Source organism: Xyrauchen texanus, chromosome 34 (genome assembly GCF_025860055.1).
Source record: "Xyrauchen texanus isolate HMW12.3.18 chromosome 34, RBS_HiC_50CHRs, whole genome shotgun sequence".
In the NCBI taxonomy this organism is placed as follows: Eukaryota; Metazoa; Chordata; class Actinopteri; order Cypriniformes; family Catostomidae; genus Xyrauchen; species Xyrauchen texanus.
Window position 1 is genome coordinate 39,328,621 of NC_068309.1, and position 144,179 is coordinate 39,472,799.

The window sequence follows — 144,179 nt, forward strand, 5'->3', positions numbered from 1 at the left end:
TGCTTCCTTAAGCCAACAGCCCACTGTCTGTTCACATTTTTTACACACATGTTGAACGCAGCCACAACAACCTCTTTGCGCCCCGCTGCCCTGTTCCACTGATTCTCGCACCACTCTCAGTCTAGTCGAGCTCAGTGTTCCCTCCCCTGGGGAAATCATGGTATTTGATCAGTTTCTCTATGTCCTGCATACATTTTCTCCTATAGTTTTTTCTCATTTGACAGAAAACCGGTGTATCAAATTTGGCAAGCTTGCTTTGAGATTTCCCCATACTGGCTGTTTGTGTTTCTCTGTGGATTTACCGTTCCACGCGCATCTTAATAATCTGTCGGACGTCTCCAACAGATCTGATTTCTTAACCCAAGATCAGCTAAGGGTGCACTCCCTAGTGCTTTGTTAATTACGGTTTGCTCAAAATCTTTCTCTGGAGTACGTTCCGGCGCTCAGTATTTCAGCTAACCTAATTAAACAATTTTTGCGAGAACTCCGTCTCTGTTTAGAAAACCTCTTGACCTGTTCATAGGTCTCAGTTTCTGCTCGAGAACCTCTTGTACTCGCACCACAGAAAACAGTTTCAGCCACTATGGTTCACACACTTTTATACCAAAAGAAAATAATTTAGTTGTCCCTTACCAGAGATATTTGGGTTGCCACGGATACGTTTTCATTTGATTCCAGTAGAGTTTCTCCTGGCCCTGATGCGGTCGGCCCCTCTCTCTTAAGCTTACGAGGTAGAGCTGGAACTTCTCAGTCCAGGTGGCCAAACACCGTCCGCACTCAGGTCCAGAAGGCACTTCCAAGGAATCCAACTATTCTGACACCAAATTGTTGTGGCAAAAACAATTTGTTTAAAAGAATTTATTCTTGCAAGAAGGACCCAGTCATTACACAGGAGTTAATCTGTGCTATGAGTGAGACCCTGAAGGGGAGGGCTGACTGGTCTTTTATACCTCTTTTATCCAAGGTCTCTAACAGAAGCAGATCCCCTCTGTATTCCTCAGACACAGGGGCATTCCCTTGCAATGACTATCACTGATCAATGAGTATCAACATTTCTACAACACTGACAGCTAATATGACAAGGATCTACAAAGCTGTCATGGCTGCAAGTGGAGGATTTTTTATGAGAACTCTTTGAAGTAGTTTTAGAAGTTCTAATTTTAGAAAAATAAAATTATTCAAATTGTAGTACATTTTCACATTATTAATGTCCTGACTATACATTGTGATCAATTGAATGCCACATTGGTGAATAAAAGTAATTTTCTTTTCTCCACAAGATCAAAATCTGTACATTATTCTAAACTTTTGGCCACCAGCCAAAAGTGTGTGTGTGTGTATACATGTATATACATCATATACATGCAGCGTAATTATGAAATTATGAAGCTTTAATATTTTGGTCGTTTGACATCCACCCTGTTAGAAAAGAAAAACAAACAAAACACAAACATTAAAAACACAGGTCACCAGTCTACTTGCAATGACTACAGTAATTTCAGTACATAGCTGCAAACTGATTTCTATTAATGACTCTGCTTAAACTGTGTAAATAAATCCAGCTCAATTAAGAAATAAAAAAAAAATTTATTGGCTAGTACAAGTATATATTGGCCCAAATAGTTTTTTTTACATTATAAGAATATAATAAAGGCAAAGGCGGCAGCAGCAACATTACAGCTAAATTTATGACAGGATGTGAGAGTCTGTTATAAGAGTATTGCCGTGATTTCACCAGCAGAATCACTTCACACCTGATCTTAACCTTGTGCGTCCCCCACGTCTACATGCATGGACATTGTATTTTGACATCTGCAACGCATAATTTAAATTAATAAAACCGACTGAATACTGTTCACAAGACTCCAGATTGCCATGTGACACAACATGACGTTGATTTCCTTGAAGCACTCCAACGGACGCAGCGCCAAACAAAACTGCCTCTGGTAAGAAAGCTCTTTTCTCAATGAAACACATTGTTTGGTTGTCTAGTTTCATTTGATATGCCACATAAAAAAAAAACGGTTAATTTTTTGCACATCAGCGCCCTAATAAACACAACTCGTACGGCATTTCCTCGAAAGTAGAAAAAACATGTTAGTTATTTTAAATAACTTTTAACTTACACATCTGTAGTTCTTTCGCTTCATATTAATATACTTTTTTGTTATATTTTATTTTGTTATCTGTGCAATACTATTCTTTTCATTAACATTAGCTAATGCATTCCTATATACACTGCCTGGCCAAAAAAAGTTGCATACTCTTATATTATTTGGACAGCCTTTAACTTTGATTATGGTGCGCATTCATCGTGGCATTGTTTCGACAAACTTATGCAGCATCACAACATTTATTTCCATCCAGAGTTGCTTTATTTTTCAGCCGAGATCTTGTATTGATGACGGGAGAGTCGAACCACTCCGTAAAGTCTTCTCCAGCACATCCCAAAGACTTTCAATGGGGTTAAGGTCAGGATTCTGTGTGAAAATGATTCCTCATGCCCCCTGAACCACTCTTTCACAATTTGAGCCTGATGAATCTTGGCATTGTCGTCCTGGAATATGCCTGTGCCATCAGGGAAGAAAAAATTTATGTGATAACCTGGTCATTCAGTACATTCAGGTAGTCAGATGACTTCATTTTATTGCCGCATAATTTTGCTGAGCCTAGACCTGACCAACTGAAGCAACCCCAGATCATAACACTGCCTCCAGAGGATTGTAAAGTTGTGAGACGAGGAGGAGGGTGTGGACGGGCTGAGAGGATGTACGCCCAGTGTAGCAAGAGAGATAAGAGGAGAAGCCGGGGACGGCAGAGAGAGAGAGAGAAAGAGACACACGCAGTAGAAATCGCGTGTGCGCTTTTTTGTTTATGGTAAGTCTTATGGTAAATCAGTTCCTGCTTCCTCCTTTCCCAAACAAGTAGAGATCTTTTTCATGTGGGCACTAGGTATGACCGGTGCATCGCTTCATGTGCTTCCCTTCTTACCCTGACACGCTCATCACTTTGGAATAGGGTAAATCTGGACTCATAAGACCACATGACCTTTTTCCATTGCTACACTCTCCAATCTTTATGCTCCCTTGCAAATTGAAGTAGATTTTTCCAATTAGCCTCACTAACAAGTGACATTCTTGTGGCCACACAGCTATTTAATCCTGTAAGTTCTCATCAAATTGAGCATGTGGAAATGCTCTTACTTTCACTATTAAACATAGCCGTGAGTTCTACTATCGATTTTTTATGATGTGACCAAGCGTTTTAGTGATCTCGGATCATGATCATTCTAGATTTATTTCCACCCACATTTCTTCTGTGAAGCTGACGGTTCACCACTATCCTTCCAGATTTGAATAATGGACAGTTCTTAATGCAATTCCAGTGATTTCAGAAATCTCCTTAGTTATTTTCTTTGCTTGAGGCAGGTCAATAATTTTCACCTTCTGAAACACAGTAACATCTTTTACATGACCACGGGTCATGTGTCTTCTGACATGGTTGTTTAAGAAAGAGAAGCTAAACACTGCATCAGTTAGGGTTAAAAACATTAATAATGTAATATATTAATCATTGCAATAATGATCCAATCATAGGCTCTTAAGTATCTGCTTATTTAAATCCAAACAGCAACTTTATTTTTTTTGGCCAGGCAGTGCATTTACACTTTGAGAATAAATGGGTTCATCCAAAAGCTGAAAAATGTTGCTGAATGAAACATTCGGTTTCAGGCTGCAGATTATGTTTGGACCACTCAACATGTCTGACAGACATGGGAAAATGATAATCAGTACATAGATTCAGAATTTATAATGCAACATTTTATTTTAACATGGTTGGCAGTGATTGGATGATGCTGGACATTACTTTGAATAAGAATGATTTATTCAGCTTTACAGAAAATCAGCTGTGATGTCTGAAACATTTAAAAAACATGAATAACCAACACTCCTGGAACATAAACAAATTATGAAATAAAATCGGACTTTCTATAGCTTAGTGTTATTTAAAATTTCACAACGTAGTATCATTGTCCACATTTATTTTTAGGCTTGTTCATTAGGTGCTACTAGCTACAAAACAAAACAAAAAGGAAAATGGAAAATAAAAACAGTCACGCGAGGTCTGGGGAGGTTAACATGCTGATGGTTGGATTATTTTAAACAGGCACAATCTATGATTAGTATTTTACTTCTTTAGCTGTGTTTTTTAATATGGGATGTAGGGCTGCAACTAACTGTTAGTTTGGTAATCACTTATCAAACAATTATTAGAAAGATAAAATTGACAACTTGGGCGATTGATACAACAATTAACATACAAAACTCTTAACCGACAATTCAGCTTTTGCCTCTTTGGTTAAAGAGGTTGTTTTAGGCATGGACTAAATAACAAAAAAGACAAGAGGATGAAACAAACTTTTTAAAATACCGGGTCATAGCCTTCAGTGAAATACAGGTAAATACTTGAGATCAAGTATACTTGAGATTCAGATAAACAGCACTCTCACATGTGAGATGGATGCATTGTATATAAAAAAGGACATGCTGGGGTGTCTGTTTAGATGCTCCAACATGCAAGTTTTGCTTTCATTGAACACCAGCTCTGCCTTGTCACAACACATTTTTTTTCCTTCTCTTTTTGTATTTTTTATAATTATTAATTTATTAAATTGATTAATAATTTCCCTACTTGTCTTTTGTGTGTGCATCTGGACTGTGAACTTCTGATTTCAACCCTAATGGGATTAGGTCTTTTTTTATGTACAACAACTAGCTTGGAGAAAGTAAATGCTGAGACTTACCCATCTGCCTCCATCTTCTTTCTCTTCTCAATGATCTGAAACATAATAAAGTCATATTAAGTCCTGGAGAATGTTCATATAGCTGAACATTTCCTGCACATTCACGCATGTTAAAATGACTGTTTACAAAATAAGAAGTCACACAGAATTACCACAGTTTTTCAGAGATAATTTCCAGGACATTTTCGATAATGGTGGGAATTCCCTGAACATAGAGCTTTCAGCTTTCAGCTGATTGATTTCAGGGTCGGTGGTTCATTCTCTGCAAAGTTAAGATACGACCAAAAGAAAAAGAAGAAAAAAGTGTGGACAGTTGAATTTGGAGGTTTTGAAAGGTGCACTATGTTCAGGGGGAGCCCTATAGTCAAATAAATGTGATTATATGTCTTAAATTTGATCCTGGAGTTATAAAAATGATGTCCACCAACCACCTATTTCAAGCAATGCAAATAAATTGTCTGTGGGCAGTCCCAATTCCAATCAATGCAACTGGCCAAAAATAGTTGTTTGGTGGACATCATTTTAATAACTCCAGGATAAAATTTATGACTTAAAATCACATTTAGGTGATCCAATGAAGCCCCCTGATCAACATAAGCCCTTCAAAGCATAAAAATTCCACTGACCACGAAACTTTATTTCTGTGAATGGCACAAATTGTATGTGGGATGTCCAGATCTCAGCTCTGGACAGACTTAGGAAGCTGTATTTCTGTTCTTCTCCAAGCCTCCTCTTTCTATGGTATCAATTCAATTCAATCAAGAAGATCAGAGGAAGTTGAAAATTTTGTGCAAAAAAAAAATAAAAGGGGTACATTGATTTTTTTTGCGCTAAATTTTCGACATTCTCATATCTTCATGAAACTCACAGCATGGAAAGAGGAGGCTGAGATTAGGTCTGAGGCTTCCTAAGTCTATCCAGAGCTGAGATCTAAAGGTTTCATGGTCAGTGGAATTTTTATGTTTTGAAGGGTGTACTATGTTCAGGGGGAGTACTACAGTCACCTAAATGTGATTTTATGTTATATAAATTTTATCCTGGAGTTATAAAAACAGATGTCCACCAATTTACTATTTCAGCCAATGCAAATACATTGGATGTGGGTAGTCCCACTTCCAGTCAATGTAATGGGCTAAAAATAATTGATTGGTGGACATAATTTCTTTGACTCAAAATCACATTTAGATGACTCTATGATATATTGATGGTCTATCAATATAAGATCTTCAAAACCCTCAAATTCCACTGTCTATGAAACCACTATTTCTGTGAATGGGATAAATTGTAGGTGGTATGTCCAGATCTCAGCTCTGGATAGACTTAGGAAGCTGAAACCAGTTATCCTGTACAGAATACACAATACAACAAGTTGATGCAACTTACAACTCATAAACATGCATAATTAGCTTAAAAAATGAAAGTGTGAGACTCAATCCTCAATTATTAATCATTACCATTGTTATAGACTTATAGTTGGAGAACCATTGCAATAGACTTGAACATGGAGTTGGGGTGAGCGGCTCCAAATTCAAATCTATAGATGCAATAGGTTGGAGAGGGGGGAACAGTATGCTTTATTATGTTAATTTATTAATTAGTACACAACTCAGCACTAAGTTCATAGACAATGAATTTTAAACACTTAGAGTAACATTTACATTCAATTTGATTGACAAAATCCAATTGGCAGCACTAAACAACAGGTTTATGCAACTTACAACACATAAATATGCATAATTCCTGAAAAATTATTGTCACATTACACTCACAGGTCAGCCAATTAAGCACTTAACGAAGTAATTCAGACTTGAACCTTTGCACACTGTCTAAGGGGTTTCCTGAGACGCTACAGATTTCAATTTGGAGCCATTTGGACCTTTTGAAGTCATGTCCACGGACACACTGTGCAAATGAATGGTAGAAATTGTAAGTGGGATGTGCTCTAACTTTACTCCCTGCTCTCCAATGGTCCCCAAAACTAAGGTCTAGGATGCAAAAAAGTATTTTCATTATTTTTGACAGATCTCTATGCCTGTCATAGGAATCAATGATACAGGCTGCATTTTAGGCCTGTGTGCAACAGTACATTCATCAGAAGTTTTAATACTTAGCAAGCCCCCAGGGCCTCCAAACTCTAAGATGAATATATCAAATTTCAAGGTCCTGCGACCTTGGGAACCCCCTTTTCTAGACATCCCACTTGCCCATTGAAGCAATGCAATTCAACAGCGGTTTTGTGGACGGGGTTAAATTTGGTGCTAAGACCTTGGGGGTTTGAACGCTTTATCGTAGGGCCCTCAGAAACGACCTATTATAAGGCTGTGTTCTTCGGTGCATGGGAAGTACTTAAAAAAAATCAAGAAAAATATTCCAGAAAAATTACTTTTCATACACAAGTCAACAAATTAAGCAGTTAACGACGTCATTGGGACTTAAAACTTTGCACGCTGTCTAAGGACACCCTGACAATACACATATGTCAATTTTGAGTCGTTCGGACCTTTCGGAGCCCCGTCCTCCAACCCGTTGTAGAAAATGAATGAAACAAATTGCACATGGAATTTTTCTGGAAAGCTTCTACAGACCCCAAATTTCATACGGTGGTAGCCTGACGTCCCTCGAAAGATATACTGAGATCACAAGGCTGTAGAAAAAAGGAAAAGTATTTTTTTGGAGTTTGTGCAAGATTCGCTAACACAGGCCTCTTGCACTGATAGCTTGACAGAGCCTCATGAATGATGAGACTAGGGTTAGGGTTTGGATATACGCTCAGGAAGGATCTAGAGATCCCAAATTTTGGTTCCTAATTCGGGGGGATCTGACGCTTGCGGATCAGGAGTTTCAAAATCCTGTGACCTTTTGACCCCTCTTTTCCAGACGTCCCACTATCCCTTTGAACCAATGCATTTTTCACAACAGGTTCTTGGAAAACGTTCCTAAATGGGAAAAATGAATGGAGAAAAAGGTCAAAAGGTCACGAAAATCTCCAAAGGACACTTAATGTCAAAAGACACCCCGACGACACACATATGTCATTTTTGAGTTGTTCGGACCTTTCGGAGCCCCGTCCACCAACCCTTTGTAGAAAATGGATGAGACAAATTGCAGATGGACTTTTTCTAGAAAGCTCCAACAGCCCCCAAATTTCACACGGTGGTAGCCTGACATCCCTCGAAAGACATGCAGAGGTTTCCCCTAAATGCCCACTCTGACCATAGGGACTGGTCAAGGAATTAGCATTCCTGTGTGGGCAACTAAAGAGTATGCACCTCCGGCTCCGGACTCCATGGTTGGATAGGAGCATAGAAAGTGGTGTCAACAGCACAATGCTTCGGGGTGGGGGTTGGGGGGGCGGACAATACTTTAGCCAGGCACACAATGGAATATAGTCAGGAGAAGAGAAGAGGCATATAATTAATAAGCCTCGTTGGGGCAGCGGATGACGAGGCACACCTGAATTGGATGGAGCCTCATCAAAACTGGCCGAGTTAGATGCGTGCCGGACTCGCACCCCTAGTGTGAATTAGATGCGACACCGGGGGATTGGAGCATGTGTCGTGGTTGATGGGCATGGATGCCGCCACCCCACACTCCACGGACCATAGGGAGCACGTGCAGCTGCCGGACTCCACCCTGGATCCTACTCTGGACACTCCCCATTCTACAGGATGCCCCCTTTCACCACGAGGATGACAGATTCCCCTTTATTTTGGACATTTATTCCATCTTGGACACTTTATTCCCTTTTTTGAACATTTTGTTTGTTAGTATTTCTAATAAACGTATCGCCACACCCACTGTGTCCATCTCTTGCTCGCCCCACTACACAGACTAACGATGCGCTCTTTAAGAAATCAAGTGGACAAATAAAAAGTGTATTTTAATATAAAATAATTTAGATAATCATGATCTTGCTTAATTTTATATCTCCAGAAATGTAATTACAAAGATATACCCAGCCCAATACAACAGTCCATGCTTGTTCTTTTCAGGTTCCTTTTATTCACTTAGTTTTAGAAAGAAATCACTCCTATTGATTAGAAACTTCACACCTCCCTCACACACATTGCATGCTGCAGGTTATAAACATATATGTAACCCTTGTTCGGTGATGTCTGCACCATAGGCCCCCTCTTCTTCACTAGTTTAGTCTCTGCGTTTTGTTAGAGTGTGAGTGAGAAAGGAGAGGGGACACCAGGCGTTGCTGTGTTTGAAGCAGGGCAGCTCTCTTATTATTTTCTCTCTCTCTACATCAGGCATAAGGGGACAGCAGGCTTCCCAGAGGGAACACAAATCTGTTTAGTTCACATATTAATTGTAACAGCATAATAATTTATGTTTCCCCATAAAACAATTTAAATAAAAGTGGTAGTATGTAATTTGGATATGATATACAATTAAATATGGTTCACAAACTATTAAAACACATAAAAAGTACAATTTAATTTTTATTTGAACACCCATCTGCCACAAATAACAACAGTAGATACCTTTCTACAAACATTTTAACATGTGAATAATTGTACTGCAGAACACGGATGGGCAATATTGATAAAGATATTAATTAGATTAATTCTCAGATAAAGAGCACACTTCTTACCTTCCCTGAGGGAACACAAATCTGTTGCATAGCAACAGCTTCAACAATCTAATGAAAGGCTCAGTAACACAATTTGGAACAAAAGAAATTACAGCTCCCCCTAGAGGGTGGAAGCCTTATAACATCCTCTTTACATATACATTTATTACATTTATAAATTAGACATTTATAAAAGTGGAAAATATAAACTCAACACTGGCTCAACTGGTATTGTCATGCTGGAGGGTCATGTTAGGATGAGCCTGCAGGAAAGGTACCACACGAGGGAGGAGGATGTCTTCCCAGTAACGCAGAGCATTGAGATTGCCTGCAATGACAAGCTCAGTCCGATGATGCTGTGACACACTGCCCCAGACCATGACGGATCCTCTACCTCCAAATCGATCCCGCTCCAGAGTACAGGCCTCAGTGTAACGTTCATTCCTTTGACGATAAATGTGAGTCCGACCATCACCCCTGGTGAGATAAAACTGCGACTCGTCAGTGAATAGCACTTTTTGCCAGTCCTGTTTGGTCCAGCGAAGGTGGGTTGTGCCCATAGGCAACGTTGATTTCTTGTAAGGATCTACCTTACAACAGGCCTACAAGCCCTCAGTCCAGCATCTCTCAGCCTATTACGGACAGTCTGAGCACGGATGGAGGGATTATGCATTCCTGGTGAAACTCGGGCAGTTGTTGTTGCCATCCTATACCTGTCCCACAGGTGTGATATTCGGATGTACCAATCCTGTGCAGGCATTGTTTCACGTGGTCTGCCACTGCGAGGATAAATGAAAACAATGAATGCTCTGCACTGCCTGGTAAACTTGCCAGAGTTGAGGCTATTAAAAACTTGCAGCCATGTGGAGCACAGAGATTTTTGCTTACACTTTAAATTACATTAAAGTTATGAAAATAACCTGAAAGTATTGTCTTAATAACATAAAGATGTGGATTACCTATTGTTAATTCTGGAGAAAAACATACAATCAGAGTAATGATCCAGCTCTTTAGAGCTTCATGAATGAGCTGCAGAAACGTCATAGTTACTGTTGTAACCTCCATAACCCAATGGAGGGAATGAAACTTGTGTCGATTGTAGTGACACAAGAGGTCTTTCTTGAGATAAAGGGAAGCGGACGTGCTTCTGTCAGTCAGGTTTTTGCACTAAGGCGCCGAGAGTAAGGTTCGGCCATTTACAGTGGTAGGTCTATTGTCGTTGCAAGGGCAACGACAATAGAAGACGTTCCCCTTCTGTCACTCACTCAACGTTGTGTTGATTGTAGTGACACAAGGGGTCCCATTTAAAAATGCCATGCACTAAACAGTGTTAAGTGAGCTGCTGACTGCTAGAAGCAACTGTATCTGTTATCCACACGTAACCCTCCCCAACGGCCCCCAAAAGTGTCATATACAGTTCTTAGTTTCCCAGATGGGGGAACAAGCAACATAACTATCATGGGAGCAAGCCGGCCAGCCTTTTCTCTCTCTATGTTTCTTGTCATAGAGCATAATGCGGCTGGGGCTATCTTAACGCTATTAAATGCTTCGGGGAAGGTGTTCTTTTCCATTCCTATTCTTTCAGGGGGAAAAAACTCTGCAGAGACCACATCCTGCCCAGGCTGGGGGGAGGTAACATGTGACCAATATGTCACAAGGGTTGACAAGCCACACGTGGAAGTGGCACAGTGGTAGGTCCTACCTAGTAATGGAGGAGTTCTACAAACACAGCGACCAGGACAGAGAGACTGCCCAAGAGAGACGCGGGTCCGCCAACAGGGGGACCGTACTGCGGAAAATACATCAAAGGGAGTTGCCTGAAAAGGGAATTAGGCCTGTGGAGCCCTACCCCAGTATAGAGCACTTGAAGCTCATAGTGGGTCTGGTCACAAATTCCTCCACTGACTTCGCAGGCCTGAGGGCTAGGGAGGAGTCATCCAGGGAGCTGAGTTAGTGGGATCTCCTGGGGTACGTGCGCGCGTGTTCCGCCAAAGCAGAGAGCTGCTCAGAACATCTAAAGCTCTGCGTGCGGTCCAAATAGATACGCAAAGCACGTACCGGACACAGCAACGAAAAGGCAGGGTCTTCCTCCTTCCAGGGCAGCGCTTGCAGGTTCATGACCTGGTCCCTGAAGGGGGTCGTAGGAACCTTGGGCACATAGCCCAGTCGCGGTCTTAGGATGACATGAGTATCTGCTAGTCCGAATTGTGTCGGACTAGCAGGCAAGTGTCGCTGACAGAGAACGCTTGCAGGTCCCCAACCCTAGGTCTATAACCCTCTTGATGGAAGCTAGCGCTATCAGGAGGGCCATATTCAAGGAGAGGGCCTTGAGCTCTACTGAGTCAAGCAGCTCGAAGGGGGTTCTCTGAAGGCCCAAGAGGACCACTGAGAGATCCCTGCAGGGGAACTGGCTTGGCCGGGGAGGATTCAGTTTCCAGGCGCCTCTAAGGAACCTGATAATCAGGTCATGCTTACCTAAGAACCCAAGAAGTCGTGGTGGGCCGAAATACTGGCTACATACACCTTCAAGGTGGAGGGGGACAGCCTCCCCTCCAGCATGTCTGCTGCCATGTTGAGGTTGCCCAGGATATGGGTGGTGTGCAGCGACCTGAGTTGGCAGTTGATGTGCCCTCTCCAGGAGCCAGCAGCTGCGTGCCCATTGCACACGGCACCCCAACCCAGTTGAGAGGCATCTGTGGTGACCACGACACGTCTGGACACCTGCTGTAGGGGGACTCCTGTCCACAGAAAACAGAGCTCTGTCCAAGGATTGAAAGTCTGACGGCAGGAAGGGGTGATTAACACACGGTACATGCCGTGGCACCATGCCCATCTCGGGACTCGAGTCTAAAGCCAGTGCTGAAGTGGTCTCATATGCATCAACCAGAGTGGTGCGGCCATGGCTGAGGATGCCATATGCCCCAGGAGCCTCAGGAACTCTTTTAGAGGAACCGCTGTGCGGGGCTCGAAGAGAGCGAGTCACTTAAGCACCAACTCCGTGCACTCGTTCGGGAAGCGTGCTGTCATTGAGACTGAGTCTAACTCCATGCCGAGAAAAGAGATGCTCTGAACTGGGGCGAGCTTGCTCTTTTCCTAGTTGACCTGAAGCCCTAGACAGCTGAGGTGCCTGAGCACCTGGTCTCTGTGAGTAACTCTCGAGAATGAGATAGAATAAGCCAGTCATCAAGGCAATTGAGTATGCGGATGCCCACTTCCCGTAGCGGGGCAAGGGCTGCCTCTGCGACTTTGGTGAAGACTCGAGGGGACAGGGACAGGCCGAAGGGGATGACCTTGTACTGATACACCTGGCCATCGAACGCGAAACGTAGCAAGGGTCGATGATGAGGCAAAACGGAAACGTGGAAGTACGTGTCCTTCAGGTCTACTGCTGCGATTTTGTCCAAGTCCAAGATTAGCTGCATCCCACTGCCTTTTTTGGGTACGATGAAGTGAGGGCTGTAGAAACCCTTCTTCATCTCGGCTGGAGGGACAGGCTCTATTGCATCCTTGAGTAGCAGAGTTGTAATCTCTGCACGTAGGGTGCTGGCATTTTCAGCGCGCATCGAAGTGGAGCGAATACCACTGAAACGAGGCGGTAGCCTGGTGAATTGAATCACGAAGCTGTGCCAAGGGCACTAGGGGGACGATCGTTTTTGACGTACCGGGTGGGGGGAGCAAAAGCACATACCGGGGCTGGGGTGCTGAGAAAAGACGCATTTACCTTGCTCCGTGCACCCGGCAGGAGGTCCTGTAAGGATGTCTTCGGAACTCTTCAGCGGCAGCCCGCTGGGGATGGACGGTCGTGGGTCCGGAGGCGAGGTAACTGCGTCCGGGAAACCAGGACTGTAGGATTTTGGTGCCGGGGTGCCATGAAAAAGGCATGCACTGGCTAGATGACCCATGAAGTGAGGAAATTGCTCTTTTATTGACAATGTGGGTACAGAAAATAAGAAAGAAAATAAGGAAAACAAGGATTTTACTCCCAGCCCTCCACAGGGGGAGGTTCAAATTTGCCAAGGAACACATCAATTAACCCAAAGCGAACTGGCGTAATATTCTGTGGACTGATGAGAGTAAACATTTTCTTTTCGGGACTAGTGGTCATCAACAGTACGTCAGGCAACCCCTGGGTACTGGATTATAGCCGCATGGTGGCGCAAAAATCATGGTATGGGGATGTTTCTCATACTACGGTGTTGGGCCTATTTATCGTATACCAGGGATCATGGATCATGGCCCCTGAAATGGGTGTTTCAACATGACAATGACCCCAAGCACACGAGTAAGCGAGCAACATCTTGCTTCCAGACAAAAATGATTGAGGTAATGGAGAGGCCAGCTCAATCCTGTGACCTCAACCCCATTGAAAACTTGTGGGGTGACATTAAAAATGCAGTTTCTAAAGCAAAACCCATAAATTCACAGGAACTGTGGAATATAGTTCGTTCATCCTGGGCTGAAATACCTGTTTCTAGGGGCCAGACGTTGGTTGACTCAATGCAACGCAGATGCACAGCAGTTTTCAAAAACAATGGTTATGCAACTAAATATTAGTTCAGTAATTTAAAGTGAAGTTAAAGCTTGAAAAATGTCGACACTGCTATTTTTTTGAGCAGATTAATATTCCTTTCTTTGCTTCCTGTAATAGAATAAAGCAGACTTGATCAAATTTATTAATGCTTTGATTTGGCATTGAATGCGTACTGTTTCCACTACATTTGAAATTTGGATAAATTTAGATTAAATCCTTGCACTTTATTCACTTTTATTAACGCACTGCTATATATTTGAACACAACTGTATGTCCTTGTCATTATTTGGTTTATTTCTAATTCATCAGGAATGTCCGCTTACATTATGCTAACAGTTTAAAAATGAAGTGGCATTACTCAAATGCACCAAACAATTTCAGAACTTTTTAGAGGTTTGTACTATAGGGTTGCTTTATTTCAAACAAACATTTGTTTAATAAAATGGATTTTGTGAATGCTTTTTTGTGTCAAATTCATTAAATTTTATTTTCTGTAATGTCTTTCTCTGATGTCATTTTTTAAAATATACTCTGAAAAATAAGATAACAAACAAATAGTATTATGACAAACAGAAAAATCTAATATAAGAACAATAATAATAAAATAAATAATTTGTTATATGCCATTTTACAAGATTAAATTGTGTAGTTCATGCATTTTGTACAATGCGATTCATTATACTTTATACTTTGAATTTTTGAATTCTGTGAAACTTTTATATAAACATAATATTCATCTTCCCTGAAATTGTAAGAAATTGCAGCTATGTGTTCTGCTGGTTTTCTTTTTTCAAAAATGTTGTTGCTTCACGTCTGTTTAGCTAAAGTCTGCATAAATCTATTAGATTAACATAAATTAGACCATTATTTTTGATGTACAGATTTGCTTGTTACTTAATATACAAAGTACCCTACAAAACAATTTAGTCCCATATCTACAGCAATTCTTTAACTCTTATCATCATGTTTTATATTATTTCTTCCAAGAAAATCACAGGTAGTACAATGATTTGGTTAAATATTTATTTACACTTTGGTCAAATATTATTATCAATGTAGATAAATGCAAATAGTGCTTCATCCAAATTCAATCATGTTTCATCTGGTGCATGGAAAAAACAAACTTTTCGTGACTAAATTAAAACTGCTTTCTCAATGAGCACAAAGTGTAAAACCCTAAAGAGGAAGTTAAAATACATGAGGTTTTTGTAAATTGTGTCATCACACCTCAGCCAGTTTCCCAGTTGTGTTCAGACAAGCAGACCTCAGTTTATACCAGCCAGAAATAACAAAGATGAACAGAAGGATGATCTTTCTTGTTCTTCTCATCGCTGTAGTGCCCTGTACTGCCAAAGGTATGTTAATTATTATCTCTTTACTAACATTTATGATAAATGTATGCAATTAGACATACTCTCCAGCATGAAATTCTGTCTGAAATTAATTAAAATGTACCCCTGATGCGCTCCAATGAAGGCTTAACTGCCAAAATGCATTCACTAGATTTAAAGCCTTTGTTTGCTTGCTTGTTTTGTTTGAAAAATATATTTTACCTTTGTTTGGCAAGTAATATAAGATTTGTATTTATTTATTTACTTTTTCTTTTTGAGTCAGTGTTATAAAGTACATTATAAATGTACATTTTTATATATAAAATATGTTTTATAATCCTCTGAGGTTAGCAATTTTGAAACATTGTTAAATGCAAACGAATTGGCTATTTCTGTTGCACAGTGTCATTTTTCTTTTATCAGAAGGAACATTCTTATGGATCACCATTTTGACATCTTACATCACAGTGCATTCAATGATGCTAGACAGTTTTTAGTGCATTAAATAAATGTTATTTTACTTCATGTCAAAAGAGAATGAACATTTGGTGTGCATGGGAAGTAATATGCTAAGACAGGTGCATTAATTTAGTGGCTTTGAAGGCAACAGTACTGTCTGGCTTTGAACATCCAGTCCAACACAAAGCAGAAGTGAAAGTGGGAATGGGAAACAGACCACAGGGATGTGGCTGTGCAATGGGCCACCGGTGCAATGTGTTTCCTGAGGGACCCAATCAAAGGGGCTGCTTCTACAACACTTAAGATATTTTCCCCCTCATAAAAAGCCATTTCATGGCTTTCTCTCATTTCTCCTTTTCTAAAGTTAAAAATAAGGTTTGGGCCCCATCCTCAAAAATGTGACAAGACCCTATGTTGTTGCAAAAACAGTGGTCCAAACATGTGTATTGCAATATCCGTTATTTCACACTTCACAGTGGAAGTGGCCACAGTTAAACTCCACTTTAACTAATCATAGGTAATTTTCTGTTACAGTGTCTGTGAATTCATAATTGTCATTCAGATAATATGACGATGTTCGAGTAGAAGTTTTGAAGCCTGCTATATGTGTACTCTCTTTAGCAAATGAAGAATTAATCAGCCCACATGGTATGACAATGAGTGATTTGGATAAAAAACTGATCCCCGAGGCCAGCGAGGGTCCATCACAGCCGACGTTATCTCCAGCATGCTATGGAGTAGACAAGCTAAAACATTCACTTTCCCAGCTCATCCAGGAAGAGAAGGAGAGCAGAGGATGGTACAGTGAAATGGTCAAGGTCCTCAATCAGTTGGTCCAAGCAAACATGGAGGTGGCCGGTGGTCAGGCAGAGGTCCTGAAGGTGCTTCGAGTCACTAGGGACCAGGAGGAGCAGCAGCTGCTCCACCTGCAAAGCATGGCTCGACTCCAGAGTCTCCTAGTGGAGAACAACCAGGCTTTGCTGCTCCAAGTGTCTCGCATCGCCACCACAGTGCAGGATGTGGCAAAGAGACAGCGCAAATAAATACAATTAAAAAATGTGTTGGCAACAAATATATTCAAATATATTGAAAACATATATGAAGCAGATTGATCTAGTTAACCTATGCTTAAAATCTTCATAAATTAGTACAGTTAATTAAATCTTTTTCTGAGCTTAATTTACTCTTGTGTTTTTGTTATTCTCTCACACAATTTTAGGTAATCCAAAAATGTGCTTCATGTGGTAACATCTAAAAACAACGTCAAAAATATTTAGTATTAATGAATCAAGCTCACAACATTAGGTTACCCCAAGGAAATGAATTTTTAAGGGTCAGGTGGAAGTGAAAACTGCTAATTTGTACTTTTTACAGCATATATTGTATGACTCTCACAATTTAATGTTTTGAAAGTTGTTATGGCTCATCTATCTGTATTATTAACTGTTTCATGTGTTATTGACTAACAATGCATCCTTATTGAAATGACAATAAACACATTAAAAGGCACTACCTTGTTTCGGCATCAAGAATAATTTAAATAAATATTTGCAATCAACCAATCTCTCATAGTTTTCACACAAGCTGTTTCTCTTTCATCTCTTACTGGGTGTCTCTTTTTCTCTTCCACATCTCTTGTGCTCTTCTGTGTGCTTGTGCAGATTTTCCTGCTCCAGTGATAAAACTGAACTCCACTCCACTCAAGCACTCTGAGGTGGTCTGGACAGCTCAAAAGTCTTTTAGTCTCAGATGTGATGGACAGGATGTTGTCACATGGAAGACCAGGCTTAGAGGACACCAGAAATTTGTCTCAAAAAATGTCCTCACTGTCAAAAACCCCAGTGCAGAACACACAGGAACATACCGGTGCAGTTACAAGAACCAATCAGACCTTTACTCAGAAATCCACATATTTGTTACAGGTACGTGCATTATAAAATTGAGAATGATAATGTGGAGGGTCAGCCCTAATATAAGTAATGGGAAAATACAGTCATCTGGCCGTTATCACAAAATAAATATAGTGACACTGAAGATGTTTATTTTGCAAATAATGACCACTCGACAATATTCCACTAAATACACAATGGAAATTCTCTCATCATTTACTCACCCTGAACATTTTTTGAAGAATTTCTCAGCTCTTTTGGTCCATAAAATGCAAGTGAATGGGTGCCAACATTTTTAAGCTCCAAAAATCACATAGGTCACACATCATAAAATTATGATGACTCCAGTGGTTAAATGTTATTTTTTATTTATTTTTTAAAGTTTGAAGTTAGGTTAAATCCATATCTTCAGAAGTCATTTGGTAGGTGTTTGTGAGAAACAGATCAATATAGTCAATATTTACAATAAAATGTCCTCCCTGCTCAGTCAATCTCCATTTTAACTTTCATTTTCACATTGTTCTTCTTGTGTTTTTGGTGATTTACATTCTTCGTGTATACGCCACCTACTGGGCAGGGAGAAGAATTTCTAGCAAAAGTTTACTTAAATATTTATCTTTTTCTCACCCACACTTGTCATATCACTTCTGAAGATATAGATTTAACCACTGATGTCTTATGGAATACTTTTATGCTGCCTTTATGTGCTTTTTGATACCCATTAACTTGCCAATGTATGGACATACAGAGCTGAGATATTCTTCTAAAAATCTTAATTTGTGTTCTACTGAAGAAAGTCATACACATGGGATGGATGCATAAGGGTGAGTAAATGATGATATTTTAATTATTGGGTAAACTATTTCTTTAAAGGACTAATTTGACTAATTAAGAACAATGAATAGAATTATATTTTAACTTATTTGACATTTAATTAATATGGTAGTTTAAAAGCATCTAGTCACCAGGTACCACCCTAAATACTTTCATACGGCCCACAAGTGTTAAAGGTTTATTCTTAATTCCAGCCCAAGCATCAGTTTTCACTTTCTGCATTCAGTTTTTGTGTGTTGAGTTCACTGGCTGGATAAAAAAAAAAAAAAAAAAAAATAATGATCAGTGTAGTTCAATTCACAAAACAAATTACTCTTTTGACCGTAGCAGAAGAGAGCCGCTCACCACTGCTCAATGCTAGAGAGATGCCACTTTGGTTGTGTTTGTAATATGTAAAGCCAGTGTGTATTGTCTATCATAGTTTTCAGTAAACACGCAATGATATAATTTTTTATATGCACATTTACAATTGGAAAAATGCAGCTTAATTTCCGAATGCCTAAAATATACAAATTGTATTGATTTATTACAATTTTGATTACCCAGCCACAGTATTGCCACAATGAATGCATGTAATCTTCATTTGAAGTCTGTCTGAAGTCAGAAATAATCATAATGATGTCAAGCACTGAATACAGCAGAAACATCAACATTATCGTCAGATTTTGAAGTACTTATGACAGATGCCATCATCTCATAGTGATTGGCTGACGCCTGGCGTTTTCCTCTGCCATTTGCACAATGTTGCCTCAGCTTTTTGAAGCCCTCAGTCACTCTCTATGCTCGTGAGCGAAGCGCTCAGCTCCCATAGTAATTAACGACAATGACAGGGCATCACGTTTACCGGACCACAAACATCACAAACATTGTTTACCTGATTCAGATGAACTTTTGTGCAGGATATGCCAACCCTTGAAATAGTTTCACTGTTGCCTCATGTTCATTCTCAGCTCAATTTACTGCTGAAACTTGCTATCTAGACTCTGATCTGTATTACAGTACGCTCATACTACATCTCTGACTGTGTCACCGCACTGGCACAAAGCAACTTTAATGTATTAATAACATCAACACGGGGAAAGATGATGTTCCCCTACTGTCACTCACTCGACGTTGTGTCGATTGTAGTGACACAAGGGGTCTCTTCTGAGAGCCTCGCGTACCTCTGAACTTGAGAAAAGGCCGATATCAAATTGGCAGCCAGAATTTGCATGTTCCACCCCCAGACATACGGGTATAAAGGGGAGCGGGCGAGCGTCTGTCAGACAGATTTTTTCTTCGGAGCCGTGGGGTTGTGCAACAGCAAAGCTGAGTTCTCCACTGTTCCACTCACCTCTACTGGCGATAGGCAATGCTGTTGGATCTACGGCGCATTCAAGCGGCTTTCTCCTCTCTGCATGCTGTGCAGTCCACGCCTCTGGGCGCTTTGACAGCGCTTTCATTGCCTGAAAGAGTGTTTCTCCTCCTAAAAGAGTTCATTTTCTCTAGAAGAGTTTGAGTTTCCACTCACAACAGGCGTTGAACGCCCTTTTCAGGACAAGTTTTTTTCAAGATGCCCTTCCGCCTCTGTAGTTCCTGGATGTGATCGATTTCTCTCCACCTCTGACGGTCATAAAAGCTGCCTCGCGTGCCTGGGCTGCGATCACACGCAGGCAGCGTTTTATGAATGTTATTCTCAGTGCGAGGACATAGCCATGGCAACATTGTGGTCGCAGCTTTCTTTTCTCATGAGAAAAAGCCACTTCAGCCACCCCCCCCGCGTCGTTCCTTCTTCTATCTCGTATTTAATTTCTGTCATGATAATTTTTGCACTAATTTGCATAATTCGAAAAACTTACTTTTTCAAACTCCTCTTATGGCTTATGTCCAATTCGCACGAAAATTGGCCTGAATCATCTAGAGGCATGCACGACAAAAATACATTCACAGAATTTTGATAAACCATACCGTTTTCCAATGGTGCTAACGAATTCGATGAAGAACATGCAAAAGGATTTGGAAGAAACTTGGTATGTGTCATGACCATTAGTCCCTGAGGTTACCTGCATTGTTTTGGCGCACTGCCCCCTACTGGTCAAGAGATAGAAAATACCGATTTGTTTTTGGGCTAATAACATTTGAAAATGATTGCAGAAAAATAATGCAAATTGTCTCTTTAGATCAAGTGCTACATACTGAGTCGAACGATACCACATTTTCCTATGTTGACCATTTTGGATTTAGTCATAAAATGCTGTATTTTACAAACGACTTGGCACCTGGAATGTGCCTTTGCCACCATGTTCAAAACGTTTCGGGACAGTGCCACCTTGTGGTGAAACATTATAATGCTATTTCTAAAAATGCTATGCTGCTCATGGTTCCAATATTTGGCTTGACCCCGTTATCGGTGCTTGCAGCTATATTTACTTTTGGATTTGTTACGATTTTAGTTGTCTTCGATTTGATTTTATTAATTGCTTGCTCCCCTCTTAGCTGTCTCGCCAATAATGTGTCTGGCTTATCGCCTAATTCAAAGTGCTTTTGTTTCAGTTTAAGTAAACTTTTACTTAGAATGGAATTGTGTTAATTTTTCAGCTTCAAGATCTTGATGTAGTCTTGTTGTGATCCAGATCTTCTATATCCCTGCTCGAATACTGGGAGAAGATTTTAAATTTCTAATAATCTTCAATGATTGCTCTTATTTTTTGCTGCTTCAAAGGTAATAATATGACCCCTCATGACCGCCTTAAGGGTTTTCCATAAGACAGAATCAGAGACATGGCCATTATCATTGGACACATTTTTATTTTTAAGCTTAGACCCAATATATGTTTCAAAAGCTGGATGCTTATATAGAAAAGGATTAAATCGACAATGATAGCTCTGCTGCAGACATCCTTGAGTTGATGCGAGATGGGGCTGTGGTCAGAAATCAACATGTTGTGGTACTGTGTACCAGCTATATTGAGTACAAGTTCAAAAGAAATCAATAAATGGTCAATCCTAGTATAGGATTTATGGAGGTGAGAGTAAAATGGATACTCTTTATCTGCTGGGTGTTGCAGTCTCTAAATAGCTACCTTATTCCTGTCTTTAATCAACCTAATTAACATCTGTACAGCGGCTATAGTGAGAGGTGGCTTTGTGGATGATTGATCTAAATATGGGTCCAGGTAGCAATTGAAGTCACCACCAATAATAACATTTGCACAACCAAACGGTTGTTCAAACCGTTTCAAAACCCTAACCGTTTCATATCAAACATAAAAAAAAAAAAAAAATGGGTTAGTCTGCATTTGGGCCATTTACGTTTAACATTGAGAGTTAATTAGTCCCAAAATCATAACATATCTGCCATGGGAGTCAGCAATCATCGAAACAAGCTGAAATGAAGTACCCTTCCGAAAGAGAATTGATACTCCCCTAGCTTTACTATTAAATGGTGCCTGATATACCTGGGATATCCTGGGATATGTCCAACAGCTATATGCATTACTTGAAGAAAAAGAATATCTGCTTTCAGCGATTTGCGATACGGAAATGACCAAGCCCTTTAACATTCCAAGATGTTAAAGTTAATGTAGTACTTTATCTATCAGCAATCCTAGGCCATCCACTTGATTAGCCAGCACCATGTTGACAATAGCACTAGCCGGCATCTGAGAAGGCTTGGCACCTTGCGGCAGTTTTTTTATTTTTTTCGATGAAAGTTACAATTTTAACTAAAATATAGGATGCTATATGCTATGCTTTAAATGAACTTTTAGCTCATTCAAAATGAATTAAAAGGCAATTAAGTTATATTTTTATTGACCTGGATGTGGAGAAGTTTGATGAACAGGTCTACCTCCTACGCTGCTCCAGAGTTTGACAATCCTGATCTACACTATGAATACAATTAATGCACAAAAGAAGGAATGCACACATAAAATAATAATCAATTATGTGTATCAGTTAAAAGTTCTGTATGTTTCATTGATATAGATTATGTCAGAGCCTTTACTACCCCTCAAATGCCAGTAATAATTACAAAAGAAGGCTCAAACTGCTTACTGGACTGCTTGGTAACAGAGCCAGAGGGTACTGAATTCTCACTCCAGATGATTAATGGATCTTCTGTTCCGTCTGGGATGAATTATACTGTGGATCCCAAAAGTGGCATCCTTATACAAAACCTTCAGCCCAGCTATAGCGGCAACTATGTTTGTAGTGTGAAGATTCATGGAGTCCAAAAGATGTCCGAACTCTTCCAAATCACTGTCTTAAAAAGTGAGTTGTGACAAATCTTGTGCAATGTTTTTGATTCTCAGATATTTTAATTCAAAAATAATTGTATGTTATTGTACCAGTTTAGCACAACCTATGCATTTTCTGTACTGCAGAAGCACAACAGCCACCATCTGTGTTACTTGAGGCAGATCGGTATGTGCGTATTGTTGGTGAAACACTGCAGATCCCTTGTTACACTGCAAACCAAGACCATTCGTATAACATCTCCTGGAGTTCATCGAAAAAGGTGAAGTGGTGTGTTTCAAGAATTGGATCTAATTATAAGCATCATTGGTAAGAAATTGAATCCATCAAAAATAAAAGTTGGCATCTCAAGACCACATAAACAAGGCCTTGGACTATCTCATATGCCTCAGTCTGGGTCTCTGCTTGTGTTTGAATGAATTGTATTTAATGTTTGTCTGCAAAAACAATTATGCCAAATTATTTTGCATGCTTAGAAAGACAATGTTTAGTTTAACATTGTAATTTTTTTATTAGGTATTTAAACAGGAAACAAAGAGAGATGAAAAGTGTGAACACGTTTGCATTACTAGTGTTTTGACCATTCTTCAAGTTAACATGTCCGACACTGGGAATTTCACTTGCACTAGCCAGAATGAAGCTGGAAAAAACAGCAGCACAACATCTCTCACAGTTGTAGGTAGGTGTCTTAATGCTTTAGAGCAGTGGTTCTCAACTGGTGGGGCGGACACTCTCCCGGGAGGGGGGGTGCGAGTAGGCTATGATGGAAGGGAAAAAAAACTGGATTTTGTTTTTTTTTGGGCACATTTTTTTTTATCACTAAACTACTGTCATAAAAAGTTATAGTTTTGTATATACATAACTCCTGAATAAAAATTAAAATGTGTTTGGACTGATTTAAAAAAAAAAGTTTTGAACAAATTTGATTGGTTTGTCGATAGTGAGCGCAAATGCAGGTGATAAGCGGTTTCATTAAGCGAGTCATTGAGTCGTTTATTCAAACGATTCTTTCAAACGGCCGATTCATCAAGAATGAGACAGATGTTTGTGAATGGGTCATTGAATCTTTGATTCGTTCACAACACTGAATCATTCAAAACACGATTGAGTATTGCTGTGAGATGCGCTATGGCTATGCTGTGATCTTTGTTTGGATTCATTGGATCTATTTTCGCTGCTAAAATAGACCAAAACAGTCATTATTTCGTCTAAAATGTAAGTGACTTAATATTATTAACTTGTTTGTTGAACTGTCAATAGAAATCAGTGTCACATTTTCAATCGTGAGGTGATGGTAAATTAAGTGATGGTCAGTTGTCAGCTCTCTTGGTCGTCAGGTCGTGTGATGTATGTTGCTGAACTGTATTCAAATGTTATAAATATAAAAACACCACATTTTGAAATTTAACTGCAGTATGTCAATTTAGTTTATTTGTGTGTGCTGCGCTCATAGACTTTAGAAAACGGCGCTAATTTTTTTTATTTCAACCTATCTTTGCAAGGCCGCGAAACTCATATTTTGCTCCTTGCAGACAAAGTGCACGCCTTCACACAAAAACTATACCTCTGGCATGGCCGCATCAGTCCAGGGAACTGCGACATGTTCCCCAGCCTTGCAGACTTTATCACTGATGGAGGCACGCCACACGATTTCTCCTCCCTATTTCAATCAGCGTCTGAGCACCTGTCAGCAATGAGAAAACAATTTACGACGTACTTTAAAGAGGATTATCGCTCTTTTGCGTGGGTTCGAGATCTGTTTGTGTGCACAGCAAACTAGCTATCAATTGATATGCAGGAACAGCTTATTGAGCTGAAGAGTGACAGTAGACTGAAGGAACTCTTTAGCTCCTGCCCACTTTTGTCATTCTGGGCAGCATTGATGCAGGAATACCCTGAACTCTGTGACGTCGCCTTGAAGATTCTCCTTCCTTTTGCGTCGACATATTTGTGTGAGGCAGGATTCTCAAAAATGACTGCACTCAAAACGAAATACCGCAATCGTGCACAAATCGAGGATTATTTGAGGCTATGTTTATCAAACATTGAGCCAAGAATTGAGGATCTTTGCAAGGCAAAGCAGGCTCAGGTCTCACATTAACATCACCTACCAGCAAGCTTCTGTAAAAAATACAGATGATGCCTACTATTAGGCCTAGTAATAATAACAATAATAAAGCATAAATTAATATCAGAGGTCTGGTGCCAATTCCCAATTATAGCAATAGCCTAGTAATGATAATAGGCCTACTGATGATGATGATAATAATAATAACAACAATAAAGCATGTAACCTCATATAATTATATAGCAATAGCCTAGTAATGATGATAGGCCTACTACTACTCATAATAATAATAATAATAATGCCTGCAAGCTCACATTAGAAGTCTGGTGCTACTGCCAATAATAATAATAATAATAATAATAACAACAATAAAGCATGGGGCGGGGCGGGGGGCACTGGGGCCCCAACTGCAATGAACCAGCTTTGGGGGGGCCCAGCTTGCAAAAGGTTGAGAACCCCTGTTTTAGAGTAATATTCAGAAGATTTGTAATGCTTTATTTAAACTTTGATTAAGCTTGCCATCTGTGTGTCTTCTTTCAGATAAACCCTATATTAAACTCAAACCTATCCTGCACTCTGAATACAGGGTGAATGGCACAGATATTGAGGTGACGGAAGGGGAATTGGTTGAACTTAGTGTGCAAATTGAAGCTTATCCAGAAATCAAATGGACGTGTTGGAAATCTCCCAAATGTAACAACACATGCACCCATGAGGAAACATGTCACAGGATTATTAACAGGTTAAACAGCCTTATAGTCTATTTTTGTCTGTGCTTAGAATTAAAGAGTGCAACATTCTAGTTCTGGAAGTAAAAATCACTTCCATCACATATAATTTTTTGATAGGGGAATTGATTTTTAACAATAACTTATAAACCTTACCATAACTCAGAGGTTGTTAATCGTTGGTATATGCTTCTGTTGAAGCCATCATTCCATTCCACTTAATTTTCGCATTTAATAGCGGAATTTGTACTCAATAAACTACTTACTGTATATTTTATGTGAATATTTTGAAATAAATGTAAAATATATTGTTTCTATACTTTATATAATCAACAAATTTAAATCAATAGATTTATAAAAATTTTTTTAATAATTTTTAAGTGAATTATGACACTGGCAATGTGTGTTGATATTTTACAGTAACCACAATATATCCACTATCCTGCTGAGAAGAGTAAGAGCACAAGACTATGGTCACTACATCTTTGACTCAAGGAGTGCCAGTGTCAATGCCTCAATTATTTTTAGAGTTCATGTGTACCGTAAGTCCATTTAACTATGTTATAGAGAACAAAAGATCTCATAAATGCATGAAACCAATGTCTGATCATGGTTGTTCTTTCCCAATACAGAGAAACCCAATACTGTAATTAAGTGGGAAAATGGAATTGCAACTTGTGTTGCAACTGGTTATCCTACACCTAGAATTCAATGGTTCCAATGTAAAGAAGCCAGTGCTCTGTATGTGCTCCTTATATAAATTAGATCACAAATATGTATTGGTATATTTTACAAGAAATGTGTGAGGATGCTCTCTAATTTTCTTATTTTAATACGATGGGGTGACAGGTGTAGTTACAACAATACATCATCTGTGGAATTAATGGTGACCCAGTCAACACTGGAGCACATCAAAGAGCATGAACCAGTGCTGGTGGAGAGTGTGTTACCAATAACTAATGCAAATATTACTTTAACCTATGGGTGTGTGGCTACAAACATTGCTGGAGAAGATCAAGACACCTTCACCTTGAGAATTTCACGTAAGACATTGAACATTTTAAATATTCTTGCAGTTCACCCACATTTAATGCATTTTGAAATGAGCTGTCATCTGACAAATCTTTAATGTACATAGATGTTCCTGGAATTATATCAGCATGGTCAACTTCAGTGATGATCACAGTTTTTCTTTTTGGAGCCTTTGTTGTGGTGACCATATTGTTGCTTATCTTTTATAATTATAAAGAGGTATCTATTTTCAATTCAGTTGCACTTCTATTCACCACAAATGACAGTAAACAACAACTTTTCAATACCAGGTTATTTTTTTTTCAGGCACACAAGTATGAAATACAGTGGAAAATCATTGAGGTGAACGATGGGAACAACTACACCTTCATTGACCCCTCCCAACTTCCATATGACAAAAAACTGGAGTTTCCTCGAAATAAGCTCAAGCTTGGTACAGTAGGCTTGCTCACAACAGTTTTTACATTTTCACAAAATTTCTGTTATTAATCATACGAAATAACCACTGCAACAAAACATATTGATTGCAGGACAAGTTTTGGGAGCAGGAGCTTTTGGGAAGGTGGTGCAAGCAACTGCTTATGGGCTCAAAGACGAAAATGTTACTAGGGTGGCAGTGAAAATGCTCAAGCGTGAGTTCACTGCATACAATGACAAATTTGATGAATTTGGAGGGATTATATGTAAATTACACATATTGAATATTTTCAGTTAAGGTTGCAAAAGTTCAGTAATGAATTAGGAAAATATTTAATATGCCAAAATTGCAACAGTATATTTGTCTTGTTTTTTAGTAAAAATATTTAAACATCCTTAAAGCAAGGTAAATTTGGCAGATAAACAAAACGTCATGGTTACTGTTGTAACCTTCATTCCCAGATGGAGGGAACGAGACGTTGTGTTTATTATAGTGACACAAGGGGTCTTTCTTGAGAGTCTCGAGTACCTCTGGATTTTAGAAAAGGCCAATAAAAAATTGGCAGACAGAATTTGCATGTTTATACCCACATGATATATGGGTATAAAGGGAAGCAGGCGTGCGTCTGTCAGTCAGATTTTTGCACTGTGGAGCCAAGAGTAAGGTTCGGCCATTTACAGTGGTCTAGTGCCGTGGCAAGGGGGGCACAACATCTCGTTCCCTCCATCAGGGAACAGAGGTTACAACAGTAACCATGACGTTCCCCTTCTGTCACTCACTCGACGTTGTGTCTACTGTAGTGACACAAGGGGTCCCATTTAAGAATGGCATGCACTAAACCGTGTTACGTGAACAGCTGACACAGGAGCAAGCAAGCAAGGGAAAAGACTCTGCGGAGACCACATCCTGCCCAGGCTGGGGGGAGGTACATGTGGCCAATATGTCACATGGGTTGTCAAGCACACGTGGTAGTGGTGCGGTGGTATGTCCTACCTAGTAAGGGAGGAGCTCTACAAATATAGCATCAACGCCCTCATCAAGAAAGCACAACAGAGGATGTACTTCCTGCTGCAGCTGAAGAAATTCCACCTGCCAAAGTCAATGATGGTGCACTTCTACACAGCCATCATTGAGTCCATCCTCACTTCCTCCATCACTATCTGGTATGCTGCTACTACTGCCAAGGACAAGGGAAGACTGCAGCGTGTCATCCGGTCTGCAGAGAAGGTGATTGGCTGCAATCTGCCGCCACTCCAGGACCTGTACGACTCTAGGACACTGAAGCGTGCTGGAAAGATTGTGGCTGATCTCTCCCACCCTGGCCACAATCTCTTTGAATCACTCCCCTCCGGCAGAAGGCTGAGGTCCATCAGGACAAAAACCTCACGCCACAAGAACAGTTTCTTCCCATCCACCACTTGCCTTATCAACAATGCCCGGTACCCACCCTGACACTTTCCACACTCCACCTCTGGCTCTACATTTCACTGCACTACTCTGCTGTCTTTTATTTTATACTTACTTTTAATTGATACTGCGGGGACATATTTATATTTATTTATATTGCTTTATTTTTATTCTTGTTCATATATTTAGAGACTGTGTGAACGCACCTACAACACCACATGGCAATAAAGCTTTTTCTGATTCTGATTTCTGATTCTGATTCTAATTCTGATAGCGACCGGGGCAGGGGACTGCCCAAGGGAGATGCGGGTCTGCCAACAGGGTGACCATACCGCGGAAAATACATCACAGGGAGTTGACTGAAAAGTGAATTAGGCCTGTGGAGCCCTACCCCAGTATAGAGCATTTGAAGCTCTTAGTGGGTCTAGTCGCAAATTCCTACTCTGAATATGCAGTCCAGAGGGCTAGGGAGGAGTCATCCAAGGAGTCAAGTTAGTGGGATCTCCTGGGATAAGAGCGCACGTGTTTGCCTCAGTGGAGGGGAAAGGAGCTGAGTGCAAGCGGTACACCCAGTCAGTTGTTCCACGTTACCGAGATCTACTGGCTTGGACCTGATAAAACACGGGACGAGACCGACTCAACTCTGAGATTATATAATCTCACAAAGGTATTGAGTGTTTCCCAGCCCGTTACTCTGCAGATGTCTGTTAGGGAGGTGCAGTTGGTCAGTGCCCATGAGGATGCCACACTTCTCATCGAGTGTGCTTGAACCCACAAGGTGGTAGGCACAGCCTGGGTCTGGTAGGCCAGTGATATGGCGTTGATGACCCAGTGGGCTAACCTCTGTTTGGAGACAGCTTTCCCTTTCCGCTGTCCGCCAAAGCAGACAAAGAGCTGCTCAGAACATCTAAAGCTCTGTGGTCCAAATAGATACACAAAGTACATACCGGACACAGCAACGAAAAGGCTGGGTCTGCCTCCTCCTGGGGCAGTGCTTGCAGGTTCATGACCTGGTCCCTGAAGGGGGTCGTAGGAACCTTGGGCACGTAGCCTGGTCACGGTTTTAGGATTACATGAGTATCTGCCGGACCGAACTCCAGGTAAGTGTCGCTGACAAAGAACGCTTGCAGGTCCCTAACCCTCTTGATTGAAGCTAGCGCTATCAGGAGGGCCATCTTCAAGGAGAGGGTCTTGAGCGCTACTGAGTCAAGTGGCTCGAAGGGGGTTCTCTGAAGGCCCTAAAGTAACAACTGAGAGATTCCAGGAGGGGAACAGGCTTGGCGGGGAAGGATTCAGTCTCCGAGCACCTCTAAGGAACCTGATAATCAGGTTGAGTCTCCTGGACGCTCTCCGATTAAGTGGCGACGTCATCATCCAACTCTGGCGGCTCAAGGGAGAATGCGGTCTGGCCTTGAGGCGAGCCGCCCTCACCTCGAACCCAGACGAAAGCGAGCGTGATGGGGGCCGGGTGGTTCGTGGGGACGTACCCGGAGAAACCGAGCCCGCTGCCATCCCCAAATCGCCTCCATCGCCAAGCGGGTCATCCTCAATCCCGTGGGAAGAAGGAGAGATGCGGGGTGTGGCTGGAGTAGCATTCATTTTGAGAAATGAAAGCTGCAACCGCAACGTTGCCATGGTCATATTCTCGCAGTGAGTACATGTACCATCCACAAACGCTGCCTCGGTGTGATCACTGCCCAGACACACGAGGCAGCGTCTATGACCATCAGATTTGGAGAGATATCGACTGCATCTAGAAACTACACAGAGGTGGAAGGGCATCTTTATAAAGAGGCGTCCTGAAAAGGACTTTCAACGCCTGCTGTGTATTACTCTTTTAAAAATGAAAAACACTCTCTTTTAGAGGGGGAAAATACTTCTCTTAGATACTTAGATACTCTCTTGCTGTAGATCCCACAGCAATGCTCTGGTAGAGGTGAGTGGAGCAGTAGTGAAACTCAGCTTCCTGCTGCACAACTGATCAGCTCCGAAGAAAAAATCTGACTGACAGATGCACGTCCACTTCCCTTTATACCCGTATGTCCGGGGGCGGGACATGCAAATTCTGTCTGCCAATTTTTCATTGGTCTTTTATCAAATCCAGAAGTATGTGAGGCTCTCAAGAAAGACCCCTTGTATCACTACAATCGACACAACGTCGAGTGAGTGACAGAAGGGGAACTGCACAAGATCAATACATTATGATTGCATAATATTTAGCAGGGTAAAGTTTAATTTAAGTTTAATATTTATAAAATATTCCCTTGTGTTTCATAAGAGATTATCACAGTCCACACACTGTGCTAAAACATCATTGGTGTTTAAGTGTTCAGTGCAACTGCCTTGCATGATCTGTCTTAAACACTTAGTAAAAAAAAAACATTTACACATTCTAAAGATTGTAAATTGTATGCATAACTTACACTTTAATATAATTAATTAATTATGAATACTTTGGATACTTGTGCTAGTTCATGAAAGCCCATAGGAGTATTTTTTTCATAATTCTCCAGCTACAACTAGCATTGACCGTATGAGTTCAGTGTTTTATGCCTGTATGATATAGTCATATTTTCTCTAACCTACTTGTGCTAATGATATGGTTGTAAAATTGTTGGCTCCAGAGCACACGGGGAGGAGAAACCAAATGTCAAACGAATAACGAGCCAAAAACTTCTGGAGATAAGGTTGGTTTAGTTTAGCATCTTTGGACCTGCCAGCTCCAGATTCAGTTCTACTTAATGTGGATTACATGTGCTGGTGTAAATGTAAGCGTGAGTTAAGTTAACTTTATAGCACAATTTCCTGCATTATTATCAAAAAACCCTTATTTGGCAAGCATTCGTTTTACAATATTTTTTGCGTATGACTATGTTTTTCATTTCGGTTTGTTCTGAGAAAAATAAAAAAAATTTTGTTCCGGCTCAAAAGGTCTGCTGCCTCCTTTCCAAACGGTTACCAGTTAGAATAAAATTGCGATTAAAAACGTTCGTATTAAAATTACAGTACTGTGCACTAAGGGGTTGGTGAAATACCAATTGCCGCATTGCCAGATCTCACAAGAAATGCAAGCAATCTGGTCTTGAAAATTAAGCTCAAAATAAGCCACTTGCATCAAAATGTACAAACATTTGCGATGTACCACAATATAAATCGTAACAAGCATACAGTAAATTAAGTCAAGTAATTTTTATTTGTATAGCACCTTTCACAACACACATCGTTTCAAAACAGCTTTACAGAAAATCATGCATTAATAGAAAATGAAACTGTAATATCTATAAAGTCTTAGTGGTATTATTGTGTAGTTTGATAAAATACAATTGTGAATTGTGTTTAAAAATAAGTAATTAAATAATAATTGTATTTAGAAACCCAGTCAAGCCGAAGGCAACGGTGGCAAGGAACATAAAACTCCATAAGGTGTTGTTTAATGGAGAAAAATAACCTTGGGAGAAACCAGACTCACTGTGGGGGCCAGTTCCCCTCTGGCTAACATCATGAATATAATGCCAATATTACTTAAATATGTATAGTGCAAGGCATGGTTTAACATTATTAAACTAAGTAAGTGTTAAGGGTCAGTATTTAAACAAAGATTTTGTAAGAAATGGAAGATGAATGACTAATGTCTTTAATGTTAATCCTGGATTAACTGCATAAGTTAACATAGATGCAATTGTCCTTGTTAGTTTAGCTGATGAAGGTTTTTTTTTGGCAATTCATTGATAGTTTATGTATTTCATTATAAGAGTGTAGTCCATCATTAGATAGAGGGGATGCAGGCAGAGATGAATGTGGTGTATCGCAGTTCAACCAGCCGGTAATTTCAGTGAGGTCTATCCTAAATCCAAGGTTCAGGCAATGGCATATGATGTATCCCATGTCTTATGGTTGGAGTTGGCATCAGTTCATCCTCTGAAGTCCATTGTAATTGTCATCACTCAGAGACATGTAGCAGTGGAGTCCAACATGAAGCAGGAATGGTGCTGGATCCAGCTGGTTCTGATCACCTCAGGATAGGAGTCCCAAGGTTGAGACAGGGAAACAAATAGAATAATATAAGCATAGATTAAATTTATTGCAGAGTTATAGATCATGATCAATGTTTCTGGTTTCTGGTTCCGGCAGACCTAACTAAAGCAGCCTAATTGAGGGTTGGAGGATAAATTAGAGGTCTAAATAGATGAGTCTTTAGTCTAGACTTAAACTGAGAGAGTGTGTCTGCATCTCGAACAGTGTTTGGGAGACTGTTCCAGAGTTTAGGAGCCAAATATGAAAAGGATCTACCTCCTTTTGTGGATTTTGATATTCTATGAACTATTAACAGGCCAGAATTTTGTGATCGTAATGAACGTGATGGAATATAGCATGGTAGAAGGTCACTTAAGTAATGCGGAGCTAGACCATTCAAAGCTTTGTACGTAGTTAACAGAATTTTAAAATGAATATGAAATTGAACAGGTAGCCAATGTAATGATGATAAAATGGGGCTAATATGATCATATTTCTTGGTTCTAGTCAGCACTCTGGCTGCTGCATTTAACCAATTTAAGTTTATTTATTGATTTTGCTGGACATCCTTATTTTGCTGGACATCCATATCTTATTGGTCATGTAATTATGATGCATGCAAACTTTTTAAACTCATAGTAAAATGGACCATTTAAAATGAACGAGTGAATAAAAAAATATGCTTAAAAATTCTTAAAAGTATCTTAAAGGAAATGGTGTCCATTTACAAGACCTGTACATGCTGATTATATCCTACAGCTTAAATACTAACCTAAAATATTGATGTAGTCTATCATTCATTTTACCCAAAAAGTTTACCGCATTAGTCAATCTAAAGAACAGCATGGCTTAAAGTTTGGGGGTAAAACCAGAATATTAGGGTGTATTCACTAATTGAAACATTTTCCATGAGCCTGTTTGTTTATAAAATTTAAATGTGTAAATTTTTACTCAAATTTGGTGAATCTTTGGTTGTCTTTAAAAAAATTTATGCCACGAATATTAAAACAGCAAATTATGTTCCCCGTCTGTCACTCACTTCGACGTTGTGTCGAAGAAGCGACACTAGGGGTCTCTCTCTTGAGCGCCGAATATACCTCTAATCTATGAAAAAAGGCCAATGAGAAGTTGGCAGATAGAATTTGCATGTCCCGCCCTTGGACATACGGGTATAAAGGCGGGGAAATGCATCCGTTTCATTCAGAAATTTTCTCCGGAGCCGATGGTCCTGTATGCAGCGAGCTGCGAGTCACACACCTGTTCCTCTACCTCTGAGCGATACTGCTGTTGGATCTACGGCGCACTTCAGTGGCTTTCTCCTTCTCTGCACGGCAGTGCAGTTTGCCCCTGGGCGCTTCGACAGCGCAAAACATAAAAGAGTGTTTTGCTAAAAGAGTGATTTTCTCTAAAAGAGTATTGTCCTCTAAAAGAGCAATACACAGCGGCGTTAAACGTCCTTTTCAGGATGCTTCTTTATAAAGATACCTTTCCGCCCCTGTGTAGTTCCTGGATGCGGTAGGGTGCTCTCCGTTTCACACGGCCACATGCGCTGTCTCGTGTGTCTGGGCTGTGATCACACCGAGGCAGCATTTGTGGATGGTTCATGTTCTCACTGCGAGAACATGACCATGGCAACATTGTGGTTGCGGCTTTCCTTCAACCGAAGGAACGCCGCCCCCCGCGTCGCTCCTTTCCACGGGATTGAGGACGACGAGGCCGGCGATGGAGGGGGATGGCAGCGGGGTCTGTTTCGCTGGGTATGCCCCCGCGAACCACCCGCCCCCCCAGCATGCTCGTTTACTCCCGTCCGGGCTCGAGGCAACAGCGGCTCGCCTCACAGCCAGCCTGCCTATCCTCTACAGCGTCACCGGACAGGCCACTTACACCCTGCATGCCATGGCCCTCCTGCAAGTCCACCAGGCCAAGGCACTCAAAGATCTGCATGAAGGTAGTCCTCGCCCTCAGGGCCACAAAGGCCACAGCGCAGTCATTCGGGCAGGCAATGGCCACACTTGTGGTTTGGGAACAACATCTGTGGCTGAACTTGGTCGAGATGCGCGAGACGGACAAGACACGCTTTCTCGAAGCCCCTGTCTCCCAGTTTGGCCTCTTCTGCGACACCGTCAAGGACTTCGCCCAGCAGTTCTCAGCGGTGAATAGGCAGACAGGGCATCTCACACATCCTGCTCCGCCGCATCCTCCTGCGGCTAAAAAACATGCAGCTCCGCCTCAACCCGGGCCCAGCTCTCAGCCCCCGTGTCGAGAGCCCCGCAGGAAGCGCACACCCCCATCTCACAGACCCCCTCGATGATCCGGAAGGCACCCAGCCACTGCTGAGACGGTCGACCCATAGACCAAGATGTTCGCTCCGGAGCTGGTAAGTAGACCACTCCGTCCCCCCATGGAGGGCCGGGAGGAGAATCCTTATTTGAATTCATTTCATTTGCCCCACATTCTCAATAAAAGAGCTATTTCCTTTGTCTCTGGGTTACCTGGCCCTCAAATTCCATTCTCACGGCACTCTGCCACCACACGTCAACAGTCACGGCATGCTGGACGCGGACCCCCCGCCTGCAGCCCCACGACTGTTCCCCGGCCGGCCGGTTCTGACGAGTCTAGAGGACGCCTCCACCGGACCTCCTCCTATGTAAAAAAGAATTGTCCCGTTAGTGCCCCTAGCACGGAGCTTGGATGCTTGGCTTTCACTTCCCAACCCAGGACCATCCGACTCGGTTACGCAATTCAGTTTGCCAGCCCCCCCCGGGGTGTCCGCTTTACCGTAGTACACGGCGAACGTGCCAAATCCCTGCGCATGGAAATCGCGACCCTCTTACTCAAAGTCTTTAGAGACTGTCCCTCCAACCAAGATGAAGAAGGGTTTCTACAGCCCTTACTTCATCGTACCCAAGAAATGCGGCGGCTTACAACCGATCTTGGACTTGCAAGTTTTCAACCGGGCTTTTCAACTCCTGTTCAAAATGCTCACGCAAAAACACATTTTAACTTGCATCCTGCATCTAGATTGGTTTGCAGCGGTAGACCTGGAGGACACGTACTTCCAAGTCTCAATATTGCCTCGACATCGCCCCTTTCTACGGTTCGCGTTCGACGGCCAGGCGTATCAGTACAAGGTCCTCCCCTTCGGCATGTCCCTGTCCCCTAGCGTCTTTACGAAGGTCACAGAGGCAGCCCTTGCCCCACTCCGAGAAGCCGGCATACGCATACTCAACTAACTCGACGACTGGCTCATCCTAGCCCACTCCCGAGAGTTACTATGCTCCCACAGTGACCAGGTGCTCAGGCACCTCAGCCGCTTAGGGCTTCAGGTCAACTGGGAAAAAGAGCAAGTTCACCCCGGTTCAGAGCATCTCTTTTCTCAGCATGAAGTTAGACTCAGTCTCAGTGTCAGCGTGCCTCACCAACGAACGCGCAGTCAGTGCTGAAATGCCTTGCCGCCTTCAGGCCAAGCACTATGGTCCCTTTAAAAAATTTCCAGAGCCTCCTGGGGCATATGGCATCCTCCGCGGCGGTCGCACCGCTGGGGTTGATGCATATGAGACTGCTTCAGCACTGGCTCCACACTCGAGTCCCGAGACGAGCATGGCGCCGCGGCACGCACAGTGTGATGGTCACCCCCGCCTGCCACCAAACATTCAAACCCTGGACAGACCTCCGCTTTCTGCGGGCAGGAGTCCCCTTGCAGCAGGTGTCCCAATGCGCCCTGGTCACGACCGACGGCTCCAAATTGGATTGGGGCGCCGTGTGCAACGGGAACGCAGCCGCAGCCCATTGGAAAGGGGCCCCGCTGCACTGGCACATCAACTGCCTAGAGTTGTTGACTGTATTCTTTGCCCTGCGGATGTTTCTCCCACTGGTTCAGGGCAAACACGTCTTGATCAGATCAGACAGCACCACCGCGATAGTGTACATAAATCGCCAAGGCGGCATACGCTCCTGCAACATGTCACAACTCACCTGTTACCAACTCAAGTCGCTGCGCGACACTCACACTCACATGGTGGCGGACGCTCTATCACGACAATGCTTGCCCAGTGGAGAGTGGAGGCTTCACCCCCAGTCGGTCCAGCTGATTTGTGAACGGTTCGGCAAGGCTCAGGTAGACCTGTTCGCCTCCCAAGAGACCTCCCACTGCCCGCACTGGTATGCCCGAACAGAGGCTCCCCTAGGGGCAGATGCACTGCCACACAGCTGGCCCACAGGGCTGCGCAAGTATGCATTTCCCCCAGTGAGCCTTCTTGCACAGGTGCTGTGCAAGGTCAGGGACGATGAGGAACATGTCACTCTAGTGGCTCCCTATTGGCCCACCCGGGCTTGGTTCTCGGACCTCGTACTCCTCGCAACAGCCCCTCCCTGGCAAATTCCCCTGAGGAATTTCTCAGGGACGGGGCACGCTCTGGAATCTGCACCCAGACCTCTGGAACCTTCACGTCTGGCCCCTGGACAGGACGCGGAAGATCTAGCTGCTCTACCACCTGCCATCGCAGACACGATCAACCAACTTTACGCCCTAAATTGCCGCTTGTTCACGAATTGGTGTTCTTTTCGGGCCGAACACCCACAAAGGTGCACAGTCAGGTCAGTGCTCTCATTTCTGCAGGAGAGGTTTGAGGGGAGGCTGTCCCCGTCCACCTTGAAGGTGTATGTAGCTCCTATTGAAGCCCACCACGACGCAGTAGTTGGCAAGTCTTTGGGTAAGCACGACTTTATTATCAGGTTCCTAAGAGGCGCCCGGAGGTTAAATCCCTCCCGGCCAAGCCTGTTCCCCTCCTGGGATCTCTCAGTGGTCCTCTTGGGCCCCTTCGTGGCTGTGTCTGTTACGTGCTTTGCGTACCTATTTGGATCGCACGCAGAGCTTTAGACGTTCTAAGCAGCTCTTTGTCTGTTTTGATGGATAGCGGAAAGGGAATGCTGTCTCCAAACAGAGGCTCTCCCACTGGGTGGTGTACGCCATTTCATTGGCCTATCACACCCAAGCCGTGAACCCCCATTTTGGGTCCGAGCACACTCAACAAGGATTGTTGCGTCCTCATGGGCATTGGCCAGAGGCATCCCCCTGGCAGACATATGCAGAGCAGAGGGTTGGGCAACACCTAATACCTTTGTGAAATTTTACAATCTCAGGGTAGAGTCAGTTTCGTCCCGTGTTTTCTCAGGTCCGAGACAGTAGAACTCGGTAACACGCTGACGGACTGACCGGGTGGATCGCTTGCACCTAGCGCCCTTTCCCTCGGTTGAGGTAAAATTGTGTGCTTTTTCTCCCAGGCGATCCCAATCACACGGCTCCCTGGATGACTCCTCCCCAGCCCTCTGGGTGCGAAATTCAGTGGAAGAATTCGCCGACCCAGTCCTCTGCAGGTACTTAGATATACCCTGTACTGGAATAGGTGCTCCACAGGTCAGGGCTCCTACATGGACTTTCCCCGTGTGTATTTTCCACGGTACGGTCCCCTTACGAGCGGACCCGCGTCTCCCTTGGGCAGTTCCCACTGCCCCCCGGTCGCCATGTCTGTAGCAACTCCTCCCTCCGAAGAGGCGGGATCTACCACTGCGCCACTTCCCACATGTGACCTAAAAGCCCATGTGGTGTATGTCACCACTCTTACCTCCCCCTCTCTGGGCAGGTGTCTCTGCAGGGTCTAAGGGCCCCAGTCGTTGACTCTATGTGAGAAACAAAGAGAGAAAAGAGGTCCAGCTAGGCTCGGCCATTCCCAGGTTGGCAAGCATCGTCTTGTTCCCCTGTCTAGAGTAACTATAGGGATTTTGACGACTTTATGGGGCATTGGGGAACGGTATGTGCAGTCTGATACAGCTGGTCATTTTGGCACGTCAAGTACCTGCCAGATCCTGTGTCAGCAGTACACGTACACGGCTCAGCGCATGGTGTGATTTAAATTGGACCCCTAGTGTCGTTCCTTCGATACAACGTCTCGTTTCCTCCATCAGGGAATGGAGGTTACATCCGTAACCTAGATGTTATATATGTTAACATATAAAACATAATTTTGACCCCCAGTCAAAATGGTCTAGAGCCACCCTGCACAAATACTAAAGCTTTTTTCAGAGAATGTACCTTAAAGTCAAGCCAATCTTGTGGCACAAAAAAAAAAAAACGAAACATTTTCAACAGTGTTGTTTTAAAAAAAAAAAAAAGTTTTTATATTTTTACTGGAAAACAAGACCAAACAAACAAGTCATTTAGAATATGATTTTTGCAGAGAAGTGAAAACTAGATTTGCATTCCCTGAAGTAAACAGCAGAGCTTACACGCCAACAGTAGAACTGTGTTAAAGTTTTTGTTTTAATATTGTGTAAATAAAAACAACCTTTCTGTTTTCATGAATATGTCCTGTTGTCAGTCGGATGCATACTAGAATCAACAAAAATGTTACACCTCATCAGCTATAGATTTTTAAATAGATTCAACAAAGACAAGACCAATCACAATTCAATATGCAAATAGATGTCTGAAAAAAAAAAAAATCTGAATTCTGAATTGAAATATCATGATGTCATCGTTGCTAGGGATGCACCGAAAGCACTTTTTCTCTTCCGATCTGATTCAGATATCGGAAATCTCAGTATCGGCCAATACCGATTCCGATCCGATACCAGTGTTATTTTTTTTTGCATAATCGGTTTAGAATATATTTACATTATTGTGTGGAACTAATTGGGTGTACTCTTTAATATGTAAAAAAACAAAACCTCTAACTACACATTATTTCAATATAAATGTATATCTTATTAAGAAAATCGTGTTAACTAATATACTAGATAATGTATCAGCAAAATGAAACTTTTTTCAACTGGACTTTAAAGGATTCAGATCTCTTTTTTTTATTTAGTTGTAAGATATCAGCTCACTTTTCATTCACACAGTTTAGAACCCATTCAACTTAAATATTATAATAATTTGTGAACAAATGATAATAATATATTATAATAGTAATATATAGTAATATATCTCAATCGTGCATCTTTAACTTTTAAACCCTCACGCTTTTATTTTGACATTCTGAACTCTCAATGAAGTCCTGTAAGTGTGTCTGTTTGTAGGCAAGTTCACATTAGTTTAATTCACTTCTTATTCAAATTCTGGTAAAAAAAGAAAAAAGAAAAAGCACCTCCAGTGCCATTCTAAATGTATATTATAAGTGAACCGAACTTTTGAGCATCTACATCTGAGATGTTGTTTGTGAGTAATGCTCAAATATTGTGCACCGCGTGAAGGCCAAAATTAGCTGCGAGTGTGTGTGTAAACAGAGCCGCGCCATTCACTGACGTGCTGGAGCTGCGCATTAATTTTATATACAGTGGGTACGGAAAGTATTCAGACCCCCTTAAATTTTTCACTCTTTGCTATATTGCAGCCATTTGCTAAAATCATTTAAGTTCATTTTTTTTCCTCATTATTGTACACACAGCACCCCATATTGACAGAAAAACACAGAATTGTTGATATTTTTGCACATTTATTAAAAAAGAAAAACTGAAATATCACATGGTCCTAAGTATTCAGACCCTTTGTTCAGTATTTAGCAGAAGCACCCTTTTGATCTAATACAGCCATGAGTCTTTTTGGGAAAGATGCAACAAGTTTTTCACATCTGGATTTGGGTATCCTCTGCCATTCCTCCTTGCAGATCCTCTCCAGTTCTGTCAGGTTGGATGGTAAACGTTGGTGGACAGCCATTTTCAGGTCTCTCCAGAGATGCTCAATTGGGTTTAAGTCAGGGCTCTGGCTGGGCCATTCAAGAACAGTCACAGAGTTGTTGTGAAGCCACTCCTTTGTTATTTTAGCGGTGTGCTTAGGGTCATTGTCTTGTTGGAAGGTGAACCTTCGGCCCAGTCTGAGGTCCAAAGCACTCTGGAGAAGGTTTTCGTCCAGGATATCCCTGTACTTGGCCGCATTCATCTTTCCCTCGATTGCAACCAGTCGTCCTGTCCCTGCAGCTGAAAAACACCCCCACAGCATGATGCTGCCACCACCATGCTTCACTGTTGAGACTGTATTGGACAGGTGATGAGCAGTGCCTGGTTTTCTCCACACATACCGCTTAGAATTAAGGCCAAAAAGTTCTATCTTGGTCTCATCAGACCAGAGAATCTTATTTATCACCATCTTGAAACTCCATGCGGGCTTTCATTTGTCTTGCACTGAGGAGAGGCTTCCGTCGGGCCACTCTGCCATAAAGCCCCGACTGGTGGATGGCTGCAGTGATGGTTGACTTACTACAACTTTCTTCCATCTCCCGACTGCATCTCTGGAGCTCAGCCACAGTGATCTTTGGGTTCTCCTTTACCTCTCTCACCAAGGCTCTTCTCCCCGATAGCTCAGTTTGGCCAGATGGCCAGCTCTAGGAAGGGTTCTGGTCGTCCCAAACGTCTTCCACTTAAGGATTATGGAGGCCACTGTGCTCTTAGGAACCTTAAGGGCAGCAGAAAGTTTTTGTAACCTTGGCCAGACCTGTGCCTTGCCACAATTCTGTCTCTGAGCTCTTCAGGCAGTTCCTTTGACCTCATGATTCTCATTTGCTCTGACATGCATTGTGAGCTGTAAGGTCTTATATAGACAGGTGTGTGGCTTTCCTAATCAAGTCCAGTCAGTATAATCAAACACAGCTGGACTCAATTGAAGGTGTAGAACCATCTCAAGGATGATCAGAAGAAATGGACAGCACCTGAGTTAAATATATGAGTGTCACAGCAAAGGGTCTGAATACTTAGGACCATGTGATATTTCAGTTTTTCTTTTTTAATAAATGTGCAAAAATGTCAACAATTCTGTGTTTTTCTGTCAATATGGGGTGCTGTGTGTACAATAATGAGGAAAAAAAATGAACTTAAATGATTTTAGCAAATGGCTGCAATATAGCAAAGAGTGAAAAATTTAAGGGGGTCTGAATAATTTCTGTACCCACTGTATTTACTTATTAAACACAGCCTTTTGTGAGTACTGTGTGTTTATGTTGTCTTTTTACTTTTCCTTGCCCAGGGACCACAGATGTAAATTAGCCGTATAGCTAACTCTGGTACAGGGCTTGAACTGTGCATGGTCCCTGACAAATAAACTAATAAATAAAAAAAATAAAAAAAATAAAAAATTCACAGAGCTATTGCACGTCTTCAAGTGGCTTTGAATAAAATGTACGAGTCATATGAACTACTTAAATTGTGTTTTAATGGTCCTTTTATGTCATTTTTTGAGCTTCACAGTAACAAACATGACTAACACACAGTATCGGATTTGGATCGGGCTCGTTGGACCGATACACGATCCGTATAAAAGCTTCAGTATCGGAGCCGATACCGATTCAGGTAATACAATTTTTAGTCAATGGGAGATTTTTAAACTTTAATCTTACATTTCACAGTATAACGTTTACAAAACATAGCACAATCAAGACTAAAATTATCTACAAAATAAAGTTTGAAAATAAATAACTAAAAAAGGAAGCATTAAAAGGTTTTCCCTACCACAAGGCAACACTGGTTCAAACGAGAACAGCAAGAACCAACTTAAAAACATTGACAGAGGTGTCACCTGCCTGGTCAAAGCATTGCATTACTGATATATTACTGATTGCATTGTGAGATTCATTTGTCTCGCTGAAATGACAAACACTTTGACACTAATTCCATTAACTGACTTGTCAACCCAATTTATAAACAGTTGTTTTTACCTGCTAATTCTTTGTTTAATGTTGTTTTTCTTCAGTTTATTTATATATAAAATAATGAAGAGTAAGTAAACAAATATCAATAACAAAAACAGCAAATGCATTCTCTTCTGAACCACACAGCTAGTGCCTGCTTTGAAGAAAAAGAAGCGCTCATGTCTGAACTGAAGATCTTAAGTTATATTGGACCGCATGACAATATAGTCAATCTTCTGGGGGCGTGTACTCAGGAAGGTAAGTCAAAGTCAGCTTTATTGTCACTCTTTTCAAATTACAGTGGAAAAAAACTAAATGTGGTTTCCAGGAAACTAAAGAGGCCATTGCCTTTTGCCTGTGACACAGCAGCAAAAGAGGTGCGTCTGCATGTGTACATAGATTAACAATTAAAAAAATATCACTTATGGAACAAAAGAGCACATTCTGTACGAACAGCTGCTAAGGGGGCTTTCGCACTGGCAGTTTAGTCTGTAACGTGGTTCACATGAAAAATTGGTAACATTGTTATAAACCCAGGCCACCATTCAGGGGAAAAGGTGAACTTTCTTTCTGTAAGCCAACACATACACTGCCAATAGCCCCAATTAATTCACAATAACCACAAATAACAAAGAAAAATAAGCCTTAATGGCCCAAATATATGCACGGTAATGCCGAGTTTACACGATTTTAAGCCTGATTTTCGCTCACTGACAATTTTGTGGAGATCGCCGACAAAAGTCTGAAATCGTAGGCAAATCGGAGCTCGCTCCCATGAGCAACGATCGCAATGTATGAACTATCAAAGACGCGATTTGAGATAAGCGCCGCCACACAGATGTCAGCAAGATATCTACAATGTTAAATATCTGGACCTGTCTGATGATTCCAAATCGTGCAATGTGAAATATGTTTTGACTGAATACAACTGCAGCATTGACCTACAGCCAATGAGAGAGCAAGAAACGGGGCACAGGAAGTTTCAGTGGGAGGAGTCCTGATGTACCTGCAATAAAACATCAACTAGCATGGCTGCGATATCAATACAGTCTCATTGGACCGAAGAAATGGAGGAAAAATTAGTGGAACATTGGCAGGAGCGTCAGTGCATATTTGATGTTTCATCTGAACTTTACCACAATCTGGGGGAGAAAGAGAAGAGTTGGAGAGAAATTCCAAATCACTTGGACAATCAGGTAAGCAGATAGGTCGATTTTTCAGAAGGAGGTACTTTTTCATATTGTAACCCATAAAATATATGATGTCTTTAGGCAATTAAAAACATACACATCATATTCTGAAATTCATAACATATGATCATGAATTTGTTTTCGTATCTTGTATCACATCTCGCGTGTACTCTGTTGTGAAATATAATTTGGAGTCCGGCAGGAGATTCGTCAATAGTGAAATGTTTTGTAATGTGTTCACCCCTGTCGCCAATTCGTCATGTAATTTGAAAACGATACGACTTCCATGACCAGACAGACAGTTGTGTAATATGAACGGTAGCACGATCCAACATCTTTGAAAGTCGTGTAGTGTGTAGGAGGAATACATTTTATGGTTAACCGCAAGAGTTCACAAAAAAAAAAAAAAATGCAAGGTGGACACATGCATTTGTTATTTCACCTTATTCTAAACAATTTTGTTTAAGCAATTTGTGTAAATATAAGAGGACTATTTTAAAGTCTGTTGTAAGAGCCACACTTCCTGCTGCCAGGTGGAGGAACATCCATGTGATTAGCCCCCAAGACTAAACATACATCTCAGTTTTGATCTAAATCACAGGGATCCATCTAGCCGTTGCTTCCAGCACATGCCGTGTGTAGACGCAGCTCATTGCTGCTCTCAGGTGTAGCCTTGTTGCACAAGGAAGTAACATACGACTTGAAACTCTGGCCATACATTCTCCATCTCTCTGGATGAGTTGAGATCGTCATGGCAACCATGTTCGATATATCAAAATGTGTTTGCAATTTAGCATCTTAAATATCATCTTAGCCATAATGTTGTCTAAATATGGTGACAGTATCATGAATCACCTAGGATGAGTATTTAAAAGTTCAGAGACTGCAATATTAAAAAAATCCAAAATGGCTCACTTCCTGTTGGGCGGAGCTAATGACTATAATTATGAAAGTTGTCTGACTTGATGAGAACTACATATGTACATATCATCTTAGCCATAATGTTGTCTAAATATGGTGACAGTATCATGAATCACCTAGGATGAGTATTTAAAAGTTCAGAGACTGCAATATTTAAAAAATCCAAAATGGCTCACTTCCTGTTGGGCGGAGCTAATGACTATAATTATGAAAGATGTCTGACTTGATGAGAACTACATATGTACAAATTGTGGTGACAGTAGGTCAAAATGGGGTTGCTAAGGGGCCGTCTAACATACCGATTTAAAGGGGGCACTATAGAGCCCTCCTACATGCCCATGCATGAACTTTTACCCAGCCCTAATGGCTAATCACTGTGATGTTTGTGCAAAATTTCATGAAATTTGAAGAATGCCAATTGCCTCAAAAGACCAAAATATAAGAAAGGAATAATAGCAATTAATGTGATGCCATGGCAAAACTATTTAAGGTATAAAATATTCCTTGACAATTTTAAATCAGCGGTGTCTTGACATTATTCAAAATATTTGAAGCAATTCATGTAAACAAAAGAGGGCTAATTTATGTCTGTTAAAAGTGCCATTTTTCCTGCTGCCAGCTGGTGGCACTATAAACATGACCCATAATAGCCACATCAATGTGATCAGCCTCCATTACCAAACATACGGCTTGAATTTTCATCAAAATCATACAAAGCGGAAGATATAAGGAACTTCCTATTTCACATTTTCACCTTAATTTATTGCCTTGCCATGGCAACACAGTTCAGTATATCAATAATCAGTTGGCAATTTTTGCCAACTGGCATAATATTGCCTAAATTTGGTGACAATCACATGAATCCCCAAGGAGGAGTATTCAAAAGTTCAGGGCCTGCAATTTAAAAGACTTCCTGTTGGGCGGCGCTAATTACTGTAATTTTTAAAGTTGTCCAGCTTGATGAGAACAATATATGTAGAAAGTCAAACCTTTTGTCAAAAGGTGGTGCTACAGAGCTCCCCTGCCACACTAATGTGTCAACTTTTGTGCAAGCCTGATGGCCAACAACTCTGTGTGTGAAAAATATCATGAAAATTCAAGCATGCCAAGTACCTCAAAAACACATGAAATACATAAAATGGAATATGACGTTTAATGCATTGCCATGGCAACACTTTTTAAGAGCTCAAGAATACCTTCTGAATTTTAAATCTGCACTGTCTTGACATTATTCTAAAAACATTTGAAGCAATTCAGGTAAACATAATTCAGGTAATCATAGTCTGTTATAAGTGCCACACTTCCTTCTGCCAGTTGGAGGTGCTACAACCGTGACCCACAATAGCCACATCAGTGTGATCAGCCTGCAAAGCCAAACAAACGGCTAAATTTGTATTTAAATCACGCTATTTACGCAGAAAATATTAAACACTTTTTCCCATTTTTTTTTTTACAATACTTTGTGTCGCCATGTCAACACCGTTCGATATATCAAAAATTAGTTCACAATTTAGCATTGTAAATGTCTTGGCATGATGTCGCTCACATTTGGTACCTGTAACATGACACCCCTAGGTGGAGTATTTCAAATTCTAGAGCATGCATTTTTCAAACAATCCAAAGTGGCTGACTTCCTGTTGGGCAGAACTTATGACTGTCAGTGTGAAAGTTGTCCGGCTTGATGAGATCTCTATATATACAAAGTTTACAGTGACTACAGATCCCCCTCTACACATTTGAAGCATTCTGAGTAAATACAAGAGTACTGTTTTAAAGTCTCTATGGCCGTGTCCCAAAATAGTCACATCCATGTGTTTAGCCCCCAAGACTAAACATATATCTCAATTTTGATGTAAATCACACATTGCACACAGAAGATATGAGATACTTCCTGTTTTCCATTTTTGCTATTAATTTAATGCCTCGTCAAGACAACACAGTTCGATATATCAAAAATCTGTTCACATTTTAGCATCTTCAATGTCTTGGCATAATGTTGTCTAAATGTGGTGACAGTCTCATGAATTCCCTAGGAGGAGTATTTAATGTTTTAGTGTGTGTGGCTATAAAATATATGCTTTGTTTTATATCAAAAACTGTTTCAAATTAAATTTTAAAAGGTCAAACCTGATCTTCTGCAGTCTATTTTGCAATTAGAACATTACAGTGAAAACATATTTTAAAATGTTAAAAGAGTGCATTTTTAAAACATGCGACATGTGAGCAACAGTAGTTATGTTTCATGTTCTTTGCTTATGATCCAATGAAGAAAAAAGCAGCATGCATTTCATTGTGAGAGTCCACTGATGAAAATGCAACAACCACTTCAGATTGGTTAAGTAACATTATTACCTTCTAGTTTAAATTCTGTTAATGTTTTTGAATCTGTGATTTAGCAGCTTTATTCAACTGAAGTGTTTTATTTATTTATTTATGCGCAATATAGCGCATGGTGCACACAGAGCCGCAGGTGAGCGCAAAACTCCACACAGATACAATCCCTTCCATCTTTAAACAGGCACTCGCTGCTAGTTCGGAGAGACACGAAACAAAAACTAAAGTGCTTGGGGTGTTCATTGCCAGTTATGTTGCCCTTACTCTGTTGATGAAGTTGTGGAATTTCCACGTATGATTAAAACACTCATGTTTCATTACGACATTAAGTTAAATGTTGAGTAAGTAATTAGAGATTTGTTTGTAAGTTAAGGACACTAACAAAAATTAACCATGGCTTTATTCAGTAATACTGTTGTAGCTATGACTGAAGTAGCAAATCTGCTGCCAACATTGATTTCTTAGCAGAAATCATAGTTTTGATACAATTAACCATTGTATAACAATAGTAACTGTAATTTCCATATAGTAACCTTGATTTTACTATAGTATTGTAACCATGACAGTAACTATGTTTATTTTGTGGTTACTATGATTTTCTACAAATACAATTTACTGTTGTAAAACCATAGTGAATTGTAGTGAGGGAAAATCTCTTGGAGTTGTCTGTTACCAAATAGAATATATTTATTTTGGATTTGGCAGTAATATTTATTTTTCTGAAATTAACAAATATAGAACCATACCGAAACAGTGACCCTAAAACCGTGATACAAACAGAACCGTGAGAAATTTGAAGCTTTCACATCTTTCTTTCTTTCTTTCTCTTTCTTTCTTTTCTTTCTTTCTTTCTTTCTTTCTTTCTTTCTTGTGGCAAGCAAGGCATGGCCAAGCGGTATCAGGGCAGAGTGAGGCTGGAGAGATAGGTGGTAAACGATTTCCACCTGTTTGCACAATGGTCTCACGTTCCAGGGAGGAGCGGCACAGTATATATTAATACAACAGGCTGGAAAAATAGACATTTATTCATTTTAATAACTTATATATTTTGTATATGTTGACACTGGGCAACGCACCCTGAAAACTGCACCGTTAGAATGGTTTAATGCTGAAGAGACGCTTAAAAGTAAGGCCTTTTCTCTCTCGTAAAAGTAAACGAGAGTAATGCCAACATCATCATGTGTCGAAAGGATTGAACCTGTCATGCAAAACATGAGCTCATTGATGTCATTAAATGAGTCTGCTTTTTTATTCCATCAGTTACTCTTGGTGGGAGGCTACCATAAATATTTAGTTTATACGTAGGGTTATGTCCTACATAAATGTAATAGGGCAACACTCAAATATTTAGTAGTGTGTAAATTGTGACTTAGTGCCCATTTATGGAAAAACTAGGTTAAGTTGTAAAGTATGTATAGCTGGTGCAACCTGCCCCAGCAGCGAGAATTTGCATGAGAGCACCGGGTAGGTTGCACCAGCTGTGCTTAAGTTCTCACGTAAGATAGTTCACACTATGGGCTTAGTAACTACTTGGTAGTCTATAAATGTAATTAATGTTAACAAATTATACATCTATTCAAAGGTCTAAGGGTTCAACATTGATATCCGATCTGTTTCACAATAGCAATGCTCCAGAAACAGCAATTTAGTTATTTGTGCCAGGAGTACAAATGAAAATGTAATATCAGAACAGGACTTCATACCTTTTTTTTATGAAAACACAATCACCAGATGAATCCAGTTCGCCACACTTGGGTCAATTGTCCATGACAAGCGTTCATTGAAAAACATAAAAGTGATAAAGAAATATTGATATATTCTCCATTTTTTACATGAGATCTCGCCTGAAAGAATTACACTTCGTCATCGTTCTTCAAAAAACTATGCAATCTAAGCACTATTCATGTTGTAAAACGTCTCGGGTTACGTAGTGTAACCCTTGTTCCCTGAAAAAAGCGGAACAAGATGCTGCGCTGAGAAAAGCGCTTTGGGAACAATCCAACAATGTGACCAGCTGTGAATACGTGTGTAACACGTCAATGAACATTGACCGGAATTTATAGCCTCGGCTGGTGAGATCATTGGATGCACCTGTGGCCAGGCTATAAATAGACGCGTCACCAGCATGTCGTCAGATATTTTTTTTCTGAAGAGCAGCCTGGGACATCCCAGTGTGGCAAAGAAGTGCAGCATCTCGTTCCGCTTTTTTCAGGGTACAAGGGTTACACTACGTAACCGAGACGTTCTCTTTACAAAAAGCTTCACTAGGATGCTGCGCTGAGAAAAGCGCTTTGGAAACGAGAATACCCACGCCGCCGCACTGAGGCTGTCCAGTCACCTACGTTTGTGAAGTGTGCTCACAAGAATGCGAGACGTCTCAGACATGAGCTTGAGATAACGACTCAAGGACATAAGAGCCGGAGTAGCATGAACATCCAAACTATAACATTTGATGAATGTGTGCGGAGAGGACCAGCCTGCCGCATCACAAACTTGCTGCAGAGGGACCCTCTAGCCAAGGCTTTAGAGGAGGCGACCCCTCTGGTGGAGTGAGCCCTGATACCTACTGGAGAAGCTTGACCATGCGCCTCGTAGGCCAGGGGAATAACATCCCTCACCCAATGCGACATAGTCTGCTTGGAGGTGGCCGCCCCCCGGTTGCTGCTCCCATGGCAAATTAATAGTTGCCCTGACTTATGCCACTGGCTAGTGCGGTGGACATAAGTCTAAAGGGCACAGACTGGACACATTCTGTGAAGTCCTTGCTGCTCCGGCGTTGCAAAAGGCGGGGAGCAGAAGGCTTAGAGAGATAATCGCCATAAGAAAAACCATCTTGAGAGTCAGAAGTCTGTCAGACGCTGACTCTAGATGTTCAAAGGAGGTCTCAACCAGACCCTCAAGGACTATTGCCAAGTCCTATGAAGAGGTCATGGTCCTAACAGGGGGCCACAGTCGCATGGCTCCACGAATGAAGGGCACTCCGTCCATCAAGGCGTGGCAAGCCGAAGTGGCAGCCACATAGACCCTGAGAGTGGGGGGGCATAAAGGTCCTTCCTGTTCGGAATCGCCCGAGGCGAGCCGTCAATGAGAGCCCCACGATGAAAGAGTGGGCGCTGACTCCCGGAAGTAAGCGAGGCGAGCGCGAAGCATTTCGCCCGAAAGCAGATCGCAATGCTCGCACCCGCCCTGCTCCAACGCCAGAGCAGCATGCTCTTCCCCCAAACAAACAAAGCAAAACTGATGTGTGTCCCTCTCGGCAATAGAGCGTTAACAAGGGAACATGCATCGTTTGCTCTGATTCTCAGTCATTCTCTCTCTATTTATATATATATTTATAGAAAGCAGATAAAGGAGAAAAGGTTCACTGCGCACTGCCTAACCAAATTCTAACTCCTAACAGAGGAAAGAAAGTTTGTGACAGCAAAGACACACACGCACAGAATGGGCTCTGAAAATGTTGTATCTGATGACACGCTGGTGACGCGTCTATTTATAGCCTGGCCACAGGTGCATCCAATGATCTCACCAGCCGAGGCTATAAATTCCGGTCAATGTTCATTGACGTGTTACACACATATTCACAGCTGGTCACAATGTAGGATTGTTCCCAAAGCGCTTTTCTCAGCACAGCATCCTAGTGAAGCTTTTTGTAAAGGGAACTGTATATGATCTTATATATTAGAGTCTCATAAACAAAACCAGCCATCATAGTTTTATTCATAATAGCCAAGCAGTGCAGTCAGATTTTGTGTTGTCTTGAAAGGCGGAGCCTTAATTTTACTCTGTATGCTTCCAGCAATTTTGATCGTGCTTACGGCCATACCACCCTATGCAGGCCGAACTCGTCTGATCTCGGAAGCCAAACAGGGCTGTGCCTGGTTAGTACTTGGATGGGAGACTTCCTGGGAATACCAGGAGCTGTAAGACCGAACGGGTAATAGCTTACGCATCACGAACGTTGCGTGGACCCAAAGTGAATTATTCAACAGCTGAAAAAGAGTGTCTAGCTGTAGTCTGGGCGGTGGAAAAGTGGAAACATTACCTGGAAGGAAGACAGTTCGACATTTATAGTGACCATGCTGCCTTAACTTGGGCCTTCAATAGCCCTAAAACCTCCTCTCGGCTGACCCGGTGGACTCTTAGGTTACAGCAATTCATCTTCCAAGTACATCACAGAAGAGGATGTCTGAACCTGGGACCAGATGCCTTGTCACGAGCCTGCGAATCTCAAGAATGTGAAAGTGTGCACTATATGGCCATAACAACATCAAAATGTGCCTCAGACATACCCCACACGTTAGAGGAAATCTTTCAAGCACAAAGTCATGACAATACGGTGTCTGTCCTCCAACTGGCCCAAAAAACCAGAAAGGTTCAGGATAACCAAATTAGGGGGTCCACCAGGGGGTGTTATATCGCCGGGTTCCTGTCAAGAACAATGGAAATAAATTCCAACTGGTTGTTCCTCAGGCATTAATTCCTGGTTTCTTGCATTACGTACACGATAACCCGCTGGGAGGACATCTGGGACGGCTGAAAACCTTATTGAGGCTCTTGGAGGTGGCGTGGTGGCCCACTGTCCGTAAGGATGTCTGGCAGTACGTCAAAGGATGCGATACCTGTCAAAAATATAAACATGAAAATACAAAACCAAGCGGATTCTTACAACATACGCAAGTTACTGAACCAGGTCACACTTGGGGGATGGATTTCATGGGACGCTCAGGACGCTTCACCAGTAAGAAACAAAACACTTACTTACTGGTGTTTGTTGATTATTACACCAAATGGGTAGAGTTGTTCCCCCTTCGAGATAGTAAGACCCCTAAGATTGTCAAAATTCTCAGGGAAGAGATCTTTACCCGATGGGGGGTGCCAAAGTACATCATTTCTGACCGGGGAGCCCAATTCACCTCCAATGTGCTCGCAGAGCTCTGCAAATCCTGGGGAAGTATTCAAAAACTTACTACCAGCTATCACCCTCAGACAAACCTGACGGAAAGAATTAACAGGACGTTAAAAACAATGATTGCGTCATATGTGGGACAACATCATGAGAGATGGGACCAGTGGTTGCCTGAATTAAGATTTGCTATCAACACAGCACATCAAGAAACTACAGGTAGAGCACCTGCTGAATTAATGATGGGCAGACAGCTACACGGTCCACTAGAGAGGTTAATCCTCAAAAACTCCACTCCTGACCAAACCTCATATAACATAATTGAAAGACAGAACATCATGGCAGAGGAGGTAAAGCACCGAGTAGGGGTGCAACAATCTAGACGAGCTAGATACTATAATGCCCGACGGAAAGATGCGCAGTTTCAGCCGGGTGATCTAGTCTGGGTTAAAACTCACCCTCTCTCGTCTTCCTCGAATAAATACTCTGCTAAGCTAGCGCCCAAGTGGGAGGGACCAGCTGAAATAATAAAAAAAATGGGGCCAATAAATTACACTGTTTGTTGGGGAGACCCATGTAAAACAGATATTTTAAATGTGGTTAACCTGAAACGCTGGTACGGACGATCTCCTCCTATGCCGAAGGCTGGGGGGGGAGGGGAATCTATGTAGCGTGGCCACATAAGGGGATGTTATATATAAGGTTTATGACATTAAACTAATTATAGTTGTCATTATTGCCTATTAGTTGTATTGCTTTCCCCTGTTATCTGTCATTCCCTCAGCTGTTGTGTGTTGATCCCTATCTCTGTTCGCGCGAGAACTTCAAGTGAATTCGCATCACGTGATTACTCGCCACGTAAACAGGAAGTATCTGTGACTTTCTATTTAAGGAACCGGCAGAGCCAAGATGGCGCTGGTCTGAGGAGGCTGTTTTGAACTCTTATGTCAGAAAAGTGGAGGTTTTTGATATCACAACCTAATCACTTTGACTTGAAACTGGTGTAATGATGGCTTGAAAGTAAGGTGAAACCATTTTTGGTGCTACGGGGCAGCAGTGTTGTGAAAATATGCTCACCATATAGCCTACATAAAAAAAAAAACATTTAAAAAAGAACCGGGAAAAGGGAAAGTCACAACTGGCGGTAAGCTAGGCTAAAGTTTTGTCAACACAGTAACGCACGCCAGAGGGTGAAAACAATGGAAGACAACTCTAACGTCAGTACCACAGAAGTTTCTATGGAAGACTCAGGTAAAGAAGATGTATTGAATAAACTTGACGTTGACACAGGTGACATTCATATCTCTAAGAAACCTGTCACAAAAGAAGAAGCCTGAACACAGTAATGGTAACGGTGACAGCGAAGAGAATGGCCATGCGGACATTTTGGCTGCTATCCAAGATTTAGCCAAAAATTGTGGTGAACTAGGAAAAAAAATTGACAACTCATTTCATAAAATTTCGGTCATCGAACTGACAACAACTGAAACCTCTAAGCAAATTGAGAAACTCTCATTTACTGTTCAACAACTTGTGGTGGACGTTGAGCAACATAAAGAAGTACTGAAAAACACGAAGCAAGAAATTGAAAATCTGAAAAAAGAAAACTGAATCCTGAGGGAAGGAGTCGCCGACTGCAAGCGTTATAGCTGGAGATGGGCGCTAAAGCTGCACGGGCTGAAAGAGGAGGCCAACGAGGATGTGAGAAGGGTGGTAATTACTGTGATTGGAAAAGTTGCTCCAGGGCTACAGGAATACCTGGAGGAGGGGATCGACATCAGCCCATCGTGGTCGGCCCTAAAAACAGGATGGTCCTCACAGATCTGTCATTATTCTGTTTGCACTCCGCCGCATACGTGATGCTGTCTGGAAGAGCGCCAAAGGGAGCAGGTTCCTACGTGACAAAAAACTGCGGCTTACCGAGGCTTTGTCTCCAGAGGACAGAATTGCCAGAGAGAAGCTCTGGCCCCTTGTTAAAAAAGCAAGAGAGGAGGGGAAAAAAGCTTCTTTCCTTGGCCCCCTCGCTCTAATTGATGGGAAAAAGATCAACTACGCAGACATTGACTACTTTCTGAACTGACATTTGATGGACGGGAATCTGTATGACTTCTCATCACCTGTGATCCCAGAGTGAATCTAACGGTCTTACTGTCATCGGAGCTGCGGCCCTTTAGAACTAATGATGAGTCTTCCTTCGGTTCAAGAAACATTAACTTCGGTATGTAATTAAAAAAAAAAGTATAGAAAATAACAAAAGGAAAGGAAAAGAGTATTTTGTTTTTGTCCTGAGACGATTTAAAAGTTCTCTCCCAAATATGGGCTAGTGGCTAATATAGATATTTGTGATTATTTAGTCCTAATGTTTGGTTTTGAAATTCTCTAATTAACCTTATACAATATGTTCTCCTAAAGGAGTTAGTAACTTTAAAAGTAATACCTTAAGTTCATATGTATAATTAAACTAATTGATATAAAAAGTATATACATGGTTATGTTAAAGGTAGTTTGTAATTCTGTTTCTTATTATACCAAATCAAATATATGGTGCCTTAATATACATTTATTTAGTCGCTATTTGTTCACCATAATATTAATGGTTGTGTATCAATCCTTCTTCAATGGTTACTTAAACACTTCTTACATTTCTTGTTAGTTGAGAGCTTGTTTTAGTTTGTGTCTTATTGTTTTTTTGTTTTTCTGTTTCGGTTTTTTAATTTATTTGATGGATGTTAAGTTAAATTCTCTTACTGTGATGTCATTGAATGCCAGGGGGATACGGGACTCTGTAAAAAGGAAAGCTATTTTTTATTTTGTAAAAGAAGTGAGGCTGACTTGATTCTACTTCAAGAAACACATTCCTGTGAATCGGATATTAAGTTTTGGAAAGGGCAATGGGGAAACGGAATTTACTGTAGTCACGGCACTAATCACTCAGCTGGGGTTTTTATCTTTCTACATAGATTTAAAGGAGATATTCTAGAGGTAGTATTTTCTGATGATGGCAGATGGTTAACTATTGTTATTAGGCAGGATAATGCAATCCTTATTGTGTGCAATGTTTATGGTCACAACTCACGCTCTCGGAACAAAGGGCTTTTCTCCCACATAGTCTCAAAATTAAATTAACTCTTACAGAAGTATTCAAACTCCCTTTTAATTTTAGGTGGTGACTTTAATGAATGTGCTGATGATGCAAAAGACAGGTATCCTCCCAAAATTTGCCAATCTTTACAAAGTAACAGTCTGATTTTAAAACTTTGTTGTGACTTGTCTCTGACTGATGCATGGTGCTTTTTGAATCCTGATATGTTGAATTTTACTTGGTCTAATAGAAGTTTGTCGTGTAAATCTAGAATTGATCTTTTTTTAATTTCAACAAATGCTCTTCATCTTCTTAAAAACGTGTCTCATTCTTCTGCCCCTTTATCAGATCATAAACAAATTATTCTGAAATAGGGTGATTCACAGGAAACCGCAAACTTAAGAGGTTACTGGAAATTCAATAACTCTCTTCTCCAGGACGTCAACTTCAATGATAGTATTAAAAAAATAATTGAAGAAATATTTAATGATAATACAAATTGCAAATTCAAGCAAAAATGGGAATACTTTAAATATATGGCTAGATGTGCTGCTATTAAGAGAAGTAAAGAACTTAAATTCCTTAGAAATCAAAAAGAATCAGAATTATTTAATAGAATTAACATTATTTTAACTAAAAGTACTGTATCTTCTGAGGAAGAAATGGAGTTAAAGGAGATACAACTAAAAATAGATCAGATACAACAGAGATTTCCAACTTTATCTCTTCATTTTACAGTGCCCTTTATACTTCCAAATTTGATGATTGCAAATGTGAAAATTTCATCTCTAAATTGATAAAGGATGTGCCTGCTATTAAGGATGACTTTAAAACACTTTGTGACTCAGAGATTACTTTGAATAAAATTAAAGCAGCACTTTTTTCAATGAAAAAAGGGAAAGCACCCGGTATTGATGGCCTTTCAGTTGAATTTTATATTCATTTCTGGGACCTTATTCAAAATCCTTTATTTTACATGTATAAAGAATGCATAAGTCAGAGAGACATGAGCACAACGATGAAACAGGGGGTTATCTCCTTAATACCAAAACCTGATAAAGATGTTTTGCTAATTGATAATTGGCGGCCCATTACTCTATTGACTATTGATTATAAAATCTTGGCTTTAGTTTTTGCAAGCAGATTAAAGACCGGACTTGATCATATTGTTGCTGAACCCCAGTCAGGTTTTATTAAGGGACGGCATATTAGTAACAATGTTAGACTTGTATTAGATCTATTGGACTATGCAGACTCAATACACTCTAAAGCTTTCGTCCTTTTTTTAGACTTTTATAAAGCCTTCGACACCATTGAACGTCTAGGTTACGTATGTAACCTCAGTTCCCCGATGGAGGGAACGAGACGTTGTGTCAGAGAACGACACTAGGGGTCTCTCTTGAGCACCGATATTCACCTCTGTACTATGAAAAAAGGCCAATGAGAGTTGGCAGCCAGTATTTGCATGTCCCGCCCCCGGACATACGGGTATTTAAGCGGCGCAAATACGGGAGTTCATTCAGGATTTTTCTGAGGAGCCGGAAATGGTCCGGCCACAACAGGGGCTCGGCTCAGCGACGTGGCAAGGGGGACACAACGCCTCGTTCCCTCCATCGGGGAACTGAGGTTACATACGTAACCTAGACGTTCCCCTCCTGTCGCTCTCTTACGCTTGTGTCAGAGAACAACACTAGGGGTCCACTTAAAAGCGGCATGCGCTGAGCCGTGTACGTGATCCGCTGATACAGGAGCAAGCAGGTATTCCTACGTGCAGAACGACCAACTGTATCAGCCACACGCACTCTTCCCCAATGCCCCATTTAAGCCATCAGGATTCCTTATCGTTACCCGGAGGAGGGAACAAGGTGACGGCCGCCAACATGGGAACGGGCCAGCCTGGCTGGGCCTCTTTCTCTCTATGTTTCTCGCATAGAGCAACCACGGCCGGGGCCCTTACGCCAGCATTGAGGGAAGGGGGTCTTAGCCCTTGGTAGGGCGGGGAAGACCCTGCGGAGGCCACACCTACCCGGAGGGGAGGCAAATTTGAGTGGCACATACATCGCATGGCCTATACCTAGGCCTTATGCGGAACAGTAGTGCGGTGGTAGCACCAGCCTCAGAGAGGGGGAGCATACAGCACGGCACCTGAGGCAGCTGTGACTGCCTAAGGGAAACACGGCGTCAACTCACGTGAGGGGACAGAACCGTGGTTTTACACACAGGGGAGTCCGAGCAGGAGGCCTTACCTGTGGGGCCCCTATACCAGTACAGGGTAGCTAGCGGTACCCGCAGTGGTTTGGGTCGGCGAGTCCCTCCGCGAGAACTGCGACCCGCAAGGGCTAGGGAGGAGCCAACCAGTGTCCCAAGCCTGGGATCTCCTGGGAAGAAGGCGCACTGTTTCCCTGGTTAGGGGAAGGGCGCTGGGTGCAAGCGATCCACCCGGTCAGATCGTCGGCGTGTCACCGAGTTCTCACGGGCTCGGTACCTGAGAGAACACGGGACTAAACTGACTCAACTCGGAGATTGTAGAATCTCGCAAAAGTGTTAGGTGTTGCCCAGCCCGCAGCTCTACAAATATCTGCTAGGGCAGTGCCCCTAGCCAGTGCCCATGAGGACGCAACACTCCTGGTGGAGTGGGCTCGGACCCGCAAAGGGGGCACGGCCTGGGTGTGATAAGCCAGGGAAATGGCATCGACAACCCAGTGTGCGAAGTCTCTGCTTGGAGACAGCGTTCCTTTCTGCTGTCCCCCAAAGCAGATGAAGAGCTGCTCAGAGCGTCTGGTGCTCTGTGTGCGGTCCAGGTAAATACGTAAGGCACGTACCGGACACAGCAGTGAGAGGGCTGGGTCTGCCTCCTCCCGGGCAGCGCTTGCAGGTTCACCACCTGATCCCTGAAGGGTGTGGTAGGAACCTTGGGCACGTAGCCCGGTCGCGGTCTTAGGATCACGAAAGTGTCTGCCGGACCGAAATCCAGGCAGGCGTCGCTAACAGAGAACGCATGCAGGTCCCCGACCCTCTTGATGGAGGCGAGCGCGATCAGCAGGGCAGTCTTGAGAGAGAGGGCCCTGAGTCCAACTGAGTCAAGCAGCTCGAAGGGGGTCTCCGGAGTCCCCTCAGGACGACCGAGAGATCCCAGGAGGGAAATAGGTTAGGCCGGGAGGGAATCATCCTCCGGGCACCTTTTAGGAACCTGACGATTAAGTCGTGCTTGCCAAGAGACTTGCCGTCTACCGTGTCATGGTGGGCCGCGATAGCAGCAACATACACCTTGAGGGTGGAGGGGACAGCCTCCTCTCCAGCCTCTCCTGAAGAAACACGAGCACTGACCTAACTGCACACTTCTGCGGGTCTTCGGCTCGGGAAGAACACCAGTTCATGAACAGACGCCACTTCAGGGCGTAAAGATGCCTGGTCGAAGGGGCTCTGGCTTGGTTAATAGTGTCTATGACGGCTAAGGGTAGGCCGGCTAGACCCTCCGCGTCCCGGTCCAGGGACCAGACGTGGAGTTTCCAGAGGTCTGGGCGCGGGTGCCAGAGCGTGCCCCGTCCCTGAGAAAGAAGGTCCTTCCTCAGGGGAATTCGCCAGGGAGGGGCTGTCATAAGGAGCGTGAGATCCGAAAACCACGTCCGGTTGGGCCAGTAGGGGGCCACCAGAGTGACTTGCTCCTTGTCCTCCCTGACCTTGCATAGCACCTGTGCAAGAAGGCTCACTGGGGGAAAAGCGTACTTGCGCAGCCCCACGAGCCAGCTGTGAGCCAGAGCATCTGTCCCCAGGGGAGCCTCTGTGAGGGCATACCAGAGCGGACAGTGGGAGGTTTCCTGGGAGGCAAACAGGTCTACCTGGGCCTTGCCGAACCTGTCCCAAATCAGCTGGACCGATTGGGGGTGGAGCCTCCACTCTCCACCAGGCAAGGTTTGTCGTGACAGCGCGTCCGCTATCACATTGAGGTTGCCGGGGATGTGAGTGGCGCGCAGCGACTCCAGTCGCTGCTGACTCCAAAGGAGGAGACGACGGGCGAGCTGTGACATGTGGGGGGAGCGTACTCCGCCTTGGCGGTTTATGTAAGCCACCACCGTGGTGCTGTCTGTCCTGACCAGGACATGTTTGCCACGAATCATCGGAAGAAATTTCTTCAGGGCAAGACGAACGGCCAGCAGCTCTAGGCATTTGATGTGCCAGCGCAGCGGGCCTTGGTTCCACCGGCCTGCGGCTGCGCGCCCGTTGCACACGGCGCCCCAACCCAATTTGGAGGCGTCGGTTGTAACCAGAACGCGACGGGACACCTGCTGCAAGGGTACCCCTGCCCGAAGAAAGCAGAGGTCTGTCCAGGGTTTGAAGGTTTGGAGGCAGGCAGTGGTAATTTCCACGCCGTGCGTGCCGTGGCGCCATGCTCGTCTCGGGACACGAGTCTGGAGCCAATGCTGAAGTGGTCTCATATGCATCAACCCCAGTGGCGCGACCGCCGCGGAGGATGCCATATGCCCCAGGAGCTGTTGGAAACGTTTCAACGGGACCACGGTGCCTGGCTTGAAGGAAGCGAGGCATTCCAGCACTGACTGAGCACGTTCGTTGGAGAGACGTGCTGTCATTGAGACTGAGTCTAACTCCAAACCGAGAAAAGAGATGCTCTGGACTGGGGTGAGCTTGCTCTTCTCCCAGTTGACCTGAAGCCCCAAGCGGCGGAGGTGCTCGAGCACCTGGTCTCTGTGTGCGCATAGTAATTCCTGCGAGGGGGCCAGAATGAGCCAATCGTCGAGGTAATTGAGTATGCATATGCCCGCTCCTCGTAGCGGGGCAAGAGCCGCCTCTGCGACCTTCGTGAAGACGCGAGGGGACAGAGACAGGCCGAAGGGGAGGACCTTGTACTGATACGCCTGGCCGTCGAATGCGAACCGTAGAAAGGGTCGGTGTCGAGGGCGAATTGAGACGTGAAAGTACGCGTCCTTCAGGTCTACCGCTGCGAACCAATCTAGATGCCGAACGCCAGATAGAATTTGTTTCTGGGTGAGCATTTTGAACGGGAGTTTGGACAGGGTCCGATTGAAAACTCGCAGGTCCAAGATCGGTCATATGCCACCGCCTTTCTTGGGTACAACGAAGTAAGGGCTGTAGAAACCCTTCTTCGTTTCGGTTGGAGGGACAGGCTCTATCGCGTCCTTGATTAGAAGGGAGGCGATTTCCTCGCGCAGGGAGAGGGCATGTTCGCCGTGCACTGCGGAGGAACGAACGCCCAGGAAGGGGGGCGGAGACCTGGCAAACTGAATTGCGTAACCGAGTCGAATGGTCCGGTGCAGCCAGTGTGACGAGCTGGGCAGAGAAAGCCATGCCTCTGCGCTCTGTGCTAGGGGCACCAAGGGGACAAGTATTTTGGACGTACCCGGCGGGGCTTCGCAGCGGTGCGGAACAGGTAACGCAGCGTTGGGAGGCTCTGTGGCGTCCCGAGGCTCTGGTGCTGAGAATAAGCTCAAAGCACTTACCTTGTTCCGCGCACCCGGCAGGGGGCGGGTTCATGACAGAGGAGGAGGTCTGATGTCGGCGTCCTCTGGACTCGTCTGAACCGGCCGGCCGGGGAACAGTCGTGGGGCTGAGGGCGGGAGCACCGCATCCTGGGCGCCGGGACTGTTGAGGCCTGAAACACAAGTGCCGTGAGAACGGCATTTGCGGGCCATGTGACCCAGAGGTAAAGGAAATAGCTCTTTTATTGAGAATTTGGGTACCACAGCCCCCGTCAGGGGGTGCGGCAAATGAAAAAACACAAGATTCTCCTCCCGGCCCTCCACCGGGGACGGAGCGGTCTCACCATCTCCGAGCTAACTTCTCGTCCTCTGGGTCCGCTGTCTCAGGGACGTTTGGGAGCCTTCCGGGTCCTCGACGGGGTCCGTGAGGCAGGGGGCGTACGCTTCCTGCGGTTTGATCGACGCTGGGGCTGAGAGCTGGGCCCAGGTTGGGGCGGAGCAGAAGGTCTTCTGGCCGCAGGAGGACGCCCTCGGCGAGCAGATGGGGCCTGGGCCGTGGCGGCAGGCTTGCGGCGCGGCATGATGTGAGAAATGGCCTCCGTCTGCTTCTTCACCAGGGAGAACTGCTGGGCAAAGTCCTCCACGGTGTCGCCGAAGAGGCCGAACTGGGAGACAGGGGCGTTGAGGAAGCGAGTCTTGTCGGCTTCACGCATCTCAACCAAGTCCAGCCATTGCTGACGTTCCTGGACCACCAGAGTGGCCATCGCCTGCCCGAGTGCCTGCGCTGTGACCTTCGTCGCTCTCAGGGCGAGGTCGGTCACTGAGCGCAGTTCCTGCAGCGTGTCGGGATCAGGGCCACCCCCGTGCATGTTGCGGAGTGCCTTGGCTTGGTGGACCTGCAGGAGAGCCATGGCATGCAGGGCGGAAGCGGCGCGTCCGGTAGCGCTGTAGGCCTTCGCGGTGAGCGAGGATGTTGCTCTGCAGGACCGGGAAGGGAGTACAGGGCGGCCCCGCCAGGTGGTAGTGATTCCGGGGCATAGATGGATCGCAACAGCTCTATCCACCTGGGGGATCTCCGTGTACCTGTGGCGCGCTCCGCCGTCGAGGGTGGCGAGGGCGGATGAGCAGGTGGCACGACGAGTGGAGAGGGGTGCTCTCCACGAAGACGTCAGCTCATCATGCACCTCCGGGAAGAAAGGTACTGGGGGGGGCGAGGCTGTGAGCGGTGCCCCACGCCCAAAAACCAATCGTCTAGCCGTGATGGCTGCGGGGAGGATGGAGGGTTCCAATCCAGGCCCACGCTATTGGCTGCCCGGGAAAGCATATCGGACATCTGCGCTGTCGGCCTCCTGCTGGGCGTGCAAGCCCGAAGGCGGCAGCCCAGAGGAGCCCTCAGCGTCAGAGCCCACGCCCTCCGATGTCGCGGCGAACTCATCTGCTTCCATCGCAAGAGGGTAGGCAGACTGGCTGTGAGGCGAGTCGCCGCCACCTCGAGCGGGGACGGGAGTCAACGAGCGTGCTGGGGCGCGGGTGGTCCGAGGGGCGTACCCGGCGGAGCTGCACCCGCTGCCATCCCCAAATCACCTCCATCGCCAGCCGCATCGTCCTCAATCCCGTGGGAAGAAGGAGCGACGCGGGGGGCGGCTGGAGTGGCTTGCTTACGGTTGTAAGCAAGCCGTGACCGCAACGTTGTCATGGTCATGTTCTCGCAATGAGAACATGAACCATCCACAAACGCGGCCTCGGTGTGATCGCTGCCCAGACACACGAGACAACGCCTGTGGCCGTCGGAAGCGGAGAGTACTCTACCGCATCTAGAAACAACACAGGGGCGGAAAGGCATCTTTAAAAAGACGCGTCCTGAAAAGGACGTTCAACGCCGCTGTGTTTTTGCTCTTTTAGAGGAAATTACTCTTTTAAATAAAATCACTCTTTTATGAATGAAAGACTCGTGAGAGATCTTTCTATCTGCAACTGTCGATGCGCTCAGGGGCAGGAAGTGCACAGCCGTGCAACCAGGAGAAAGCCACTGTTGTGCGCCGCAGAATCCAACAGCATGCAGCAGAGGATAGCAGGAACTCGGTGTGTAGTAACGCAGCAGACTGCAAACACGACCATCGGCTCCGAAGAAATTTTCTGAATGAACTCCCGTATTTGCGCCGCTTAAATACCCGTATGTCCGGGGGCAGGACATGCAAATACTGGCTGCCAACTCTCATTGGCCTTTTTTCATAGTACAGAGGTGAATATCGGCGCTCAAGAGAGACCCCTAGTGTCGTTCTCTGACACAACGTAAGAGAGCGACAGAAGGGGAACATGGTTTTCTTATAAAATGTCTCAAGTTGTTTGGTTTTGGAACGGCATTTGTAGAGATGATTGATATGTTTTATAAAGGAATTAATAGTTCTGTGATAGTACATTTCAACACATCTCCTAGATTTGATATAAAGCGGGGTGTTAGACAAGGTTGCCCTATTTCGCCCTTTCTTTTTATTTTAGTTGTTGAGTTGTTATCCAGGAACATTGTATGCAATCCTGATTTTAAAGGCATCTCCATATTTGATAGGGAAATTAAAATTTCGCTACTGGCAGATGACACAACACTTTTCCTTAAAGATAAAGATCAGCTACCAAAAGCTATTGAGCTAGTTGAACAGTTTTCTTCAGCCTCAGGTTTAAAGCTTAATATATCTAAATGTGAATTATTGCCTGTGCATGATTGTGAAGATACCTCGATAGGAAGTGTTCCTGTAAAGAATGTAGTGAAATATTTAGGTATTTATATATCCAGGAATCTTTCAGCTAGGCAACATTTGAACTTTAATGAGAGAATTAAAAAAAACAAGAATATATTTAACCTCTGGCTTCAAAGAGACTTAACGATATATGGTAGAGTGCTTTTATCAAAAGCCGAGGGTCTGTCTCGTTTTGTTTACCCTTCACTTTCTCTTTTTGTTAATGAATCCATGGCCAATAACATTAATAAGTTATTCCTTGATTTTATTTGGAGAAATAAAACTCACAAACTTAAAAAAGCTGTGCTATCTAATAGCAGAGCGGAAGGAGGTCTTGAAGTTTTAAACTTCATTGATACTGTTAATACTTTTAAAATTAACTGGCTTAAAAGATGCCTGGCAAACCCTAATTCTGTATGGTTTTTTATCCCCAACTACATTTTTGAAAAAATTGGTGGCCTCTCTTTTGTCTTGATATGTAATTACTATCCAAACAAACTTCCTGTTGCATTATCTAAGTTTTATCAGCAGTCACTTCTTGCATGGAAGCTATGTTTTGTCCACAATTTTTCCCCTCACAGAACTTTCTTATGGAATAATATTGATATAACTATTAGAAATTCCTCTCTCTTCTATCCAAAGTGGTTCCAAAGAAATATCGTAAATATCTTATCGTTGGTTGATGAACATGGCTCCATACTGTCATATGAGACCTTCATGATAAAGCACAGTTTTCCCATTCCTTTTAAGGAATACAATGCGGTCATTAAAGCCATCCCTCCTGGTTTGATCCATCTAATTAGGAGTCATGTTCTTTTTAATAAAGTAAATACCTCATATGCTCAACCTACATTGTCTTTGAACGGCATTCAATTACTTAATAAAAAATGTAACAATAATTATATTCGGTCGAATTTTGCAAAGTAAAAACAAAGTTGTTCCAAGAGGAAAATTTTACTGGAACTCACAGTTGGATAATATAAATTGGAAAAAACATGGCTTTTACCTCATAAATTTTGCATTTCCAACAAGGTAAAAGAAGTTCATTTTAAAATCTTACATAAAATGTATCCTGTAAATTCTATAATATCCACATATGTGGATGTTGACAGCTCCTGCTCCTTTTGTGGACGCGCTGATGAAACTTTTATTCATCTTTTCTTTCATTGTGATTCTACAAAGAAGTTTTGGTGTGATTTAAATTATTTCATATTCCATCCTCCCATGATAATTTATAACTTTTCTCTCAAGGATGTAATATGTTACTATGATAATAGTAAGGATCAGTCTCTAATTCATGTGGTTAATTTTTTTATTTTACTGGGGAAATTTTTCATTCATAAACAGAAATTCTTAGGGTCTCAACCCTCATTCCCATTATTTTTAGTGGAATTTAAACTACTCTTCAATTCTCTTACCCTGATAGACAATAAGAAAAATAATAGACTTACAGAGTGTTATAAAAATATACTTGGTAAGTTTCCCTGATATTATAGTGATTAATGTACCCTCTATGTATTGCTTATGTAAGATGAATTTACTATTTATTTATTCCGTGGCTAGCTATTTTTAATTTTTTTTTCATCTATCTTGAATAATTATACTGTATATGTATGCTTATGTGTGTGTGTGTGTATATATATATATATATATATATATATATATATATATATATATATATATATATATACTTATATATATATTTTTTATATTTATATGTTTGTGATATGAGAAATATGTTAATTTTTTGAGTTATATTTGTGTTTGTATGTATCTGACTAATTTCTGTAACTCATAATAAAAAAAAAAAAAAAATTTAAGGAACCGGCATGCCGGTTTTCGGGACGCTCATTCACAAAACCTTTCCATTCATTCATTGGATTATATATTGATGACTGACCTGGAAGCGCGAGGGCGCCGTTCCTCTTTGGAGTATATTCATTTGGCTCACTGCCTGGATTACTTTTTAATCAGACGACATACGTCTGTCATCATCTCTTGATCGTGCTCACGGACTATACGAATACCCGGTGAGGCTGATCTGAACACTGTAAATAACTCTGTGCACTCTGGATATCACTTTGACACTCACATACACCTTGTATTGTATTATTGTAAATGTTATTTTGGATGTTGTAAATACACTTGAGTTTATTGGTACTTCATCACTGTTGAGTGATATATTTGTTTTTCATACTCCATAGCCTATAGAAACGGTACTGTTGTTCCCATTATAGTGTAAACTCCACTAAAAGATTTTGGGGAGTGTTACATTATAAAAGCTAGATGCAGCGCAACGAATGATGAAACAGAACACAGGTGTCTCCAGAAGTTCCATTTAAAATGTAAAAAAATGTGGCGGTCCTTTGCAGGACACTGGAAAAAGTGTGATAAGGCGCAATTATCAAAGACGTCCGTCCAGTGCATGTTTACATAGAAAAACTATTGAAAAACAGCACAGATGCACATGTGAACAGCCCCAAATTCACATACTTGAAAATCTGACCCAAACCTGGCCCAAAATCCAAAAGTTTGTCAGGAATCGTCAGACTTAGATGAGGTTAAAGACCTCTACCCATAGCCTAGAATCACCAAATAGTAATTTAGGTATTTGAATTCAGGCGTGTCTAACAGTCAGGGCCGCTACAGTTGAAGTCAGAAGTTTACATTTAACTTAGCCAAATATATTTAAACTCAGTTTTTCACAATTCCTGACATTTAATCTTAGTCTTAGGTCAGTTAGGATCACTACTTTATTTTAAGAATATGAAATGTCAGAATAATAGTAGAGAGAATGATTTATTTCAGCTTTTATTTCTTTTATCACATTCCCAGTGGGTCATAAGTTTACATACAATTTGTTAGTATTTGGTAGCACTGCCTTTAAATGGTTTAACTTGGGTCAAACATTTTGGGTAGCCTTCCACAAGCTTTTCACAATACGTTGCTGACATTTTGGCCATTCCTCCAGATAGAACCGGTGTAACTGAGTCAGGTTTGTAGGCCTCCTTGCTTGCACATGCTTTTTCAGTTCTGCCCACAAAATCGAATTGAGGTCAGGGCTTTGTGATGGCCACTCCAATGCCTTGACTTTTTTGTCCTTAAACCATTTTGCCACAATTTTGGAGGTATGCTTGGGGTCATTGTCCATTTGGAAGACCCATTTGCAACAAGCTTTAACTTCGTGGCATGTCTTGAGATGTTGCTTCAATATATCCACATAATTTTCCATCCTCATGATGCCATCTATTTTGTGAAGTGCACCAGTCCCTCCTGCAGCAGAGCACCCCCACAAGATGATGCTGCCACCCCCATGCTTCACCGTTGGGATGATGTCCTTCGGCTTGCAAGCCTTAAACCTTTTCCGCCAAACATAACGATGGTCATTATGGCCAAAAAGTTATCAGACCAGAGAATTACTCCAAAAAGTAAGATCTTTGTTCCTATGTGCACTTGCAAAATGTAGTCTGGCATTTTTATGGCAGTTTTGGAGCAGTGGCTTCTTCCTTTCTGAGCAGCCTTTCAGGTTATGTCGATATAGGACTCCTTTTACTGTGTTTATAGATACTTGTGTCATGTATTTACCTGTAATTCCAGTATTTTCCACTAGATGTCCCTAGTTCTCCTTTTTTCCCTTTGTGTCTTGTATTTCCAACATTTCTTTTAATAATATCATTTGTGTTACCGGTGTCTTGATATTTACTGTGTATTTAAGTTGCCTCAGTTCCCTTGTTTGTCACTTGGTTTTTGAGTTTGCCAGCCTTCAGTTTCTAGTGTTGATCTTTTGTCTGCCTTGTTTCTACGTGGATTGTATTCCTAGGTTCTGTTGGATTTAGTACATTTTTGGATATTTCTTTCCCTTGTGGATTATACTCCATGAACATTAGCTTTTTTTGTTCTCTACTTTGTTTTTTTATTTGTGCTTTGCAGTCTCTCTTCTTTGGAACATTTTAATTTTTTAATGAAACTTTTGGATCCATTTTTACATGCTGTGTCTGTCTCCCTTTCTGGGTCCAATCCAGGGCAAGCATGTGTTAGCTCGGACAGACAACACGATGGTGGCTTACATCAAACGCCATGGCAGGATACGCTCCCGTCGTATGTCACAACTCACCCGCCATCTCCTCTTCTGGAGTCAGAGACACCTCATGTCACTGCGAGCCACTCACATCCCGGGGACCTCAACGCTACAGCGGACGCGCTGTCATGACAGGTTACCCACAAGGGAGAGTGGAGACTCCACCCTCAGGCGGTCCAGCTGATTTGGAGATGATTTGGGCTGGCACAGGTAGACCTATTCGCCTCCCCAGAATCCTCCCACTGCCCACTCTGGTACGCCCTGACGAGTCGCCCCTTGGTATAGATGCACTAGCCATGGCCCCCTGGACTCAGCAAATATGCGTTTCCCCCAGTGAGCCTACTTGCACAGACCCTGTGCAAGGTCAGGGAGGACAAGGAGCAGGTCATCCTAGTAGCACCCTACTGGCCCACACAGACTTGGTTCTCGGACCTCACGCTCCTCGCGTCAGCCCCTCCCTGGCGAATTCCCCTGAGGAAGGACCTTCTTTCTCAGGAACGGGGCACCATCTGGTACCCACGACCAGACCTCTGGAATCTCCATGTCTGGCCCCTGGACGGGACATGGAATACCTAAGTGGCCTACCACCTGCCGTAGTAGACAAGATCACTCAGGCTAGGGCTACCTCTATGAGGTGCCTGTATGCCTTGAATTGCCATCTGTTCGCTAAGTGGTGTTCTTCCCGACACAAAGACCTCAGATCAGTGCTTTCCTTCCTGCAGGAGAGGTGGAGTCCATTTCCACATCATACATCATCATACCCCACCGGGCATCCTCCTGTGGCTTCCAAACGTCAGGCAGCTCCGCCTCAACCTGGGCCCAGCTCTCAGCCGCAGCATTGTGCGCCCCGCAGGAAGCGGATGCCCCCCTTCTCCCGAATGTCCTCGAGGACCCGGAAGGCTCCCAAGTGTTCCTGAGACGGACGACCCAGGGAACGAGACGTTTGCTCCGAACGGGATGCGGAAGATCTAAGTGGCCTACCACTTGCTGTCTTAAGACAAATAAACACAATCAATCAAGACAGAGCTCCCTCTACCAGGCAACTTTACGCCCTAAAGTGGTGCTTGTTTGCAAATTGGGTTTCTTCCCGTTATGAAGACCCACAGAGATGCGCAGTCGGGTCAGTGCTCTTATTTCTGCAAGAGAGGCTGGAGGGGAGGCTGTCCCCCTCCACCTTGAAGGTTTATGTAGCCGCCATATTGGCTCACCACGAAGCAGTGATCTGATTATCAGGTTCCTTAGAGACGCCGGTAGGCTGAACCCTCCCAGGCCATGCCTGTTCCCCTCGTAGGATCTCTCCATGGTGCTTTCAGGCCTTCAGAGACCCCCCTTTGAGCCGCTAGAATCAGTCGAGCTCAAAGCCCTCTCCAAGATGGCCCTCCTGATCGTGCTCGCTTCCATCAAGAAGCGAGGTTGGGAACCTGCAAGAATTCTCTGTCAGCAACTCTTGCCTGGAGTTCGGTCCGGCAGACACCCATGTCGTCCTAAGACTACCACCGGGCTACATGCCCAAGGTTCCTATGACTCCCTTCAGGGACCTGGAAGTGAACCTGCAAGTGCTGCCCTGGGAGGAGGCAGACCCAGCCTCTTCGTTGCTTCGGTGCATGCTTTGTGTACCTATGAGGACTGCACACAGAGATTTAGATGTTTAGCTCTTTTTCTGCTTTGGTGGACAGTCACAACGCTGAACCGAGCTGTAATGGCCGCACCTTATTCTCAGCTCCTCAGTGCAAAACCTGAATGAACAGAGGCACGATTCCCTCCATTTATACCCAAATGTCCGGAGGAGAGACATGAAAATTCTGTCTGCCAAATTTTCATTTACCTTTTCTCAAGTTCAGAGGTAACCGAGGCCTTCAAGAAAGTCCCCTAGTGTCGCTTCACTCGACACGACGTCTCGTTCCCTCCATCAGGGAACGGAGGTTACAACAGTAACCTAGACATTTTCGATTAACTAATCCTTTACTGATGTACTCGTCATAGGCTAATCTACTTTTAGTAAATTTTGATATGTGATTAATTATGATTAATTTGATTAGTTAATTGACATTGTTAAAATTTTACATAGAAAGACAGACCTAATTTTCATATTTTGAAAAGAACAAAGGAATAGCAAGAAGTACAGCTGTCATTTAGCAGATACTTTTATTAAAAATGTTTTACATTTACAAAAGATTACATTTTCTCTCTTAATAGTGAATGCTCATGACTGCCATCTGCAAGGCTCAAACCAGCAAGCTTACATTTACCAGCCCTAAAGCTTTAGCCACTTCACCACACCACTAAACTACTTAAAGACTATTTGTGTAATTTTTTTATATGTTAGAAATGTTCCTCATATCCCAGCCTAATGGAATAGTTCACCTAAAAACGATGATTCTATCATTTACCTACCCTTATGCCATTTCAAACTTGTGTTGTCTTGTATGGAACACAAAAGATATTTGAATGATATATGATGTCTGTTTGTCCATACAATGCAAGTGAAAGGAGTCCAGGGGCTAAATGTATAAAACTTCTCAGAAATTCTCTTAAGAATAGTCTTAAGCTTTGACTTAAGTGTGTGACACACACACACACACACACACACACACACACACACACACACACACACACACACACACACACACACACACACACACACACACACACACACAACATTTGAAGCTTTCCATTCTTTAATGATTCAGTATAAACTTCTAACAAAAGTGGAGCCAGTTCTGTAGCATAGGATCTAAAATGTGCCAACTATATGATTTCTAATTCTCTATATGTGGCAACACCTCTAAACTCACCAGGGTGTGATCTGAGAATAAGATGTTTCCAATTGAGCAATCAACAACAAATGAAATGAGGGGCTTAAATAAAAAAAATCTATTCTAGAGTAAATCTTATGGACTGATGAAAAAAAATTTATAGTCCCTACCAGATGGGTTCAAAAGTCTCCAAATATCTGTAAGATCAAGATTTTTACACATCCTGTGAAGCATCCATGTTGCTCTTGGGGGCTTACACAATTTTGCTTCACTATGATCAAGGACTGAGTCCATCAAAAGATTAAAGTCACCTCCAAATATTATATCATGAGGGGTGCCAGCAGCTTGCAACATCCCTTTAAGATCTATAAAATCCCTGATCATCACCATTAGGTGCATAAATGTTAGCCAAAATCAGACTTTGCCCCTGAATTTCTGTTAAAACAATAATTACTCTCCTTAATTTATCTTTAAACTGTTTGAAACATTTGAATTGTAAATGTTTATTTACCAGTGTAATGACTCCCTTGCTCTTAGTTGAGCCAGCAATAAAGAAAACATGTCCACCCCATATCTTCCCAAATTTTTCAGCTTCCTGCAGGGAATTCCAATGTCCCGCAAAAATACTCCCCAAAAAATAAAATAAAATAAATCCACAAATCATACTTCAGCTAACAGGAGGCATAAGCACAAGGAACTAGCATATTCATTCATAACTGTCCCGAAGTAGTGTTATTTATCAAAACAATCTCCCCTCGGAGCTGATCTCCGCACAAAATAAATCAAATTACGCATCCCGGTTCTTCAGATGGTCAAGAGTTAATTCATTTGGAGGCCGCATAAAAGTATATACCATGACTTACACAATCCACCAACTTTATAAAAGACATCCTTTGTGTGGGCATGTTTATTCTCAGTTTGGCTGGAAACATCAGTGCAAAAGAGATCTTACATTGATGCAAGAGTTTCTTGCATTTCTTGAACCCTCTCATCTCTCTTGTTGAGTTCGCAAAGTCCAGGAACAAGAAAATATTGTGATTCTTCCAAGAAAGCTTTCCTTTGCTCCTCCGCCTAGCACAACACGAGATCTTTATCGGATGATCTCAGAAATTTGGCCAGGATTGATCACATTCTGTCTCCCTCAGCAGATCTGTGAGCTCCTTATGTTGAGCAGACTCGGGAAGAGCTCGTCCAGAAGTTTCACCATATCTCTGCCTTCCTCATGCTCAGGAATTCCAACAATCCGTAAGTTTTTCCTTCGGCTCCGATTTTCCAAATCTTCCAATTTTTCCGAATTTTTTTTTTTTTTTTTTTTTTTTTAAACGTCTATCTTGGTCACATGCGGATTAGCAGATAATTCCCTTTCCAATGACTCCAGATAATCGATTCATTTCTCAACATCTGCCAATCTTGTGACTAACTTTTTTTTCCTTCACCGTAATCGATCGACGTATTACAGCGACATCCTCCAAGTCCGCAACTACCCTCGTCAACATCACCACAGTTGGACAGTTGACACTGGATTTCTTCTCCCGCCGTGCAATCCAAATCATGTCCCTGGTCCACAGGCCTGTCTGGGCTTTCATCTTGAACATGTAAGTGTCTTTTTATGTCTCCAGAGCCTGAGGATTTTGACTTCTTTGCCTTGTTTACCTCAAACAGCAAATGTGTAACCTGTTATGCTGGGTGTGGAGGCAGGACAAGACGGACAAGAGGTGCGGATCCAGACGCGGTTTTTATTGAGATAAACACATAAGAAATAAAAGGTAAACACAAAGGAAAGTCCACGATGGGAAAACAGGAAACTTAAGCACAACGAAACAGATTTAAACACGATGAAACAAAACTCGAACAAAACTAAGAACTCGGGTAGGGAACACAGACCAGGCTTGACAACATTCCAGAAACAAACATTACCAAACAACGACCGACAGAGAGTGAACAAACAGACAGGGTTTAAATGCACAGACAAAGTGGAGACTGAACGAGACACAGGTGAAAACAATGATGAGTGCAGGCAGTGGGGGAGGCCGGGAATGGTGAGAAATGTAGTTTAACACACGGACAGTGAGACTCAGGGTGGACAACAGGGAAACCATGACATGGACCAGAATCGGTGACGGGTGAGATGGAAAATACGGAGCGGACAACAAGGAAACGTGAAATAAATGTGATAGTGAAACCGAGAACGAAGGGTAGACAACACAGGAACGTAACATATCCGGGTGTATCGAATTTCACTGGATTATATCATGAAAATAATTACAAAAATATGCAAAGTGCGCAGTGCTGTCTCTCACATGTCTGCCCTTCACATGGCGTCAAGTGGGACCCCAAGACTGATTCTTAAGGGCTGACTGAGGTGACACTTATGTGTTGTGAAAAAAGGACTACAATGATGTTGACCCAAAATGGCCACTCTCAAACACTGAATAAGCCATTAGTGAGCCTTCAAGTGTAATATATCCCAGCTGGTATGACACCATTCATTCATTTATTCATTCATTCATGATTTAATACAACACATTATAAAACGATGTTTTGAGAATAGATTATTTTCTGTTTATTAATTATTTGATTAATCAAATTAGAAAGCCAAATTTAATTTAATGTATTTAAACATTATTCCACATATTGCCGAATGTTGTTCTCAAACAATGTGTAAATTGAATGCAACAAAAAATCTAAATGCTAAATCTTGCAATATAATCACATATGCATTTCATGTTATCAAAACGAACTTTCTCCACAGTTTTTTTTCAAATGCTTAATTCAAAAGAATGAGTTTCAATGTATTCATTTAATGAAAAAATGTGCTGCAATTAAAAAATGATATTGATGGAATTAATTTCCCTCGAATACATAGCACATTTGCCCAAATTCCACTTTCATAAGTTCATCGCATTGTTCCTTTGTTGTAAAGTGTGTTACTCCTAACTAGGTTAGGATTCCTCTCCAGCACTCTTTAAACAATTTAGGAACTGAGACCATGTCTTAACACTTATGAACCTTTATGAATCACACATATTCTTAAGTCTAGGAATAAGAGTATAATGATATCATTCTTAGAATTTTTACGCACTTATGACAAAAAGTTTACTCTAAGTGGCTTCATACATACGGCCCCAAATTTTCAAGCTCCAAAAAGGAAGCGTAAATGTAATCCATACTGCAGTGGTTTTATCCATGTTTTTCTAATGGATTCAATCGATTTTTGGTGAGAACAGACCAAAATATAAAAAAATGTCTCTATAAATATCACCACAGCAGTCTTCTTGATGACAGTCTTGTGTAGACAGACCTATGACTACGGCATGGGTCTGGGCTCTTTAGCAGCTTCGATTGGCCAAGAACCACCCATTTGGACAGGAAAAGCCATGTAACTGACATATAAAGCAACCAATAACAATCGGTTTTGTCATCACAGGGTGTTTAGGGGTGGGGTGTAATCGAAGATATATCATACCATCATAAAAGATCTAAATGGGGGAAAAAATTATTTATATAATGGTGCGCGAAGCAAAGCACAGAAAACCTCATTATAGACAATTTCACAGACATACCTTGGTAAACAAAGCAGAAAATGTTCTGCTTTACTTTCTGCTATGTGCCTGTAATGTACCCATGACTGGAGGCTGGTTAGAATCCATGTTGCAGAGGTATTTATTGTGAATGACAATAAACAGGCTAACAATCCAAAGTACTGAGCAAAGAAATGAAGTCGAATTAACAGGCAATGGTTCAATAACAGGCAGGCAATCCAAACAGGCGACAAGGCAAAAACAGTGATCAAAATACGTAATCCAAGTAAACAGGCAAAAAGGTCATAACATGAGACTTAAACAGTGAGCAAGGAAAAACACTTGGTAAGGCAGGTAAACTGGCAATACTTCGCAATCTGGGTGTGTAAAAGCACTGCTTATATATATGTCAAACAGGAAGTGACATGGCAGGAAAAAGGAAGTGACATTGTTCAGAATTCAGGTGAGGGCTCCTTCTGGTGGACGGGAGACCGCTCAATCATTATAGTGCCTCAAATGAAACTCTGAATATCTTTAAAAGATTTGATGTCACCAAACTGGAAAACTTGGGCAAATTTTGTGATAATTTCGTCCTCAAAAGCACTCATTCTATCAACACAGAACCTTATGAACACAACCCCTCATCCAGGCTGACTTATAAAATGTCCTGTGTACGTCTACTCGTGGAACCTCCACTGAACAAGCCAATCAGATTTACGCTGAGTTGATCGAGAAGGCGTTATCCAGTGTTCTGTGTTATAAGCATCAGGCAGTTAGAGAATGGACTGTGGGCGCTCTGAAAGCTTGCCATCTGAGGCTGAGACTACCTTGGCGATGATGATTACACGCTCGATTACACTTCCTAGCGATGGCATGATTGGACTATAAGTCGACGATTATAACACAACTATAAGTTGTAGGTTGATTTCACCTAGTGTAATCATTAACACTGCTCTGTGGCACTATTAGAATTCTTCTGTTTGTTGGCTTGCAAAGGCCGACAAAAAGACATTGGCTTAGCAGGACTATCTGTTATGCAACCAATGGAAGTTTGGCTCATGAGCAGTAAACCTTTTATTTTGGTTATATCATTTACCCTGTTCCTCACCAAAGTGGGCGTGCCATGTGAGAGGTTAAATTATTATTTATGCAAATCCATTTGGTGATACTCATGTCACAATATTCACTTCAGCTTTAAAATAAAAAAAGTCTAAGCTATTTGTACTATGATTTTGATTTTTGTCTGACATAGGCCCGATGTTGATGATAACGGAGTACTGCTGCCACGGTGACCTCCTCAACTTCTTGCGTCAAAGAGCAGAAACATTTGTGAACACTGTTCTGGGTGTTCAAAGTTTTTCAAAGGATTTAAACCTCTACAAGAATGTAGCAGTTCAAAGGAGCCATTCTACATGGTATGTTCATCTCAATCTTCTGTCTCGTGTAAGACAATTAACAGACTTTTTTTTTTTATTAACAGTAAAAGTTATTTACTACTATTGATATGTTAGCTTGAACTCAACATCCTTTTTTTATACTTGAGGCTTATTAGGGTTTTTTACAAATCCAAAATGTTCTTCATGTGGTAACATCCATATTAACTGGTTTTATTCCAAATCTGACAAATGTTTCCTGAAGTTACACCAACACATTTACACACCTATTAGTTTACACCAAGAAAAGTCATTTTGGGGTATTAAATCAAGTTAAAATAGATTCTTGAGGTGGCAATTGCAGTTTACCACTTTTTTCAGTGCATGTGTTTGCAGTCTGTATAGCAGTAGACTCATGTGCCAACAAATCGTATGCATCTTGAGTCATCTCAAGTAAGATATCTAGTCTAACCTAAGACATCATTATATATTTTAATAAATACAGTAATATTTAATCATTTTTGGCACCTCAAAAAGATTACATAGAATTTCTGTGTTTGCTAGTATTTCTCAACTATTTTTACAAAAACAAACTCCTAGACATACAGTATTAGCAGATGATTAGGCCTTAATTTAGCACTTTTGGACAAGACCGTTCCAGTAAAAAAGCATGTCAATTCTACTTAATAACAATGTATCTATGTGCTAGTTTGGGAAATGTGTAAATTCATGTGTAAAATAATTAGTAAACATTCAGTTTGAGTACACTTTGTTACACCAACAAAATAAATTTTAAAGGTTAAGTCACGAAGAAATAGCTTCTTTAAGTAGCAATTGCAGGCTATCACCGCGGTTATGACTATAAACCATGCATCAGTAGCTGACACTATGGGAACTCCTCCCAGGAGTGACCATCTCTGAAGCCCTTATAGAATCACACAAATCTCATTGGCAGATGGTCCATGCTGCTCCACCCCTTATGCATGCATCATCACAGCAACATTTTTGTCAGAATTTTTTGAGTAAAGTGAGGAGCCATCGTCACATAACAGTGAGAATTCAGTAGTTTCGAAAAGTTACAGTGTCTCGCTCCCTCCTTTCAGGGAACCGAGGTTACAGTCATAAACGAGACATTCCCAATAAGTTCAGTCACTTCAACGCTGCATTGACGCAAACAAAGAGCTGATCAGACAGTCTGTAGTGACTCACTAGGGCAATATGTACATGCCCACCAGCCTTACAGGGCAAAGCATGTAAGCCTAAGCCTCTTAGCATTGTCTGACTCAAACAGAAGAGGAGAGAATGCTTAAAAGGTGACAACCTGATCTCTGAATGAGTGACCACACTTTGGGCACAAAACCTTGGCTTGAGGAAGGCTTTCAATCCAATCCAAACTTTAAAGCTGGTGTCACACTAGCAGACTGGACTCTGAACAATTCGATTTGGTAGGGAGTGTCACACTGTTGTGACTGTTGTTGCTGATCTTTCCTTCTTAGTTGGTAAGCCTGTCACACTTACCAGTTAAAACAGGAGGGAAGATGTTACTCTTAACAACTGCCTTTGACTTTTCTCAACGCTTCACAGTCATGCCCCATTTTTGCAGCCAATCTACCTGAAGCTTTTGAATACATAGGTATTTTTCAATATTAATCCAAGATCCTGCAGCATCTGCTATGTTAGGTTGTTTTTTAAAGACATATTCTATTGAGAACACGTGGCAAAAATAAATGTCATCCTTTTCTTTCACACATTTATCATCACATTGTGCAAAGAGCTGGGCACCAGTGTATAATTGTGTAGAAAGTCTCTTCAAAACTTTCAACCAACTACTCAAAAGTATATTAAAGTACCATGAACTAAAATAAAACAAAAGTACAAACTTGTAAGGTAAGCATATTCATACATGTTATTTATACAATTTTAAAATTTTAATTTAACATGTTATGTTTCCATTAATGTATACATAAATGGAAACTACAATATATTTATATAATCTAAAAGAGTATACAAATATAAAGTTTATGTTTACGTTATATTAAATAATAAAAGACCCAAGTACTAAATGTAAAAGGTTTTACACATTTATTGTCACGCTATGCAAAGATCTGGGCAGCAGAAATGTTTTTCTTTTATTGGTCTGCCATGATATTTATTGGTCTGTCAAAGAGCAATATGCTTCTCCTCCAAATGCACTTTTAATTTGTATAAAAAGATACTAATTGAATATTAGGATAATTAATCAAAAGAACAAATAGATAAATCATATGCTAGTTTAGTCTTCAAATGCTTTTTAAAAATGTAAATGCTTGGTGCTTGTCTAATTTAAATTGTTAAAAGCTCATAATGGCTAAAAGTAGCTTCACCAGATATATTAAGATTTGCATTGGAGGACCTCAAACCACGAGTTGGAACATAATTTGATAAACAGTCAGAAATGTATGATGCGTTAAGGCATTAAAAAATGTTAAAAGAGCCTTAAAATCAATCCTATACTTAACATGTAACCAATGTAAATTAGATAAAACTGGTGTAATGTGATCTCTGTTTTTGGATCTTGTAAGAACTCTGGCTGGAGCATTCTGCACCAGTTGCAGTCTATCTATACAACTCTTAGGTAAGCCAGTATAAAGTACATTACAATAGTCAATACGAGCAAAAAAATAAAAGCATGAATAATTTTTTTTGCATCTTCAAATGAAAAAAAAAGTGTCGAATTTGTTCTTTATTTCTACTGTTACCAGTTTCAATTCTTTCCCTCTCGTGTTTTGAGCCAACAATAAGAATCTGTTTAATGCTGTGACAGGGCAGGGCCGGGTCGTGATTATACACACCCGGTCCCTTATCAGGCTAATTAAGCCTCCGATAGGGATAAAGGCCGATTGCGGACAGTGGTGCGACGAGAGAGAGATCGTTTAAGGACATGTCCATCATGTGTGTGTCTTTTGTTTAAGTTTAATCATTAAAATATTATTTATATTGACAAGCCGGTTCTCGCCTCCTCCTTTCCATTGAACTGCTTTACACTGGTGCCGAAATCCGGGAAGGAGGAGGGATACGCCGTATTAGAGTTCTCGCCACTACCATCCACCCCAACGGAGCAGCCGTGGGGACGGAGGAGCCCGGCCACCTGGAAGCGGAGGATCGGCCGCCGACCACGAGGGGAGAAGGGGCTCCTAACTGACCTCCTGGAGCGGTCAGGGCCACTGCCAGGGGTGGAGGAATCCCCTACACTTTTGGTGGGGTCTGAGACCACCGACCGCGAGTGGGCAGGGGCTCGCTGCCGACCGCCTGGAGTGGGAGAACCCTTCTGTTCCCCGAGAACGCGGCTGGGCATTCTGTCCACCAGGGGCTGGAGGACTGTCTCCGATCCACCCGGAGAGGCGCAGCTGTCGTCTGTTAGAGGGTGGAGTGGCCGAGGTACAATCTACGGCGTATCGGAGAACTGGCGAGTAAGTGTTTTTTTTTCATCTCTCTCTCCTCTCTCTCTCTCGCTGCTGATCCGCGTTGGCCTTTTCCCTCTCGTATAAATTTTACAGTGTTTTTTTGGGGGGTACTACACTGTTACAGGAAGTACCCCCCCCATTTTTTATATTTTAGTTTCCCTCCCCTTGTCCCCTCCCTCATCCAGGTAGACAGGGATGACCTGCCAGCAGACGGGGCTTAGGGCACGCCCTCCCCCAGGGAAAGGTACACCCTGCCTGAGAGAATGAGGGAGGAATGTGACAGGGTGGAGGGCAGGGCCTGGTTGTGATTATACACACCTGGTCCCTTATCAGGCTAATTAAGCCTCCGAGAGGGATAAAGGCCGATTGCGGATGGTGGTGCGACGAGAGAGAGATCATTTACGGACATGTCCTTGATGTGTGTGTGTGTTTGTCTGTTGTTTAAGTTAATCATTAAAATATTGTTTATGTCGCCAGGCCGGTTCTTGCCTCCTACTTTCCATTGAACTGCTTTACAAATGTTCATTTAAATGCTAGACAATTTGTGTTCATCCATAAAAGAATGTTGGACAAATATTCAGACAATCTCTTTAATGCTTCCGTGTCATTGGGCTCTACAGAGATATAGAATTGAGTGTCATCAGCATAAAAATTATAGTTTACCTCATTTTCATAAATAATGTTACCCAACAGCAGCATATACAATGCAAACAAAAGCGGAAATTGAGAATTGACCCTTGTGGAACACCATATAGTATGTCATGTTTTATAGAGGTACTGTCACCTCATTTAATAAATTAATACCTCCCAGTAATGTATGATCTGATCCTATTTAAGCTTTTGAGTACTGTGATTTACAGTATTCAAGGCTTCACTTAGGTCCAAAAGGACTAGGACTGATCAGTATTCAGAAAAGAAAAGAAAAGAAAAGAATGACTGAAAGTCAGGGCAAACGATGTGTGTTCCCTTGTCTCCGCTCTATGGCTGAGAGGGACATGCATAATTTTTGCTTTGTTTGATTGGGAGAAGAGCATGCTGCTCTCGTGTTGGGGCAGGGCGGGTGCGAGCAAAAGGGTCAAAATGCTTCGCGCTCGCCTTGCTTACTTCCGGGAGTCGGTGCCCACACTTCGTTCGTGGGGCTCTTGTATGGATCTGGCTGAGGAGCGAGAGACGGGTCCGTCCCTTTCGCTCGCTCTCTCCCCAGACCCAGCTGGTCCTTCCCGTGATCTTGAAGCGCGCTCCGGCGCGCTCAGGCTGACCTGCTAAAGGACCTGAGTACGGGTACCACGTTCGGCGAGGAAGCTTTCTCTGAGCTTCGTCGAGCCATGGATCTATCTCAACGTACAACCAAGCAGACAGCCTGTGCCATTGGCCGGTCTATGTCTGCTTTAGTCAGCACAGAGAGACACCTATGTCTCAACATATTGGGCATCAAAGATGAGGACAAAGTTTTCCTTCTTGATGCCTCGGTTTCACCTTCTGGCCTATTCGTGGATGCTATGAATACAGTTATCTCCAGGTTTCAGGAAGCGAAAAGCCACGAGGAAGTATTTAGAAATTAGAAATTTGGGAGTTATCATGGACAAAGACATGTCATTAGTGCATCACTGCAAGCAGCTGACGAGAAACTGCTTCTTTCAATTAAGGAAAATTTCGAAACTTAGAAATATGGTTTCACAAAATGATTTGGAGCTTATCATTCATGTCTTCGCGTTTAGACTATTGCAATAGTTTATTTTCATGCCTAAACCAGAAGAAGCTCTCTCGACTGCAATTACTGCAAAACTCTGCAGCCAGAATTTTAACACGTACAAATAGGAGGTCTCATATATCCCCTATCCTAAAAGAACTTCACTGGCTACCAGTGTCTTATAGGATACATTTTAAAATTTTGGTTTCAGTTTTCAGAGCTTTGCATGGTCAGGCACCTCCCTATATTAGTGACTTGATTCAGCGTTATACTCCTGTGCGTGCTTTGAGGTCTGTGGATCAGAACCTGTTGATGGTTCCACGCACTCGCTATCGTACTAGAGGTGACCGATCTTTTCAGGCTGTTGCCTCTAGGTTGTGGAACGACCTCCCACCGTCTATGTGCTCTCTTGACTCTGTTGATGCCTTCAAATGCAGACTAAAGACCCATTTATTTGTTCAGGCTTTTAATTAGCTGCTTGTGGGTTGATATGATCATGTACTGTATATGCTTTTATTGTGTGTATTTTATGATATAAATGTTTTAGTTGTGAAGCACTTTGTGGCCTTATACCTGTGAAAGGTGCTATATAAATAAACTTTACTTACTTACTTATTTGGGCCGTTTTTTCCTCGCCGCACTCAGGGGGCGGGGCCGTCGGCCACCCAGACCCGCCCCGGTCCTGCTTGAAGGGAGGCTCAGAAACAAGGCGTGGCGAGTCGTGCTTCCCTCGTAAAGACTGGGGACAGGCTCGTCACCCTCAAAAGCCCCCAAAGCAAGACCTCAGGGAAGTAATTTCTAAGAGGAAGAAACCCTGACGGTCTTGAGCCCAGCCTTGTGGGGGTAGCTCCCCTCGGGACGGGGAGCGTGTATCATCCACTTCGCCCCTCCCGATACCGCTATGAAACCTCTCTATTCCCGCCACCTCTGGTGTTCCGGGAGTTAGAGGCTTCCAATGAAAAGTTGGGTGTACCGCTGTTTCCTGCCTTAGTCCACGCAAATTTTCATATAGATATTCTGCCACAACACAGGAAGTTCCTGAGGTTCGCTTTCAGGGGCGAAGCTTTCCAATATCGGGTTCTTCCGTTCGGTCTAGCCTTATCACCCATCACATTCACGCAATGCATGGATGCAACACTGACACATTGACGACTGGCTGATACTAGCACAGTCACAAGAACTGGCTTTACAGCACAAGAATATCGTCTTAGCTCATCTGGTTTCTCTGGGGTTGAGACTCAACGCCAAGAAAAGCATCCTCTCTGCCACTCAGAAAATTACCTATCTGGGGATCATATGGAATTCGATCACAATGCGGGCACAATTCTCTCCCGCTCGAATCGATTCCATTCAGAACACTCTGAGGCTAGGCCAAGGTTTCATTGTTCATCAGTATCAACGACTACTAGGTCTCATGGCAACTGCATCCTCGGTGATCCCTTTGGACCTTTTTGCACGAGACCATTTCAATTGTGGCTCAAAGCCAGGGGATTTCATTCAAGGGCCAATTCCCTTGGCTGATAAGGTCGTCCATCTCAAGGGGAATGGGAGGGTCATCAGCTCGATTGTCACATGAACTGTCTTGAACTGATGGCTGTATTTCTGGCTCTGAAATACTTCCTTCAGAGGCTGCCTTGTCTTGGTGCGTGTGAACAATACAGCAGTGGTCTCTTACATAAACCATCAAGGAGGCCCATGTTCACGTCAGCTGAATTTTCTGGCATGTCGGGTTCTCCTTTGGGCCCAGGGCAAGTTCCTGTCACTCAGGGCGGTTTATATCCCTGGATGCCTGAATGTGGGAGCAGATTTACTGTCCAGACAGAAGATACCAACGGGGAGTGGAAACTCCACCCCGAGGTAGTGGAAAAAATCTGGGTGAGATTTTACAGGGCAGAAGTGGACCTCTTCGCCCCCCCTACAACCACCCCCCCCCCCCGGGTCTGGACACAATGGTGCATACATGGCCCAGAATGCATCTGTATGTGTTTTCCCCTGGTTTTTCTGCTACTGGGAGTCTTGGCCAGAGTTCGCCAGCAAGGGTCTTGCCTCTTATTAACGGCGCCGCGCTGGCCGAACAGGGTATGGTTCTCGGAGATAATATCTCTCCTCGACGTCTCACCTTGGGCGATTCCGGACAGGAAGGACCTTCTTTCTCAGGCACAGGGAACAATATTTAATCCCTGGCCCGAATTGTGGAACCTTTCATGTTTGGCCCCTGAAGGGTATCAACTGAGGGACACACTTCTCCTGAGGTAATTGAGACCATTTTAAGTGCTAAGGCTTCCTCTTCTTGGAACAAATCTCGGTGAGATTTTACAGGGCAGAAGTGGACCTCTTTGCCTCCACAAACAGCATAATGTCTCCCCTACTTCTCTCTGAGTCACCCAGACCCCCGGCGCATACATGGACCAGAATGCGCCAGTATGCGTTTCCCTGTACTAGAAGTTACGTGAATAAATGGGGTGTCTTTGAAAGATGGTGCAGTGCACGTAATGCAGATCCAGTTAACTGCCAGATTGCTTCAGTTCTGGACTTTCTGCAGGAAAGACTGTCAGCAGGCATATGCTTCGCTATTCTCAGGGTCTATGTGTCCGGCATTTCGGTTTGCCATGCCTTGATGGACGGGGTGCCCTTTGGGAGGCATCCTCTACTCACTAGCTTCATTCGTGGAGCCATGCGACTGTGGTCTCCTGCTGCTAGGAACACGACCTCTTCATGGGACTTAGCAATAGTCCTTGAGGGTCTGGTTGAGACCCCCTTCGAACTTCTAGAGTCAGCGTCTAGCAGACTTCTGACTCCCAAGATGGTTTCTTATGGCAATTACCTCTCTAAAGTGAATTGGGGACCTACAGGCTCTGTCTGTTTTGCCAGCCTGTTTAGAGTTTGCCCCAGGAATGTCCAAAGCAATTTTGCACCCTCATCCTGACTACCTGCCTGAGGTGCCTTTCTCGACCTTAAACCCGGTCACTCTCGAAGCCTGCTGCTCCCCGCCGTTTACAACGCCGGGGCAGGAAAGACTTCACAGACTTTGTCCAGTCTGTGCCCTTCAGACTTATGTCCACCGCACTAGCCAGTGGCGTAAGTCAGGGCAACAATTCTTTGCCATGGGGGCCGCAACAGGGGGGCGGTGCCACCAAGCAGACTATGCCTAGCCTACGAGGCATGCAGTTAAGCTTTGCCAGTAGGTATCAGGGCTCACTCTACTAGAGGGCTCGCCTCCTCTAAAGCCTTGGCTAGAGGTCTTCCTTGCCTCATGTTTGTGATGCGGAAGGTTGGTCCTCTCCGCACACATTCATCAGTTTTATAATTTGGATGTTCCTACTACTCTGGGCTCTTATGTCCTTGAGTCGACATCTCAAGCTCATGTCTGAGACCTCTCACGCTCTTGTGAGCACACTACACAACCGTAGGGGGTCCAGACAGCCACAGTGCAGCAGCGTGGGTATTCTCGTTCCCAAAGCGCTTTTCAGGGCAGCATCAGAAGTGTAGCTTTTTGAAAAGGGAACATCTTGGGTTACTTAAGTGTAACCCTTGTTCCCTGAAAAAAGCGGAACGAGATGCTGCGCTTCATTGCCGCACTGAGGATGCCCCAGGACTGCTCTTCAGACAAAATACCTGACGACACGCCTGTGACGGATCTATTTATAGCCCTGCCACAGGTGCATCCAATGATTACACTGGCAGAGGCTATAAATTCCGGTCATTGACGCGTTGCACACATATTCACAGCTGGTCACACCTACAGCTGTTCCCAAAGCGCTTTCCAGCACAGCATCCCGTTCTACTTTTTTCATGGAAAAAGGGTTACACTTAAGTAACCCGTGACGTTTTCTGCCAGAGACTGTCCGCTCTGTGGCATTTCTCCAAGGTGTTTCTTTAGTTAAAATTTAATTTTTAATTTTTACTGGAGCTATAGCATCTAGAGTTGATTTAAACAAAATATTGAATCCATTAACTTTTTCATGTACTGTAAGCATTTCATTGTATATTGACTGATGTTAAACCATATTCACAAACATTGCCAAAGTCGATGTATTAAGTTAACTTTTCTTAATTATTTTCCCTTTGGGGGCCTTTACATTACATTTACATTTATGAATTTGGCAGACACTTTTATCCAAAGCGACTTACAGAGCACTCATTACAGGAACAATCCCCCCAGAGCAACCAGGAGTTAAGTGACTTGCTCAAGGACACAATGGTGGTGGCCGCGGGGATCAAACCAGCGACCTTCTGATTAACAGTTATGTGCTTTAGCCCACTACGCCACCACCTATCAGCTAAAATGTAAAAAAAATAAGCAGTACTGATCTGAGACTGAAAACTAAATTGTATCATTTACTACAATTGGAATCCCATGTGAAATAACAAGATCTAATGTATGCCCTAGATTGTGTGTTGCTCCACTGATATTGTAACGAGTGGTTGCTGAGATGGAAGACGCTGGATCTAAATGCTGGCTTTTAATGAAGATGATAATAGTAAAACAAACAGACATGAACTGACAAAAAAATGGAAAACTAGAGGGTATACAGTACATACACAAACACAAGTGCTAACGAGGGAATGGAAAACAGTTGAGAACAATGGGGAACAGATGGCAGTAATGAGGGCAGTGCATAATGGGAAGCGTAGTCCGGGGGAACACTTCAAAATAAGAGTCTAAATTGTCAAAAGAAGATGACTGTGACAGATACGTTGAATAAAATCAATCGAGTTTAAAAGTTCTAAAACTTCTGCTGCTTTGCAGTCAGTGCAGTCATCAACATGAATATTAAAATCACCAACAACAAGAATCTTGTCATAATTAGTGACACACAAAGTTAATAGTTCAGAAAACTGATAAAACACATGAATTATATTTAGAAGGGCGATATATAATTAATAACAGTATTGATGTATTTCCTGACAATTCCATTGCTAGATACTCAAAGGAACTAAAATCACAAATAACTACTTCTTTACAGCACAAAGACTGGTTAAAAATAGCAGCTATCCCACCTATGTATAACCTGTAACAAACAGTCTAATTGTTGCTCAGATGGATAAAAAACGTTTTACTTCATAGAGACCTCACGTTGAAATATGCCATATTTAGTTTATCTTCACTTTTCCGAGTACATGTGGAATGTGAGTCTTTCAACATTACATGTTTGAGATTTGTCTTTCTCGTATGGTTAGATGTTTTAATATGATAATTTCTACAAGATACAACAGTTTCAATATTACTGACGACAGATGGATTTCCCTCTCGTTATAACACATTTCAAGCTATTGTCACTTACAGGGATGCTTCTCACTTGTCACCAACAACCAAAGGCATTCGTAAACTTGTCCGACAAATATTTTTCAAATAGTTTTCCTAGGATGCAGGCCATCAATGTGATAAAATCATGCTTGATCCCAGAAAATATCCCAGTTATTAATAAAATCCTAGTTCTGCTTGTTGCACCATGTTGCCTGCCAGTTATTTAGTGCAAAAAGTGTACTAAAATATTAATTGCCTCGTTTGTAGGTCGGCAATGGTCCCGAGATAAAAAGTACCCAATATTGTTTCCCGTACAGTGTCAACCAGCGTGCTGAAGTCCTTCTTTATAATTTACTATCGTCAGAGTTTAATATTATGAACAACAGCTGCCCCAACATTCATGGCCTGAATCAAGACCGCAGGTATTTGGGCAGTTACATCAAGCACTCGTGCACCAGGAAAACAGTGATTTGTGCACCTTTCCATGTTTTGTGGCTACTTTCACATGCCAAATGATGGAACTGCCGATGATGTTAGTATCTCGGGGTGGACACAGAGGGTGCAAGTCTGGAGAGCTGAGAGTATGGAGCGGCTTGTATCGATTGCTTGTGGCAAGATTGAACGTTGATATCGAGGAAACTGAAGATCTGAACCAAGCTTGAGATTTCCAATGTTGGTATAACCAGGGACCATTGTAGGATGGAGTAGGGATGAAGCAGTCTTGGGCCGTCTTAATCCAACGTGTTGTTTGATCACTAGGCAAGACTCCTGTAGATGTTGTAGCTGTGCGTAGATGTTGACGGGATCCAGAGTCCTCACCGGATCCTAGTGAAATCACTTGTCACGTCAGCAGCAACCTAGGTAGCCTCGAGCAGAATGTTCTGCTTACAGAATCAGTCCTGCTTCTCCTTTCTCCTCTTTTCTATAATGCCAAAAGTTCAGTCTCGATCGAGCGCATCTCGAAGTCTTTTTCCTCAGTTGAGCGCATCTCCACAGTCTGTTTGTTTCCCTCAGCTTAGCCACATAGTGTTGTATAAAATAGTAAAATGTCTGATAAAATTAATAAAATATGATAATATAATAAAATAAAATACAATTAAATAAAGTACATGATAAAAGACCAACTAAAAAGGAATAAGAAACAACTTAGTGTTAAAATTGAATAAAAATAAAACGTAGCAGGTATAAGTGCTCAAGCTGCACCATGCAGCATGCAGTCGTATTGCACAAAAATTGCAATATGGAGTTAGGATGAAAATAAGGTGCATTTCAAACTGTTCTGAGACCAGTGCAGATGTGACCATATTATCTTTCTCTTCCACTTATGAAGATTTGTTATTTAAGGGCTCACTACCCTCTTGGCTTGTGCCATTTTATGACCGTTATGTCTCATCGTTTCCCACTATGTGCAGTAGTAGAGCTATATAGAATGTTTCACTACCCAGGACAGCTACTGTCATTGTTAGGCTACTACCATATATGGTTATTTTATGGTAGTTTTTCCACTCTTCCTTCTTATTTTTTAAAACAAAGGGGAGTTCTTTCAATGCTCTTTACTACCTTATTGGCTAGTAGGCATTGTGCACATTGTGTGTGCAAATCGGTAGCATGGCATTATGGTATTGGATACCCATAGCATCAGCTAACAGATGCAGTGTCAAGGTGACCGACTTGAAAGGGAACGTCTCGCATACATTGTGTATGCTCGCCACACTCCTGGTTTCTCACTGTTAAGAAACAGAGAGATGAGCTATCCACCCTTCAGTCGAAAAATCCTGATGAGATTGTCACCGTGCTCCAGTTTATCATGCCAGCAAACGGGGCAGAGTGCCAAGCCTGTTCTAAAAGGGTTAAGTGTTTGTCACTCCTGCAACGAGCTCCCATAGCATCAGCTAACAGCTAAATCTCATCCAAAGGATGGTGCCTTTTTGCAGTATAGTGTCCCCATCACTATAATTAAGCGTTAGGTCCCACACAGGCTGCAGGTTAAGTCTCCTCTGCTGGCCTCACTAACACCTCTTCAGAGATCTTTTGCTCTTCAGAGTTCCCATAGCATTAGCTACCTACTCTATTTCAAAGTGACCGACTTGAAGGGGAACACTTTTTACTGTGCAGCCTATGTGGTTCTCATTCATTCTGTCAAGCAGTTCAAGGAATAAATCCAATGAGCAACCAAAGTACTAATCCTTATTTTATATATATATATATATTTTTACTTTATTATTTTTTCTTTAGGTTTACTTATAATGTTAGTAAAGGATTTTGCACAAAACCAATTATAATATAGTATTAAATGACCTTTTCCCACCCTGTTTTCTATTTTCATCTACTTGGGGGAGGGGATACCTCTCGACTGTTTTGCTGCTTAAATATGGAACAGTGGCGTCAATACGGGACGTCCTGGCAAATACAAGACTGATGAGACAGCAGCCACTAGCATGTACTACACTAATGTCGTTTGTTGCACTCATTGCTACACATTCTTCGAACATAATGAAATAATTTAATCTCACATCAATATTTTGTATGCAATTGTGTATTTCTTTGTTAAGTAAACATTTAATAAACACGATCTGCTCTGCATTGACCTGGTCATGGTTTATTTTCAGCCTCGTTTTATTTTGTAACAGAAATGGTCAATGGTCCTTACAAATCAAACAAACACAGTAATATTCAATTTTTCATTCACCAGCATTACTGTCACGACGAGATAGCTAGCACTGCTCCAGATTTCAATATACATTTCTTTGCAAAGCCTGAATCATAATTATTCTCAATAGAATCCTTAAAGGATTGTGCTGAACAAAGGATAGTCCTCATTCCTAAAGTTGGGATCCTTTAGAAGGCTATGTAGAGATGCAGTTTTTCCACAACCAGGAACACATCAAAACCCGGGGACCTTACACAACATCTTTGTATTTTTGTTGGATTAAAGTCAACTATAGTAGCAATAGTACCACTTATAGAGTTGAAGCTCCTTAGCCACACTTTCAGTTTATGGTGACAATTTGTATGTTGTTGAGGTGGGCAGATTCACCACATTCATATGTCACTATTGGGCTGATTTAAAAACATATAATTAAGATTCCTACAATTAAGATTCCTACCTGCATTACAATAGGCAAAGTTTGGTAATGTTTCACAATACTAAATTATATATTGATGGATAACTAAAGATTATCTGATTATTATCATTGGCATGCAACCTAGTCAACAGTGTCATATTACATCACCCATGCCATGCCACAACAGGCCCACTTTATAGATCTCCCTCAAGGAAAGAGACAAATGTAAATTTGACATGGATTTATTAAGAATGCAACAGAATCCTTTTTATCTAAGAAGGATGAGATGGATTGATAGTCAATCAGTAGCATGCACCTGGCCAGCAAAGTAACAAAAGCTATAATATCTTTTGTAGAAGCTGTGAGTATTGGCTCTTTTATTGTCAATAATTTTAACTTTCTCTCTTTCTTGTGGCAGTGAAAATGGGGTCACTCACTCTGTCTCTGACAGCTACCAGGACACACAATCATCACAACTGTCAAAAGACTTTAGTCGGGGTATGTGCTAAAAAGCTATCTTTGAAATGACCTGTTATGGAAATCCTTATAATTTTTTTTACTTTCCTGACACTTAGGATCCTATAACAGAGGAGGGGTGGACACATGGGCATTGGATAATATCGATTTGCTGAAGTTCTCCAAACAGGTGGCACAGGGAATGGACTTCCTTGCCTCCAAAAATGTAACATTTCTTGGTTATGTATAGGCAATATTTTATTACATATGTGTGTTATGTCTTTAAAATGTTGTGGCAGCAAAAAGCAATAAAAAGCCACCAAAGTGCAGGACACTTTTGTAAGTTTCAAGTGCAGAGGAAAACCACATACATAAGATAAATTCTGTGTCAAAATCAAATGTAGGGTTTTGTAAGTTTCGTTGTTTGTAATGCTGTCTAATTTGATCTGTAGCTCGGGTGAGTAAACGGTCTTCCATTAAATACTGGATATTTTTTGCAACATTATTTGATAGAATTGCATGTTTCATAAAGGTGTTGTTTAATAATTTCTGAGGTAATTTTAATATGATTGCTTCTTTCTGTTAAATAGTGCCAGAACAGACAAAGGAAGGAAAGCGTTAGCAACTTTTTGACTGATAAAAATACAAGAAAGAAAAACATTTAGTTGACCATTCTTAAACATCTTTACGTGGCTTTACATTCTCTGCTGTGTGTATGTAGATGTGTGTTTATGTGTGCGTGAGAGAGAGAACGAGAGAGAAAGAGAGCTCTGTGACCATGAGAAAACGCACTTTTCAGTAAAGAAACAATGTAATTGTAAAAAATAATTATAATGGAAATATTGTGTGATGGATAATATTTATTTGTAGCGCATCTTCTGATTGAAACACGCAGTCTGTACCATGTGGCAGCCTTATTTATATTCGAGACATAAATAGTTCTGGAAAATTTTTACCAGTTGACTCATGTTTATAGGTATATCATTTTAACTGATATATAGATGTATGAGCATAATCCTGGAACAGTGAACAACACTCCAACCAATGAGGGGACAGTTTACTCACATAATTAAAGAATTAACACAATTTTGGTCCGTTTTTAAATGTTATCTCGTGAAAGCGAACCAAGTACAAAATGCATGATTGTAAAAATTTTAGTCTCTGTTTCTGAAAAAAAAAAATCAAGCGAGCTACAAGTCTGAAAATGCCCTAACAAATATACAGTACAATCAGGGGCGGCAAATCCCTGCGTGTGGAAATCGTCTCTTACTCAAAGATGCGATAGAGCCTGTCCCTCCAACCAAGATGAAGAAGGGTCCCTACAGCCCTTACTTCATCGTACCCCAGGGACCTTACGACTGATCTTGAACTTATGAGTTTTTCAACCGGGCTTTGCACAAACTCCCGTTCAATGCTCCCGTTCCTTGCTTACGCAAGAACACATTTAAACTTGCGTTCGGCATCTAGATTGGTTCGCAGCGGTAGATCTGAAGGACGCGTACTTCCACGCCTCAATTCTGCCTCGACACGACCCTTCCCACGGTTCGCGTTCGACGGGCAGGCATATCATTACGAAGCCCTCCCCTTCGGCATGTCTCTGTCCCCTAGCATCTTCAAATGCGCTCACAGAGACCAGGTGCTCAGGCACCTCAGCCGTTTGGGGCTTCAGGTCAACTGGTAAATGAGCAAGCTCGCCCCAGTTCAGAGCATCTCTTTTCTCGCCATGGAGTTAGACTCAGTCTCAATGTTGGCCCGCCTCGCCAACGAGTGGGAGCAGTCGGTGCTAAAATGCATGGCGGTCCCTTTAAAACCTTTCCAAGCTCCTGGGGCATATGACATCCTCCGTGGCGGTCACGCCGCTGGGGTTGATGCATATGAGACCGCTTCAGCACTGGCCCCAGACTTGAGTCACGAGACAAGCATGGCGCCGCGGCACGCACCGTGTGATCATCACCCCCGCCTGCCCCCAAATTCAAAACCCTGGACAGACCTCTGCTTTCTGCGGACAGGTGTACCTTTGCAGCAGGTGTCCCGACGTGTCCTGGTCACGACCGATGCCTCCAGACTGGGTTGGGGCGCCGTGTGCAATGGGCACACAGCTGCGGGCCATTGGAGAGGAGCCCCACTGCGCTGGCATATCAATTGCTTAGAGTTGCTGACTGTTTTCTTTACCCTGCGGAAGTTCCTCCCGTTAGTTCGGGACAAACATGTCCTAGTCAGGTCAGACAGCACCACTGTGGTAGCGTACATAAATCGCCAAGGCAGCGTCTCAAGTCGCTGCGTGCCACTCACATCCCCGGCAAACTCAATGTGATAGTGGACGCGCGGTCACGACAACGCTTGCCCAGTGGAGAGTGGAGGCTTTACCCCCAGTCAGTCCAGCAGATTTGGGAATGATTCGGCAAGGCCCAGGTAGATCTGTTTGCCTCCCGAGAGACCTCACACTGCCCGCTCTGGTATGCCCAAACAGATGCTCCCCTTGGGGCAGATGCACTGGCACACAGCTGGCCTGCGGGGCTGCGGAAGTACGCATTTCCCCCATTGAGCCTTCTTGTACAGGGGCGGTGCAAGGTCAGGGAGGATGAGGAACAAGTCACACTAGTGGCTCCCTATTGGCCCACCCGGGTCTGGTACTCGGACCTTGTACTCCTCGTGACAGCCCCTCCCTGGCAAATTCCCCTGAGGAAGGACCTTCTTTCTCAGGGGCAGGCACGCTCTGGCATCCGCACCCAGACCTTTGGAACCTCCACGTATGGCCCCTGGATGGGACACGGAAGATCTAGCTGGTCTACCACCTACCGTCGTAAACACGATCAACCAAGCCAGAGCCCCTTCTACCAGGCATCTCTACGCCCTGAAGTGGCGCTTGTTCACAAATTGGTGTTCTTCCCGGGCCGATGACCCGCAGAGGTGCGCAGATAGGTCAGTGCTCTTATTCCTGCAAGAGAGGCTGGAGGGGAGGCTGTCCCCTTCCACCCTAAAGGTGTATGTCGCTGCTACCGCGGCCCACCACGACGCAGTAGACGGCAAGTCCTTGGGTAAGCATGACTTAATCATCAGGTTCCTAAGTGGCACCCGGAGGTTAAATCCCTCCCGGACAAGCCTGTTCCCCTCCTGGGACCTCTTGGTGGACCTCGCGGGCCTCCAGATACCTGCCTTCAGTTGGACTCAGGGCCCTCTCTCTTAAGACTAAGGCCGCGACCGGGCTGTGTGCCCAAGGTTCCTACCACGCCCTTTAGAGACCAGGTAGTGAACCTGCAAGCACTGCCCCTTCGTTGCTGTGTCCGGTATGTGCTTTGCGTACCTACCTGGACCGCATGCAGAGCTTTAGATGTTCTGAGCAGCTCTTTGTCTGCTTTGGGGGACAGCAGAAAGGGAGATTTTACAGTCTCAGGGTTGAGTCAGTATCATCCCGTGATTTCTCAGGTCCGAGCCAGTAGAACTCGGTAACACGCTGATGGGCTGGCCGGGTGAATCACTTGCATATAGCGCCCTTTCCCTCGGTTGAGGTCAAATTGTGCGCTTTTTCTCCCAGTAGATCCCACTCCTCGGATCCCTGGATGATTCCTCCCTAGCCCTTGTGGGTCTGCAGTTCAGTGGAGGAACTAGCCGACCCAATCCACTGCGGGCACTCAAACTACCCTGTATTGGAATAGGTGCTCCATAGGGTAGGACACCTACATGGACTCCCCTGTGTGTATTTTCCACGGTACGGTCCCCTTGCGAGTGGACCCGTTACCAGGTTGGCAAGCGTCGCCTTGTTCCCCTGTCTAGGGTAACCAGAAGGATTCCGATGACTTTTTTGGGGCATTGGGGAAGGGACGTACCCTTCCCCAATGCAGTCTAACACAGCTGGTCGCCTGTGCACGTAAAATACCTGCCCGCTCCTGTGTCAGCAGAACACATACACGGCTCAGTGCATGGCATGATTTAAATTGGAACCCTAGTGTCTCTTCTCCGACACAACGCAGAGAGAGCGACAGACAGGGAACCTCTAGGTTACGGATGTAACCTCCGTTCCCTGATGGAGGGAATGAGACCTTGTGTCCTCCTGGCCACATCGCTGAGCCTAGCCACTGTAGTGGCCAGACCATTTACGGCTCCTCCGAAAAATCCTGAATGAACTCATAGTATTTCCTCTACCCGTATGTCCGGGGGCGGGTTATGCAAATACTATATGCAAACTTCTCATTGGCCTTTTTTCATAGATCAGAGGCATATTCGGCGCTCAAGAGATACCCCTAGTGTCACTTCTCCGACACAACGTCTCGTTCCCTCCATCAGGGAATGGATGTTACATCCCTAACCTAGATGTTTTGGAGTGATGACATATGACTTATTCCGACACCTGGAGGACAATTGTGAAATGATGCCTCATTCGATTTAATTCAGTTAATGTCTTTAAACACTTTATGCACTTTATGCAGATCTATACAAATTAATTTTATTTATATTTAAATGGTATTTAATTATATAGGTCAACTTATTTAAATGAACCTAAATAGGCCTGTTTTGATCTAATATATGAAAATATATAGTTTAAATTAATGCATAAAATAGATAAATGAAAGGAAACAAAGTTGTTGGTTGTAGTTTTTCCAAGGGCTTTTGGCCACACCCTAGGTACAAAATTATAAAACGCCACCACTGATTGAAATTATCTGATATACTGTATCATGAGAGTTACAGCATTACTTGAGTTTTTTATTCATATATTTAATATAATTACAGGACACCTCAATTAACTTGGCCAGAATGGATGCAGTTAATATTTTCACTGTTTAAGTAGATTTATAGCACAAATAATGACTTATGCTATTCGCAAATCCTAAAACAGAGAATTTGATTGGTTATATAATATCACATCCCTGCTGAAACTTATGTTCTGATTGGTTTCTCTGCTGAGACAGACTCTCTATCTTGCCAGTGTCTTTAGGTCAGCACCGCTGCCACTTTGTGCATTTACAGACAATCTTTTAAATAAGAAAAAACAAAATTCACTCAACGGTGCTGCCAGCCTTGTTTTAAAAGTTATGGGTCAAAAGGCAGCTTGTTGATATGGCAGCCTTTGGTTACATATCATTACCCAATTTAGGTGGGCATACGGTGTATTATTACATATGCACTATACTACACAACTGATTTGTGCTCTGTGGTTCAGCTGGGTTGCATAGTTAACATTTTGTAACAGTGTTTAGCTGTATGCAGGGCTTGACATTAATTTTGCTCACTGGCCACTGTGGCTAGTGGTGTTCCAAATTCACTAGCAACTGAGCATTTTCACTAGCTCACAGAAAGTTATAAAGATAGCTGGAGACTGTAACTGCATGCATTTCTTTGAAAATTTTATTTTAACAAGAAAGAGTTTTGCAGGATAGAAGCCTAATTATTTATGTCACCTTAAGAATATCTGAAGGCAAACATGGCCAGATAGAATAGGAGTAGGACAGACCAGGAGGAAAACTTTGTAAATAATTTGTCCATAACTCATAGAAGTTCAGATTTTAACCCTTTCATTCTAAATTGTACACTGTAAACCGAACAGTACTACTAACTTGTAAACATTATCGGTAAAGTAATCAAAACCAGTTATTTAGTTGACCCAACAATAAACTTCGATTTTCTTAATTTTATTTGAGTCTATGTTTTTGAGTAAACATTGCCAGCATCACAATTTTCTATTTTTGAAAATTTTCCAAAACTTTCCAAAAGATGTCAGAGCTGTAGCCTAGCGGGCTGCACTCATGACATGTGGGGTAATTGCATCGCAGGTGACCCAATTTTGAATCCTGGCTCATGAGGTCCTTTCCCGATTCCATTCCCACTCTCCTCTCCACTACCTCTGTCATTAAAAGCCTACAAAAGCGCAAAAAAAAATATTTGCTGAAAATGTCTTTTTTAAAATTTCACTTTAATTAAAACATTTATTACAGGTACTTAAATATTCTTGGGTAATTGGTTACAACAAAAGTTTTGAGTATTCTCAACTTATCAGGTTATACAGAATACTTTTATGAAATTTTACCATTGTTTAACAGTGCCATTCATAATAATAAGGTAAGACCATAGATGACTCCTCATTACCGTGGTTAGTTTAATGTAGATAGTGTTTCTATAAAATAAACTACAGTATTTGAAAAAATATATATAACAAATACTAATAGCCTAAACACCCCCCAAAAAAATAATAGAGAGACCTTTAACTAGAACATTCACAGTTATAATTAAAAAAACTATTGTAATAATAAATCCTAATATATTTAATATGAGTGTAAATTCATTAAAAAAGACTTTATAGTAAGGATGATGATGTGTATTTAAAAATAAATAAATAATTGCATTTGTCTCTTTACCTTGTCAGTGCTGTTTATAATGTCGGGACTGTCTAGCCATTTCAGAGTTTTGACTTGCTCCATAGAGCATTTTAAAGTAGAACATTCTCTGTAGAATTCAAATTGGTTATGTAAGTTTTGTGGTCTCCACCATGATACAAGCGCTGTCCCAGAGCTGATTTGTTCGCTGCAGTGGTTGTGTGAAACCACACTTTATTCGCCCCGCTCAGATGTGTGTAAGATAGAAGAGGGCTATTTAATTCTTATAAAGCACTGAATGTGAAATGAATACAATTATATTTAAATGGCAAAGGTTAAAATGAAACTGGTTAAGGTTAACAGTATAACTACAGATGTAATTAAAAGCAGTTCCTTTAAATGTAAGTACAATTCAACAACACACGTATACAATAAATACATTAAATCAAATGCTTAAATACATACTAGTTAAGACACCTAATATAAAGTTGGTCCCTAGAACTTGTTTAATAAATTTTTGCTTGAAATTACATAGATAATGATTCATGGACAGACCCCATTCAAATTCAGAATTTCCTTATCAACTAATAAATAGCTATATAGTTATATACCTTAAGATTCAGCCATGCCACCTACTTTTTGGTGAGCCACCTTAAGATTTTTACTGTCCCCCCACTCAGCAACCCCAATTAGATTTTCTTGAGGGACCACTGGATGCAAATGTATATTTAATTTCATTATTTCTAAAAAAAACACTAAAACAATAAAAAATATATATATACAAACTAAATATTGTATGCCATTAATAATATCAACATATTTTCATTAAATGTGTGTATATATATATATATATATATATATATATATATATATATATTACATTTATATATATATATATATACATTTACATTGTAAATATATATATATATATAATACATACATTTACATTTATATATATATATATATATATATATATATATATATATATATATATATATATATATATATATATATATATATATATATATATATATATATATATATATATATATACACTCACCTAAAGGATTATTAGGAACACCATACTAATACTGTGTTTGACCCCCTTTCGCCTTCAGAACTGCCTTAATTCTACGTGGCATTGATTCAACATGGTGCTGAAAGCATTCTTTAGAAATGTTGGCCCATATTGATAGGATAGCATCTTGCAGTTGATGGAGATTTGTGGGATGCACATCCAGGGCATGAAGCTCCCATTCCACCACATCCCAAAGATGCTCTATTGGGTTGAGATCTGGTGACTGTGGGGGCCATTTTAGTGCAGTGAACTCATTGTCATGTTCAAGAAACCAATTTGAAATGATTCGAGCTTTGTGACATGGTGCATTATCCTGCTGGAAGTAGCCATCAGAGGATGGGTACATGGTGGCCATAAAGGGATGGACATGGTCAGAAACAATGCTCAGGTAGGCCGTGGCATTTAAACGATGCCCAATTGGCACTAAGGGGCCTAAAGTGTGCCAAGAAAACATCCCCCACACAATTACACCACCACCAGCAGCCTGCACAGTGGTAACAAGGCATGATGGATCCATGTTCTCATTCTGTTTACGCCAAATTCTGACTCTACCATCTGAATGTCTCAACAGAAATCGAGACTCAACAGACCAGGCAACATTTTTCCAGTCTTCAACTGTCCAATTTTGGTGAGCTCTTGCAAATTGTAGCCTCTTTTTCCTATTTGTAGTGGAGATGAGTGGTACCCGGTGGGGTCTTCTGCTGTTGTAGCCCATCCGCCTCAAGGTTGTGCATGTTGTGGCTTCACAAATGCTTTGCTGCATACCTCGGTTGTAACGAGTGGTTATTTCAGGCAAAGTTGCTCTTCTATCAGCTTGAATCAGTCGGCCCATTCTCCTCTGACCTCTAGCAAGGCATTTTCGCCCACAGGACTGCTTCATACTGGATGTTTTTCCCTTTTCACACCATTCTTTGTAAACCATAGAAATGGTTGTGTGTGAAAATCCCAGTAACTGAGCAGATTGTGAAATACTCAGACCGGCCCGTCTGACACCAACAACCATGCCACGCTCAAAATAGCTTAAATCACCTTTCTTTCCCATTCTGACATTCAGTTTGGAGTTTAGGAGATTGTCTTGACCAGGCCCACACCCCTAAATGCATTGAAGCAACTGCCATGTGATTGGTTGATTAGATAATTGCATTAATGAGAAATTGAACAGGTGTTCCTAATAATCCTTTAGGTGAGTGTATATCTATATATATATATATATATATATATATATATATATATATATAGATATAAATCTCTCTCTTTTATATACTGTGTGTGTTTGTGTGTGTGAGTGTGTGTGTGTGCACGTGTGTGCGTGCGTGTGTTTACGTTGGGAGGTCAAAAGTTTGGAATAATGTACAGATTTTGCTGTTTCGGAAGGATATTGGTAATTTTGTTCACCAAAATGGCATTCAACTGATCATAAAGTATATTCAGTATAAAGTATATTCAGGACATTTCTGATGTAAAAATGGCACCATCACTATTTTGATAACATCTAGACAGGCCCCATTTCCAGCAGCCATCACTCCAACACCTTATCCTTGAGTAATCATGCTAAATTGCAAAGAAAATCACTTGCCATTATATCAAACACAGTTGAAAGCTATTTGGTTTGTTAAATGAAGCTTTACATTGTCATTGTGTTTGTTTTTGAGTTGCTACAGTGTAAAATAGACAGGCATGTCTTGAGGTCAATATTAGGTCAAAAATGGCAAAAAAGAAACTGCTTTCTCTAGAAACTCATCAGTCAATCGTTGTTTTGAGGAATGACGTTCTCTGATGGAGGGAACGAGACATTGCGTCAATGAGTTGACACTAGGGGTCACTCCTGCGGAGCCCAGACATCTCTGATCTTGAGAAAAGGCCAATGGAAATTGGCGTGTGGAATTTGCATGCCACTCCCCTGGACATACGGGTATAGAAGGAGAGATGCTGCAAACACACATCAGGTATTGCACTGAAGAGCCGAGCCAGAGACCTGGCCATTTCAGCGGTTGGTTCAGTGTTGTGGCAGGAGGGACACTACCCGAGTACTCAACCATGTTATGCAGACTGCCGGTGTGAGACGGGCAGACCTCTGTGTGCCTCATAGCCAGCGCAGCAAGCCGTCGCATAACTACCCCCAACACACTGGCAGGCATGAAGCAGTACCCTGCTTCATGCTATATAATGCTATAATAATGCTGTTCTACAAACATTGGTAATTTAATTTTCAAAGGACATATTGGTATCAAATGTCTTCAGAGACAAAGGACAACTGGCTCTAACAAGGACAGAAAAAGATGTGGAAGGCCAGATGTACAACTAAACAAGAGGATAAGTACATCAGAGTCTCTAGTTAGATAAATAGATGCCTCACATGTCCTCAGCTGACAAATTCATTGAATTCTACCCGCTCAACACCAGTTTCATGTACAACAGTAAAGAGAAGACTCAGGGGTGCAGGCCGTATGGGAAATATTGCAAAGAAAAAGCCACTTTTGAAACAGAAAAACAAAAAGAAAAGGTTAGAGTGGGCAAAGAAACAGACATTGGACAACAGATCATTGGAAAAGAGTGTTATGGATCTTAAACCCATTGAGCTTTTGTGGGATCAGCTAGATTGTAAGGTGCGTGAGAAGTGCCCAACTAGACATCTATGGCAAGTGCTACAGGAAGCGTGGGGTGAAATGTCACCTGAGTATCTGGACAAACTGACAGCTAGAATGCCAAGGATCTGCAAAGTTGTAATTGCTGCACATTTTTTTATGAGAACTCTTTGAAGTAGTTTAAGAAGTTCTTAATTTTTTTTTTTTACTATACATTGTGATCAGTTGAATGCAACTTTGGTGAATAAAAGTTCCAATTTATTTCCATAAGAGCAAAATCTGTACATTATTCCAAACCTTTGGCCACCAGTGTACAATTGAAGTCAGAGGTTTACATACACTTAGGTTGAAGTAATTAAAAAAGAAATATTTTAACCACTCCACAGATTTCATATTAGCCAACTATAGTTTTAGCAAGTCTTTAAGGACATCTACTTTGTGAATGACACAAGTACATTTTCCAACAATTGTTAACAGACAATTTGTGTCACATTTTATTGACTATATCACAATTTCAGTGGGTCAGAAGTTTACATACAATAAGTTAACTGGCCTTTAAGCAGCTTGTAAATTTCCAGAATAAGTTACACCAGTTATGTCTAAAGGAATGGGACAAAATTCCAGCAACATATTGTGAGAAGCTTGTGGAAGACTACCCAAAACGTTTGACACGAGTTAAACAATTTAAAGGCAATGCTACCAAATACTAACAAAAGTGGGGTAAAATGTAAACTTCTGACACACTGGGAATGTGATGAACGAAATAAAAGCTGAAATTCTCTCTAATATTATTCTGACATTTCACATTCTTAAAATAAAGTAGTGATCCTAACTGACCTAAGACAGGGAATGTTTTCTCAATTAAATGTCAGGAATTGTGAAAAACCTTGTATTTGTAATGTATTTGGCTAAGGTATATGTAAACTTCTGACTTCAAGTGTATATATATTCTTCAAAAATTAAAATATTTTGGTTCACAAAAGAGAGAAGGTGATACAGGTTTGGAACAACATGAGGAAATGATGACAGAATTTATATGTTTGAGTGAACTATTCCTTTAAGGGTGGCAAGCCGTGGTCTACAGCATGACGGATTATGAGGGAGATTTATTTATGTCTTTATCTGTAGTTGTTCTTGGTATACTATCATTTTATAATGAACACATGTGTTTATGATCAGTGTATTCACAGAGATTTGGCTGCAAGGAACATTCTGGTGACTGACTGCCGTGTTGTCAAGATATGTGATTTTGGCCTTGCACGAGACATCATGAATGATTTAAATTATGTGGTAAAGGGGAATGTAAGTTACACTGAGCAGATTCCTTTTCTCTTTATTCTATATTCTTTTTATGAACAATTTAACAGTTAAGAATGTCATTGTGCACTCACATTTAACTTCATCATAATGTTCAGAAATGATCTCCTTGAATTTACTAGTTTTCCCAACACTGTTAAAGACATTATTGAAACTCATAGCTCATTTATTTAGGCTATAGTTTTTTGAATAGCTTGATAAAAGTTAAACCTAGAAATGTTATAAAAACCTTGATTATGTCGTTTGTAGAAAGTGTTGTAGATTTTGGGCAAGCAATTTAGTTGGACTTAAAACATGATTTGATCAGCATCAGATGCCATTTGTTGGACTGACAGACCGAACGGCATTGAACGAGACTAAACTGAGGGCCATTTTCGTACCCATGATAGGGGCACGGCTAAACACTATGGCCCTGATTTACTTGGATCCCAAAGAACGGATACTAATTTGCTTGTGCAATCTATCAAATGGCGTATTGCCTGACTTACTAAGAAAAACATTTAACATTGAATCTTTTTTCACTTTTTTGTCTACCCTGTCTTATTATTTTTTTCTGTTTTCAAATGATAGAAATCTGTAAAAGTTGTTTTCTTTTTTCTTTCAATTGTATAACTTATTTCCTAAAAAATATTATTCTTACAGTATGTAATGAGTTATTTGTGTATATATTCTGTTGTACTTGTTCTGCAGGCACGACTCCCAGTAAAGTGGATGTCACCTGAAAGCATTTTTGAATGTGTTTATACAGTACAGAGTGATATCTGGTCATATGGCATCCTTTTGTGGGAGATATTTTCCCTGGGTAAGTCATCATAAACTTTTTAAAACCTATTAAGAATATAAGTAAATTATTAAATTGAGCAGAAGATACATTTAAATATAACCCTATTGAAGTAGATGACTGTTCATTAAGGAATTTTTTTGGTATTATGGTGTATTTGTTCTGTTTCCTGTAGGTATGAGTCCTTACCCCAATGTTGTGATTGATGCACGATTCTACAAGAGGATTAAAGATGGTTATCACATGTCACAACCAGATTTCGCACCTCCTGAGATGTGAGTTTAAAAGCATCACTAAAGTAATGAGAGAAAATAGAATAATAAATATACTGTATAAAGAAAATCAATAGCAAGTGACTTATCTTTAACCTTCTGTAGTTACACAATTATGAAAATGTGCTGGAGCCTGGACCCAACTCTGCGACCCACCTTTGATAACATCACAGAGCTTATTGCCAAGTTATTGCCAAAGCAAACCAGTCAGGTAACTCACTAGACACATTTCAAAATATCAACAAATTATGTATAATCAAATTATATGTACAAAACAGCTAGTTTGGTAAATACATGCATTGTTAATACATGGGGCCTCATTCATGACACATGAGCAGAACTTATTTCTTTGAAAATAGTTTGTAAAAACCATTCTTTTTTAAATTATCACATTGTTTATAAATTGTTGTGAACTGTTTTACACAGAAATTTGATTTCCTTGTGAATGAGGCTGACTGATTTATCATTCAAGCATTGTCCATTTTCCATCTTGTTTTAATCACTGTACCATATCAACAACTCCCTATTACATGCCTGTTTCCCATTTCAAAATACTACTCATATTAATAAGCGTAAAGTCAGCAGAACAAAGTGCAGGACACTCGCACACATCTGTGATGGCAACGAGCACAGAGGCAAAACTCATACATAGCTCTATGGGAAGTTGACAAATTCTGAATTTAATTGAATTTGGTCTGCACTTCTCAATTGTCACATATTTTGTATTTGTTGAACTGAAAATGCACAATTAATCTCATTCTAATATAACTGTACCAAAACTATAACTGCACCAAAATTCCAGCAACAACATGCTGTATCATTTAAAGTAACAAGGTATAAGTTCAATATGATTTTTTAGAAAGTAAAAGCTTCTTATCTTCAGCAGGTCAATGAGAACATGTATCAAGAGCTTCAGAGGGAACTGATGGCAAAACAGTCCAACTCAGCCAAGGCCTGTCCAGAGTCACTGAGCAGAGAGGAGGCCAAGCCTTTAATGATGAGCATTTTGACCTGACATTTGAAAACGAGAAAATGACAATTTTGTCATATCTATATTCAGAACTAGAGCTAACAAGATGAGTAGAATTTGTAAATACTGTATTGTGTAATCTTTATATTGATTACTGCACGACATCATGTTTCTTTTATAGCAGATCCTTTAGATTTTTAACCAAACTATCATATCTAACACATTATCAAGCTAACAGCTTTTCCATAGTAACTCTAAGTATGTTTATCCTTCCTTATTTTCCCTTTTTGTGCATTTTGCATGCAGAAACCTTTTCTTTTCATGCGTCACTGATTGTTGGGAGTTGATTAATATCTGTGATTGTCAGTTTTCATTGGTGTTGACTCAGAACTCCTTATTTTTTAGTCCTATCTGAAATCAAGAGTAAAGTACAGTACATTGTAAATATTCAAATTCGACAGACAACATTACCAAATGAAGCTATGCAACCTAATACAGTACATGTGGTTAAAGTACAGTACAAATATTAAATGCAAACATGAAATATACAGGTTACCTAAATATGCTAATTATACAATTTAACAATGTATATTCATTTATATAATGCATGTTATCCAAAAAAAATGTCCAAACAATAAACAAGTGTTTGAATAAAGGCAGTATATAACCACTCTGTCATGCATTCCCTGTTTTTGTCTAGACTATTATGTTGAAATTATTTAGTTCCCCGTTCCTGTTTCCTGTTAGTTTTGTAGTCCTTTTGTAGTTTCTTTTTATGCTTGGTTTCCCCTGATTGTTTCACTAGGTGTTTCTCGTTTCCTTGTTTTCCCTTGTGTATTTAAGCCCTTGTTTCCCCTGGTTTCTTTGTCAGTCTTAACATGTGTTAGAGTTCTTTGTTTATCTTTTGATTAATTAAAATCTGCATTTAGATCCTCGTTCCTCACCTGCCTCATCACAGAAAGACCGACCACGGAGGTCGTTCCCCAGTCTCTGCCCGTGCTCATGACCACTGAGGTCGTTCCCTAGTCGCTGCCTGTGCTCACGACCACTGAGGTCATTCCCCTGTCACTGTCTGTGCTCATGACCACTGAGGTCCTTACCCAGTCGCTGCCCATGCTCAAAACCATGGAGGCCGTTCCCCAGTCGCTGCCCGTGCGCACGACCACTGAGGTCGTTCCCTTGTCACTGCCCATGCTCAAAACCATGGAGGCCGTTCCCCAGTCGCTGCCCATGCTCACGACCATGGAGGCCGTTCCCCAGTCTCTGCCCATGATCATGACCATTGAGATCGTTCCCCTGTTGCTGCCCGTGCTCATGACCATGGAGGCCACTCCCCAGTCTCTGCCAGTGCTCACAACTGCGGAGGCCATCGCCGTGTCGCTGCCAGTGCTCACAACCACGGAGGCCAGTTGTTATACCTGTATATCTGGCCATATCAGGAAAATGGACAGCACTTAAATCTCAGTGCAACCTCAGCAATTAGGGCCTGAATATGCAGACACATCGGAAATATAACAACATCAGCAAAGTACTACATTACAAAAAAGAATGAGTTCAAGATTTAAAGGAAATTAATAATCAAAATACTGGACACATGAAAAAGGACAACTGAGTGCATCGACACATACCAAGCAACTCAGAGGGCCCTAATTGAAATTTGACTAAAGCACATAATAGTGTTCCCTATCAAAAGCTACAATTTGATGCTGTGCTGAATTAGCGCTTTGGGAACGTCTTTAGGAGTGATCAGCTGTGAATATGTGTGCAACACGTCAATGAAAGTGACTAGAATTTATAGCCTCTGCCGGTGACATCATCAGGATGCGCCGGTACAGGGGCTATAAATAGATGCGCCACAGGTGCATCGTCAGGTCTTTTGTCTTCAGACCATTCTGTGTGTGTTGTGCTTCTCAACCCTGTCAAAAACTTTCTACTTTCCTCTGTTAGGAGTTAGAACTTGTTAGGCAGTGCGCAGAAACCTTTTAAAAATGACTAATAAACAAAGCAAGCGGTGTGTGTTCCCGTGTTTATGCTCTATGGCTGAATCGGACACACACCAGTTTTGTTTTATGTGTTTCGGGGAAGAGCATGCTGCTCTTGCATTGGGGCGGGTGCGAGCATTGCGATCTGTTTCAGTCAAAATGCTTCGCACTCGTCTCGCTTACTTCTGAGAGCCAGCGCCCACTCTTCCATTGTGGGGCTCTCGTATGGATCTGGCCGAGGAGCGAGAGATGGGTCTGTCCCTATCGCTCGCTCTCTCCCCAGATCCAGCCGGTCCTTCTCGTGATCTTGAAGCGGGCTCCGGCGCCTCTTCGGTTCATGAGGGGAATGCTAAATCTCTTGAGTCTGTGGACTTCGAGCTACCCACCTCTGAGCATTCCTCGCACGATAATAAAGCAGCTGAGGAATTGCTCGAGGTGGTTACTCGGGCGGTGGCCAGACTACAGTTAGACTGGCCACATGAAAAAGACCCCCAAACGCTCCAAGCTGGAAGACAGATTTCTGTCTCGTGGCCAAGGGAACGGAACGCTACATCAGTCCCTTCCTTTCTTTGATGACCTCCGTGATGAGCTTTCTCGTTCATGGAGGAAACCTTGTACTTCACGTGCCCTCGACGTCTACATATTCGACTATTGTGGGTGCTGAGGCACGGGGGTATTCCATGATGCAACAGGTAGAAGAGACACTTGCGGGTTATCTCTCCCCTGGCTCAGCATCATCTCTAAGGAGACCCACTCTCCCCCCAAATCCATGCAGGACCGCCTCTACGCTTGTGGAGAAAGCTTATCAGGCAGCAGGTCAGGTTGGTGCTGCCCTGCACACTATGGCAGTGTTTCAGGCATACCAGGCTGATCTGTTGAAGGACCTGAGTGCAGGCAGTATGGTCAATGAAGAGGTGTTCTCAGAGCTTTGTCGAGCCACGGATGTGTCTCTCTGGGCATCCAAACAGATGGCTCGCGCCATATGGCTGCTTTGGTCAGCATGGAGAGACACTTATGGCTGAACCTTTTGGGCATCAGAGACAAGGGCAAGTGTTCCTGTTTCAACTTCCGGCTTGTTCGGTGACTCTATGAACACGGTCATCACCAGGTTCCAGGAGGCAAAGAGTCATGAGGAAGCCTTCGGGCAATTCCTTCCTCGCCTCACTCAGCCCCGCCCAGGTCCTTCTAGAAGGGAGGCTCAAAAACAGAGCGTGGCGAATCGCGCTCCCGCTCGTAGAGACTTGGGACCGGCTCGCCGCCCTAAGCAGCCCCCAAAGCAAGACCTTAGGACCGTCATCTCCAAGAAGAGAAAGCCCTGACGGTCTTGTGCCCAGCCTTGTGGGGTAGCCCCCCTCGGGACGGGGCACGTGAAACATCCACCTGCATCTTCTCAATACACCCACAAAACCTCTCCATTCCCGCTGCCTCTGGTGTTTCGGGAGTTAGCAGTTTCAAGCAAAATGTTGGGTGTTCCTTTGCTTCCTGCTGTAGTCCAGGACACAGAAAACTCGACATCCCCTCAACAGGAAGTGCCAAAATTGATACCCATCTCAGAGAACCTGGCAGTATGGAAGCTACTGCCGGGTGATTCATTATGGGTCCTAAGAACATTAGAAAAAGGCTACAGAATTAAATTTGTTCGCCGTCCTCCGTGTTTCAACGGCGTGGTTCCCACTACCGTGAAACCGGAACAAGCATGTCTACTGTGGAAAGATCTGCAATTATATAACAATTATATGAATTATATAGATGACTGACTGATACTAGCACAGTCACAAGAACTGGCATTACAGCACAGGGCTATCATCTTAGCTCATCTGGTTTCTCTGGGTTTGAGACTCAATGTCAAGCCACTCAGGAAACTACTTATCTGGGGGTCATATGGATTTCGATCATGATGCGGGCACAATTGTCTCCTGCTTGAATCAAAACCATTCAGAACACACTGAGCAAAGTCAGGCTAGGCCAAGGTTCCCTCGGATAAGAGGGACCTTCTGTCTCAGGCACAGGGGATGATATTTCCTCCCCGTACCGAGCTGTGGAACCTTCATGTTTGGCACCTGAAGGGTACCAACTGAGGGACACTGGGCTTTCTCCTGAAGTCATCGAGACCATTCTGAGCGCTAGGGCTCCCTCTACTAGAAGAAGTTATGCCAATAAATGGGGTGTCTTTGAAAGATGGTACAGTGCACATAAGTCAGATCCAGTTAACTGCCAGATTGCTTCAGTTCTGGACTTTCTGAAGAAAAATTATCAGCAGGCACATGCCCCGCCACTCTCAGGGTTTTTGTGGCCGCTCTATTGGCTTGCCACTCCTTGATTGACGGGATGCCATTGGGGAAACATCCTCTGCTCACTCGCTTTGTTCGTGGAGCCATGCGATTAAGACCTCCTGCTAGGACCAGGATCCCTTCATGGGACTTAGCAATAGTCCTTGAGGGTCTGGTTGAGACCCCCTTTGAACCTTTAGAGTTAGTGTCTGATAAACTTCTGACTCTCAAGATGTTTTTTCTTATGGCGATTACTTCTCTAAAAAGAATTGGGGATTTGCAGGCTCTGTCTGTCTTGAAATCCTGCTTATATTTTGTCCCAGGAATGGCTAAAGCAATATTACACCCTCATCCTGACTATATGCCTAAGGTTCCTTTCTCGGCCGTACATTCGGTCCCTCTTGAAGCCTTCTGTTCCCCGCCGTTTTCAACACTGGATCAGGAAAGGCTTCACGGACTGTGTCCAGGGGGCCGTAACAAGGGGGCGGCCCGTCACCAAGCAGACAATGTCGCATTGGGTGAGGGATGCTATTGCCCTGGCCTACGAGGCGCGCAGTCAAGCTTCACCAGTAGGGATCAGGGCTCACACTACCAGAGGGGTCACCTCCTCTAAAGCTTTGGCTAGAGGTGTCTCTCTGCAGCATGTTTGTAATGCGTCACCAAGCAGGAGAAGCGATCTATCTACAGGAGTGGAGAAGCGATCTATCTACAGGAGTCAGCAGTTGTATGTAAGTGTGTTTATTTCATTGTTTTTAACGTTGTTATAGTGGTATTCATTGCTAGATCGGGTGCTGTTTGTTTACTGTCTTGAACGCGGGTCGCTTAGACGTGTGTTTGGTGTGTGTGCGCTATATTTGTGTTGACTTGTCCCATAGTATTCGCTGATAGAATTGTTAGACTTGTCACGTAATATTAATTGCTAGATTTATTTAAACTTGTCACGTAGGATTCGTTGCTAGATTTGCTTAGAATTCGGATTGGTTATCCTGTGTGTGTGTAAAACTATCGTCGTTTTAGTGTCTGCAAACAGTGCTTCACTTGTTTTAGAGTATTATTTATTGCTAAAGTGTAGCATAATTTATTAATTTATTATCTGTACAGAAGTTGCTTTTGTTCCCGCGCAACCCTGAGTTTCAGTTTCGGTTGACCACGTGACTAGCTTTGTTGTGCTAAGTAGCATTAAGGCGTGGCTGCTTTTTTTCCACTGAACAGCTCGTAAAAGTGCTTATTTATTGGACTTAATGCTGACGCGGAAGCGGCATTGGACCAGCGAGTCTACCTGTGCGAGGCCACTGAGCAAGGACACTGACAAGGCTCCACTCACCAAAGCACTTAAGTATTTTTCTATTCTATCTCTTTTATTATTTTACTTATACATACATACATACTAACATGTCTAGTTCACTAATAACACATGCCTTCAAGCACATCCCTGTTATCTGTTGTAGACCGTTCACAAGATACAGATGCAAGTCAAAACGCAACCCACATAACCTACGGCCGCTTTGCACTTCAACACCTGCTCCACTCTCATTCTCAGTTGGACTCTGTAATTGCCAGTCTGCTGTGAACAAAGCTGCCTTCATCCCAGCTTTCGCCACACAGTCCACCCTCAGCATCCTGGCACTGACGGAGACATGGATACGTCCTGAGGATACAGCAACACCTGCTGCTCTCTCCAACAACTTCTCCTTCTCCCACACCCCTCGACATACTGGTAGGGGTGGGGGAACAGGTTTGCTCATTCATAATAACTGGACTTTTTCACCACAGGCTTCACTATGTAACAATACATCTTTTGAATTCCATGCCATTACTACAATGCAACCCACAAAATTACATGTTAGTTGTATTACTGTGTGGTTTGGTAATCTCACATTGAAAGAGAAGAAGGCTTTGAACAAAGTGGTTCGTTCAGCCAGCGGGACTATTGGCTGCACTTTGCCGCTTCTGGAGGTTACATATAAAGCTAGACTTTTGGATCGAGCTTTAAAAATTGTTAATGATGATTCAGGCCATCCTGCAAGGGCCTTCTTCGAGAGGCTTCCCTCAGGGAGAAGGTATCGCTCTGTCAAATGTTCTACTGATCGTCATTTAAACAGTTTCTTTCCCCAGGCTGTGATCACTTTAAACAAAGCACTTTAAATCAGGCACTTTAAATCAATGTATGGATTTTATTGTACGGTGTTTTATTATTGAGTTTTACGTGGCATTTGCTTGTTTGTTTTATGTTATGTCCTTTTATGTGTTGACGTTGCACCTTGAGCTTCTTGCACATTTTCTTTTTCCAATATGGTATTATACTGCAAATGGCTAATAAAGTCTGAGTCTGAGTCTGACGTGCTTGGAGATGTTGTTGTCATCTATCGCCCCCCAGGTCAACTGACAATCTTTCTTGAGGAATTGGATGTCCTGCTGTCCTCCTTGCCAGAGGACGGCAGGCCACTTGTGGTTCTTGGCGATTTCAACAAACACCAATACAAACCCCAGGCCATTGAACTGAATACTCTTCTGGCCTCATTTGACTTGGAAAGACTACACACCACAGCAACTCACAGGTCGGGCAACCAGCTGGACCTCATTTTTACACGTAACTGTACCACCTCTAATATTCTTGTTACACCTTTACATGTCCCTGATCACTACTTTGTTAAATTCAACATGATTCTCCCATCCATTGTAAAACCGACCCCACCTTTTGTTTCCTTTCGCTGTAACCTCCGTTCCCTCTCACCCTCTCGCCTTTCCACTGATGTCTCTGCCTCTCTTCCCACAATAAATGTATTTTCCATGCTTGATGTAAACACTGCCACAGACACACTTAGCTCTACTTTAACAACCTGTCTAGACAACATCTGTCCTCTCTCCTCTAGACCAGCACAGACTACACCACCCAGCCCCTGGCTGTCTGACGTCCTTCGTGAACATCGGACTGATCTCAGGGCAGCTGAGAGGAGATGGCGGAAATCTAAAGATCCAGCTGATCTAGGTAAATATCAGCTTCTGCTTGCAACTTTTTCAAATAACGTTAAAACTGCAAAAACTTCATATTACCAGACCAAGACCAACAGCACCACAGACACTCGTAGCTTGTTTAGAACATTTAACACACTTCTCTGCCCTCCCCCTCCACCACCTGACACATCACTGACAGCAGATATATTCGCCACATTTTTTAGTGATAAGGTTACAGCCATCAGCAATACATTCACTGTACCACACCCTGTCAAACACCTGGCTTCTGTATGCAACCCTTCTTTCCCTATGTTCTCTCCTTTAACTGACACTGAGGTCTCTAAACTCCTCCTCCCCAACCACCCCACAACCTGTTCCCTTGACCCCATTCCATCACACCTTCTCCAGGCCATCTTTCTGTCCATCCTACCGGCACTTACACACATAATTAACACATCCCTTCTTGCAGGCACTTTTCCCACTACATTTAAGCAGGCTCGAGTAACCCCACTGCTGAAAAAACCTGCAATTAACCCCACACAGATAGAACACTACAGACCAGTCTCTCTCACCCCATTCATGGCAAAAACACTTGAAAGGGCAGTTTTCAATCAGATCTCCGCCTATCTCTCACAGAACAAGCTGCTGGATGACAATCAGTCAGGCTTCAAAAGTGGACACTCCACCGAGACTGCCCTGCTGTCTGTCATCGAGTCGCTGAGACAGGCGAAAGCTGAATCCAGATCATCCATTCTGATTCTGCTGGACCTTTCTGCTGCCTTTGACACAGTCAACCATCAGATCCTACTCTCCACCCTCTCTAAACTGGGCATCACTGGAACTGTGCTTGACTGGTTCAACTCTTATCTCTCAGAAAGGTCCTTTGAGGTAGCCTGGAGAGGGGAAGTATCCAAGCCACACCAGTTACTTACTGGGGTACCTCAGGGATCAGTGCTTGGGCCACTTCTCTTCTCCATATACACAACATCATTTGGACCATCATCTAGTCACATGGTTTCTCTTACCACTGCTACGCTGATGACACGCAACTCTACTTGTCTTTCCAGCCCAACGACAACACAGTAACCCCTCGAATCGCTGCTTGTCTGGCAGACATCTCAGCTTGGATGAAGGAACATCACCTTCAACTCAACCCAGCCAAGACCGAACTCCTTGTCTTTCCAGCCAACCCTGCTGCTGAACACAACATCACCGTGCAGCTGGGTCCAACTACAGTTTCGCCTTCCAAAACGGTCAGAAATCTAGTGGTAACCATTGATGATGAGCTAAATTTCACAGACCACATTTCAAAAACTGCAAGATCATGTAGATTTACACTCTACAATATCAGGAAGATAAACCCTTCCTCTCTGTACATGCCACACAACTGCTCGTTCAGTCCCTTGTCATAACTAGACTGGACTTTTTTTTTTTTTTTTGTTACACCACTTTTTGTCTCTCTCCACTGGCTGCCGGTTCATGCACGTATTAAATTCAAGGTCCTGATGCTGGCAATAAAAACAGTCACTGGGTCTGCTCCAGCATACCTAAAAACATTTATGCAGAGCTACGTTCCCACCAGAAGCCTGCGGTGAGTTAGCTAAGGAACGTCGCCTTGTCGTACCAAAACAAAGAGGCACCAAAACACTTTCCCGGACTTTCAGTTTCATCATACCACGGTGGTGGAATGACCTTCCCAACTCAATCCGGGAAGCTAACTCACTCTCTATCTTCAAAAAACAGCTAAAAACACATCTTTTCCAAAAGCACTTAACCGGTCACTAAAAAAAAAAAGGTTCTTGTTGCACTTAAATCTGTTTTGTATACTATTCTGATGATAGTGAAACTTTGTAATATGGCACTTTTTGTACCACTGTCTCCCTAAGATGATTCGCTGATGTTTTTCCTATTTTGTAAGTCGCTTTGGATAAAAGCGTCTGCCAAATGAATAAATGTAAATGTAATGCAGCAGGCTGGTCCTCTCCGCACACATTCATAAGATTTTATAGTCTGGATGTTCTTGCCATTCCGGGCTCTTATGTCCTTGAGTCAACATCACAAGCTCATGTCTGAGACCTCACGGGCTCTTGTGAACACACTACAGAACCGAAAGGGGTCCAGACATCTTCAGTGCGGCGGTGTGGGTATTCTCGTTCCCAAAGTGCTAAATCAGCAAAGTGTAGCTTTTGATAGGGAACATCTTGGGTTACTTAACTGCAACCCCTGTTCCCTGAAAAAGCAGAATGAGATGCTGCGCTTCATTGCTGCACTGAGGATGCCCCAGGACTGCTCTTCAGACAAAATACCTGACGATGCACCTGTGGCGCATCTATTTATAGCCCCTGTACCGGCACATCCTGATGATGTCACCGGCAGAGGCTATAAATTCTAGTCAATTTCATTGACGTGTTGCACACATATTCACAGCTGGTCACTCCTAAAGACGTTCCCAAAGCGCTAAATCAGCGCAGCATCTCGTTCCACTTTTTCAAGGAACAGAGGTTACAGTTAAGTAACCCAAGACGTTCAGTAGATAAGCTAGTGTTGGGATATATGGCTGGAAAGCTTAATGACACCTAAACACTAATCATAAAGCCGCCATGGCTTTACACAACCAGTACAGCTGAAATTTAAAAAAATTGGCCCCAAAACACAAAACAAACTAATAAAATCAAGATTGGGATTAAAATAAAATAAAACAGACAAGGAACAAAACAAATAGAAACAAGTCCAATAAGAAAGAAGTAGGAACAAAACAGCAGTGCTTGCAGAGGGTAACCAGAGTTTTAGACAGCCATACAAGGATGCACGCAAAGAAGATTGTCGCTCATTTTTAACAGGTTTAGGATCAACAGTGAGTGTGAGAACTGGAACCAAAGAGCTGCGGCTAGCTGAGAGAAAGTAGGCAGTCAGTTGACGTGCGGTGATGCATAGGTAAGTCTCCAAATCCCACTATCAAGAGATGCAAACATAGACATTCCGGGAATCTCTTAAACAGTGTTTGCTTTTACATGACGTTTCAGAACACAACCTTCTGCAAACCATGGAATATACAGTTTTCTTAAATTAATTTAATCAGGTTATAACAAGGCTTCCTACGCAGCCTTTACTGCTCCATACTCTCCATACACTGAGCAGGGGATGTCTGTGTAAACTTCACATCTCCTGATAAATACTGTATGTTAATTTGAAATACCTTGCAACATCAGCAAACATAGACACTTGAGTCATGCAGATTGTCGTTCTGGTGACATAGCCTATTTAAAAATATATAGAAATTACCAAGCTTTCATATATAAACATGTTTAACATCCACAAGTGTATCTACATATGATATTATTTAAAATAATATGTCAGCTGATACATTATTTAATACAAACATGATTTGTTTTATTCTATCTGTTATTTAACCTCATCGTAAGGACTGTTGTGGTCTCATTTCATGCTTTATAACCATAAACAAATGCCCTAGAAGCCCTCATGATGTGAATACACAAAACAAAACGCTGTGCTTTTGAGGGGCAGTGGCTTAAACTGAGAAAAATGTTCTTGATACGCCACCCCCCGTGCACGTCCCTGCATGTCAGGATATAAACCACAAAATAAGTGATCTCAGACTTAATCTTTTTTCTAGAATTTACTTCTTGTCACTCAGTTGGTTCTTGGATGGATTTTTATGGCATATATGCCCTACCTCACAAATAAAATTAAGCAGTATGAGGTTTTTCCCTTTACCAATGCTAGTGCAGCCCCTTCTGCAGCTGCCTTGACCCACAGGATGCCATAATCCCCATAGTTCAATAGTATCTTTCATTGATTCAAATTGCATGTTAATGTGCCTAATTTACTTTCTCTACAGAAATGACTGCAGTTATTTTCTTTTGCTTCTCCCACAGAAGGCTCAGGTACAAGGTAAGAGCATTCTTTTCACAGGATTGGATCTTTACTGCTTTCTCTACTCTAATGTAATAAATCCATTGCAACTCCCTTTGTGCGTACCATGTTTTCTTTCGAATCGCTGTGTGGGCCCTCCCATTTGAATGCCATGTGAGATTCCATGCATGGGTCATGGACTATACTATTCGAATTGGGGCACGGGCTCTCCCATTCAAGCTTAATCTGGACTCCCTCGCTCGAATTGCAGTCTGGGCTCACCCGTTCGTTGCACAGTTTGGGCTCTCCCGATCGAACATAGTGGTGGCAGCCAAGTCGAATCATAGCAAGGACTCTCCCTTTTCAAAGTGTAAGGTACCACGTTTTATTCACACATTATTTATATATGAAAGATTGAGCCGGTGTTTGTGGCATGCCATCTGGTGCTCTCCATGTTTGTGTTTGTTTGGATGTTTCTATGTTTATATGTCTCTAACTACTGGTCGCTTCTGACATACGATCGCCAGATGCTCCTGGACATTCAAAACACATTTCTGGATAATTATTAGGCGGATTTGGATTACTTTATTAATAATCATAGGGAGAACAACTTTGAAGTGGATGTTCCAGATGAGTTATGCTGGTGGCCACTCAATGTTTCCCGCAGAAAGTGCAGAAGACGCGGGAAATGACGGGGGGATCACAATCAGACTGAAAGCACATTTGCAGGCTAGTTATTTATCTAGCCCTACTTCCTATGCATGGAAGAGCGGCACTTTTGTATGGTGCCTGCTGGATTTACCATTGGCTTCGACCTATTCTCCCTGAAATCCTGAACACGTCCTCCTGAGACCCCTCTCTCCCGATCGGTCTTCACTTCCATCGTGGTGGAGTAACTCCTGCAAACCTCCGCTCCTTGGAGAAAGGCACAGACTCCTCCAGCGACATTTCTCCTCCAAAAATGGCTTTAATCAATGCATGTTCCCTGGTCAACAAGACATTTTTACTAAACAACTTCTTCTCCACGCATAAGTTGGACTTCATGTTCATTACTGAAACCTGAATAAAGGTGGGAGATTTAAGTCCTTTTGCTGATCTGGTTCCTGTAGACTGTACATTTTTTAATGCCCCCCGAATTATTGGACGTGGGGGTGGATTAGCGGTATTAATTAATTAATAATAAAAAACTCTTTTAAGTCTCTCTGCCAGACCATATCGTGTACTGGGTATTCTAGCTTTGAAGCGCAGCTATTATGGCTGGAGTGGAATAGACAGGTGATGCTAGCTGTGGTTTATCGACCTCCACACTCAGTGAAAGACTTTATACATGAATTCACAGAATTCGTGGGATTTATTACTACAAAATGTTACCGCTTTTTACTGGCTGGTGACTTTAACATCCATGTGTGCTGTCAGTCAAAACCTTTAGCAAAGGAGTTCCTCAGCCTTATTGACTCTTTTAATTTAGTCCAGTGGATAAAGGACCCCACACACATCCATGGTCACACTCTCGACTAGTCCGTTGCTGATTTAGCAGTCTCGGTTACGTTGTTATCCGATTACCTACCGATATTATTTTCTATGTCACTCTCTATGCTCACTCAAAAAGCAACTCTAGCTGAAGAACTGGTCTGTTATTATTCTCCTTATTTCGGTGAAGATTTTAATCAGCGTTTTAATATGTCCAGTACATCACTGTCCCTCGAATCACCGCTACCCGATTTGGATGCTGACCACTACCTCAGGTTGCTAAATTCTGTATGTTTTGACATTTTAAATGCTACTGCACCTCTAAAACAATGTAAATCTAAATGTAGATCTGAACCATGGCTCAACTCCATTACTCACTCTTCTAGACAAGCATGCAGAAGAGCTGAGCAAAAATGGAAAAAGGACAAACTTCAAGTTTCTTTCAAAATACTGAAAGACTGCTTATTGGTGTATCAGAGAACTGTAAAATCAGCAAAAGCAGCTTACTTTTCAAATGTAATTACAAATAATCACCATCGTCCCAAGGTTTTGTTATCTATAATAACTTCTGTTTTGAACCCCCCTGTTAATGTTATACTTAATCCTTCTGTTGTATTATGTGAAGGTTTCTTGAGATTTTTTAGTAACAAAATTACTAACTTATGATCGCAGTTAATGCCTTGCACTGAGGATCAACTAAATTCTATGCAGTCACTAGCCTCATGGGATGCCTTCGATCCTATCATGATAAATACAAATAACTGATACTATTCACCCTCTGTATTTCAAACAAATAGCAGACTCTGTAGGTCCTGGTCTGGTATCCTTTTTGAATAAATGTCTGTTTACAGGGTCCATCCCCAAATTCCTCAAAATGGAAGTTGTCACTCCTTTACTAAAGAAGCCTTCACTAGATGCATCTGTTTTAAATAATTTCCGACCTATCTCTGTCTTACCCTTTATTTCCAAAATAATGGAGAAGATTGTGCTTATGCAGCTTAAGAACAACCAATCTTTGAAACCTTTCAGTCTGGTTTTAAATCTTCACATTGTACAGAATCTACTCTTCTTTTTTACATTTTAGTAGCTACAGATTCAGGTGATACTGTGATTTTAGTTCATTTAGATCTGACCTCTTCGTTTGATACTGTTGATAATGATATATTGCTCTCCAGACTTGAATTGTGTGTGGGCTTAAGAGGGAATGTTCTAAAAAAATTTAAATCATATTTAGCTGATAGAACATTTTCTTAAGCTCGGCAAATTTACATCATCTTACGTTTTGTTTCTGAATAAAGACAAGACAGAGGTGATTGTGTTTGGGCCTACAGACAATTTTGAAGTCAGTAATGCTAATTGTGGAAATCTCAATGCTTTAATCTTGCCTCAAGTATGAAACTTGGGTGTCCAGTTTGACAGCCAGCTGAAATTTGACAAACATATTAGTGCTGTCATAGGTTCCAGTCTACTCAGTAAAGTTAAACCCTTTTTGTCGGCGAAAACATTGGAGATTGCAGTTCATGCTTTCATCACGTCTTGTCTGGACTACTGTAATTCTCTCTATTGTGGAATTTCTATATCACTCATTGCTCGACTTCAGTTAGTTCAAAATGCAGCAGCAAAATTTCTAAAAGGAGGTCGGAAGTACGATCATGTTACCCCCATTGTAAAATCACTTCACTGGCTGCCAGTTCAAGCTATAATTTATTTTAAAATATTATTGTTTGTTTACAAATCATTACACAACCAAGCTCCCAGTTACTTGTCTGAATTATTAAATCTTTACAATCCACCTAGAAGTCTGAGATCCTGTGATCAATATCTCCTCGATGTCCCACGCTCGAGGCTAAAGCGTAGAGGAGGGAGAGCCTTTTCTGTTGTGGGTCCTATTTTATGGAATAGTTTGCCTATCAGTATCAGACTGTCACCTTCATTATCTGTTTTTAAGTCTTCTCTTAAAACTCATCTCTTTTCACTGGCTTTTAATAGTATGTAATGTCCCGGTCTTAAATTGTTGTGTGTTTTTATAATTTTGTATTGTACAGCACTTTGGTCAGCCTTGATGCTGTATTTAAATGTGCTATATAAATAAAAGTACTTTAACTTTATTCTAATCGCATGCGCTCCCGCTCAAAATGCAGTGTGGGGGGCCTGGGTAGCTCAGCAAGTATTGACACTGACTACCAAACATGGAGTCACAAGTTTGAATCCAGGACGTGCTGAGTGACTCCAGCCAGGTTTCCTAAGCAACCAAATTGGTCCAGTTGCTAGGGAATATGGAGTCACATAGGGTAACCTCCTTGTGGTCATGATTAGGGGTTCTCGCTCTCAGTGGTGCATGTGGTCAATTAAGTGAGGATCTGAGACTCAGGCAACTGAGACTTGTCCTCCACCACCAGGATTGAGTAACCACACCACTATGAGCACCTACTAAGTAGTGGGAATTGGACTTTCCAAATTAGGAGAAAAGTGAAAAAAAAAACGCAGTGTGAGCTCTCCTGTTCGAACGAATTGTGTCCGGAGTCCTGCGAGTCGACGTTGTGTCGAATGAAGCAACACTAGGGTACTTTCTTGAAGGCCTCGGTTACCTCTGAACTTGAGAAAAGGCCAATGAGAATTTGAAATTTGCATGTCCCTCCCCCAGACATACGGGTATAAAAGGAGGGAATCGTGCATCTGTTCATTCAGATTTCTTCTTCGGAACCGAGCCGTTGTGCGATCATCGAGCTGAGATCACTTCTGTTCCACTCACCTCTATAGAGCGTTTGCTGGTGGATCTACAGCGCATATAAGCGGCTTTCTCCTTCTCTGCTCGGTAGTGCAGCTTTGCCCCTGGATGCTTCGACAGCACTTCTAAAAGAGGATATTTTCCTATAATTAAATTATTTTTTAAAGATGCCCTTCTGCCCCTGTGTAGTTCCTGGATGTGGTCGATATCTCTCCGCTCCTAACGGTCATAGACGCTGCCTCGTGTTTCTCGGCCACGATCACAATGAGGTGCCGTTTGTTGATGGTTCATGTTCTCACTGCCCGGCTGGTGATGGAGGCGATTTGGGGATGGCAGTGGGCTCGGTTCCTCAGGATAGATACCCACGAACCACCCGCCCCCCGGCACGCTCGTCGACTTCCGTCCAGGCTCTGTTTACTTCCTCGGACCCACTGAGCTGGATGATGAATTCGCCGCTGCATCGGAGAGCATCCCAGTGTCTGATGTGGAAGACTCGACTGGAATGCCACCTTCAGGTCGGCACGCCCAGTCTGAGCTGATGCCCAGATGGCCGATATGCTTGCCCGTGCCGCCATGAGCGTGGGGTTGGACTGGAACCCTGCATCCTCCCCGCAGCCCTCATGGCTAGACGATTGGTTCCTCGAGTCCGGGCGCCGCTCACAGCCATGCCCCCCCAGTCCCTTTCTTCCTGTAGGTGCATGATGAGCTGACGAGGTCGTGGAGGGCACCTGTCACTGCCCACAACCGACCTCCTGTCTTCACAAACATCACAGAGGCAGCTTTTGCCCCGCTAAGGGAAGTGGGCATCCGCATACTCAATTACCTCGATGATTGGCTCATCCTAGCCCAATTTCGAGAGTCACTGTGCACCCACAGGGACCTGGTGCTCAGGCACCTCAGCTGTCTAGGGCTTCAGGTCAACTGGGAAAAGAGCAAGCTTGCCCCGGTTCAGAGCATCTCTTTTCTCTGCATGGAGTTAGACTCAGTCTCAATGAAAGCGTGCCTCACCTTATTCAAGCCAGGCACAGCGGTTCCTCTAAAACATATGGGGCATATGGCATCCTCCGCGGCGGCCACACCGCTGGGGTTGATGCATTTGAGACCGCTTCAGCACTGGCTTCAGACTCGAGTCCCGAGATGGGCATGGCGCTGCGGCACATACCGTGTGTTCATCTCCCCCGCCTGCCGCCAGACTTTCAACCCCTGAACAGATCCAGGGAGTCCTCCTACAGCAGGTGTCCCAGTGCGTTCTGGTCACCACAGATGCCTCCAAATAGGGCTGGGTTGGCACATCAACTGCCTAGAGTTGCTGGCTGTAATCCTTGCCCTGCAGACGTCATAAATTGTTCATGAATTGGTGTTCTTCCCGATCTGAAGACCCGCAGAGATGCGCAGTCGGGTCAGTGCTCTGGCACTACCTAGCGGAGGCTCCCCTTGGGATAGACGTGCTGGCACACAGTTGGCCCCGGGGGCTGTGCAAGTACGCATTTCCCCCAATGAGCCTACTTGCATGAGTGCTGTGCAAGGTCAGGGAAGATATAGGGGTTGGCCCCCTATTATCCCACACAGGACTTGGTTCGCAGTCCATTTCTGCAGGAGAGGCTGGGGGAGAGGCTGTCCCCCAGTGGGGGATGGTAAGTCCATTGGGAAGCAAGATCTGATCATCACTTTCCTTAGAGGTGCCCAGAAGCTGAACCCTCCCAGTCCATGCCTGTTCCCCTCATGGGATCTCTTTGCGGTCTTTTCAGGCCTTTAAAGACCCCCCTTCGAGCTGCTAGAATCAGTCGAGCTCAGACTCCTCTTCTTGAAGACGTCCCTCCCGATCGCGCTCGCCTCCACCAAGAGGGTTGGGGCAAGCGTACTCTGCAAGCGTACACTTGCCTGGAGTTCGGTCCGGCAGACACCCATGTCATCCTAAGACCTGTTGTAGTGGCATGTAACTGCCTGCCCACACCTGCGTCAGTAGCTCTCGTACATGGTTCAGCGCATGGCGTGATTGAATAGGGACACCTAGTGTCACTTCATTCGACACAACGTCAAGTGAGCGACAGATGGGGAACGTCTAGGTTACTGTTGTAACCTCTGTGCCCTGATGGTAGGAATGAGACGTTGTGTCCCCCAGGCCACAACGCTCAACCGAGCCACTGTAATTGTGAACAGATGCACGATTCCCTCGTTTTATACCCGGGGGTCCTTTTAAGTCCAGGGGAGGGACATGCAAATTATGTCTGCCAAATTGTCATTGGCCTTTTCTCAAGTTCAGAGGTAACTGAGGCCTTCAAGAAAGTCCCCTAGTGTCACTTCATTCGATACATGTCTCATTCCCTCCATCAGGGAATGGATTTTACAACAGTAACCTAGACGTTCCTGAACACAGCTAGGCATCCTGCTTAGTCGCAGCGTCAGCCCTTTTCATTCGGGAATCTCACTGACCCACGTGTCTATCCACCCGATGATCCCCTTCCACTTTGATGACTAAGGCCTCTTTCATTGAGACCCGGCATCCTAACACTGCAGGGATCCTTCAATTCAATGCTCTGACCCAAACTACTCCCATAGGAGATTTATACTTTCAAGGTTTCTTCTGGTTCTCGGGAGCACTTGCAATTCATCTCTCACTTTCCCCTCCCCAGTCCTGTCCCACAGGCAGACCCTTGAGTGAAGCTGCCTCTGCAAGCTGCAACGGCCAGGTCTTTTTGTTCACACTTCTGCCCCATGGTGCGCATTGAGTGAGGCCAGAATTGTCTTTATTAACATTCACACTTCATTACCTCCACAGGTGTGTTTGCATATGTCTACCATTCCTTCCACAGTATTTAATTTCTTATCAGTTGTTTACTAGTGGTATGTGATGTGCTTCTCTCACTGAAATTAGATCTCGACCATCATTGTTTTAGAGCTTCCCTATTTGATTTGTTTAGCTTCAGGTTAGACGACTGATTATTCAAACCCTAAATGCTAGAATTGTTTAAAGCACAAGGTGCTTTCCACAAGTGCAAGAATTTACATATTACTGCTATATTATCCATAAATGTTGTAAATGCAAGTTATGTATTTATATTTTACACATTGCACTTCCAAATGTTTTGTTTTGTTTTCCTTACAGGAGTGTGCACACAACTATTTCTACTCACTATACTGTTGCTCACAGTTTAAGTTTGAAACATTATTCTTAAAGAAGTGAATCTACAGGTTTCCACACCTTACCTGATATATCAGCAGACTCCTTTCACCCTCACCTCATAGGGTGCACATTGGGATCTTTACCATTCCTTTTGCATGTGTCGATATACTTGTGATGATTCTTCACTGTTGTGTCCACAGATTCTCTATTACTTACTTCACAGAAGTCACTTAAGAATTTTGCTTAACTAATTTGCATAAAGCACCAATGATTCATCTCTCTCAACGCAGCAGTACCTTCACTCTGCTCCTCAGGAGCATCTCCTACTATACTGTCTCAACTATTTTGCTGCCACAGCAATACTGTAACCATGCCTCCTACAGGAAGCTCTCTTTTACCCTACTACCGTAACAGTACTTATAATATTGGCTCAACTACTCCACTGCCGCTGGAGTGCCTCTTGCTATTGTCTCCACAGTAGAGCATTCACTCTACCCCCACAGAAACACTTTAATAGTATGCACTGAGCTGATCAACTGCTGAAGCTGTGCTTTCTATTTTAGCTCCAGCAGAACAGTCCCCATCCACAGTCGCAGTGCTTCCTTCCTCCCTGACAATTCGTGTAATTAATGCAATTATTGAAAATGCAATTCATTTCTCTTTTGCTCTGCTTACGTGCACTTTTGGGGGATTAATCACTTGTCAATAAAACAGTCATGCATGTGAACTGGTTAGCTTGTTATACACAAGGCTTTCACTCCCCAAGGGTGATTTTACACTTTTTGGGAGGAACTTAGAGCTCGAGCCAAGCCACACCTCAAGCTCGAGCCCTTCCTTTAATGACAGCTAGCCAAATTTGTTTACCCATAGCAGTCTGATTACCATTTTCACTTCAAGGGCTAGGTGTGACATGCAAACTCATGAAATGGAGCTCTAAGCAAAGGTTTGGGAGGAGCTTGTCAACTTTTTGCACCTAAAGTCACCTGAGATGTTTTAGTGACATCACTTTTTCTTTGCTGTGGTCATTTTTATGACCATCAGCAGAAGGAAGCAATGGCAGTGAATAGAGAAATCCTTACCAAAATTGAGAGTTCATGGCAAATTTTTCACAAACTTTTTTGCCACACAATTATTTTTTACATGCAACACTGATTATTTTTAAATGCAAATGAGCAGCAAATTATTCATTGTGGTCAAAGGCTTTTTGCAGATTACCACTACATGTGAAGAGCTGCAAACTTTTGGCAAACATTTTCAGTGAATCTCATGCTCATTTGCAAATTAATATAGTGAGTGTCAAATCTGAGGCAAATTTGTGTCATGTTTGAGGCTAGATTTCAAGAACTCTAGATTGTTTGTAAGGTAACACCCATGAAACTACATCAATAAAAACATCAAAGAATTGCTTTTGGTCCATGCCAAGTACCAGAAAAAGTGTATACAGGTCTGAAGTAGGCACAAATATTGGCAAACATGACTTTCATGGACAGTGTTGGGGGTAATGTGTTACAAGTAATCAGATTACTTTTTTGAGTAACAAGTAATGCAATATTATTTTTAATTTTAGACCATAACATTGGAGCTACTTTTTAAATGAAGTATTGTATTGATTTTGCACACATGTACTTTAATCCTGTATTGTGAAAAATCAGTAGTAAAAATGTGCAAACATCTGGTAGGAGATGTAGTGCATGATGGGCATTGTTGTTCTATAGAGTGTGAGATGAGTCACTTCTATTTAAATGACTGGGAGAAATTGGAACACCCGACCAAAAAGCTCTAGTATCCAACGTCAATGAATGTAGAAAGGAAGTCCCACTTGCAGGTAAAAGAGCCAATCACCTTTTAGATACAGACATTGCCTGTTAATGAACTCGCTAACACGCATATGCATTAGCTATACAAGCCAGGAAAATTGCATGTTTTAGCATAATATGAGGTCAACATTCTGTTGAGTGAAACGTGATTGATTCATGTGTTAATACACACTGCATTAAAAAAATCAGGAAATGCGTTTAGGCAGAGGGATTATAAGACTAGTCTTCCACTGGCCATGACATGATACACAGGGTGAAATACTCAATTCACTGACTTTTGCAGCTGAACTCCCATATCTGGGAGAATGGACGAGAAAAGCTGACTCTGGATCAGTGGCTCTAAGCAACGTTCTACAGCGATTGCATACACAGAGAAAATGTCTTAGTTTTTAAAACTATTCTACATTTTTGTTTTATAATGAACACGTAGTTTGATAAAATTTTTATGACATTTTGGTAGCATTAAACATGATTCCATTCAAGTTGTGTGCGATCAACAGTGGCGTCTGTACGCATCATGGATCAACTCAAAACATGCGTTCACTGATAAGAATTAAGTGAAAAATATTATTTTATTATCAGGCACATTCCTTGAAAATGTTAGGCTGGCATTTCCCACTGAATTTTATCCTGACTTTTGAAAAACATTTTAAGTTGACTGACATTGTAGATGGGCACAGCACATAATGACATATATGATACAGGTTAAAGTGTTGGATTTGCTGCTTTAGGTAAGACAGTGGTTATTCTTCAGTATTCATATTGGCTGCCATGTTGATGGAAAAACAATCATGCATATTTGTGTTATTGATTCCTTATTATAAATATGACGGGAAGACCTACTCTAAATATCTGTTTGTTTTCTATGTTGTTTTGACATGAGTGTTTTACAGTAACAAGCATGACCTGTAATGTCTCTTGTATGCAATGCATAGTGTAGGAGCCAAATGAAATGATTGTTCAAGCCACTAGATGGCAGTGTGCACTAGTGGTGTGGGTGTGGTCACCTGTTAATTTAGCTTGGTATTTAAACCTCCCATGGGTTTTATCAGGAGACAGGTGGCAGGAACATTTGGTTCTTACATAGAGCAAGGTGTTACACACACACACACACACACACACACACACACACACACACACACACACACTTTTTCGGACTAAGAGGATATCGTTTACTTAGGTAAAGTTGGTTTTATATTCGCATATTCGCACATTCGCGGACTTCCGCGTTCAATAACTCGTGAACTAAACGTTGTTGCTACACACAACACCTATCACATATGTTACAGATAAAACACCAGAAGCTACAACATAAATTTCCTCAAAACGATCTTTCCTTCGCACTGAACAAAATACATTGATCTCTATGCGCAGGCTGCTAAGAAGGGACCATCTGCAAAGTGCAAACCCGAAGGAAAGCTCGTTTTGAGGAGATTAAAATATTAAAACAATGTTATTTATGTAGTAACAATATTCAGCTCATGAGATATTGAACGTGGAACTCCGCAAATATGCGAAGCGAATATAAAAAGCAACTTGCAGACTTGATCATGTAGGACCTTCAGGACCACATAGCCTACGTGGACAGCACCATGAACATAGTCAAGTTTAAAAAAAAAAAACCCCAACCAGGGTAAAAATAGTTTCAGGTTTGATATTTGCTGCGTATTCACCTAGACTGCTTTAGTGTACTTTTGTGTAGGCTATTGTACATACAGTACGTAAAAATGTTTTATGTAAAAGTTACAGTAATTCACCAAAGGGATTTTTTCATGTTCCAAAGGTTGTAGTATGTTCCTACTGACCAGACTGACTTACTACAGGTGAAATTTTGACAATAACTCCCTTACTGTACATACTGCAGGGTTGGGGTCAGAATCCCCTGTCTCTTCAATTTAATTATATATATATCCTTTTTATATATATCCTTTTGAATGATTACTTTATTCTTATTAAAAATTCAACAATCAAGTATGTATCCTAATCATTTCTGTATTCATTTTCTTTTAGGTGCATTCCAGTGTGTGCCCTTGGGTTGTGTTCACATGCAAGGGGCCTTTTGATGATAATTGTCTTGGGATTCAGAGAGCTGCGAGAGAGACTCTGTACTCATGTATTGCATATATATTATATATATATTGTAAGTAAATCAAAACCAAATAACTTACAAGCTTTTAACTTCATGAGGTGCAATGGCAAGGTATCTAACACCGGAGACGTCCTTGGTGAATCTGCCTCTGGCTGGACATTTCTTTACAGTCCTTTTTAAAGTCCATCAACTTTTTGACATGTTCAGAAATCCCTCCTGGAAACTCCCTCTGCATACATTCAGTCTTTTACAGCCAATTGGTCAAACACAAAATCTTGAACTGTCATTATTTCTGGAAGACCCCTTAGGACTTTTGCATATAAAACTCTTTGTCCTCTTTTTCTGGACCTTTCCATCATCAGCTGTATCTTCTGTATCTCGTCTGCAACACATAGACGGTAATGATGGCATTTTTCTCCTTTCTTTTGCAAAGCTCTTTCTAATACATTTTCAAATCCTCTCTACTCTGCCACCATCATCTGCTTAATAAATGCTTACAACATTCAGTGTGGTATGTTTTTCTTTATAAACCATTTTCATAATAAGAATATTTATAAAACAAGTTACAGTATTTTCCTTAATAAACCAGCTTCATAATAAAAATCTTTATAAAACAAGTTGAGGTGTTTTTCTTAATAAACTATTTTCTCAATATATGGTTACAATGATTATTAATACAAGTGTTTTACAGTAAACACATTCTTAATAAATTGTTTAACAACTACTTATGGTACCTTTCATTATAAAACCACTTTTTATTAGTTAAAATTGTGGTTTACTATGACCCAGAAATACTTCATATACCAGAAGCCATGATTAGAATAGAATAATTGCATATTTCACAACAATATCCACATATCTGCATCTATATATCTGTCTTAGTTGACTTGTATAAGTTTGAGGGTCAATTTATACATAATTTCACCTTATTTTCCTTAAGTGAACATCTCATGTGTATTTCTTTAGGGAGTGGAGTAAAGGGGCATATTATCTTTCCTGCTTTCCTGGAGTGAAATGTTTTATCAGCCTGTTAAGGTGGACTGCTCTTCTGATAATTAGCTCAGGCCTTCTTCAGCCTCGAAGAGAACTGTTGTTTGTCAGTGTTCTGTGTGTGTGCGCGTTTGATATTCTTTGCAGGTTCTGAACTTTGTGATATAGCCTAAAACATTCTCAGACCCTGGAAGAAGGTCACCACGGACTTAAATCTCGGAAATGGACGACAAATATTCTGATTAATGGCGATATACCCACTTATCTATCAAAAATGTATTATTGTTTAGATTTTATGTTGTCTTAGCCAATCAGAAGTAAACGATTATGTATGTAATGCATGTCCTTGTAAACGGTATACTTGTTTGAGATTTGTTTGTACGGTAGAGTTGGCTTGCGACCTCCTCGTGACTTTGACACTGGCTTTACCAATTTAACTGCAAACTATTCTTCAGTAAAATTGTACTTATTTGATTGAATTTCACGACTCCTGGTCTTCTTTCATCATATTATTATCTGGTCCTGGGTCTTACAACTGTACCCCCCCAAACAGTACAATTTTCAAATAATTTTTTCCTGTTCCAATGGCTGTAGTGCTTTCCTAGTGATCAGACTGACTTACTACAGGTGAAATTTTGACAATAACTCCCTTACTGTAAGTACAATAAACTAATAAGTTCAAGAAAACATTACTGTAATTCCCCTAAAGTAATTTTTCCTGTTCCAAAGGCTGTAGTGCTTTCCTAGTGACCATACTGACTTACTACAGGTGAAATTTTGACAATAACTCCCTTACTGTACGTACAATAAACTAATAAGTTCAAAAAAACCATTAATGTAATTCCCCTAAAGTATTTTTTCCTGTTCCAATGGCTGTAGTGCTTTCCTAGTGATCAGACTGACTTACTACAGGTGAAAGTTTCACAATAACTCCCTTACTGTACGTACAATAAACTAATAAGTTCAAAAAAACATTAATGTAATTCCCCTAAAGTATTTTTTCCTGTTCCAATGGTTATAGTGCTTTGCTAGTGATCAGACTGACTTACTACAGGTGAAATTTTGACACTAACGCCCTTACTGTACATACAATAAACTAATAAGTTCAAGAAAACATTACTGTAATTCCCCTAAAGTATTTTTTCCTGTTCCAAAGGCTGTAGTGCTTTCCTAGTGACCAGACTGACTTACTACAGGTGAAATGTTCACAATAACTCCCTTACTGTACGTACAATAAACTAATAAGTTCAAGAAAACATTACTGTAATTCCCCTAAAGTATTTTTTCCTGTTCCAATGGCTGTAGTGCTTTCCTAGTGACCAGACTGACTTACTACAGGTGAAATTTTGACAATAACTCCCTTACTGTACGTACAATAAACTAATAAGTTCAAGAAAACATTACTGTAATTCCCCTAAAGTATTTTTTCCTGTTCCAAAGGCTGTAGTGCTTTCCTAGTGATCAGACTGATTTACTACAGGTGAAATTTTGACAATAACTCCCTTACTGTACGTACAATAAACTAATAAGTTCAAGAAAACATTACTGTAATTCCCCTAAAGTATTTTTTCCTGTTCCAAAGGCTGTAGTGCTTTCCTAGTGATCATACTGACTTACTACAGGTGAAATTTTGACAATAACTCTCTTACTGTACGTACAATAAACTAATAAGTTCAAGAAAACATTACTGTAATTCCCCTAAAGTATTTTTTCCTGTTCCAAAGGCTGTAGTGCTTTCCTAGTGATCAGACTGACTTACTACAGGTGAAATTTTGACAATAACTCCCTTACTGTATGTACAATAAACTAATAAGTTCAAGAAAACATTACTGTAATTCCCCTAAAGTATTTTTTCCTGTTCCAAAGGCTGTAGTGCTTTCCTAGTGACCATACTGACTTACTACAGGTGAAATTTGACAATAACTCCCTTACTGTACGTACAATAAACTAATAAGTTCAAGAAAACATTACTGTAATTCCCCTAAAGTATTTTTTCCTGTTCCAAAGGCTGTAGTGCTTTCCTAGTGATCAGACTGACTTACTACAGGTGAAATTTTGACAATAACTCCCTTACTGTACGTACAATAAACTAATAAGTTCAAGAAAACATTACTGTAATTCCCCTAAAGTATTTTTTCCTGTTCCAAAGGCTGTAGTGCTTTCCTAGTGATCAGACTGACTTACTACAGGTGAAATTTTGACAATAACTCCCTTACTGTACGTACAATAAACTAATAAGTTCAATAAAACATTACTGTAATTCCCCTGAAGTAATTTTTCCTGTTCCAATGGCTGTAGTGCTTTCCTAGTGACCATACGGACTTACTACAGGTGAAATTTTGACAATAACTCCCTTACTGTACGTACAATAAACTAATAAGTTCAAGAAAACATTACTGTAATTCCCCTAAAGTATTTTTTCCTGTTCCAAAGGCTGTAGTGCTTTCCTAGTGATCAGACTGACTTACTACAGGTGAAATTTTGACAATAACTCCCTTACTGTACGTACAATAAACTAATAAGTTCAAGAAAACATTACTGTAATTCCCCTAAAGTAATTTTTTCCTGTTCCAAAGGCTGTAGTGCTTTCCTAGTGACCATACTGACTTACTACAGGTGAAATTTTGACACTAACTCCCTTACTGTACGTACAATAAACTAATAAGTTCAAGAAAACATTACTGTAATTCCCCTAAAGTATTTTTTCCTGTTCCAAAGGCTGTAGTGCTTTCCTAGTGACCAGACTGACTTACTACAGGTGAAACTTTGACAATAACTCCCTTACTGTACGTACAATAAACTAATAAGTTCAAGAAAACATTACTGTAATTCCACTAAAGTATTTTTTCATGTTCCAATGGCTGTAGTGCTTTCCTAGTGATCAGACTGACTTACTACAGGTGAAATTTTCACAATAACTCCCTTACTGTACAATTATCACATATATTTATGTAATAAACATTATTACATGTGTTTATTACATATGTTTATGTAATAAACTGTAATTCCCCTATAGTGTTTTTTTATATTTATATTCAAATGGTTGTAGTGCTTTCCTAGTGATCAGACTGACTTACTACAGGTGAAATTTTGACAATAACTCCCTTACTGTACAATTATCACATATATTTATGTAATAAACATTATTACATGTGTTTATTACATATGTTTATGTAATAAACTGTAATTCCCCTATAGTGTTTTTTTATATTTATATTCAAATGGTTGTAGTGCTTTACTAGTGATCAGACTGACTTACTACATGTTGAATACTGCCAATACCTACCTTACTGTAAGTATATTACAATCATATTATTCTGAAGAAATTATTCTATTTTCACCTTTTTTCATGTTCCAGAGGTTATAGCATGTCCCTAGTGATCACTCTACTCAATTAACTTTGATCAATGTATTAGGTAAAAGTATGTATTATAACTGCTGTTCCTTGTGCAACACATTTCTTTCATTGATTAAAGAAATTCAGATACTTTACATTTATCATATTTTCAACGTTATAAATAAGCAACACCCTTATGGTAATGATTCAAGTTAAGTTTTTGTTATGAAGTCCTGAAGAAGTGGATTCTGGAATACAGGATAATGTATGGAATTCAGAACCATGGACAGCACCGTTTCCAGCGTGCGACAGCGTTCAGTTCCAGCGTCCAGTGACTGAATTGTGATTATAGAAATGCTTTTTGAACATAAGATGAGTGTGTGCGTGTCCTTTCGGTGTTGTGCCAAATTTCAACCCCGCCAAATTATTACCCTCTATTGGTACGTTTAGGATTAGTTATGGGGAGTGGTTAGTGTTAGGATTAGGCAATCAGGTACTGACTTCAATGAGGGGGTAATAATTTGGCAAGGGGTCGAAATTCGCACAACACCGGAAAGGACACACGACACACTCATCTTATGTTCAAAAAGCATTTCTATAATCACAATTCAGTCACTGCAAAGATTGAAAAAAAAAAAAAAAACATCTTACCTTAAGTTAGAATAGAGTATTACGCCTTGGCTTGACTTCGATGTGAACCCAAAGTGTGTGAGTGATACACTCTGGTTTAGCTATCGCTTGCTTGCTAGACATTTTTAGTATGACTTCTCAGTTTCTTCTGTTTGGCGCACATGGTTAATTTGCATACGTGCACAGGACTGGTTGGCTCCGCTTGGCAAAAAATAGAACATTTGTGAATAAATGTTTTGAATTCTGAATACTGGACATGTTGAGCTTAAAAACAATTTAGTGACAATAACATTTTACTTAGAAATATTCATATTTTGCTTTTGATGCTTTCAGAGGGTCTCACCCAGCTAACACAAATACGTGACTGTTACATAACTGCAACATTTTTAATAATATGGGAGGACATATTATAAGTGGTCTAATTTAAGTTGTCCTCATTGGCCCAAAACTATTTTAGGGACTTTTTCAACGACATATGAACGATACAGACTCAAAAATTCGTGCATTTACTATAAAACAAAGCACAAACAGAAAAAACAGTATGCAAACAGGTTATACATTTAAATGAACAAGGTTTTCCCCAAAAGCTTGACGTCTTCATTTTGGTGGCCCTAATAACAAAGCAAGAATAAGAAAAGAAAAATGCAAGAATAAGAACAGTTCAGTGTTTTCCAATTGAACATTTAAATACACAAAGCAATTAGCACTGAAAGATAGAATCTGTATAAGCAGACAGTTTTGTTTAAAAATCGCTCACATATTTTTCTAAACATTGTCACAAAGTTATGTTGTGGCAAGTGCATTATTTCCCTTTAAAAAATGTTTATAACTTCATGACATGTATCACTATAATCTAGAAAACCTTAGTTTGAAATCATTACTTTTTACATTTAATAATACATATTATTTTGTTTTTCTTCTTCTGAAGTTGTGATTACGATAAAAAAAAATTTAAACTAGGAAACTAGGCCTATTTATGATTATTGCTGAAGGCAGCATTAAACCCCAAAATGTCAGGTGGTGGTGCAACTGTCTGAACAAATGAACAGACTAAGAAAACAATTTAACATGGTGTCTTAATAATAAAAAATTTGAAACAGTGCCATCATTTTAGGTTTGAAGCCTTTCATGTTATTGTTGTTTTTTTTTTTTTTTATAAATATCAGTAGTTTTAAATCTATTGAGGTAATTGAGAAACTTTTGTCCAGCAATTTGTATATTCTCAAATATTATTAGGAATTTACAAGGTAATAACAGTAAACATGATAATGCATCATCCAGAGGAGCCCAACTGATCTCTTTGGCAGAGTGAAAAAGTTTGTAGAGCTCTCTCAAATACTGATAAAAAATGCTAATTTCAAGTATGGGTAGGTTGGTGGTACACTTTCCATGTCAGGTGGTACAACATAATAATTTTGTTGTACCACCTGACATAAAAACTGAAATTAGTTTAAACACTTTAAAATATCATTTAACATCTGAAAATTGTTTAAACACATTGTCTTCAAGAGTGTTGATGTCATTAGAAGTCTTACCAAGTGAGGCTGGATCCGAACTGGAGCTGCTGTAATCTCTAGTAAAATATGCTGAGCATCCTGAGATACAAACAACGAGACAACAGGAGAAAGATTAGCATTGCTGCTGGTCATATTATTTCAGGCAAAAGATGGTCATGTGCACTTTTTACTATTTCATCACATAGTACAAAATTATGATATGTGTTAATTGAATGCTTAGCTAAAGAGATGTGTCTTTAATCTAGATTTAAATTAGGATAGTGTTTCTGGGCCCCCAAACATTATCAGGGAGGTTATTCTAGAGTTATTGTCCTGGAATATCACGATGAATCTCTCTAAGTTGTAAGAAAACTCTCGGAGTCTTGAGTTCCAGATCCCAAAGTTGTAGTTTATTGAACACCAACAAACATGAGACCGTTCAGCTGTCCGCTCTGACATTATCCTCCTAAGTTCTCAGTTATATACCTTTTTGTTATCTTGTTACCCACTATCTCTGACCAATGGGATTATTGCCCTTGTCTCTTTCCCTCGCCACCAATATGTTTTATCTCCTTCATTAATTAAATATTGGTGGAAAATCCCCACCTATCTATTAAAAAGAAAACATACATCAGCTGGTAACTTCACATATCTTGGACATATGTCATAGTTCATGGGAACCCTTACAGTAAGGCGGCCTTGTTTATTTCGCGGCCTTGTCTGTTCCTTCACATTATCATGAAAGAAAATGCAAGCTCCACAGATTTTTAGCTCATCAAGAAAAACATCATGGCAGCAAGAAAAACATCATGGCAGAAAAACACCAGCTGCAAGATATCATACAAGACACCATTCATATTTTGTTTTTGTTTGCTCATACACCTGTTTTTCAAGGTTATATACCATTCTTTGTGTTCTCTGCAGCATCAACACTTTTAGTGACCTCAAATGCTCTCTCCTGGGTCACACAAAGGCCTGGAAACTCATATATGTATTTTGATATAGAAAAACATACTAGAATATTGAAAATATACTATATATTTCCCTTACATTCTATAGGAAATCATCTGATTTTAATGAGAAATCATGGCCCAACGAGTCGTCATTTTAATTTAGTGCATTTTTATGTCTATGCACAAAAAAGGGGCTGACATTTAAGTGTTTTTTAAGGTTAGCACTGTTATGGGGTTAACAGCTGTCAGATCCAGGACCAGATATGATGAAAGAAGACCAGGAGTCGTGAAATTCAATGAAATAAGTAAAATTTTACTGAAGAATATTTTGCAGTTAAATTGGTAAAGCCAGCGTCAAAGTCACGAGGAGGTCGCAAGCCAACTCTACCTTACAAACAAATCTCAAACAAGTATACCTTTTACAAGGACATGCATTACATCTTTGCTACTTCTGATTGGCTAAGACAACATAAAATCTAAACAATTATACATTTATACTTTATTCTTTAGAGACATACACATGAAAGAAGTAAAATTTTGTGAACTAGATCATGTAAATCACATAGAGGTTGACGCCTGTAACCTTTACTTGGTCAACAAAAATCAGACACCATAATGCACTTAAAAATATAATGGTAGAAATGCTGACAACAAATATGATTAAAACTATATATGAATCACTCTTTGAATATAGTAATGATTATATTGTTGAATATAGTAATGATTATATAACTTGATTCGCACTTGTTATAGGAATAATGTAAAAACTCAAAAGGATATATAGATATAGTGAAGAGACAAGGGATTCTGACCCCAACCCTTCAGCACAGAATATAATTAATAATATGAAACTAAGATTAACTCAGTAAACTACATGCATGCATGAACTAAATAATTTTGATCACACATAGTATTTACATTACAACAGTACATCATCAGACATGCTAATTTACATGGATTCAAAACACACCATAATTTTTTTTTGTGAGACATCTCTTACATTTAAGCAAGCTAACATATACCCTTCTTCTTAACTCTTACAACAGTTATCTCGTACCACAGATAACATCTGCTCTTATCCTTCTAATCATTACCTTGTCACCCTAGGTAATTAAGTTTAAATGTCATCTTCACTGCCACTTTGACTGGAATCATATGTGTCACATACATGCAAATCATGATGATGTTGAAACGTAGATGACACAGCATTTCTAATCAATTGCATTACACATGGCCACAAACACAAGATCAACAAGAACGAGCAAACTATACAAATTACCATCATCATCGCATTTGTCACATTACTAAAAATACCTTTAAACCATCCCCATCCAAAAGAGAATGAATTAGTTTCCCGATCTGTCAGAGTCTTTGACATGAAGGTCAAATTATGTATCCCTTCTTCAATGACATGGCCTTTTGCATCATTATCTGGAATGTATGTGCAGCACGTTTCTCCCACTATCACACAAACTCCACCTTGTGATGCCGTAAGTTGGTCTAAAACTAAAGGATTCTGCAGAACCATGGGTCTTAGTCCTCTCAGCTCCTCCTTGATGCCTTCCATCATAATATTTGTCGTGTCAATGAAAGAAATCAGTTCATACCTGGTTACCTGTACCTCTTCCATTACTGATGCAACACCTATTCCAGTCACAAAACAAGCCAGCAATTTCTCAGCTATGTTCCAGATGTGATGATTTCTTGGCACTGGGCTGTCTTGCACAATGTTAAGCAGTCCCCTTTTCTTTGGTTTCATAACTTCATGTGGTTGGTGCTGTATGACAATTGCTCCTCCATGCAGTTGAACTAGAGGACATGTTCCTGTCCAGTTTATAGGCAGAGACACATAGATTACATACCCACACTGCCAGTATACATTTTCTAGTACTCCTGAGCCCTCTTCATCTGGCACATGCACAGTTGCACAAGCAGCCTTACATGCATCACGTATGGCTTTGTGTGATTTCAAGTATTCGAAAGCCATTACAGCTTGTGTCGAACTCCCAACGGCAATAGTAGGGTCAAATAAGCATCTATAACAACGTCGTTGTGTGATAGGATTAGTGTCGTTCTCTTTGTAGATTACGTTGCATTTACTCTTTGGTGTTTCCCCTAAAGCATAAGTTCCTGAAACTCTGCTGTAACATGTGAGATTAGTTGGTATGTTCCGAACAATTGCTGCCTTGCCAAACACTCTTTTGTCACCTTCATTGTTGTCCATTCCTTGTTGTTTAAAAAGAGGATAGTATTCTCGTTATATAAAGCTGCTGCCACAGCCAATGTAGCCATGAAGGTTGATGTGTTGTGATCTTGGTGCGGCCACAGGTCCGCTCCAGCGGTACTGTGCGCTGAACTGTGTGCACACGTAGCAGTTCGGAAACCCACTTTTCTTTGCTGTATGGTTGGTTAGTCTCCACCACAGGTTCGTAGCATATGGATGAGGAGGGCTGGTCCATCCAGGACTCAGATAAGCTTGCTAAAAAATCTTCTGCTGTTTCTCGTGCTCGTCTCGGTCGCAAAGTATGGTTAACTGAAGCAGTACCATTCATCATCATCATCCTCACAGGATCAGGATCAATGCCTTTTTTTGGAGTGAGCAGTAAAACAATCAATAATGACAGAACAACCAGTACGCATGTCGTAGCTCTCAGACCGCAGTGTCCAAGAAGTCTCATAGGATGCCATGGTCGTCGGTGTAGCTCCATATTGCTCCCAGTGGCCTTAATTGATCTGGGTCATTCAAGTCCAGCCCGTGTCACTGCGTGTTCAGCTCACAATACACTGGCTGTGTGTGCCTGTCTTTCCCAGAAATAATGACTTTAATTCCCCCCCAAAGAAAGTATGAATAACAATGGAAAGTTACCACAGGCCTCGATGTGAACTTTGTTTTATCTTATCACAAGTAGCGATAGGGTAAAAATTTTGTCCATCTCCAAACTTTCCCATAAGAAAGTTATGGGAACTTTCTTATGGGAAATGTTGTCCATCTCCGTTGTTATTCATACTGTAATCATCTGCTGGTCAGATGGAGTCAGAAACAATGACTCTGTGAGACAGAGAGAGGGACAGACGTTTAGTGAGACAGTGAATAGGGATGTGAACGGCATAGTCAGACTTTGACACTATCTCTCACACTGTAGAATGGGGAGGCCTAAAAAAGGCACCACACCTGTAAGATCAGATCTATGTTCACAGGCTGGAGGGATTGATTCTATGATAAAGACGCTGCAGAAAGCTGATATTTTGAATAGAAACACAGAATATTCCTCAGAGATATGGTCCCAACTTGCCATAGATTTAATTAATGAAGACACACAGAAAAATCGCCATTGGTTATGGGTCGTCTGGAATCATAACCGCAGAGGCCTGAGAGAACAAGTACATCTGGCTGCAGAACATCACACCAATGGGACTGAAGGAATCCAAAGCGCAGATCAAGGTAAAATAATTGTTTGCTGTTGAATGCAGTGATTGTTAAAAGTACTAAATTGAAAGAAGATCATACTGTTTCGGGGATTAAACCAAACGTCCTCATGACATATTACAATAATCTTGTGTTTGAAACAATGATTATGTGGACTGAAAAGTGTATAACTGTAAGGAAAGCATGAGATCAGGTTCTGAAAGAATGACTAGCTGTTACAAGTGTGATCAGTTTGGATATTTGTACTAAGAGTTTTGAAAATGTTCACCTTGTGAAAATAGTACCCAAGCGAATAAAAAACTGTAATTAAATATAGAAATGAAAGATGACAAATAACAAGGTTCTGTTTGGTCCTAATAGGGATACACTGAAATTTGTCCGAAAGAGAAAAAGTCCAAAAATATAAACTGCAACTATGACGCCCCACTTATTTTAATATAGGGATATTTTCTGTTTAATTTTTGTGTTACTTTAAATAAAAGTGTGGTTATTTTATATTATTGCCTTTTTTTTAATTGAGATTCAGTAAAATTATTGCTTTTAATTTAAAAGTATAATAATAATAATAATAATAATAATAATAATAATAATAATAATAATACAATTCTAAAAAATAATTGAAAATAAGAAATTAATAACTATATATACTGTATATATATATTTGTTTTTTGGTTGTTTGTTTTTAAGGACCAACATTTTTATTTCTGTGCATATATTTATTCATTCCTAATATTTTCTTTATTCATAATAAAATATTTTTTTCAGTCATTTTCCATTTATAAATGAAATGATTGGTAAAATTTGCACATAACAAAACATTTATTGTATTGGAAAAATGTATTAATTGATTAAAGTGATCTACCACAGATACAGAAGTGGCAGATGTGGAAACCCAGTTTGACACAGAGATTTTGAAAAGAGAGACAGACTTCGACTCACAACCTATTTACCAAGAGCCAGATACTGACTCGGAGGGTCTAAAGAGTACACCTGAGCCCACAAAGGTACAGGAAGGAGAGCCTGGAGTAAATGTTCAGAGACAATGTCCAGAGGTACCAAAACAATTTGTTATCTCTATGAAAAGAAAAATGTGGAATGGGATCAAGCCACGAATATGGTCCTCAAAATTAAGATCACCTTGGACAGACCATGTGTATGACAGCTTTAAAGAACAAAATCCATGTTGTACTCTCTCATTTAAATATCAACATGCCAAGACTCCCTGGAGCAGAAAAAAAAAACTTCCATATTTACATATAAAGGCAGTCTGCACATTTTGAACTTGCCCAGCCAAATACACTTTCACAATGCAAAATAATCCTCCTGCACTGGGAAAATGTGATGTGAAAATGTTAGTCCAACAAACTGGAGATATACACCACAAACTTTCAGAGAAAAAGGCTAGGCCAGCAACCAAACTAAAAAGAGGGAAAATAGCAAAGGCCCTAACGCATGGACCCAGTCAGTGTTTTTACAGCGCACTACAATCAACACCAAACGAGCAGCTCCTGGCTGGGAACATTATCTCTCAATTAAAAAGTGTTGAAAGTTATAGGCTCAGAAACGAGGAAAAAGGAGTCCATTCACTCCAATGTCATGATGGAAATATACTTAATGCAGACATTGCTCAAGGAATGAGACACAAAATACTTCAAGGTACCAGGCTATGTACAGCTTTTCAGTATGAATCCGTTCATTGTTCATTCGTACACCGAGCTTGGCATCAGCATTCTTGTGCATCATTTGCGAAGTAAGTCTCCTGTGTCCCTCTATCTTGATGCCACTGGAGGAGTTGTGTCAAAAATACCGGAACAGCCGATGCGTGTGCTGTACTATGCACTCATTCTTCCAGGGAACGCTAGAGATGCTCCACCTCTTCCCATCTGTGAAATGCTCTCCAACAATCACTCAGTACCACCAATCACATTCTGGCTCATGCAATTTACATTGCATTTGTCAAAATACACACAAATAAATGTTCACCAGGTCGAGACTGATTACAGCTGGGCTTTAATACAAAGTGTAATGCTTGCTTTCAACAAAGAGCACATCAGCTCTTACCTCGACAGAGCATACAAGTTCTGCATTGCGAAAACATCATGGGATGAAATGAAGTCATATACTGTCTTGCACATTTGCTCTGCACACATTTTGAAAGCTGTCAGACAGGCAATCTCTAGGCAAACAGATGACAAAGGACGAGAGACTTTGCCACGTATGCTTTCGCAAGACTCCAAAATGCCAACAACATGACTGAATCAAGAATTGTGTTCCGTGCATTTTGTGGCCTGCTCACAACCCCACAAAACACAAACCTTGTCAAAGAAAGTCTGTGTGTTTTGGAGAGTGTCATTTCAAGATCCAAAGAGGATACACTGGAAGAAACTTCCCAATCTGAAGACTGGGAAATGCGTGAAAGTGAAGAGAGAAGACATGCAATGACCATCATTGGCAGATCACCATTCACTGCTTTCTTCCAGCAGATCATGAAAGAGGTGAAGGAAGAAGAGGAAGGTGATGAGACATGTTTGGCCAAAGAGGACAACCCATACTTTTGTCCGGGCATCCTCACTGTCCTCTTTGATACCTACCTTGCCATTTTTCCTCTTTGGAGTGGCTTGCTGTTGGGAGACCTGACTACCGGTAGGTATGAATCTTGTGAACAGGATTTGGTGACAACATTGACACTAACAAAAACAAGAGATACCAATTGTCACATAGAAAGGTGGTTTGGAATTGTCAAACATTCCATAATGCATAAAGAACAAAATGTCAAACCAGGAATCTTCATAAGAAAAATGCATCAGTCTCTGCAAACAAGACATACAGAGCACATCATTCTGCATAACCTTCCTCAAAAGCTGTTGCTCCAGCCTGAGCCACCTCTGAACCTTGATCAGTGTCAAGAAACTTGGATGAAGAAGAAGGAAGAACGTTTCCCAAACACGAAATCCAAATTCTTTTCTGTTCCTCAGAGAATGCCTGTTCCACCAAAAAAGAAAAGAAGGATCCACAAAGATAAGCCAAAAAGCCACAAACAGTCAAGTCTTGAGCCAATGCAGCTTCCTGCAGAGGCACTCCCTGTAGAGGAAGAGGTAATTAAGTTAGTACAACAAATGAAACTATTTATTGCATATATTCAGCTAACTTATTATTGACTATATGAAGTGTGTAACATTCACAGATTGACATGTTATGGACAAAACCGCACAATGAACTGGTTGTAGCCATTGTGAAGTCTGACGATCAGAATCTGGAGTTCCTGTTAAATGGTAAATGGTCTGCACTTATATAGCACTTTTTTCTAACCTCAGAGGTTACCAAAGCGCTTTACACTGTGTCCCAATCACCCATTCACACACACATTCATACACCAATGGCGGCAGTGTTACATCACGAGGAGTTCCTAACACTGAAGCCGCATGACTGGTTATTTGGAGAGGTACACATATCATAACAAAAATATCTAGTAAATACAAAATTGTACTATATATACATTTATAAACTATAAAAAATGTTGTACCTAAGAAAAAGTAAATGCCAGATACTAAATGTTTTTTTCTCAATGTACGTACTAATTTAAATAAATTGAATAATTGCAATGATTTATCTTTTTTTTCCCCAGACGATCAAGTGCTATTAAGAGCTGTACTTAATGCAAAGGGTGCAAATATCTACCAGCTAAGCCATTACACCACAGGTGTCATTTTAAATGGCACAGAAGACCAGGTCATACGACAAGGTTTGAAAAAAGTGAGTGCAACTACTTATGATTCTGCATTTTTATATGTCCATGTATTTTACAGTACACAAATACGTTTATTTACATTTCTGATATATAGGTCAACTTTGAGCAATATGATGGGGTCATCTCTGTTGTAAATATCAGACACGTGCACTGGAGGTTTGTGGTAAGTAAAAATATATTATAAGTAAAAAATACAATTATTGTGTTGTATGACTATTACAGATAAACATTGATACACCCATACATAAATGTTTGACCTTTTCACAGACATTTAATTGAATGACTAATTATTATTTATTTTTTTAATATTTAGTATCTACATGCTACAACTAACACCATTTTCATACTTGACCCTCAACGTGGTAGTAATGAAATGAAACTTGCCACACAAGCATGCAAAAAATGTGTGTATGTTATGTTGTTTAAAAAATCTGTAACTTTTTTCGATCTACAACACTAATATTGGAACATTAGCATATGGATGTTGCTGAAGACCACCACAACCCCACACACTGTATTTTTCCTACAACAGGGAATATTTCAGGAAGAGAGGAAACCAGCATGGAAGAAAAGACTGGGTGGACACTATGTGGAAGCCTGGGACAATACACCATTCGTTCCAGGAGGATGCTTTCAGCTGTGGTGTCTTTGTGATGCAGGTAAATGGAGGCCCTGTTTCCGCGACGCTCCTGTAGCTCACAGGCAGCAGATCTCCACTTTTTTTTGTAGGGAAAACTACTTTACATAAACACTGTTCTCACATTTTCCCATATGAGACTAGTAATGTTCTCCGCTCTCCTTCTAGATGGCCAAGCAGGTGGTGGAACACTTTCCAAAAATTCCTGAGAGCATCAACATAATACCCAGCAAAGAGGAGATGTGCCACATCAAGAAAAATTTTGCCAAAACAATTTAGCAGGCATCAGGTATTGGCAAACTATTTTGAAAGAACAGTTTATTTCCAGAGACAGAGTGATGGAGTATAATTCTCTACATTATCATAATTGCAGTGTCGAGAGATGAGTATTGCTCTGTATGTGGACAAAAAGGCACTAAGAAAAAAAAAGGCCAAAAGCACCAAACAGAGGAGCTCTGCACCTGGGTATTCTTTATGTCATTATTGCCTATTTGTTGAAAGTGAAAAGAAATTGAAGAGAAAATGAGTTTTCACAAATACATTTCATAATTACAACAGTTTCTGAATAAATCTAACAATGTCCTATTTTTCTTCCAGGTTCAATGTGAATTATGCCAGAGGTAGTTTCATGTCCAGTGCCTCAAAATTAATCTGCCACCAGAAGAAGAACCATGGATTTGTGGTTTGTGTTTGTAAGCTATTCAGTTAGAGGAGCTCATGCTAAAAGTGTGTTTAAATTGTAAAAAATATGTATGTATTTGATGAAGCAGAAAAAATACATACGTATATATATTTTCTTGCTTATGATTTATCAAGTTTGCTTATGCGTTATCATTTAATCATTTGTATATTAAATATTATTTAACCAAATCTAATCAATCATATTGTAAGAAACATTACTATTAGGTTGATGTGTTTACCATTATTATCATTTGAAATGTATGCTTGCTGCTTTTCTTTTATTAATTTGTATGCCTCAAATGTAGCTGACTGATTTAGAAGTCTGTAAGTGTCCATAGACAGACCACAAATGCTTGAATGTCTCAGAATAAAGTGACAAATGAATGTTCTCTTAGCTAAACATCTTGCAGAAGGGACATGTTGTGCAGTTCTGTATTGTGTATTGTATTAAGATGAACATAAATTAAACAACTTTCTGACTGACACTTTTAGGGTACCAGACAATGTGTGTATGCCTCACCCCACTTGTCCTGGCAAATTATCTCCACCCCATAATTCCCTAAAACAGACAATATAATTTTCCTTCAATGACTTAATATCAACAAAATATCTCAACATTGCTGATTCCAGATTCATTTCTGGAAGCCGGGCTAAATTAGCAAGCACTGTTACTGCATTCAGATATCAGATACAGACATTAAAGAATACATGAAAAGAAAATTTCAGTAATTACACTGGTAACTTCTATAACAAAGTAAAATCTCACAAGCCTAGAGAAGTCATTCAGCTCATGTGATATTTAGAAATCAAGGTATTCATCAATATTTTTCTAAGTCACTTATTACATTTACTTTGAAGCAGCAGTTTATTCCAAAATCCACACCCAAAATAAACATCATGTTTGCTGTCATGTTTTCTGAGTACTTGTCAATAATCTGAAGGATTCAGTACCACGGACAGTAATATTTCTGCAGGACTGTAAACATCAATCAATGTACATGAATTGTGTTATTGTTAGAGTTCCATGTTAAACACAGATGTCATACAACAGGAAAACATAAAATAGAGTTTAGCCATTCTTTTTATTCAACACCTGGAGAACACTGTTACACAGTCTTTAGCACAGATAAAAACAGAGGTGAATAAAACAGCAAGACATGGGCTGTAGTATGTTCTGTAGAGTCCAGACAAGATGATCCAACTTGCTTTGTAGCAGTCGTCTCGATGCTTTTCAAAACCTTTTGAAATAAATCATATGTCATTATTAAAACCACCACACTTACACAGTTCTTTTTCATTTTTTTTTCTCAAATAAATAAATATAAACGGTTGTAAAATGAAGCAATTAACTATGTTCAGGAGATTAAACATGATTTTCCTTTCTACGGTCTGGATTGTTACCAAATTACAGTTCATGTACAGATTCATTCATTATTATTTCATAAACACCTTTTTAAACACCATCATTGTAATGCAGGTTTGTGAGAGATATTTGCCAGTAGGCTACATCTACAGTTGGCTAAAATGTAGTTGTCTGTTTGCACACAATGAAAAACAATATTAACTTTTTAGACGGTCCCTATCTTGGTTACCACACACATTGAATATTCATCTCTAAAGTACATGCTTAAAAATATACTTGCCCATTTTGATCGATTGTAAAAAATGTTGTAGTTCACAACCTTTGTTGTCAATATCATGTAGCTGCTTCGAATCTGAAAAAAAAAAATAGCTTTATTGACTATTTAATTGAAAAAGTTCTTTAACGCGAATGTGCGAAAATAAAACCAACTTTACCTAAGTCATTGAAACTCATAATTCATTGCTGGAAATGCCAATGCTTCAAACGGAGTATGAACCGCAACAAATGAGGCTTGTTGGCAAAATGAAAGAAAATAATGAGTTTATCACCGATGTCAAACAATGGTTATCAGATGCTGGAGTTTTATATGATGATGGATTTATATACAAAAATATAAGTCCTGATGACAGTGTATCCAATGCTTCAAAGAAAGGACCTTGCTTTAAAACCCACTCCTAATCTGGTTCTTCGAAGGCTACAACCACTGCATCTGCTCGTCTCAAAGCTACAGCAGAAAAGGCAGCCCTTTTGCAATCTGTAGCCACATTAAAGAAATTGCATGTTTTTGAGGCCAAAGAGGAAGATCTCCAAAGACAAAAGGAGAAACTGCGGAGAGAAAAGGAACAATTACAAATGGAATCAAAATTAGCTGCGGCTACTGCAAAATTGTCTGTGCTGGAATCAAGTGAAGGAAGTATTGAAGGAATGAGTAAGGAAGAAGATCCAATGAATGCATTTTATGTGAAGCATGTAAAATCATGTACATCAAATAAATGCTCTAACCCAAAGGTGTCTTTACAACAAAGAGATGTAAGTTCTCAACATGACAATTTGATTGTACATCCAAAGGAGAGATTAAGCATCCAAACTCAAGCACCAGCTTCAAGGCACTGTAAACTTGTATTTGAAAAGCATCCAAATTTTGGTTCCTACGGGTCTGAAGATGACATTCACACACAACATTTGTTACCTCAAATTACCACTCACGTTTCTACTCCAAGTCCTACCTTGTATGATGTTGTACAGCAGCAAAACAACATTATTGCTCAACTGCTTCAACACCAAGATTTGGATTCTCTTCCACCTCAAAGGACATTGGAGTTTGATGGAGATCCATTGCAGTATGGCTCTTTTATTAGAGCTTTTGAACAAGCCATTGAAAAGAAAACGGGTGACAAGCAAGAATGCCTTTACCATCTAGAGCAATATACAAGAGGACGGCCAAGAGAGTTAGTCTGTAGTTGTCACAATATGAGAGCTGATCAAGGATATGATTGAGCAAAGAATTTGCTCATAGAACATTTTAGTAGTGAAATTAAAGTAACAGCAGCATATATGGAGAAGGTCATGAGCTGGCCTATGATAAAGTTTGAAGATGTTGATGTTTTGGAGTCTTTTTCAATATTTCTGAGAAGCTGTTGTAATGTAATGGAAGATTTACAGCATATGGACGAAATTAATGTTCCATCTAACCTTCGACTTATTGCGATGAAGCTGCCTTACAAGTTTCGAAAAAAGTGGAGATCTGCTGCCTGTGAGCTACAGGAGCGTCGCGGAAACAGGGCCATGTTTTCTGATTTGGTGAGGTTTATTGAGCATCAGGTAAACATTCTTTCTGATCCATTGTTTGGAGATTTACACTCTTCCTCTTCATTTCATGTCAAAGCTAAGCCTAAATCTACCAGTAAAGGTCTTGCAACTGTTGCAGCTGTTCATGCCGTTTCAGAGTTGTGTCCATCTGAAGTACAAACTACCTGTTTTAGTCCTGCTCAACCAAAAGAAAACAGTAAAATGTGTATTGTCTGTAAAAGCTGCCATTCATTGGAAAGGTGTTCTCATCTAAAGAACATGACACACAGAGAAAAACTGAGCATATTAAAAGAAAATGGATCCTGTTTTGGGTGCTTGAAGATTGGACATGTAAGTAAAGATTGCAGAAACCCATTAATCTGTGATGTCTGCAATCAAAGGCATCCCACCTTGCTTCACATAGAATCCAAAAGCAAACATCACCATTACCTGTAAAAAAAAGCTTTTGCTACTTTGCAGGTTTGTGGTCAAACTGGAGCCGGGAACGAGGAGTGTGTTCTGTCTATCGTTCCAGTACAAGTCAAGGCAAAGTCAGGTTGCAAGACTGTCAACACCTATGCATTTTTGGATCCTGGAAGTTCAGCCAGTTTCTGTACAGAACATCTTATGAGAAAACTGAATCTTACAGGAAAAAGAAACTCCATACTACTCCGTACTTTAGGCCAAGAAAGATCGGTAGACACGTTCATGCTCTGGGGTCTTCAAATTTCAAGCCTAGATGGACAAACTTTTGTGGATTTACCAGAGCTGTATACTCAAGAATCAATGCCTGTGAGCAAAAATAACATTTTCACTTAAGGATTACCCATACCTGGAGAGTATCAGATTCCCCAGTATTAAATACAGAGGTTGAACTGGTGATTAGTATCAATGCATGAAATCTTCTGGAACCATGGGAAGTCATTAACAGCCAAGGCGGGGGACCCTATGCTATCAAGACCCTATTGGGGTGGGTCGTGAATGGGCCATTAAGAGGTGGAAATGGTGACAAAGGAAAGAGACTTAAATAGACTTACCTTTTAAGTCTCCTGATGTCATCATGCCAAACATCCGCAGTGTTGCAGAACAGCGTGTCCTGGGTCTACAAAGGAAGTTTAAAAGAAATCGTGAATATCAGCAAGAGTATACTTCTGTACTGTCTGAAGTTATTGATAAGGGATATGCAGAGGTAGTACCACCTCACCAGTTGAATTGAGAAGATGGTAAGGTTTGGTACATACCACACCAC

At 41.5% G+C, this 144,179-nt stretch overlaps 1 protein-coding gene, 1 long non-coding RNA gene and 1 pseudogene across 3 annotated transcripts; all 3 read left to right on the forward strand.

The window, feature by feature from the left end:
- The first annotated feature begins 15,161 nt into the window (after window positions 1-15,161).
- csf1rb (colony stimulating factor 1 receptor, b) lies at window positions 15,162-102,236 on the forward strand. Of its 2 annotated transcripts, none has more exons than XM_052104325.1 (21): window positions 15,162-15,269; window positions 17,366-17,626; window positions 22,394-22,678; window positions 22,792-22,925; window positions 23,180-23,342; window positions 25,272-25,473; window positions 25,880-26,001; window positions 26,092-26,200; window positions 26,309-26,502; window positions 26,598-26,710; window positions 26,798-26,924; window positions 27,022-27,123; window positions 42,155-42,265; window positions 74,236-74,398; window positions 88,221-88,300; window positions 88,378-88,484; window positions 99,412-99,534; window positions 100,240-100,351; window positions 100,506-100,605; window positions 100,708-100,813; window positions 101,486-102,236. In XM_052104325.1, the coding sequence occupies exons 1-21, from the start codon at window positions 15,209-15,211 to the stop codon at window positions 101,615-101,617; spliced, it is 2,907 nt and encodes a 968-aa protein (XP_051960285.1). In that variant the 5' UTR covers window positions 15,162-15,208; the 3' UTR covers window positions 101,618-102,236. The 2 variants fall into 2 exon arrangements, with proteins under 2 accessions (XP_051960285.1, XP_051960286.1); XM_052104326.1 differs by having other exon boundaries at window positions 101,489-102,236.
- LOC127628270 (uncharacterized) lies at window positions 50,262-50,379 on the forward strand (annotated as a pseudogene).
- A 36,375-nt stretch (window positions 102,237-138,611) lies between the features above and the next one.
- LOC127627453 (uncharacterized) lies at window positions 138,612-139,338 on the forward strand. Its single transcript, XR_007968556.1, has 3 exons — window positions 138,612-138,624; window positions 138,994-139,120; window positions 139,267-139,338. It is a non-coding gene; the product is annotated as an uncharacterized LOC127627453 (long non-coding RNA).
- The last annotated feature ends 4,841 nt before the right edge of the window (window positions 139,339-144,179 follow it).

What these genes read in the sequence shown, in the direction of transcription:
- csf1rb (XM_052104325.1), top strand. Translation starts at nt 15,209, where the DNA reads ATGAACAGAAGGATGATCTTTCTTGTTCTTCTCATCGCTGTAGTGCCC. An exon ending in TGTAAAGAAGCCAGTGCTCT is followed by an intron (nt 26,201 to 26,308) that starts GTATGTGCTCCT and finishes ATGGGGTGACAG; the next exon opens with GTGTAGTTACAACAATACAT. An exon ending in ATTATGTGGTAAAGGGGAAT is followed by an intron (nt 99,535 to 100,239) that starts GTAAGTTACACT and finishes CTTGTTCTGCAG; the next exon opens with GCACGACTCCCAGTAAAGTG.